Raw genomic sequence first — 128,158 nt, 5'->3', positions numbered from 1 at the left:
TACCACTGTGTCTTTCAGTGGATGTTTAGTTGATTTATGGATAGAAGTATGTTAAATATGTTTGTATATACTGTATTATACGTATGCTTTTAAGGAATAGTTCAGCCTAGAGTGAAGATTCTGTCATCATTTACTCACCCTCATGTTGTTTCCAAACTCTTTATTTTCTTTATTCTGTGGAACACAAGTCACAATGATGAGCTCCAAAAAACCCCGGAAAAATACCATAAAAGCATTATAAAAATAACCAATATGACTCATGATCTATATTTCATGTCTTCCAAAGTTGTACAAGAGCTTTGTGTGAGGAACTGAAATTGAATCATTGCATTTGGTTCAAAACAGTAGTGTTATTGTTAAACTGTGTTGTTATTGTATAACTAAAACTAGTCAAATATAGAAATATAATAAAAAAGCATTAAATAATGCATTAAATAAATAAATAAATAAAATTGATAATTGTAATAAAGCTGAAATAAACTAAAGTACAAATTTTTGATGATAAAAAAATATATATAAACAAAAATGAGAAATGCTGCCTTGGCAACTAAGTGAAATAAGTTTAAATTGAAGTACTAAAACTAAAACAAAAATGTATTAAAGCTATATGTGACCCTGGACTACAAAACCAGTCATAAATCACACGGGTATATTTGTAGCAATAGCCAGCAATACATTGTATGGGTCAAAATTGTCTATTTTTCTTTTATGCCAAAAATCATTAGAATATTAAGCAAAGATCATGTTCCATGAAGATATTTTGTAAATTTCCTACCGTAAATATATTAAAACTTAATTTTTGATTAGTAATAATGTTGGGGAATAACAGTTAAAACCCATGGACCAGGTATGATGAACGAAGACCAAGAGTCAGATTGCGATTAATTAAAGAAATTTACTGAAGAAATAGTTAGCAGTTTTATCCGCAGAAGTCAGCTTTAACATTCGCGATGGAGTTCGTAGGCCGACCTGCTTTACATTAAAAAAACCCCAGCAATTATACCCTAACAGAGGTTGCTAATTGCGTTAATGCATAAGTCATCAACATTCTGATTGGTTCTAAAACCTAGATAAACGTTTGATAAATAATTTCCACATATGGACGCAAGCTTGAAGCATATCTTCTGATGACTATTTTAGTGACAAGTGATCAGAGGTCCGACGCAATATGTCTCTCCAAAGACGTATATCTGATACGCTGGACATCGGCAGCGGAACATTTGTCCTGGACTGTCAGCTTCTCCCTGGACAGACAGATACTAACACACATATGCAGAGAAACACTTATCTTACTTCAAGGTTGCCTCAGCCCTAAACCTTGTCGGGCACGGTTACACACACAATGAGAGCAGCTTTTTAGAGAGTAGAACGGCATAATTTCTTTCCATTGATATATGGTTTGTTAAAATAGAACAATATTTGGCTGAGATACAACTATTTGAAAATCTAATCTGAGGGTGCAAAAAAATCTAAATATTGAGAAAATTGCCTTTAAAGTTGTCCAAATTAAGTTCTTAGCAATGCATATTACTAATCAAAAAATGAAGTTTTCATATATTTACAGTAAGAAATTTACAAAATATCTTCATGGAACACGATCTTTACATAATGTCCTAATGATTTTTGGCATAAAAGAAAAATCAATAATTTTGACCCATACAATGTATATTTGGCTATTGCTACAAATATACCTCAGCGACTTAAGACTGGTTTTGTGCTCCAGGGTCACATATAGAAATCTGTATAACGAACTAATAAAAATGACAAAGGCACATAACAAATGGTTTGATATGTGCTTTTGCTAATATGCACAGTTCACCAAAAAATGTAAATATAAAAATAAACGCTAATTCAAAATATGAACAAGTACTATAATAGTATATAAATTATGCTAAAATAACACTGATTCAGCACATTCAATTGAATGTACACAAATGCAGTCACATTGACTATATTTAGGATGCTTTTAGTTCTTTTTGAAACTTTTTTTCAGTCTTTTTTGGATTTTAAATTCTAAACTTTAGAGCAACATGAATGTAATTGTCTTTTTTGGGTAAACTGTATATCTGTCTGTATTATTACCTTTTAGGTTTCCCTTCAACCAGTTTAGATGTGGTATCACCTTCGAAACAGACTCCCATTTATATGAGAGGCCTGAATCACAGCGTCGGCAAGAGAAACAGACTGAGCCAGGTTGATTTTAATGTGCTTTTACAACTGTAAAGTAGTCCCTGTAGAGTCAAGCTTCTATAAAGTGTATGAGAAAAGTGTATTTAAAAGTCCACTTGGATTGCACTCTAAGGGATTATAATTGGTGTGAAGCAGGTTGTAACAGCGGAGCAGCAGAGGGCGCTGTGCCACCTCACTGCCATTGTGAAGGGCTTCCTGATCAGACGCCTGCTTAAAACAGAGAAAGTCAACCACCTGCGGCAAACCATACAAGTGAGAACACAACACAGGGTTCACATACGTGCCAGTTAAAGCCTTACGTGTTTTATCTTCCTTACACCTGTGTATTTCCTCAGGACACACAAGAGTTTATCTGTTCACTCAGCACTGATGCTCCTCAGAGAAACGACTCTTTGTCAGAGCAGGATCTCTCTCTGCAGGAGCGCGTCAGAGCTCAGGTCCCACTTCTGTAATGCTTTGATAGGCCACTTAAAGAAGAGTGTATAACTGGTACTGAAATCTTATACTTTGTCTCTGTTTCTCTTCCAGTTACGTGCGGCCTTGTTTGACATTCATGATATCTTCTTCTCGATGACACTTGAGGAGCGTCTGTCTCTGCTGCAGCAAGACAGAGAGCTGCGCTCCGAGAGAAGGCTCAGAGAGATGGTAACTGGCAGGACAGACATGCGATTAGCTTTCATGTCTATTGGTTGACTTTCTTTCATTTCGGTTTCCTTCCTATTTTGGAAAAGTACAAAGTCATTTCCATATGAATGTACAGCTGTGCAGGTCAGTGTTTCTTTCCAACACACGTACAATTTCATTTGGCATGCAGGAAAAAGCAAAAAGCCCCAAGGACAAGGTGATTTTGTCAGCTGCTACCCAGAAATCTCTTGATAGAAAGAAAAGGTGAGTGAGCGTGATAAAACATACTTTAATTTGAATTATTATGTTGTATGCATTTTTTGTATTATAAGTAGTGCTGTCAAACGATTAATCGCAATTAATCGCATCCAAAATAAAAGTTTTTGTTTACATAATATATGTGTGTGTACTGCGTATATTTATTATGTATATATAAATACACACACATGAATTGTATGTTTATATATTAAATATATTTATATATAATATAATAATATAAATGTATATACTTGTAAATATTAAAGAAAATATATAATGTATGTGTGTTTATTTATATATATATATATATATATATATACATACATAATAAATATACACATTACACACAGATATATTATGTAAACAAAAACTTTTAATTTGGATGCTATCTATCTATCTATCTATCTATCTATCTATCTATCTATCTATCTATCCCTATTTTTAAATAAATACTGCTATTATTATATTATTTATTATAATATCATTGATTATTATAATATATATAATTATTATAGTTATTTATTTTATTTACTGTTTATTAATACTGTGCTAAAATGCTATGTATTTGTATGCTTACTAATTCACTCCAAAATGTTCTTGTATCTCATCAGAGTTGGTGAATCTCCAGGGCAGACCAGAAGAGCTCAGAAGACCAAGAGTCCTCCTGCAAAAAGGTGAACACAAAAACACTCCAACAGATGCAAGAAATCACTTCACAGAAGCAAAACAGATACTTTACACATTCAATACTACCTCTGCACCATATAGTGTATAGTTGCCTACAGTTTTCCAGCAGTGTTCCTGAGTCTGTGTGTTGTGTTGAAGGATCCTGCAGCCCAGTCAGGGCCAGAACGCTCCTGTTTCAGGCCAGCAGCTCCTGCGTCGTGGGTCAGTTCTTCACATTTTGCTGCCTTTGATCACGCATTCTCCTGCTCCTGCTCCTGCCATTTCCATTTTCTTTTACGCCGCTGTTGATGGAATTTGAAATTCAATTCAGTCTGTGGTGGACTCTTACAATACTGGAAATGCCACGCAGCCTGCCAGAAGAGTCACCTGACATTTAAAAATGGCTGCGTTTATTTGTAAATGCATTTGGCAGGATCTCATGTAGTCATTTAGTCAGCTGAAGTGTGATCAAAATATCACTGTATTATATTGCAAAGAATCACTGTGCAGAAAAGAAAACCAGTATGGAATGCGTTACACATTTGCAAAACCTCAAAACACACTGTAAAAAATGATCGTGATTTAACGGTAAAAAACTGTGAAAATGCTACGGTAAAAACCTGTTACATGGTTAACGGAAACTTCCTGTAAAATTTACAGGGAAAAACCGTAAACTGATGTTCCCAGAATTCCCTGCGTTCCATTTCAAATTCTGTTTGAATTTGACGTTTTTTCTTTGAAATAACTATGTTTCTTCTTAGTTTTTTCTTATCAGTTATGTTTATTAGGGTTGTATGTTACATCTAATGTTGTTAAATTAATGTTTATAGCATATTTCATTTTAAGGAGTCTCACCATGATGGTGTTTAGTGCTTGTATGAATGACACTGCATCTGCACCTTCTGTAAATGCTATTGTTTAAAAGTTGCTTGTGATGGGCTTTGGCTCATCATGTGACTTTCTCATCATCACCTGCATTTGGTGGTTATCAGTGTATTTCAAAAGAACAAAACAGATTTCAGTACTTTAATAGGTTGGTATATTAAGATTATATCAGTTAAATAAATTACGGTATTTAACTGTAAATTTAAGTTAAAACCGTAAAACCTAAAACGTTGCTACTGTATTTTATACGGTAGAATTCTGGCAACCACAGCTGCCGGTATTTTACCGTGAATTTGACAGATTTTTTTTTACAGTGCACGTTTTGAACTAATAAACTGCATTGAGTTTACATTGAATGATTTGAATTTTCAGATTTAATAATTCAAATTTATATGCAATGTCTTAATCGAAAACATACAGATAAAACTGTTTAATGTGTTTCAGGAGTTACAAGAAGACTCCAGAAGAGAGAGTTCAGCATTCTGAGAGGCTGAAGAAACAGCATTCACTGGGTTGACCTCATATACACTTCTCAACCAAACATGAAAAAATAATATTGTGCTAATCATACTTCTAAAAATACCCCCCTGCTAGCCATCTCATTGAATTATGACTAGTAAATGTCACTGCTATGATCTAGTTCTTCCCATTATTCTATTACATACCGCTTATGAATGTAGAATTAGTCCAGATATTCTTTAGTTTCCTATAGGTTACATAACTAATTATAATCTACATAGTTAGACTAAATTATTCTTTTAAAAATTAGAAAAAATTCTGTAAAGGTGGGATTATCTGTTTTCCGAATAATAGAAGCTTGCATTGACACAGAAAAGTTAATGCTGCTTTAATGCTATTAATACAAATCAAAATGTTGGTAATATTGCCAGAATGTCAAATAGTGTTAGTGCTGTCAAACAATTAATCGCATCCAAGGTTTTGTTTACATAGTATATGTGTGTGTACTGTGTATATTTATAATGTGTATATATAAATACACACAAATGCATGTATATATTTAAGAAAAATGTTACTTTATATATTAAATATATTTATAATATAAATTATATGAATATAAATATTTTCAAAATATATACTGCATGCGTGTGTATTTATATATACATAATAAACATACACATACAGGTGCATCTCAGAAAATTAGAATATGAAAAAGTTCTTTTTTTTGTAACTTATTTCAAAAAGTGAAACTTTCATATATTTTAGATTCATTACATGTAAAGAAAACACTTCAAAAGTTTTTTGTTTTATTTTCGATGATTAGAGCTTACAGCTCATGAAAGTCAAAAATCAGTCTCTCAAAATATTAGAATATTTCCTAAGATCAGTCAAAAAAAGGATTTGCAAAGCAGAAAAGTTGAAGTTCTTTAAAGTATGTTCATTTATGCGCTCCTTTAGCACAAACTCCAGCATCAGTGAGGAATGGCATGGAAGCGATCAGCCTGTGGCTCTGCTGAGGCAATATAGGTCTGTATTGTTGGATCGACTGTTTGTCATCTTTCTCTTGAAAATATCCCATAGATTCCATATGGGGTTCAGGTCAGGCATGTTGGCTGGCCGATCAAGCACAGTAATACCATGGTCAGCAAACCACTTGGAAGTGGTTTTGGCACTGTGGGCAGGTGCTAAAGTCCTGCTGGAAAAGCAAATCAGCATCTCCATAAAGCTTGTCAGCAGATGGAAGCATAACGTGCTCCAAAATCTCCTGGTAGACGGCTGCATTGACTCTGGACTTGATAAAACACAATTTACCAACACCAGCAGACGTCACGGCACCCCAAATCATCACTGACTTCGGAAACTTTACACTGGACTTCAAGCAGCTTGGATTCTGTGCCTCTCCACTCTTCCTCCAGACTCCAGACCTTGATTTCCAAATGAAATGCAAAATTTAAATGTATCTGAAAAGAGGACTTTGGACCACTGAGCAACAGTCCAGATCTTTTTCTCTTTAGCCCAGGTAAGATGCTTCTGACGATGTTTCTGGTTCAGCAGTGGCTTGGTAGCCCTTTTCCTGAAGACGTCTGAGCGTGGTGACTCTTGACGCACTGACTCCAGCTTCAATCCACTCCTTGAGAAGCTCTCCCAAGTGTTTGAATCAGCTTTGCTTGACAGTATTCTCAAGCTTGTGGTCATCCCTGTTGCTTGTGCACCTTTTCCTACCCAAATTCTTCCTTCCAGTCAACTTTGCATTTAATATGCTTTGATACAGCACTCTGTGAACAGCCACTCCTTTCAGTAATGACCCTCTATGATTTACCCTCTTTGCGGAGCGCATCAATGTTCTTCTTCTGGCTCATTGCCAAGTCAGCAGTCTTCCCCATTATTGTGGTTTCAAAGAACAAGAGATACCCAGAATTTATACTGTAGGGATGGTCATTTATTGAAACTCAAATGTAAATATTCTAATATTTTGAGATACTGATTTTTGACTTTCATGAGCTGTAAGCTCTAATCATCAAAATTAAAACAAAAAAACCTTTGAAGTGTTTTACTTTACATGTAATGAATCTAAAATACATGAACGTTTTTTTTTTTTAACCATATTCTAATTTTCTGAGATGCACCTGTATTATGTAAATAAAAACGTTTATTTTGGATGTGATTAATCGTTTGACAGCGGTAATAAGAATACATGTCTATGAAGCGTAGACATTTCTCCAGAAATTAAATGATTGTTTTTGATCAACTAGCACTTCAACTGAATTTGTGCTTTTAATCATAATACTTTACTTTAGAACTTATAACTACAATAATATCAGTTGTTTATGAATGTATTTGCTCTTGCCTTGTATAGAGTACTTAAGAAGCACTTGACACATTTGCATTAAGAAATGTGAAATAAAACAAATGTTGAATAAACAAGTTTATTTAATAAAAATTGTGAATTCAGTGAATAAAGACACCAGTATCAAATAGAAAGGAACATCTCGAACAATTACTTTAAAGAAAATAAATGTTCAAATCCGTAAAACAACCTTAGTGAATGTTTTTATGAGCAATGTGGTCATATGAGATGTTCTTTGTCATTCAATACAAAACACAAAGTATTCACAAAATAACCTAGCAAAGAAAGTTATTTTGGGTTGCCTCTGAGTTGATGGTTAAGAATGAATATTATTTTAATTATATACTATTATAGTGCTGTCAAACGATTAATCGCATCCAAAATAAAAGTTTTTGTTTACATAACGTGTGTACTGTGTATATTTATTATGCATGTATATATATATATATATATATATATATATATATATATATATATATATATATATATATAAATGTTGTTTATATATTAAATATATTTATATAAAATATAAGATTATGAATATATGTATAAACATGTAAATATTTTCAAAGTATATACTGTATATGTGTGTGTATTTACATACAAATAATATATATATATATATATATATATATATATATATATATATATATATATATATATATATATATATATACACACAGTACCCATACATATATAAATGTAAACAAAACTTTTATTTTGATTAATCGTTTGAGAGCACTAATTATTTAATGTAATAAATCTTCCCTAATGATAAGGGAGCTGAGGCAAAAAAGTGAGATTATACATTCACAAATTGTGTGCATTTGTCTATTCACATCTGCATAAACACTGTAAAGAAATCGTATCAAGTTCAAGTTCATTCACAGCCATGTCTGTGTTTGTGTATTTGTCTGTTTGTGAGAGGAAGAGCGTGTCACAATGAGTGAATGTGCTGGAGGAGTTTATCGCAGTATTCAGGGCTGCGCTGTTTCTCTCTCACGGCCTCCGTCTGCTGCTGTAAGAGTCCTCCGTCCATCTCACTGGCCACCTTCAGAACCTCTGTGACAGAAAAAACACAAGGAGACGTTTACATTTGGTTATTACATCAAAATTCACTCATTTGGCATGGCAAAAATATAACCATGGTGCAGCGACAATGCAATTTAACTTCACCATGCCCATATAATTAAAATCTAGTGAAACAATTTCACATTAAAAATGTATCAAAAATACAGAAAAGCATTTCAAAATTATTACAATTTAAAATAACTGTTTTCTATTTTAAGATTAATTTATTCCTGTGATGACAAAGCTGAATTTTCATTCTAATGTGTTGATTTGCAGCTCAAGACACATTTATTGTTATTTAATGCTGTCAAATGATTAATCGCATCCAAAATAAACGTTTTTGTTGCATAATATATGTTTGTGTACTGTGTATATTTATTATGTATATATAAATACACACACATACAGTATATATTTTGAAAACATGTATTTACATGTATATATTTTATGTTATTTATATTGTATATAAATATATTTAATATACAAATATAACATTTTTCTTAAATATATACATGTATTTGTATATACATAATAAATATACACTGTACACACACATATTATGTAAACAAAAACTTATTTTGGATGCGATTAATCACGATTAATCATTTGACAGCACTAATATTATTATTACCAATTTTCAATGTTGAATACAGTTGTGCTGCTTCATATCATAGAGTGAACAAAATTATCAAACAAAAAAAAAGATACTGTGGTCAATTTAATTTATGTTATTCATAACATAAATAGGTAAAATAGGTTTACCTTTACAAATTACATTTCAAAGTCAGCTCACCATTTAGGAACAAAGAAAAGCCCATAAAGCTCATTTATGTTCTTTCAGCAGTCGTGTCTTTGTTGTGGGTATTTGGTTTTATCCTGATTTGTTTGGTCGGGGGATTTACTTTTATCCGGTACTTTATACGTTTGTAAGCACACCAGAAAACAAGGTTTTCTTTGTGTAAAGATACGAGTGAATTTCCTCAGTAACTCAAGCACAGTGTGAGAGTGCTGTTATTATAAGCTTAACCAAAGGAATGAGGGATTATGGGCTATGGGCTATGGCAAGTGTGGTGTTATAATGGACATTAATCACATCTGAGGTGTCTGAAATACGAGATATGTTTAAGAGCAGATTGAAAAATAAAGAAAGACAAGATGAGATTAAAAAGACGAAAACAAGATCAGACAAATAGTGCATCCAAAATCGCATACTGAGTAGGTACTACATTTTAATTTGAATTTACTTAACACTGGAACATACACTACACGACTTTTTATTCTGATTTTCCCCCGATTTACAGTTTGGATAAGTCAACGCTAGTTGCTAAAAGTCAAAGCCATTCTGCAGATTTGAGTTGACAGATTTCATAGAAAATCGCGTAGTGTATGATGGTCACAGACTCATGATTTTTTAGCTTCAGACTATGATTCCATCTAGTCGGACGATATCAAACTTGTTTTACGAATACTATGAATTCGGACATACTACTCACATACTGTTTTTTGCATACTACATAGTAGGGAAGTATGTGAATTCGGACGCAGAAACTCTTTTTTTCCTTCATGATGCCGAATATTACACAAAATAAACCCCTTTATGATAACAAATTAGGACTGTCAAGGGATTAAAATTAATATTTTATTGTAATTAATTACACGATGTGCCGATTAATTAATCTAATGAATCACAAATTAATTGCACATCAATTTGGGTTGAGAAATGACCCCCCAAAAGATCACTTAAAGTCATTATTGTGTTAAATGAGAAAGCCTTGCAAAAACTGTGGCCAAAACATTGATTTTTGTTTATTTAACTGAAACAAAATATGAAATGCCAGTAGGGGGTGACAAGCCACTGTCTTAATAAGCAAGTCATTCATTAAACCAATTAGTTCAAACGACTGATTCATTAAGGGAATGAGTAAGTCTTTATGAATGAGTTGCTGAATCAATGACTCACTTGAGTCATTCAAAACTGTGATTCATTCAATAACGAAATACTGCTGTGTGTTGTTCAGAGACGGACAACAGTTAGGTTGTGGTTTTGTTTAGAACTATTTTCATTGGCAAAATTGAACAAAACAGGCAATATTGTGTCTAAAATGTAACAAATATTAAATTCTTGTTTACTGAACCTGTGTAAAATCAATATCACATTTGCAATCGTGCAGATGTTCGGGGAAAACAGCACTTGCTTGTGTGATATTGCAAAACCATATAATATGATATAAAGTCAGTATAAGACCCATGTAAGGGCATTTTCCCCCTCATATCATGAATTTTAGGGGCATATACTGCATCGTTATAGGCAACATCACACAGTCAGTTGGCATCCAGTCGTCAATGTAAGATGACATACAGGTCTATTAATGCAGGTGCATTAATAATGTTAATGTATTAATAATGATAACGCATAATTTTTTCCATAATTAATCAACAGCCTTAATACGAATGCACTGACTTCACATCAGGATCGCGGTTATCCTGTCAGGGCTTATTCTGTGATACTGAATAACTGGATGATTGTACATTATGGCCTACTTACTATATGTACTTTTTGAATGTTCTTTGGGGGGTTCAAACTGTAATTAGGGGTTATGAAGGGTTTCTGAACAGTACTCTGTGTGCGTGTGCACATTGACACAGGATTATGGGAAGGTGTTGACAGCCCATGACCCCGCTGGAGGCAGGTCAGTAGCAGAGGAGCGTGTGATGGATAGAGTGTAAAAATGCAGGATTAATGAGGCTCTTTGAAGTGAAGAACAGGGAGGATCAGAGAAGTGGACCATAGACCATTAACACTGAGCTGAATCACTTCCTTATGCAGCAGGATGAGATTTATCTTACATCACAACAATGTCGACATGAATAACTGTCATCAGTCACAATTCAAGTCAAAACATCAGATGATTACAGCAGAATGAAATATGGCTGCCAAAAAAGTCCTTACCGAGGACTGAATCCTGGATTTTGGTGTCGGGGTCATCCATGTAGAGCAGCAGCTGCTGGAACAGGAACTCCAGGTGTGGGCGGCACGACTGAGTGTCATAGTTTTTCCCCAGAGATGAGAACCACGTGCTCAGAGACATCAGCGCTTCGACACGGACGTCTTCACTGCTGTCATCCACACGCTTCAGCAGCTCTGAACACACACAGACACACTCATGAAAACAGCTACAATCTCACAGACACTTCTGAAATACAGACACCGAATTATGAAAGTGTGCAATAACAATTATTATACAGACAAATGCTTTATTTAAGAATCTGGTATTAATTTTTCAACAGAGAAGCAGACAAAATTAAATAAAAAATAAAACAATTTTTTTAATTAAATTTAACAGACTTTTTATGGGCACTGTGCACTGTTGTATATTAATAAATGTCTAGGTAATTAAAATAAAATTAAATAAAACTGGATCTTATTGTGTACTGTTGTAAATAATATTATTAATATTTATTAATTTATTAAATGTCTAGGTAATTAAAAAATAAATAAAACTGGCTTTTTATAGGCTCTGTTCTCTGTTGTATATTAATAAATAAAAGAAAATAATAAAAATAAAAGCTGACAAAAATTGTTATGGGCACTGCATAGTGAATGTCTTAAATTTGCGCAATGAGCAATAACACATATTATTGTGGAAAACATTTATACTATTCAACATTGTTAGATGCATTTCAGTTTACCATTTTAAATAACATCTTTGAATGTAAAATAACGGTTTTATTTCACCATTCACACAACTGAATAAAAATACAGACCTTAGAGCAGATGCCATACTTAATTTGATGCAATGAAAATACCACTGTGAGCAATAGAAGTGCAATTCATTCAACATGTGACCTTTTGACATCTAATGTTCACAACCCATGCTTTTGTCTATTGCATTGCCCAATGAGGACTGAATGAGCTACACCAAAAATATAAAAACACACTACACTTCTATCTTCCCAACCTCATTTTCATCTGTCACATAAAATATGCTGTTCTGAATCAGGTCTGTCTCTTGTCTTTCATTGTTTTCTAGTATGTGTGATGAGTTAAGAATACCTGGATAGATCTTGTTGAGTGAGTCCGTGTTGAGCCCCTGTGTTGTGAGTTTCAGCAGTGAGTGAAGAGATCTGCAGGCCAGAAGACGAGCCAGTTTAGAGTCTTCCTCCAGCGCAGAGATCAGCTGAGTGGTGAGCGTCTCCTCCACCGACAGAACCTGAAACACATCAGATATTACACATCAACATCACACAGACAGCATAAAATACATACACTCCAGCTTTTTAGTAATATCATAATTCTGGCCTTTTTTAATGCCCACTGAATTTCCCATTTCACTCATAAATGTGACAAAGTACAGAACTTAAATGGTTAGTTCTCCCAAAAATGAAAATTCTGTCATGAATTACTCATACTTAATTACTGTCGTTTCAACCCCGTAAAGACCTTCTTTCATCTTCGAAACACAAATTAAGATATTTTTGATGAAATCTGAGCGCTCTCTGACCCTCCATAGTCAGCAGCGCAACTGAAATGTTCCCAGACCCAAAAATTTAGAAAAGACATCAGTAAAATAGTCCATTTGACATCAGTGGCACGACTTCAATTTTGCAAAGCTACGAGAATAACTTTTGTGCGCAAAGAAGACAAAAGTTACAATTTATTCAACAATTCAACAAAAGAGTTACTGTCTTCCGCCATTTTGGAGAGTATCATGACGCATGTGCACTCTTTCCCCAGAACGTAATCAACGTAATCATTGTAGTTTACGTTCAGGAGAAAACGAATGCATGCTGAACATAAACAATGCTGATTATGTTGATTACGTTCAGTGGAAAGCCCGCACATGCGTCGTGATCCTCTCCAAAGTATTCTCATAGCTTCGCAAAATTGAAGTTGAGCCACTGATGTCACATGGACTATTTTACCAATGTCATTTCTGGACCTGGGAACATTTCAGTTGCATTGCTGTCTGAGAGCTCTCAGGTTCCATCAAAAATGTCTTAATTTGTGTTCCGAAGATGAACGAAGGTCTTACGGGTTTGGAACGACATGAGGGTGAGTAATTAATGACAGAATTTTGATTTTTGGGTGAACTATCCCTTTCATTGCAAAATACTGTTTTATGTGATGTATTATTTATGCAGTGTATTATATGTGTATTATTACTCGCTCCGCTGGGAAAGCCGCCCCATGCAGGACAGCTAACAGGCAGCTGAGAGCAGCGGTCCTGACAGCCGCGGCAGATTGACCCGAGCGCCACACCAAATTAGGCAACAATAAATCCTGCAGGACCAGCTCCATGTATTCAGCAAACCTCCTACAGAGAGAAAACCACAACAAATATGACTCCAGAATCATGTCATGTGACCTGACCTGTTTTAAACAGACATTAAATCAGCAGGGTTAATGACATTTTTTGCAGTATATTTGCTTAAAGCCATTCTCTTTGGGGATTTCCGGTGATGTCTTTTAGCAATGATAATATTCATAAATAAACTAAATAATAATTACCTTTATTTATAAACAGCAGAAGTCTATGATATGTCTTGATTTAGATATTTAGGTAAACCTTTGCATGCGTGTGGTGTTTTTCCTTTCACTCTCCTCTTATTTCACTTTGCAAATCAAAGAGCCACATGAAACAGAGGAATTTGAGGTGAACAGTATCACACACCACATGAAAAGAGGGGATTTTACTATATATCTGAACGGGACTATCCTGACACGTTACTTTAATAGGGTAATTATGAAGGTTTGTCTTTGAAATGCATAATATTTAGATCCATATCAGGCATCACAAAACATCTCCGTTCTCAAAATGCATAAATGTAATTATGCATGTTTATACATATTTAAGCAAGCAGTGGTGGGATATTGTACATAAAAATATCAAGTGTTCAAAAGCTCAGTTGTTTAGTAGTAAGCAACTACTGTTGTCTCTCATGCTTCAGTGCTATCAGGTACGACAGCAAGCTTTGTACATTAATTTTTCATCAAGAGCATCAGCATAAATCTGTAATGATGCAAAATGCACAATATCCACATTAAGTTCAGGATCTGTGTTTGATGAACTGACCCCTGTGAGTCCAGAGTGTTGCTGGCATCCAGCAGTAGTTTGGACAGCATGGTGAAGATGTGGAGTCTCATCTCAGGATCTCGACTGGGTTCAAGGAAACTCTTTAACAGAGGCAAGAGGGCTGGAAGAAACTCTCCCACCACTGGACCTGATGGAAAACATATAAAGATGATAAAAAAAAAAAAAAATGGGAGAATGTGGAGTAATTTAAAGTGATAAATGTAACTATTTCAAATAGATTACTTTGATTAGTCTGCACTACTGATTTGTTTGTATTTTGCTATTTGATTTGTTAATATTATTTTTAATATCACACATTTATTATAAACAGTTAAAATGTCATTATATTTTAAGGAATATTAACCCCATTTTACTCAAATATTTACCCCATAATATTTTTTAACATTTAATTTGAATTTTTATTTAATTTAAGTGATTTTATTTTATTTACTCTACCATTCAAAAGTCTGTGGTGAGATTTTTTTTTAAAGAAGTTAATACTTTCATTTAGCAAGGATAAATTAAATTGATCTAAAGTGACAATAAGGACATTTATAATGTTACTAAAGACTCCTGTTTCAAATAAATGCTGTTCTTGTAAACTTTCTACTCATATTCATGGGGAAAAAAATTGAATGAGTTCTTTAATGGGGTCATGAACTGCCTTTGTTTTTTTATTTTGTACTGTTTTCTGAGGTCCACTTATAATGTTATTGTTATTGTCATTGTTATCATATTTTTACATCAAAAAACAACATAATTTAAAAGTAATAGCCTATTTTCTGTCCTGTATTGACCCCCCTCATCAGAACGCTCTGTTTGAATAGGCGTGGCGGATTGTAGACTCGGAAGTCAACGCCCACTGCTATGACAGACTACATCCTTCACAGATGGATGCTGCTGTGCTTTAAGCATAAATAACTCAATTGATAGTTTTCATGTGACGTCACACCCTTATAGGAACGCCCACCTGGAGGGCAAAACGCAGCTTTGCTCCACTGACTGCCAGCTATTTTTACACAGTTTGCATTAAGTAGTAATGTAGTAAAACGCAGATATTAAAAGGCGAAATTAAGTAAACACTTTATTTATTATGTGTATTTTGTACAGGCAAGAAGATGAACCTAGAATATAAACACAATGCGCACAGTTTCACATTAAATGGCTTCCCATAGAAAACCATTAGAAGGAAAACACTGAAACATTAAGAGGATTGCGTTCATATTTCCGGCCTCATCTGCTTGCCTATGTAAACTATGCATCATTAATATGGTGATTACGGAATTTGATCATTTAATATACGTACTGTTTTAAATATGTGAAGGCACTTTAAGTGTTTTTACAACATTTTAACGCACTATTTAATGATTTAAATATTGCTGCGGGTGCTTAATATGGATTACAAATGGCCAAAACTTGCATTTTGTTCACATACCTTTTTTTTAGTCTTTTGAGAGGTGATCTAAATATTTGCGGCTGTATAACAGATGGAAAATTGACGGGCTTGTCCAGTAGTTCTATGGATGTTTTGCCCTCCAAGTCATCGAGCTAGTCACGTGACTGAAAGCTATGAATACCAAATGATCTTTATCTTTATAATTTGGTTTCTGTGTAGACCTACACTGCATGCTTTAATTGGTGGGTGGGGCTAAACAGACAGTGATGTCTATCTTCTTCTGTGGAGGCGGTGCTTGTCCACACTATTACATAATAGAGTGTCACATTCCACAAGCTATCGTTTTGGCATCTAAACAGAAATTAAGCACACACTCACCGGACTGTATGGCGATGATCTCCAGCTGTGTTTTCTGAATGGAGTAACTGTTCCAGGTGTGATGGGAGTCAGACAGCCACTGCAGCAGATCTGCCATGTGCTGCCGGTACAACTCACACGCTCCACTGAGACCCTGCGCCTCACACAAACACCTCACTGACTCCTCTGCCTGACAGAGGAGACACAGTAATGCACAATGAAGTTATATCTAGGGGCTGGTAAATTAGGCTGAGCAGCTCATTTGGACATGCAATACGATTTTGAACAACAAAAGGCCCTGCAGTAAGTTCAATATAATGAACTCAGACTGCTCATATCTAATGTGTACAGCTCAATCTGTGTATGGGAAAGCTTAATGTGCACCATTCATGCTTGGGTTTTACCTTGCTGCATTGTTCCTGCTGTGAGGCGAGACTCTGAACTGACACCAGGACCTTCAGCAGCTGCAGACTGATGACAGCACAGTCCACCTGACACACACACAGCACAGCGTCCACACACACCAACAACTGATCCAGATACTGCGCCTGAGAGACAAAAAGAAGAAAAAAAGAATCATTTGCCACTTTTCATTACTTTTGTTTAATGTTAACTTTGTCATTTATTCCTTTTTGCTTAATTTATGTTAGGTTTTAAATGAAATTAAATTAAATTAAATTAACATTTGTACTAATGTCGCTATATTTGTCGTTAATTTGACCTAATTTGTATTACTTCAACAAATGGACTGTCTGACCTCGTAAATCTGTCCAAAACACACAATGACATCAGTCTCTGTTAAAATAAGAGGCAAGCAAGCTTAAGCACAGGTACAAATAAAAATGAATAATAAATAAAACATAATAATTATTAGATACTGTTGATGATGTGTTCTTAGCTTTGAAATAAATTAAAAAATATATTTTGTTTTGTACTAGTTAGATAAATGGACAGATTTTGTCCCGCCAATAAAGGACACTACAACACATCTAAACTCTGTGACCTTGTAAAGCAGTCTAAAACTCTTGACAAGCCATTCTTTCCATCAGTCTCTGTTGTTTTCCTATCCCACTGCATTTTTACCTTCCCTCAAGACCTCTGTGTGTCTCTTTCCATGCAATGATCACATGTCTAGACAAAGTGTCACATTCAAAGCAACAAGAGGATCATGACACTGTTTCCTCCACTCAGCGGTTCTGTCATTAACAGGGCCGGGATGATTAACCTGCAGGTGTTTTCACTGGCCTACAGGAAGTGTGTGTGTGTGTGTGTGTGGGACACTTTTACTACTAAATTTAGGCACAACTGAAAAGCACTGCAAAGAATGACAACTTTCTCTTTTTATTTATGTTCAGGATTAGAGTATGATTTATGCATTCACTTATATGATTAATAATATGTTTAATAATAAAATAAAATATGTATAAAATAGGGCCGGGACTTTAACGCGTTAATTTAGATTAATTAATTACACAAAAATAACGTGTTAATTTTCAAAAATAACGATTTTTTCAAAAATAACATTTCTCACTGGATGAGTTTCGGCGGACCGATTATAGTGGAGCACCAACTAGCGTTCTGTTTCTCAATGGCTGTGTCCAAATTCAGGGTCTGCATCCTTCGGAGTACTCATTTGAAGGATGTTACATCACAGCGCCGCGACGAAGGCTGTCCAAATTCGTAGGATCCTTCAAATGCGGCCCACAAATGCGTCCTCCTTTTCCCCGAATTGGAAGGATGGGTGTGGTGGATCCTTTCCCGTCCTACCTATCCCATAATTCTTTTCGGCAGAGCGTAATGGCGGACGAAGCGAGCGGTAGCGGAGTGGGAGAGGAGTTTCTCTGACAAAACAAGCTAAAGTTTATGCTTCGGCTCAATGAATTTGTAGGAGAAATTAGTAGAATACTTAAAAACAAATAAAAATAGGCTATAATGGCTTACCTGGATGTGACTGTCTTGTAGTCTGATATAAAAAACTCTCCGACAACGAGCAAAGAAAGTATTTAATTTATTTAATTGCTTTATTTCTTCCAAAAGAATTCAAATGAGGAGAATAACTCTTTGTTTGTCCATTTTCCCGCTTCTTGCTTGGCGCTGTCACGGTTGCTAGGCGACAGGATATGAGCAACGGGTAAGGGAGGGAACTGAAAGAAGGGTAGGCTGTCCAAATTCACAAACACCGACTTCCGGGTTTTGCGGACGTCGGAGGATCCCTCCTCCTTCAACCGGGTAGGAAGGATCCTAAGGAGGATGCAGACCCTGAATTTGGACACAGCCACAGTCAAGAACGCAAAGAACGGACTTGCGTTCTCGTGGAGACCGGTCTTGCCAAGCTTGCTTGGAAGAACGAACTCGGAAGGACGCGAGAACACAGAACGCACACTTATGAGAATTGAGATGTACTGGATTCCTGCTTAACTGACTGCATAGTCTCAGCATAAGCAGCGACCAATGAACAATAAATATTACAAAATGTCATAACTTATTAAAACATTTCATACTATTATAGATATTACTTTCATATAATTGTATTGTTTTATTTTACAGCATTATATGTTTTACTGTTAAGATTCATTTTAATATGCCAATAAAAATGCAGACTTTCTCCGGGTCTTATAACTTTATTAAAATTAACCAAAACAAAACGATAAATGTTTACTTTCAACTTGAAGAGCCGTTAAGTATTTGTGAGAGCGACTTTAAAGCTTACAGGCTTCCGTACACCGGCCACCCACAGCGTTTTCTGGGATTTCTAACGGCTCGATTCTCTCAAGTCTGCACTCGATGCATCCTCAGTTTCAAGAACATATCCGGGCACTTTCATGCATCCTCTGTACTTGCGTTCTTGAGAATTGGAACTGAACTTCGCCGGTTAATGATGACGTAGAACGAGAACACAAGGACGCAAGATCGCTGAAGAACGCATATTGAGAAACAGCCAAAAACAAACCATAGTGAACATGGACAAAGAAGCTGATGAGACCGCTTTGGTTGGCCCTGTGGATGGGAAATTTAAAAATCCATATAAAAAAAACTTACTTCTCACTGTTCTCAGGTAAAATATTTATATGCGATTAAAATGCGATTAATTTCGATTAATTAATTACAAAGCCTCTAATTAATTAGATTAATTTTTTTAATCGAGTCCCGGCCCTAGTATAAAAATGTAATAAAATAAACTTAGGCAGACAGAGTTATGCACGGGTATAAACAATAAATAAAAAAATAAAATAAAATAAAATAAAATGAGGCAGACAGGGTTATGCACAGGTATAAAATAAAAAAATAAATAAAATAAGGCAGTCAGGGTTATGCACTGGATTAAAATAAAATAGGTAGACAGGTTATGCACAGGCAAAAAACTAAAATAAAACAAATCATTACAAAACAATAAAAATTAATATGAATTGTTAGTTGACGGCGTGGTCTTAGTTTTGAAATATTTAGAACCCATGATCGTTATAATTAATTACTTACAGATCAAGAAAAGCTTTTTTTCCATTATGCAACGGTAATAAACAACTCATTTTAAAGATGTCACTTTATGAGCAGATTTCCAGATTGAACTAACACTCGTAAAACAGAAGCACGTTCTCCAGTTCATGCCTGCCTAGGGCCATCAGAGGAGTGATTGACAGGTCTGACAACTGTTTTAAAGCAAGCGTCCTAACCAGCACTCTCTGCCATTCCCGTCCGTCTGGCTCTTCTACCCCATAAATGTGCTCCTGGCTCCACAGCGGCCCCTCAGTAGAAGCATGTGTCGTCCCACCCCGTCTCCAGCTCTTCCTTTTTCAGGACAGAGGTGAGCAGGCCACAGCTGTCAGCTACGATATGTAAAATATATATGCTCACAAGCATACGTTTGCCTTTCTTTAGACAGCTGAGAACTACATTCCTGCTTGCAGTCCCATAGCAACACCAAAATCAAACATGGAGAACTAGTGCTTCTGTTTTCCATGTCCTGAAGGCATCGCAAATCCAATTCATAACAGATTACACAAACACACACCTTGTGTTGAAGACCCACAACATCTAGCAAACCCTCAAAGGAGGACTGCAGGCATATTATTTCCTAGCCTTGTTCTTACACTATACTTTTTTTCCGATGGTTTTGGAAAACAGACAGTCGAAAGTGTTCTGACAACACCAACATCAAAGAGCAGCCTGACATCAAAGCTGCAGAGTACAGGAAAGATCAGAGCATCTGCCTCTGTTCACTCAACACTGCCTTCACTGCTATTCCACAAACTGAGGCTCATGTCAGGAAAAACAATTCTTCTTGAGTTTGACACATTATTTATTATAGATATACTCTATTATTCACTCAACACTAAATTCCCCAGTTCAGACCATTTACTGAAGCTAAGAAGTGTTAATGTAGAATTTTTGTAGTAGCATTATTTTTTATTTAGTTTTATTTAGTATTAATTTTAGTATTATACTAAGTATGCATTAATATATTAAGTTAACTTTTATTTCTATATATTCTTACATTTGAAGCATTACTAATTTTGTTATGTGCTTTAGTCATTTGTATTAGTTTATATATATATATATATATATATATATATATATATATATATATATATATGTATGTGTGTGTGTGTGTGTGTGTGTATTTAGTATTATACTATTATAGCATGCATTCATACATTAAATTAACTCTTATTTTTACATATATTTTTTAATTTTAGTTTAAGCATTACTAATTTTATGATGTGTTTTTGGTCACATATATAGCGTACAGAAAAAAAATACAGTACAAAATGATATTGTGAAAAATATAACAATTCATAATAAATGTTTTGTATTTAAATATACAGTATACTGTCATTCAAAAGTTTGGGATCAGTGAGATTTTTAAGGGTTTTTAATTAAGTTTCTTGCTGATCAAATTGAATGATAAAAAAAACCCACTAAGTAACTAAAATAAGTTATCAAAATCTTTGAAAAATAAGCAGGACTCTCTGCTCTCAAACGCTGGGGGCGTGTCCGCTGTCACATGGAGCTTATAATATGACAAAACTATTTGAATTTGAATTGTGTAAATTTTAATTATTGACAGTGTCATTTAACAAAACTGAATATTATGTGGCACTTAACATAGTTCTGAATTCGATTTTTTTTAAACTTGAATAATGAACATTTGAAATTTAACACAATTGAAATTTTTTATGGCAGTTTTAAATAGACATGTATTTTCATTTGTTTTGTTCTGAATTCTATAACTGCAAATATCCAGTTTTAAAAAATACAGCTTCAAGTTTTCAAGATGAAGAAGAAATTCGGAATATCAAATTCAATATTTAAAATTCAAAGCGCAGAAATTCAGATCGTACAGAAAGTAGGTCAGAGGTCATCCACAGGGAAGAGTAGATGATCTCCGAAAAGTCGAACGAAGCCTTTACTGCGACCGGGAGGGGATATGTTCGGTTCACTTAGGCTAGTTTTGTCCTGGCCACAACATATTAACTCGTGGGAGTTGCAAACAATTTTGATTCTCCCTAATTTTATTTTTTCTCTCTCACGATTTCCATTTCATGTCAATTATTGGCTACTGTGATATTAAAAACATAAAAACAGGATAATTTGCCATTTCCTTCCCTAAAACTGACAAAAACCACTGTCTCATCTCTCAGTCAAAGGTCCTGCAACATCTGTGATGGACCGTGTCTTTTTAATGTGTCACCATTTCACAGCCAATGCTATTGAAGACACGTAATTTAACGGAAGGAAGATTTTGTGAGATTCTGGCATGAAGTCTGAGATGAAACATGGACAGCTGGACCAAAGTATGCAGGATTGCGGTGGACGCACGGGGGCAAAATTAGTCATTTTTATTTCAGTGCTTTTAATTACACTACAGAGGAAATTCCTGCAAAGCCCTCAGGGGTGGTGACTTGGCACCGACGAGAAGGCAAACTCAAAAAATAGAGTGTTATTTTTGATATCAAAGTGAGCCGAATGTGGGTTGAGAGGAAACCAGGGCCAGACTCATGGGTCTGGGAGGGATTTTTCCACTCGGTCTGACAGAGATGTGTCCTAACACACATCGGCACTGTGGGCTGCAAATATGTAATAAAGACATTCTTCAGGAAAAGTAACTGGAAAATTAAACTAGCCAATAAGTGTGCAAATAGTTGTTTTTAAGAATGTGTAGCATATCATTTTGGAAAAATTGGGGCCACAATTTTCGCCCAGAGGTCACTAAGTGGCTGTGCTGTTGGTCGTGGTGGTCATTTCTGCTGTTGGATGCCCTAATGTTATTGGTTGGCTGCATAACTTCACCACAAATGGAATGAATTCCTGGTAAAACAACCAAAATTGGCAAATCTGATTGAAAATAATTGAATTCTGGTCTTTGCCGTGGCAAGTCACTGTGTGAACACTCCTGTACAATGGATACCGAGCACTCAAGAGCAGGTAGAAAGCAGAAAGCTCACTGTCTCTCACCTTTTGGGACCCCTGACAGACTTCAGGGTGTGCAAGTGTGTCTCCAATTTTTATCAGGTGGGGTACTAACGCCTCCCTTGAACTCCCTCTTAATACGGACCCAAGAACCATGAGAGGAGCCCAGGGAGAAGCAGACGAGCAGGAAGTGGAGTCTTCAACGTGAGGCAGGAGCAACTTGAGGTAAACCTCTGGACTGACAAACACTCCCAAGAGCTTTGCTGACTCCAAACACTGTCAAGAGAGACAGAATGAGAGAATTGAAATCAAAGTCAATGCAATCAAAGCTGACACCAACCACTAAAATACTTTTGGACAGTTCAAGAGAGCAGTGAGTCAAAATAACTCATTTATGGTAATGATATTTTGGCACTACATCCTCTAACATTTATATCTAGCTCCAGAACTACTTCTTTTAAGCCTATTCTGCTGCATGTTTGTTGCTTCTCTCGCCAGCTGAAGACAGTGTAAAACACTGTATTGTTGATTAAAAAAACAGCTTCAGTGAGATGACGTGGTTATTTTAACAACAGTAACACAGAAACGGTGCTGAGCAGCAAAAGGGATTGATACTTTCTGTAGACAATGAGAATGCAGCAAGGTAAAAGTAGTTTTGTCAGTCAAATATAGTGTATTTGACTCTGAATGTTTAAAAACCCATTGTGTTGTGACAAATTAATGGCGTGGCCCTGCACACAATAAAGCTTCTTCATCTAAATTTGGAACTATTTCAGCATGTCAGCGTAGTAACTTTGAGATCGTTTTGATTACAAGTTCTTGTGTGTTGTTAGTAGATTCTTAATAGATATAAAAATATAAAAAATCTCAATCATTCATCACATTTTTTTTCCACCTTCGAAACGACAACCTCTATATCTTTTCTTAGCAAGCCTTGTGTGTTATTCATAGGCATCTAACTGTAAAAACAATAGGTTAATAGTCTGATTAAACAGCTGCTCATACCTTTTAATATTCATATCCAATTTGGTTCAATGGATTAAATATTTTAATATTTTTCTGGAGAAAAATTCTTAAACACCACTGCACTAACCCCAATATTTAATTGAACAACCCTGTTTTAGGTCTTTGCATGTAGGTGAAGTCTCATTTTTCATTTTCATTTAAAAAATAAATAATTTAATAAATTGTGGAAAAAAGTTAAAATTACAGTTTAATTCTAAAGAAAATGATTTTATTCCACTAATAATCAAGTCATAGGTTTATGGTTTTTTAATCAGGTTTATACATCTAAAAGAACTCTAATAGTGGGTTGGAGGACTACAGTGCAATAGAAACTAAATATTTTCCAGATACATTTTTTTTTATATTGTTGTGGAGTCTTAAACGTTGTGCCTTTAATATTTTAGGAAGGGGGGCCCTTGACATGTGTGGCATCAAAAAAGATTTAACACTTTAAAACTGGTACTGCATATTGCTTTGGAGGAATGCTAAGCAACCTCACTAAAGCAATATTGTGAATGTTGATCCTGATTGGCTGTCCTGTTACCTGTGCTCTGACATCAGTCTCGGGGTCTGCGCAGGTGAGGTAGAGAACCGTGAGCAGTGACTGCAGGTGTTGTGTACAGTGATCTTCAGCATGCAGAAGCAGCACCCGCAGCAGCTGGGCCGTCTTCACTCGCGTCTGCACTAACCACTCACGAATGTCCCGGCCCACAGCAGGAAGCAGCTTTGACAGATTCCTCACCACCAGCTCCCTGCAGCCCAGCCCGGGACGCTCGACTGTATGAGAAAAAGGAGAAACAATGGTTTTCTTCCATTTTTCTCATGCACAGCTGGTGAAACAAGTCTCTTATGCTCACTGAGGCTGTGTTTATTTGATCAAGAATAAAATAAAGCTTTTCTAATTGAATATATTTTTAATTGAAATTTATTCCTGTGATGCAAAGCTGTATTTTTAGCATCATTACTCCAGACTTCAGTGTCACATGATCCTTCAGAAATCAGTCCAATCTGCTGATTTCAAGAAACATTTTATCAATGTTGAAAATAGCTGTGCTGCTACAGTATATATACAGTACTTTGAATGAATATTCATTTATGAATAGATAGCTGAAATCAAAATCTTCTGTACTGATGAGCTGGTTATTAAAAAAAAACTAAAAGCAAACATCTGGCTAACAATGCCTTCACATCAAGGTTATCTGTCTTTCTGTCCTCTCTCTACTTTTCTCTAAATTAAAGTAGAAATAAATAAATAAATGAAATAAATAAATATAAAAGCTAGCATCTGCCACCCCAGCAAGCTTCTTTCTAGTTTCACTCATGAAATAACCCTTAACTAGATCAGGCCTGTGGGGCTTTTATTCTAGGACAAAACAGCTGAGCATCAAAGTCTGTTGAAGGGATAAGTGGGGGCTACAGTACCTCAAATGTTATTTAAGGGTTTCATCTAGAGTTTTGATATCTAATATGTATGTATTTAGTATCCATAACTTCATGTTTTAGGAAAGAAAGTCATTCTGTGATTATTTTGTCCTACCTCCAGATGTGTAGAGAACAGGAGCAGGCAACTGAAAGTCCATCTTATCCTTCAGATCATCCTCATTTTCCTTCTCCCATTGAGAACCTACTTGTTTCCATAAGTCCTCAGCAAGAGACCTGAATGAATTTATTTATAATCACAAAATCATACATTTCCATACATTTTGTATAAGAAAAGACAAAATTATATAGTTTGTATCGGAAAAGACTAAAGAGAAAAATTAAATAAGACGACAAAAACACTACCGTTCAACATTTTGGGTCAAGATATTTGTTTTCAAAGAAATTGATTCTTATACGTGACCCTGGACCACAAAACCAGTCTTAAGTGTCAATTGAATAAATAAATAAGCTTTGCATTGATGTATGGTTTGATAGGACAATATTTGGCCGAGATAAAGCTATTTGAAAATCTGGAATCTGAGGGTGCAAAAAAATCTAAATATTGAGAAATTCGCCTTTAAAGTTGTCCAAATGAAGTTCTTAGCAATGCATATTACTAATCAAAAATATGTTTGGATATATTTACGGTAGAAAATTTACACAATATCTTAATATCCTAATGATTTTTGGCATAAAAGAAAATCATTTTGACACAATATGTATTGTATGTATACAATGTATTTTTGGCTATTGCTACAAATATACCCCAGCGCCTTAAGACTGGTTTTGTGCTCCAGGGTCACATATATAGCAAGGAAGGATGCATTATATTGATCAAAAGTGACAGTAAAGACATTTATAATGTTAAAAAAGTTTTATTTATTATACCAAATAAATGTTGATCTTTTGAACTTTCTATTTATCAAAGAATTGTGAAAAAAGTAGATTATGGTTTCCACAAAGATATGATGCAGCACATCTGTTTTCAACACAGATAATAATCAGAAATGTTTCTTGAGCAGCAAATCATCATATTAGAGTGATTTCTGAAGGATCATGTGACACTGAAGACTGCAGTAATGATGCTGATAATTCAGCTTTACATTACAGGAATAAATTACATTATAAAATAAATTAAAATAGAAAACTGTTTTTACTACTTTTTACTCTATATTTTTGATTTAATAAATGCAGCCAAACCCTCAATTTTTAATGACAGCTTATACATTTACATGAATTTGGCTAGTTTTCATGACATTAAAAGGCCTAGAAAACAATGTTATTTCCATGACTGTGCATTTGTTTTCACCTGATTTCAGGGATCTCATCGCTGAGGCTGCTCAGAAGCAGCGGGATGAGCTTGTGGAAATAGGAATATCGGTCCGGCAGACGGAGAAGCCAATCACCCATGACTACAGTAACAGCTTTTCTCACCTGAACAAATTAGCACAAAAATAAACCATTCCCATGTGGAAATAACACCATCAACGTGCCTTGTAAAACAAGAAGCATATTTCATATTTAGCAGAAGAATTTCTTGGAAGGATACCATAGATAAGCCATTTATTAAATAATGCATCAATCAAGAACTTTCTTTAACTTTCTTTCTTTGTTATTCATTGATTTTTTCAGTGAAGCGCCTGCCAGCTTACCCGCGGAGAGTCGTCAAACAATCTCTGTGCCAAATGGGACAAAACGTCATCTACGTTCTTGCCTGTGCTGTGCTGAATGACTGCGCCAATGGCCTGTGTGACAGAAACTCTCACTTGGGAATGCTGGTGAGAAATTGTCAGCAGCAGGGGCTTGAGAAGACTCTCAGCCTGAAGGTGGAAATGATCTGAGCAAAGAGAGATAGAACGATAGATAGAACGATAGATAGAACGATAGATAGATAGATCGATAGATAGATAGATAGATAGATAGATAGATAGATAGATAGATAGATAGATAGATAGATAAACAAACAAACAGCTATAATTATGAATAAATAAATAGTTGAGATACAGTGTATATGCCTATGGATCATAAAGGTCGAGTAATGTATCTTCTTGGATTCATTATACAGGAGTTAAGTGGCAAGCAGGGCTTAGTTGGGTTGATTGTTGTCATGATCACATGGTCAGACTGATGCCCCTGACCAAAATTGACCACTTTTTTTTTTACTCAGCCAAATAGGAGTAAAAGAATTGTGTTGGTGAGTATATTTATTCATTCTTACAAAACCTGGAAATGTGATATGGCGCCAAACATAATCAAAAGTAAAAAAAAATTGAAAATAAATAAATCAAATAATAATTCAAGAGATGTTTCCCTGTAGTTTTTCATCAAAATAAATGCTCTATGATTTACATTTAGTCATTTAGCAGATGCTTTTATTCAAAGCGACTTACAAATGTTTCACGTTTGAAAGCAAAGAATAACGAACATAAATATTAGTATTGTAATTTTACTGTTGTTAATAACAATAATAATAATAATTACTTCAGTTACTTATACAGTTACACTTACTATTACAATACTTCACAGTTCAATTTCATTAAAGTGATTTTTATTTGAATTGTTTAATTGAATGAATGAATTTGTTTTACCTGATTTTGAAATAATGCACATACAGTTTATACATATACTGTATATACACACAAACATGCACACACATATACATATACATTTATATTTATATGTACATACATACATACATATATAAATATATGTGTGTGTGTGTACATTATGTATGTATGTACGTATGTACGTGTATGCGGTTTTAGATGTGTTAGTTTAGTGGTATATATATATATATATATATATATATATATATATGTATATACCAATACCACAAAACTAACAACACATCTAAGTTAGCAACACATCTAAAACCACAGGGAAACTTCTCCTTTAAAATGCTTTTCTTTTGTTGAAAACAGACTTCTAAATTTGAGGAGATGTTTGGCACATGTTGCATAAACCATATCACAATCTCAGGCATTGTATATACTCACCAACTATTTTTTACTCTCATTTGGCCAAGTGTTAATTTGAGGTCTTTGTCAGGGTCATCAGTCAGGCCTTGTTACCATGACAACCAACAACCCATCTTAGCCAAAGTCTTTGTCTAAGATCAGTTAACCACTTAACTTCTTTATAATGAATCCAAACTGACATATTACCTTCATATATTTTTTTTCATATGTAACGTTACTGTATTTCATTCTTTTAACGAATATTAACGGCTTGAGGGCCCCACTTACCAGGAATGCTCTGTGCAACACTGATGGCACATTTACAGCTCTCTTTCTTGACTTCGGGAAAGGGATCTGTGATGGTTCTCTGCAGGATCTTGATCATGTCATCCAGGTAGGGTGCCAGCTGCCTGCCGCACACCTCCAGCACCAGAGACAGCGTCTCCATCAGAGCCAGCCTGAGCTCCTCCGCCGGCTCCAGGATCTCCTTCCCGCCGAGCCTCTGCGCCAGCGTGGGCATGAGGTAGGGCAGAGCGTCTTCTGGTTTGGGGACAGCTCTGATAAAGCCCGCGATGATCTGAATCGCCGTGTCTCTGCATGTCTCCGAAGGGTCTGACAGACATTTCAGCAGCACCTTCAGCAAACCGGCGAAAAGCTCCTGCAGCGCGCCGCTGGACAAGCGCTGCTCGACGGTTTCTCTCTTCACTGCTTCCAGAGCTCGCCTTCTCGCGCTTTTGTTGTCGTCGTTTAGATAGTTCAAATGTCGAGCCAGAGATTTTAAAACATCCGCTGCAGCTCGCTCATCACAGGCAGTCGCCATTGCTGCTTCACGTGTGTGTTTGTTGTTGCTGGAGATTGGTCGTCATGGCGATTGTTGCCATTACGACTGTAGATTGCGACAGCTTAGATTGCTTTACGGTAGATGTTCATTCAAAACAGTTCAACTTTATTTTACTTTGAGACCATGGTCAGAACAAGATTTTTTCTACAAAGGAAATATAACAGGGTTCAATAAAAGGTCTGTAAAATACTGAATAATCATACAGAAAACTTTCAACCTTTTAAAAAAGAAGTATAAAATACAAATGTGTGTGTGTCTGTTTTGTATATACACACACACACACACACACATATATATATACACACACATATATACACACACACACACACACACGCACACACACACATACATATATATGTATATATATAGTGTGTGTATGTGTTCTTTTCAAATTGTCAATATTTTTATTACATTTATTATTATATATTATTATATAATACAAATTATATAGTTTTCAATACCAAATAAATAAATAAATAACCAAATAAATAAATAAAATAGTGACAAAACCATAAAAGATGAAGCACATTAGAATGATTTCTAATCAGATGGTGGGTATCATACATACGGATTATTATTTTTTAAAAATAAGTATTCATTAGATTTTGTACATGACAATTCATAACACTAATCTTGTCTCCATGCAATTTAAATAATACATGAATAAAGTAAGAAAAATCTGCTTATTATTTCCTAATTATGCATTTTTTTATGTTCCATAGCTGCTCATTGAAAAAAAAAAAAAACAACTGACATAAGCACAGTCATCTGTGCATATAAATGTGCTCAGTCACAAAACATGACTGTTTGCAGAGGTCAGCTCTGTGATCTACAGCAAGAGAAAGCATGCGTGCTGGAGTGACGCACAGACCCACACTGACGCTGATTGGCTGCATCAGCGTATAATGGAAAATAAATAAATAATTTAAAAATAAACATAACGATCTTAACCCATCAACATCTACATATCAGTTAAAGGTCTTTTCTGATCTTTTAAATTACGTATTTCCTTGTAGACCATTAATGTCAGCGTCCAATCGGGAGGCGGATTGACGTCATATCGCTCGCGAGCAGCAGGACCAAACAAGCAGCATCCAGAGCGTGAGCCCTGCATCTCCGCCTCAAACTAACGGTCAATACGCTGACACGCGACTGTTTGTAGCTTAATATACCAACAGACGCGGTTTTCAACATATTAAAAGGCTAAAACCATTCACACACCGCACAGGTTTGTATTTAGAAGCGCATTAGCAGCAGTGATAAAAGCGTAAACAGGTGATCACGGAGTGATGCTCCGCCGATACACCGACGCGTCGTTTTTCACGCACGACTGAATGCGGTACCGGTTTCGTGAACGTATAAGTCGAAATTGAGAACTGATGCGACAGTTGCCGGTGATCTTTAAACGGTTGATGTGAATCAATAGCGGAAGTGAAATTTAAATATATAACATTCAGAAGAATGGCCTGTGTTATCATCATCATCACTATGATTTAGTCAAGATGCCATATCTATCTATCTATCTATCTATCTATCTATCTATCTATCTATCTATCTATCTATCTATCTATCTATCTATCTATCTATCTATCTATCTATCTATCCAGGCACTGTGTTTGTGTATTCACAATAAATGATTGATTGACAGAGACATGCATGTTTAATATATTGTGGATGTCATTAGTCAGGCAGCAGTCAAGCTTATCATTTGAGAGAACAAGTTACACAGACTTAAGAACGAATATCTCTTCTCTTCCCCCCTCCTTTGCTCTTTTCTCCTGCAGCAGTGATAGAAGATAAGATGGCCACCTCCTCCTCCAATCTGGAAGAAGACGAAAGTCTGAAAGGCTGCGAGGTTTTTGTGCAGAGACACAACATCCAGCAGATTCTCAAAGAGTGCATCGTCAACCTGTGCATCGCCAAGCCCGAGCGGCCTATGAAGTTCCTGCGGGAACACTTTGAGAAGCTGGAGAAGGTGCGTTACTCTTACTAGATTTGTTCTGCCGGTGGTTGCGTTTGTCTAAGTAATGCATTTGCATCGGAAAGGGTGATGGTTAGGGATCTGGGCTGCTGGCGCTAAGGATGTTGCTTCATTCCCATGGAGCTGGAGAAGCTGGAGCTGGAGAGTTATTGAGATCATTGCCGTCCCATTTGGCCTGGGACTTAACCTCCGGATGCTCTATGGGGATTTTTCCTGTAATGAATGTACTGTATATTGCTTTGGAAATAAGTCTGGCTGAATGCACTGCGATGCAGTGTTAATGAATGCCTTCTCCTTCCCTCAAACATCCACGATCATTAACTGTCATTGTGTTAGTGCTCTTAGTGAGGTTGATGTTCTTTATGTGTCTTAATTATTGGCAAGTGAAGCACAATAGATCGATACCAAACTTATGACAAATAATTGCATGTTTTAGAATGAGAAATCATTGGTTTCTATTACGTTTCTTTGATCGGTTCCTGGTGCATCTGCAGAGCGTATGAACTGAGTGGACGGTACACTTTATCAGGATCTGTGAAAAATCTATGAAGTTCATTTGCAGGTTTTAAAATGGATTTTGGATATAGTAGAGCTTTTATAGATTTATAGCAACTGGGCAAAACAACCTGTTAAACATATCATTTATTTGTGTTAAATCAGTGAATCTCAACCTTTCTGACTCCAAGGCCTCACATTGTCCATAACAATGAAATTATAAGGAGTAAGATTTTTCAATATATATATATATATATATATATATTTACAATTTCTACCTGATTAAATATTTTAGAGCTTGCCATGAGTACAAAAATATATTCCTGTGGCATTTTTTAACGTTTTTTAAATTTATTTATTTACATGACTTTTCCAGGTCTAGAAATTATGTTTTCACCGATTATTTCAAATTAAAATAATTTTAGGTCTTCTTGAGGCCCCCTGACTCAGAAACGCTCATGTAGAATAATACGTTTTTGCAGTAATTCTTTTATTTTTAGTGTAGCTGGTTAAATGTAATTTTAAGAATATTTAGTACACCATTTCCATGTTTCATTATGTTTTGATTATTTATTATGACAATATCTGTTAAAATCTAGGCTGATTAGTAGGCCTGCTTTTAGCTAAGGCAAGTATTAATATTATGATATTATTTATCTACATGTCAGCTAGGCCAATATTTGGCCGTTTTGAGATTGGCATCAGCCAATAAAGTGTCCTCTTACTCTGTTACGTAGAGGTTAGCCGATCGCATAAATACAAAATAAAATGCTGCACAAATATTGTAACGTATCTGTCACATGTCGGTTTTCATTTCAGTTCTATTTTGCCTTCACTTGGTATCTCCTGTCAATCATTAGTTAATCATCCTTTATCCTGTCCACCTGTGTTTAATCAATTATCTTGTTTGCTCCTTTGTTTCCGTTTGCTTTAAAAAGACCTGAGTTCTCCCCTAGTTTTTGTCTGTTCTTAATGTTAATAAATGGTGTAAGTGAGTTGAAGCTAATTAAATGGATTCCTGTTTCTTTACTCCTTTTTCGTCCGCTCGACGTTCATCTACAACCACACAGACCGTAACAGAAGAACAGACCATTACCGTGAACGACAGCATGCAGAGGAGGCGGTTAGTTTTGGTTCCCCGGAAAGGAGCTCCGGAGATCCACAGCTCGCTTCCCCTGTCCGCCACGAGCTGGTGGATTCCGCCCGCGGCAAATTTGTTTTCGCCCGCGGCGAAGAGGAAACCGCCGTACATGGCGAGGAACGTTACGCCGTCCCCGGCGAAGAAGTTTCCGCCGCCCGCGAAAATGAGGATTCCGCCCGCGGCGAAGAGGAGATCGCCGAAGAAGGCGATGAACGTTCCGCCCGCGGCGAAGAGGATACCGCCGTGCCGGGCGTTGAATGTTCCGCCCACGGTGAAGTGGAAGCCGCCGTACGCGGCGATGAATGTTCCGCCCGCGGCGAAGAGGATTCCGCCGCAAAGGGCGATGAACGTTGCGCCGTCCACGGCGAAGATGGATCCGCCACCTACTTCGGCTCCTCCCGAGCCGCCGAAGGAGGAAGCTCAGGTGCCGGTGGGAATACTGGTAGTTTATGAGGGAATGTCTTGGACTCCAGTGCCTGCTCCTCGCCAGTGCCCTCCAGTGCCTGCTCCTCGCCAGTGCCCTCCAGTGCCTGCTCCTCGCCAGTGCCCTCCAGTGCCTGCTCCTCGCCAGTGCCCTCCAGTGCCTGCTCCTCGCCAGTGCCCTCTAGTGCCTGCACCTCGCAAGTGCCCACCTGAGTTCCCGCTGGTCCCGTCCAGCCCTCCCGAGTTCCCGCTGGTCCCGTCCAGCCGTCCCGAGTTCCCGCTGGTCCCGTCCAGCCGTCCCGAGTTCCCGCTGGTCCCGTCCAGCCGTCCCGAGTTCCCGCTGGTCCCGTCCAGCCGTCCCGAGTTCCCGCTGGTCCCGTCCAGCCGTCCCGAGTTCCCGCTGGTCCCGTCCAGCCGTCCCGAGTTCCCGCTGGTCCCGTCCAGCCGTCCCGAGTTCCCGCTGGTCCCGTCCAGCCCACCTGAGTTCCCGCTGGTCCCGTCCAGCCCCGCGCCTCCCGTGCGCCCTCTAATGTCCGCGCTACCAGAGCGCCCTCTAATGTCCGCGCTACCAGAGCGCCCCTTCGAATCCACGCTGCAAGAGCGCCTTCAAGTGTCCGCGCTACAAGAGCGCCCTCAAGTGTCCGCGCTGCAACAGCGCCCTCAAGAGTCCGCGCTGCAACAGTGTCCTCAAGAGTCCGCGCTACAAGAGCGCCCTCCTGCGTCTCCGCTGGTCCCGTCCAGCTCTCCTTCGTCTCCGCTGGTTCTATCCAGCTTCGCGCCTCCCGTGCGCCCACAAGTGTCTGCGCTGCAAGAGCGCCCTCAAGTGTCGGCGCTGCAAGAACGCCCTCAGGAGTCCGCGCTGCAAGAGTGCCCTCCTGCATCTACGCTGGTCCCGTCCAGCTCTCCTTCGTCTCCGCTGGTTCCGTCCAGCTCCGCGCCTCCCGTGCGCCCCCCAGTGCCCGCTCCTCCAGAGCGCCCCCTAGTGCCCGCTCCTCCAGAGCGCCCCCTAGTGCCCGCTCCTCCAGAGCGCCCCCGAGTGCCCGCTCCTCCAGAGCGCCCTCTAGTGCCCGCTCCTCCAGAGCGCCCTCTAGAGCCCTCTCCTCCAATGTGGCCCCCAGAGGGGAACTTCCCCAAAGAAATTTTGGGGGGGGGCCATATAGTCCCAGTCTGTGTGGCCAGGCCAAACGCCAAGGCCACAAATGACCCAGATCCGCCAAGGCCGCCCGAGGACCCCGATCCGCCATGGTCGTCCAAGGACCCAGATCCATCAGGGCCTCCCGAGGACCCCGATCCGCCATGGCCGCCCGAGGACCCCGATCCACCATGGCCGCCCGAGGACCCAGATCCGCCATGGCCGTCCAAGGACCCAGATCCATCAGGGCCGCCCGAGGACCCCGATCCGCCATGGTCGCCCGAGGACCCCGATCCACCATGGTCGCCCGAGGACCCAGATCCGCCATGGCCGTCCGAGGACCCAGATCCGCCATGGCCTCCCGAATCTCCTGATCCGCCATGGCTCCCCGAACCTCCTGATCCGCCATGGCCTCCCGTGTCTCCTGATCCGCCATGGCCTCCCGAATCTCCAGTCCTGCCATGGCCTCCCAAGGCTCCTGATCCGCCATGGCCTCCCGTGTCTCCTGATCCGCCATGGCCTCCCGAATCTCCAGTCCTGCCATGGCCTCCCAAGGCTCCAGATCCGCCATGGCCTCCCGAATCTCCAGTCCTGTCATGGCCTCCCAAGGCTCCAGATCCGCCATGGCCTCCCGAATCTCCTGATCCGCCATGGCTCCCCGAACCTCCTGATCCGCCATGGCCTCCCAAGGCTCCTGATCCGTCCTGGAGGCTCCCCTGTCCTATCCTGGTCCTGCTCCAGCCTCCAGGACGCCCGCCCCCCCTCCCCGATGTTACTGTTACAGTGCGGGACGCACCTTCCGGGAGGGGGAGATACTGTAACGTATCTGTCACATGTCGGTTTTCATTTCAGTTCTATTTTGCCTTCACTTGGTATCTCCTGTCAATCATTAGTTAATCATCCTTTATCCTGTCCACCTGTGTTTAATCAATTATCTTGTTTGCTCCTTTGTTTCCGTTTGCTTTAAAAAGACCTGAGTTCTCCCCTAGTTTTTGTCTGTTCTTAATGTTAATAAATGGTGTAAGTGAGTTGAAGCTAATTAAATGGATTCCTGTTTCTTTACTCCTTTTTCGTCCGCTCGACGTTCATCTACAACCACACAGACCGTAACAAATATAGAATATGTCCCTTTTTATATTATCAAATATTTTGAACATTTTATCCTATTTCATTATGCTTTTGATTATTTAATATATAAGACAGTATCTGTTCAAACCGTATTTATTTATTTTTACAATTTAAAATGACTGTTTTGTATTCAAATATATTTTAGTGTTTAATTTATTCCTGTGATGCAAAGCTGAATTTTCAGCAGCCATTACTCTCAGAAATGATTCAAGTCAATGTTGAAAACAATTTGAAATACAGGTCCTTCTCAAAAAAATTAGCATATTGTGATAAAGTTCATTATTTTCTGTAATGTACTGATAAACATTAGACTTTCATATATTTTAGATTCATTACACACAACTGAAGTAGTTCAAGCCTTTTATTGTTTTAATATTGATGATTTTGGCATACAGCTCATGAAAACCCAAAATTCCTATCTCAAAAAATTAGCATATTTCATCCGACCAATAAAAGAAAAGTGTTTTTAATACAAAAAAAAGTCAACCTTCAAATAATTATGTTCAGTTATGCTCTCAATACTTGGTCGGGAATCCTTTTGCAGAAATGACTGCTTCAATGCGGCGTGGCATGGAGGCAATCAGCCTGTGGCACTGCTGAGGTGTTATGGAGGCCCAGGATGCTTCGATAGCGGCCTTAAGCTCATCCAGAGTGTTGGGTCTTGCGTCTCTCAACTTTCTCTTCACAATATCCCACAGATTCTCTATGGGGTTCAGGTCAGGAGAGTTGGCAGGCCAATTGAGCACAGTAATACCATGGTCAGTAAACCATTTACCAGTGGTTTTGGCACTGTGAGCAGGTGCCAGGTCGAGCTGAAAAATGAAATCTTCATCTCCATAAAGCTTTTCAGCAGATGGAAGCATGAAGTGCTCCAAAATCTCCTGATAGCTAGCTGCATTGACCCTGCCCTTGATAAAACACAGTGGACCAACACCAGCATCACTGACTGTGGGTACTTGACACTGGACTTCAGGCATTTTGGCATTTCCCTCTCCCCAGTCTTCCTCCAGACTCTGGCACCTTGATTTCCGAATGACATGCAAAATTTGCTTTCATCCGAAAAAAGTACTTTGGACCACTGAGCAACAGTCCAGTGCTGCTTCTCTGTAGCCCAGGTCAGGCGCTTCTGCCGCTGTTTCTGGTTCAAAAGTGGCTTGACCTGGGGAATGCGGCACCTGTAGCCCATTTCCTGCACACGCCTGTACACGGTGGCTCTGGATGTTTCTACTCCAGACTCAGTCCACTGCTTCCGCAGGTCCCCCAAGGTCTGGAATCGGTCCTTCTCCACAATCTTCCTCAGGGTCCGGTCACCTCTTCTCGTTGTGCTGCGTTTTCTGCCACACTTTTTCCTTCCCACAGACTTCCCACTGAGGTGCCTTGATACAGCACTCTGGGAACAGCCTATTCGTTCAGAAATTTCTTTCTGTGTCTTACTCTCTTGCTTGAGGGTGTCAATGATGGCCTTCTGGACAGCAGTCAGGTCGGCAGTCTTACCCATGATTGCGGTTTTGAGTAATGAACCAGGCTGGGAGTTTTTAAAAGCCTCAGGAATCTTTTGCAGGTGTTTAGAGTTAATTAGTTGATTCAGATGATTAGGTTAATAGCTCGTTTAGAGAACCTTTTCATGATATGCTAATTTTTTGAGATAGGAATTTTGGGTTTTCATGAGCTGTATGCCAAAATCATCAATATTAAAACAATAAAAGGCTTGAACTACTTCAGTTGTGTTGTAATGAATCTAAAATATATAAAAGTCTAATGTTTATCAGTACATTACAGAAAATTATGAACTTTATCACAATATGCAAATTTTTTGAGAAGGACCTGTAAATGTTTTTGAAACCGTATATATTTTGTAACATATTTATCATCACTTTTGGTAAATTTAATGCATCCTTGCTCCAAAAAAACAACAAAAAAACACTGAACTCAAACGGTAGTATACTTTATGTAAGAGGAACTTTAATGAGCTGCAATTGTTAAGAACTATAATCAGCATTCCCGTTCCCCCTCAATAAATAATTAGGAGGCATGCTGATGCTTTTTGATGTTGTTGCCCAATCTTAGAGTCTGTGTAGCGACCGTATGAAAGTCACAGCAGTCATTCGTTTAGCTGGAGGTGCCAGTAACTGCATCCACACTCAGCAGCAACTAAACATCTTCTTTGATCATGTGCTCCAGGAACAACAGGCTTTTTCAGTCTGGCAGACGCTTTGGGCTTGGGCTTTTGTTAGGAATGCGTTTCTGCTGAGCTACTGTTGGTTTAGGTAGAGCATCAAACAGCCGATGGGGATGTGTATTCATAAGACACGATCATATGGGCTGATACTGAACGCAGCACAAGACGTCTGTCCTTGTCTTCTCCTCATGAGGAGATCTTGTGTTTTTGGGGTTATTTTGTGTCATCAGAGATTGAGCCTCTGGGTGAACGATGTTTACTGACCCACTTGCATTTTATTCATAAATGGGGTTTAATTGCTCACACATTCTCTCTGTCTGGCACCTTCTTTTCATTTAGAAAGATGAAATTCCACAGGCTGCTAAAGGATAACTGTGTTTGTCCTCTATTCTGAATGTTGTGTCTATAAAAACTGTGCCGGATTAAAATCTTAATTTAGGGCAGAAGGCAACATGAGGGTGAGCAAATTACGGGATTTTATTATTATAATTTTTTTTAATGTACTGATGTTACTTAGGGATGCAAGAGTATTAGTGATATATCTTCATGTCAGCTAGGCCAATATTTGGTCAAATTGAGATTAGCATCAGCCAATAACTAGTCTTGCTCATGTACCAGTTGCATACTAATGCAAATTGGTTAGCCAGTGATATAAATAAAAATAAAATGTTGCCCTTTTAGCCCAAACATACACTGCCATTAAAAAGTTTGGGGTTAAAAAGTTTTTATTTACTTTTTATTATTTAGGATTTTCTTTCTTTTTATTTAAATACGTTCATATGTCAATACTTTTATTTATCAAAAGTGACTGTATAGACATTTAGAATTTTACGAAAGATTTGTATTTCAAATAAATGCCTTTGAACTTTCTATTCATCTAAGAATCCTGAAAAAGATCTCTCTTTCCATAAAAAAATATGAAGCAGCACAACTATTAATAATAAATGTTTCTTAAGCAGCAAATCAGCATATTGAACTGACCCCAAACATTTGAATGGTAGAGTAGGTTAGGCCTATATGTGCACTTTTACAGTATTCCTTTTGTAAGAAATATATATATGTGGATTGTTTTTTTTTTGTGCAGGATGCTTTGATCCTTAGTATCATTCTTTCATTATTCTTTTTTATGATTCAGTCAAACTGATTCACAAAGCATTTGTTGATGACTTTGTTCAGTTTAGAAGTTTTTAATATTGGGGGCATTATTGTTGATGAATAAATACATATCTTTATAAAGAATTGTAAATAGCAATCTTAAACATAGTATTAAGCAGCAATTTTACTGCAATAATGGAACATAAAATACTGTTCAGAGGATGATTCCCTGCTTTTTTAAACTGCTTGTGTCATCCAAATGAATCACTTTACAGATTTTTTGTGGCCTTCAATCCAAAACTGTAATTCAGATTTGATGATAAATCAGTATCTTTATACTTGATCGTTCTCTTTTTAAAACCGCGAGTGCAGCGCATCAGCTGGTTAGCTTGTTACTCGCAGTTCCATTCGCGTTTCTATTCGCGCCTATTATTGTTTTCTTTTTTCTCGCTCCGTTTTCATTTCTCTCTCGCTCCGTTTTTCACGAGTTCATCAAACAACAGTGCTAAGTGGTAAGTTAAGTTGGTATCATTCATCAGTCACGGTGAGTAATGGCTTCTTCTCCTGCTATTGTTGTTTGCACTTCATGTCACATGTATAGTTTATCTCTCTCTGTCGGCGATGAGGGATTCACTTGTGATAAATGCAGGGAAATAGTTAGGCTGACAGAGAAGGTTTCAGAAGAGACACGCATCCAAACTTTAGTTGAGGATAGTAAGAATGTGAGGGCTGTAGATACTGCCTTGGATGGGACTAGCTCAGGGAGTCCTGTACATTGTTCGGTTCCTGTTGAGCCCGTGCAGCAGGGCAGCTGGGTGACTGTAAGGCGGCCTAGTCGCGGGTCAAAACACCGCTCTTCCGTTCCGATCAGAACATCAAACAGGTTCTCCCCACTCAGTGAAGCACCCACTGAGAAACCTGATGAAAGTGCTCTGGTTATTGGCGATTCTATTGTACGGAACCTGAAAATAGAGACACCAGCCACCATAGTCCATTGTTTACTTTGTAAGTAATCTTCCTGATTTATCTCAATTCCTCAGCATATCCAACAGCACAGAAAAACTTGATGATGTAACAGAAACTATGGACTCTCTCTTTTCTAGCACTTTAGATACAGTTTCTCCTTTACGCTTAAGGAAGATCAAAGAAAACAATCAGACTCCGTGGTATAATGAGCACACTCGCACCTTAAAGAGAGCCGCCCCGGAAAATGGAGCGCAGATGGAGGAAAACAAAACTAGAGGTATTTTGTATAGCCTGGCGGGAAAATACCCTATCCTACAGAAAAGCATTAAAAACTGCTAGATCTGATTACCTTTCATCTCTTCTAGAAGAAAACAAACATAACCCCTGGTATTTATTCAATACAGTCACTAAATTAACGAAAAATAAAGCATCAACAGGTGTTTCCCAAAAGCACAGCAATAATGACTTTATGAACTACTTTACTTCCAAGATTGATTCTATCAATCAATAGATAAAATTGTAACCATGCAGCTGTCAGCTACAATATCGCATCAGATAGTGCACTATAGATTCCCCGAGGAACAATTTCACTCATTCTCTACTATAGGAGAGGAAGAATTGTATAAATTTGTTAAGTCATCTAAACCAACAACATGTATGTTAGACCCTATTCCATCTAAACTACTAAAAGAGCTGCTTCCAGAAGTCATAGATCATCTTTTGGCTATTATTAATTCATCACTGTCATTAGGATATGTCCCCAAAACCTTCAAATTGGCTGTTATTAAGCCTCTCATTAAAAAACCACAACTTGAAAGATTTAGTTAATTACAGACCGATCTCACATCTCCCTTTTCTGTCAAAGATACTAAAAAAGGTAGTATCCTCGCAATTATATTCTAGTGTTGTCAAAAATATCGATATTTCGATAAATATCGATACTGAAATATCTGAACGGTACCAATATTAATTTCCCGAAGTATCGATACACCGATACTAGCCGAGCTGTCACTTTCACTTCTCTCCAAAGGCGCGTGGACAAGCACCACACGTGACCGCACTCGTCTCCTTCGCTCTGGTTAAATAGCAAAAGTGAAGTGAATAGAAAGATGACTGCTCTGGTTGTTAAAGAACACAGCAGGGGCGCTATCTGTAGGATCTATGATCTCCGCGATGCAGAGAACGCGCGCGGAATCCAGTCATAAAAACGGAATTTACAGTTTAACGCGGAATGTCACGGAATTTGTCAAAGTTTGGATGAATTAATCAAAAGTAGGTCATTACACTTAAATCAAATCGCGATATGGACTAGTATCTGTAAATATTAAGCTGCAAAAGTGGATTTAAATATGAATCCTGCATGTTCTGCGCGTCTCTGAGTGAATGTGCTGCACGTGCGGTTGTGTTTACAAATGTGGCGCTCGCGGTGATTTCAGCGTCTGCCGTCTCAGTGAGGACATAGATACATCAACAATATCTCCAGAACTGATCTGAAAGGCACTTAACGAGCATTTTACCATTTAATTTGAGTAAAACTAGCGTCATATCATACACACACACACAGAACGTTAGAAGTATTCACGGCAACCCGTCAAAATAAAAGTTCGCTTTAACTATTAAAGACCGTGTGCCAGAAATAGGCTATATTACTATTATTTAGTAGAATGTACATAATACTACTACTTACTACTACTGTTAATTTTTTTAAAGAAATAATCACAGAATATTTTAATTTTAATAGTAAATCCCCTTCATTTGCCAAAAATGTAAATGTTTAATTTTCATTAATTCAAATATAAATGAATTAAAATTGTTTTATGGCTTCATCTGATATCCAGTACAATTTAAATACACAACACAGAATTTCTGAGGGGGAAAACACATTTCATAAGGCTACTGTAAGAATAAATAAAAAACTTTGTATGCATTCAAATAGCCTAATAGACATGCTAAAACACAGAATTTGGTAACAATAAAACATAAGGTTCAAACATTTCATACGGCCCTAAACGTGTCATTTTTGTTACACTTTTAATAAATTAAATGTTAAATTGTATAATTTTCATGATTTTAATGAATTAGACATGCTTTTAGATTAATAGCATTTAATTTGACCATTAAAAAAAAAGAGTCTAGAAAAATTAAAACGCAAAAAAACGGAATCCAGAAAAATTCAAATGGAAAAAACTGAATGTAGAAAAAAATAAAACGGAATTTGGGGAAAAATAAAACAGATTTCATAGGGCCCTATATCTGGAAATATTTTGGTTATGAAGCAAATGAGAATATCAACAAATAGAACTTTGGATTTTAATTAGTACATGTATTAGTAAACATTAGTTTCAATTAACATTTAACTAAGATTAATAAAAGATTAATAAATAAATCAACAAATGCAGTACCTCAAGACATTTTTTTTGTTCATGTAAAATATACCGCATGTTCTCGACTTGTTACATTTATCTTTAAATTAAAAAAATTACCCCCTTAATATTGTGGCAGTTTTTTTCTCCGTGGTATCGAAAATGGTATCGAGTATCAATATTTTTCAAGGTATCGTATCGAAGTTAGAAATTCCAGTATCGTGACAACACTATTATATTCCTTCTTAGAGAAAAATAGTATTTGTGAGGAATTCCAGTCAGGATTTAGACCGTATCATAGTACTGAGACTGCTCTCATTAGAGTTACAAATGACCTGCTTCTATCATCTGATCGTGGTTGTATCTCTTTATTAGTTCTACTGGATCTTAGCGCTACGTTCAACACTATCGACCACAACATTCTTTTAAATAGACTAGAACACTTTGTTGGCATTAGTGGAAGTGCATTAGCATGGTTCAAATCGTACTTATCTGAACGCCATCAGTTCGTAGCAGTGAATGAAGAGGTAGCAGTACAAGTGCAGTACGGAGTACCTCAAGGCTCAGTACTAGGGCCGTTACTTTTCACGCTTTACATGTTACCCTTGGGAGATATTATCAGGAGACATGGTGTTATTTTTCACTGTTATGCTGATGAAACTCAGCTCTATATTTCTTCGCGGCCCAGTGAAACACACCAAATTGAGAAACTAACGGAATGCATAGTCGATATAAAAAACTGGATGACGAGTAACTTCTTACTGCTAAATTCGGAAAAAACAGAGGTGTTAATTATCAGACCTAAAAACCCCACATGTAATAACCTAGAACACTATCTAACACTTGACAGCTGCTCTGCCAATTCTTCTTCATCAGTTAGGAACCTAGGTGTGCTGTTTGATAGCAATCTTTCATTTGAAAGCCATGTTTCTAGCATCTGTAAAACTGCATTTTTCCATCTCAAAAACATATCTAAATTGCGACCTATGCTCTCAACATCAAATGCAGAAATACTAATTCATGTGGTTATGACCTCAAGGTTAGACTATTGTAATGCTTTATTGGGTGGTTGTTCTGCACGCTTGATCAACAAATTACAGTTGGTCCAAAATGCAGCAGCTAGAGTCCTTACTAGAACCAGTAAGTACGACCATATTAGCCCGGTTCTGTCAACACTGTATTGGCTCCCCATCAAACATCGTATAGATTTTAAAATCTTGTTAATTACTTATAAAGCCCTGAATGGCTTAGCTCCTCAGTACTTGAGCGAGCTCTTATCACATTATAGTCCTCCACGTCCGCTGCGTTCTCAAAACTCTGGCCATATGATAATACCTAGAATATCAAAATCGACTGCGGGCGGCAGATCCTTTTCCTATTTAGCACCTGAACTCTGGAACAATCTACCTAATACTGTTCGGGAGGCAGACACACTCTGTCAGTTTAAATCTAGATTAAAGACACATTTCTTTAACCTGGCTTACACATAACACACTAATACACTTCTATTATTCAAATCCGTTAAAGGATTGTTAGGCTGCATTAATTAGATCAACCGGAACCGGGAACACTCCCCATAACACATGATGTACTCGTTACATCATAAGAAGAATGGCATCTACGCTAATATTTGTCTGTTTCTATTCTGTTTCTCAGTCCGTGTCCAGATCAGATGGTGGATCGGCGCCGGGAGATGATGTATGTGGCCCTGATCGTCGGCGGAGGCCGGACACCTGGGTGAGCCCTGGGGACATATCCCCAGTCACCGTAGCCACCCGATCCGGTCCGTATCCAGCCCAGATAGTCACTGCAATCACCAGATCCAGTCCGTATCCAGATCAGATGGTGGATCAGCACCCAGAGACAACCTCTACAGCCCTGAACGTCAGCAGAGACCAGGACACCGAGATGAGCACCAGAGAAAGATCCCCAGTGAGGACCCTGCCACTTAGACAGCCATCGGGAAAGACCACTGGAACCAGTTGAGCCCTTACAATCTGACTTTGCTGCAGTTGGAATTGAACTGCTGGTTCGTTTGGCCAGAGGAGAACTGGCCCCCCGACTGAGTCTGGTTTCTCCCAAGGTTTTTTCTCCATTCTGTCACCGATGGAGTTTTGGTTCCTTGCCGCTGTCGCCTCTGGCTTGCTTAGTTGGGGACACTTCATTTTCGGCGATATCGTCGACCTGATTGCAAAGACACTATTTAAACTGAACTGAGCTGGATGATGACATCACTGAGTTGGATGATGACATCACTGAGTTCAATAATGAAATGCCTTTAACTGAAAATCATTTGTTTTAAAAAATCTTTTCATTTCACATTATTGACACACTATTTTCCTTTTTTTGATATTGTGCAGTTGCTTTGACACAATTTACATTGTTAAAAGCGCTATATAAATAAAGGTGATTTGTGACTGTCCAACTTTTGTTGGTTGTGTCTTGTGTGTCCTTATAGTTCTAACCTAATTTGATAAAATTGTGCATTACAATCTCATATTGAATTTTGTATAGATACTAGTCAAATTTTGTTGTGTGTTTGTGGTGGGTTTGCTCTCATTTTATATTTGAGCATGTGCATCGATGCATTGGTGCGCAAGATGACTTTATACTTATACGTGTTTTCTGATTTCACAGATTTCAGAGTACATTTGAACTCTTTCTGTGTTATTTCATGGTCAGGCCTGTTGATGGCTGTCTAAAGCTTTAGAGAGAGCATTTGTGTGTTTTGTATGCATTTGTGTGTGTGTGTGTTTGTAGCATGTGCCCAGCTGTTCCTTTGCATCTGCCTGCCTTCACTTTGGTATTTGTGCCTTGGGTTGTTTCAGAGGGAGACATTTATGCCATTTTACAAACACTTTATCCTTTTATACCCTGTAAAAGTTTTAATTGTGGAATTGACAGACTGATATCAGATTTATAGGGGCCAGAATATCATAGAGCAGAGGTGTCAAACCTTTTATGACAAAAGGTCACAAATCAAACTTGATTGAGAGATGTGGAATGAAAGTAAATGTTGCATTATATCCAATTATATTATATTAAAATGTACATTTCTTGAAAAAAACAAATATTCTCTACATTTCAACGGACAAGTAAAGTAAAACAAAATATGTTTAAACAAAAAGATAAATTAGGATAAATTATAATATATTTGTTTCTTGTATTTCCTATCCACTCCCCACTCTTGTGATATAGCTTTGTGGATAACTTTAGCCTGCGGGCCCTATAGTTCGGGCAATGGGTGTCTCTGCCATAGGAAATTTACCATAGAGAATGACTTGGCCAAGTAATAAACAACATAGAAATGCACTAAAATATGAGTGAAGTGACATTCAGCCAAGTATGGTGACCCATACTCGGAATTCGTGCTCTGCATTTAACCCATCCAACGTGCACACACACAGCAGTGAACACACACACACCGTGAACATACACCCGGAGCAGTGGGCAGCCATTTTATGCTGCAGCGCCCGGGGAGCAGTTGGGGGTTCGGTGCCTTGCTCAAGGGCACCTCAGTCGTGGTATTGAGGGTGGAGAGAGCGCTGGACATTCACTCCCCCCACCTACAATCCCTGCCGGCCGGAGACTCGAACCCGCAACCTTCGGATTACAAGTCCGACTCTCTAACCATTAGGCCACGACTTCCCCCATATGATATTCAGTGAAAAAGTGACATTTTTGTGTGTCATCTTTTTTCAGTTCCCACCATAGATTTTCTATTGGGTTCAGGTCTGGAGACTGGCTAGGCCACTCCAAGACCTTGAACTGCTTCTTACGGAGCTACTCCTTAGTTGCCCTTGCTGTGTGTTTGGGGTCATTGTCATGCTGGAAGACCCAGCAACGACCCATCTTCAATGCTCTTACTGAGGGAAGGAGGTTGTTGCCCAAAATCTCACGATACATGGCCCCATCCGTCCTCCCCTCAATACGGTGCAGTCGTCCTGTCGCCTTTGCAGAAAAGCACCCCCAAAGCATGATGTTTCCACCCCCATGCTTCACGGTTGGGATGGTGTTCTTGGGATTGTACTCATCCTTCTTCCTCCAAACACGGTGAGTGGCGTTTATACCAAAAAGTTTTATTTTGGTCTCATCTGACCAAATGACCTTCTCCCATGCCTTCTCTGGATCATCCAGATGGTCTTTGGCAAACTTCAGACGGGCATGGACATGTGCTGGCTGGAGCAGGGGGACCTTGCGCGCGCTGCAGGATTGTAATCCATGACGGTGTAGTGTGTTACTAATGGTAACCGTTGAGACTGTGGTCCCAGCTCTCTTCAGGTCATTGACCAGGTCCTCCCGTGTAGTTCTAGGCTGATCCCTCACCTTTCTCAGGATCATTGATACTCCACTAGGCGAGATCTTGCATGGAGCCCCTGTCCGAGAGAGATTGACAGTCATCTTGAATTTCATCCATTTTCATCCAATAATTGCGCCAACAGATGTTGCCTTCTCACCAAGCTGTTTGCTTATTGTCCTATAGCCCATCCCAGCCTTGTGCAGGTCTACAATTTTGTCCCTAGTGTCCTTAGACAGCTCTTTGGTCTTGCCCATATAGTGGAGAGGTTGGAGTCTGATTGATTGAGTGTGTGAACAGGTGTCATTTATACAGGTAACGAGTTCAAACAGGTGCAATTAATACAGGTAATGAGTGGAGAATAGGAGACCTGTTAGGAGACAAACTAACAGGTCTGTGAGAGCCAGAATTCTTGCTGGTTGGTAGGTGATCAAATACTTATTTCATGCAATAAAATGGAAGTTAATTATTTAAAAATCATACAATGTGATTTTCTGGATTCTGTTTTTTTTTTTTTTATATTCTGTCTCTCACAGTTGAGGTGTACCTACGATGAAAATTACAGCTCTCTCCATTCTTTGTAAGTGGGAAAACTTGAAAAATCGGCAGTGTATCAAATACTTATTTGCCCCACTGTATAGTGCTATCAGTTACTAATTAATTGTGCATTTTTCTGTATTCAACGACGATTAATTGCACCTAATGTTAAAATTTGTAATAATTGCATTTCAACAATGCATCTCCAAATTAATTCAGAAACAACAAAGACAGTATATTTAAATTTAATATTTGTTTAATGCCATCTTATTACTGATACCTCTGTTGCAGATAAAATGTGTAAGTATAGCCATTCGACATTAGTCAAATTTGTGCCATCATTTTTAACATCTAATTAGCCTAAACTGTTACAGAACATTAAAAATATTTTAACAATCTTCACATGAATCCACTATGATACATTTAGCTGTGGCATTTAGTAGGGATGTAACGATTCATGATTTTGGTTTCACGATTCGATTCACGATTTTGTTTTTTAAGAAAATCAGATTTAAGACAAATTATAAATGAAATGTGTCCTTTTATTATTGCTTGGACAAAATGCTGCACATTTCTTTGTGAAATTGAAATCTAATTCTATAATATACTAATATAACACTTGCATATTATTGCTCTTTTGTTGTTTTTGTTTGCTTATATTATCCTCATTTGTAAGTTGCTTTGGATAAAAGCGTCTGCTAAATGACAAAATTTAAATATAATGTAAATAATAAAACTAAATTGAAATTTTAAAACAAGCCCCAAATCAAAATAAATAAGTAACACAAATAAAAGAAATCTCTTCATGTAAGCAAAATAAAACTTTGTCTGTGATATTTTAATTTAAAATTAGAGGCAACCACTGCATTTTAAACATGATCCAAAGAAAGATGCTGCATACATGCAACATGAGCAGTTTTTTTTATCTAAATTGGACTGTATAATTTCTAAATTTGAAGCAAAAACAGAATGGTTTGACTTCAGTTTTGTGAAACTATTAGTACTGTCAAAGTTTACGCATTAATAACGCATTAACGTAAATTTATTTTAACGGCATTAATTTTATTAACGTGCGATTAATGCAGCTCATTTTCTGTTTGGCAAAGCCCGTAGTTGGAGAAATGGAGATGTACAGTGTTGCCAATTTAGCGACTTTGCAGACCCCTTTAGCGACCCCCCCCCCCCTTCAAAACAGCGCCTAGCGACAAATCTTTAGGGTTTGCCCAAATCTCTGTGCGTCTGCTTTGTTCAGCGAGTGGTGGAGAGGAGCAGCGCTTTGTTAAACACAGATATTATGTTGCTTCTCTAATTTTACATGCAAGTATAGCCAAAATCACAGCACAGTTATTGTCAATGTCTTACGTGTATTTGATTTCATCAGACAATGTCTCGATTATCAAGATTAACATCTTGGAAAGGAGAGCTGGTTATGTAGTCTTAATGGGTTGCGTTTCAGTCACTATTTCATATTCGTTCCGTTGTCTGACAACAGAAACAGTAAAATATACTAATGAAAACAGTTTTATTGAGAATTTAGCTGTATCAAAATACAGTATGTGGGCACAGAGAGGCAAACAAATCTAATAATAAATGTACATTTGTTCAGAAGTGAACTGTCGTGCAAAAATCTAAACAGGTTTGTGTAAGTAAATTGCTCAGTGCAAAGAAAGAGAAGTAATGGGAACCTGGCACTTCTTTTTTCATGTGTCTAATAGACATGAACATGTTCTTTGAAAAACATCTATGACCTTTGAAACATGTCTACTCTTCATGCTCTATGTTGACTATGGTTTCAATAATAATAAACATATATTTGCATAAAGTATCCATATTTGTCCACGCCCATGTTGATTAGAGTATCAAAAACTTGAAAAGTATTAATTTAAGGTTCATTTAGAACCAAAAAAAGTGCGATTAATCACGAGTTAACTCATTAAAATTATGCGATTAATCACAATTAAATATTTTAATCGATTGACAGCCCTAGAAACTGTAAATAAAAAAACATCTGCATGCCACAGAAACAGAAGACGAGCTGAATGAGACTCAGATTCACTCTCTGCCAGCAAGTGGCGCTTTAAGCGTTTCCTTGGTTTCTGCTGTAAACAAAGCAGCGTTGCACTTATGAACTTTAATAAACCCTTTTTCTGTTAGTAAACATTATGACGTTTTTCTGTGGGCGGAGCTTAGCTCGAGGCAGAAAGATTCCCCTGACCGCTTCACTAACGCTAGCTATGAAGTCTGTTTAGCTTGTTTTTTAACAATAACTGGAGAATTTCCGATTTTACCTGCATATGTAAGGTATAGATGCACTGTCCAGGACCGCGGTTGTTATTTGTGAAGGTTAACTTTAACGGATGAAACCAGATTGGCCGACCCGCACATGCTTTTAATCAAAGGATGGACAATCTGACAGGATTCCCTTCGGTTGAGTAACTCACATCTAGCGTGTAAAGTTAAGACAAACTCACTGCGTCTATCTAGTCATGAAGATGTATATATTTCAATTTCAGCAGGCAACTATTTTTACAGCTACATTATTATTCCAGCCACAGTTAATCACAACAATGTACATACAATTACATATGATTAAGCATATAAATCGTCAGTTTGTTGTTTTAAACACATGCACACAGACATGATTTCATATACGACATAGTGAGATGCATGAGAAATCTTTAGACGCACGCTAAGAAGTGTGCGCTGCAAACGCGAGCATTTTTGACGATGATTCAGATGTCCAGTCCGCTCGTTTTATTTCGTTTCACCACAGCTGTCGTCAGTTTTTTTGTCTGGCAGTGGCAGCAGGTATGCCTTAAAATTTCAAATTGGAGGATCAACAACATCGATTCTGGCACCCAACATCACAACAAGATGATATTTTAAGCTCCTTATGTAGCCGAATCTGTGCTGGTTTGAATTGTCCGCCTCCAGTTTTCACTTTGTTTTGCCTCCAGCTAGCGCTGTGACGTAATTGTGACATCGGCCCTAAAAGGGTCTATATGCATTATACAGAGCAAGCAGAGGCAAGATGAAAAGAAAAAATACCATCTAAACTTTTCTAAAGACAGTAAGTTCCCCTACATACATTCATATAAACTTCTACAACTAATTGAATCACGATTTGTTTAGCATCTCAACTGATTTGAATCGTCACATATTTGAAGCGATTTTCAACCGGTTCGCAGTTAATCGTTACATCCCTAGCATTTAGCATATAGTTTTTAGCTGTCAGTTTATTTTGCACATTTATTTTTGCAATAAATAACTAGTTAAAACATTTGGCTCTTGTATAAATTAATGTATGTATGTATGTGTATATATAATATATATTATCAGGGGTCTGTGTTTTTCTGTCCACCCATATGCAGTGAATGTACAGTGCAGTAAGACTGAGTGTACCCTCTCTGACTAGTACACATCTTGTGTCACACACACACATCGTTTGTGCTGTGGCACGCAGCTTTATTGTTCTTCCCTCTTTCATAAGGGAATCTTTCACTGTCTCTCTTTCGCTCTGCCAGTGAAATCTCAGTGCTGTTGTGTCTGCTTTCTGTGCTCACAGTAGGTTTCAGTCTTTAGATTTTATGATCTGTAATCGTGATTTAATGGTAGTTTCACCCTCTTAGCGTCCACTCTTTAATCTTACGTATCATTCACTTCCTCTCTCCACAGGAAGAATGCAAGCAGATCATGGCCCGTCAGAAGTCCAACTCGCAGTCGGACTCTCACGATGATGAAGTGTCTCCTCCTCCTCCAAACCCTGTGGTGAAGGCCCGGCGCCGGAGAGGTGGGGTCAGCGCCGAGGTCTACACAGAGGAGGATGCCGTCAGCTACGTCAGAAAGGTTAGAAAAGCAGATACAGATTGGATTATTGGATTACGGTTAGATTATTTAGGGTTCAAAGTATAGACGTGAGAAGAGAGAGAAACTTGGCGTTGAAGTCAAGTAGTGATGGCTGGGTTAGCTACATACATATCTGATTAATCTAATAGGAATATAATAATGCAACAGTGATGTTTTTACTTCGTATGGCTTCGAAAACATGCAGGCAATTTTAGGAATCACTTGATAATGTAGATGAAAATATAGCACAAATCTGCCATAAACATTAATGACATAAGTATTATAATGAGAACTTTATAGAATGTGAAATCTATAGTAAATCCTGTCCTTGCCTGTTTCAGCGCGTTGTTTAAAGCGCATCACGGCGGGAGCGCTCTCTCTCTCTCTCTCTCTCTCTCTTTCTCTCACTCTCTGTCTCTCTCTCTCTCGCAACAGCGTGTAACTTAAAATTCACAGGAATTTCATAAACATAGCATGATAATGAGAACTTTATAGGATATGAAATCTTTAGTAAATCCATCCTTACCCGTGTTTCAGCGCGTTGTTTAAAGTGCATCACGGCACTCTCTCTCTCTCTCTCTCTCTCTATCTCTCTCTCTATCTCTCTCTCTCTCGCTATAAAGCGTAACTTGAAGTTCACTGGCATATGCATCCTTTTGTGTAGAGACAAGTTGTAATTCTACGTTTATGTTATGTATCTAAGTTATCTGATTAATATCATAGTAAGCGTCAATTAACGGGTTTCAGTTTATTGGCATAAAGTCAGCTTCACCTCAGGCAGCTATTCTTTTAGCTTTTATCATAGAAACTTGAGAGGTTGGGATCTTTAACTTGGTCCAGTAAGGAACCACCTTCTGTAGCAACACCTTAGCAACTGCTTAGTAACATCAACCACACCCTAGGATCATGGCTGCACATTTTTCACAAGTACAATCACAATTTATTGAAAAAAATACACAGAAATTTGAAAATGCCATTTAAATACTAATAATTTGTTTTATGAGTAGTCATCTAGTAAGTTGTTTTCTGGCTATAGGTCATTCCAAAGGACTACAAGACAATGACTGCCCTGGCCAAAGCCATCTCTAAGAACGTGCTGTTTGCCCACCTGGATGACAATGAGAGAAGGTAAATGCACATCATCGGAGGTTGTTTGTTGACAGGTATAATTATATAAAGCTACGCTCACACTGTCAGTGTTTGGGATTGACAACCACATTTGCTTATAGGTGTGAGTCTCAAAATTTCCTGTTCACACAGTAGCTTAAGTATCAAATATGGTGATATCCTAAACTGCAGACTGTTATTACATTTGACATGACAAAAGTTCAATTAATGTGTGATTTCATCTGTCAAATCTTGATAAACCAACAACATTTGAGTTGCACACATACCACAAAACTGTCTGGAGTAGCTCTGGTGGAGGACCGAGACTGGATCACTGTGTGATGTGACCGACAACTAGTTGTCTAGTACGGTTTTGGTTTCACGTGCCTAAAAACACGGTTGGAAGTCCTGATAATTTATGGTGCTTTTGATTATATAACACAGTTGTCACCCATGTAAATAACTAAAATGTGTGTGAACGCAACCATATTAATGACTCAAATGCAGGACTGACATCCATATTCTGCTGCTGTGTGAACATGGCCTAATCCACACTATAGTTCTTATTGGCAACGTATACACTGTAAAGATTCGGGAGTGACAACCTCTTTTAAATATGTGAGTGGATCCCCTATATTATCATTTTGTGTGTGTACGGAACAGAATTCACTCTCGAAATTGTGATGGCTGACACCATGGTAAACATAGTAACTTTTCTGCCATCTCACGCGTTTGGTATCCACTATTTTCAACCAAAGTAATAAATAAAAGTCTTTGTTCGTTGTACTAACTAAACCACTGTCTGAACCATCATTTTTTGGAAGACTATTTTGCACAGCATTGTAACTTAAAGGGTGATATGTAATTTAAAGCAAACAGTTTAATTTGGCTCAAAGGGAATCATTTATGATTTTGTAGGGAATTTGAACAGACACTGTTTCACGGCTGATCACTGAGGCGGCAGCGATTCATTGACCCAGCCATATAACATCAGCTCTGCACTGGATATTAAAATCCAAAATATAGTGAAAACACTATTTAATAGCACAGTAACAAGATCGGCAGATTAAGACATTAACTTGTAAGCACAAAACACAAGATACTTCTCTTTTCAATATAAATAAGATTTTATTTATATAAACCTAAGACATAAACTAATCTAACACATGAACACACGTATTCACACGTTGCAGAAAGAGATAAAGTGAGGAAAGGATGAGTTTAAGAGAATGAAAATGTGATATCCCAAGTTTACAGCAATATGTGCTATTGCATAGACCTGAACAACCATCAATCACTTGAACCCTCGCATCGAGTTTCTCAATGAGGCTAAAATTTGTATTAAATGCACCAATTCAGTAAGAATCTGGAGGTTACTTGCTTGCGTTGCTAAGGGATTCCCTTTTGTAGTTGTCTTTGCAGAAAGGGTTTTTTTTTCCTGAAGTTGCTGATTGGTTGACAGTTCAGTGGTCGTTTGTAGTGAAGTCTTGGGAAGCCAATCGTTGGGCGTTGGCTGGAGATGGTTTCAGTTGCTAGTTGAAGTTTGAAGTGGGTGCAGTCGAACTGGACTTTGCGGCAAACTTAACTTTTGAACACGAAACTCAACGGAAAGAAAAGAAACTAAAATGAAAGAATAAAAGGATGTAACGAGACTAGGTGGTTTTTCTTCTCATCGTGGTAGCAGCTGGCGTGCAGGCCGAAGCATGCTGGAATGGCGCTCAAAGAGCAGCGTCAAAACGCGGTGGCAAAAGCAAACAGAGAAGAGCAAAAACAAAAAAAAGAAGAGAGCAAGAAGAAGGTTTGATGGTGTCCTGAGTTTTTAAACTTGGCTTCTGGACACATCCCATCTGGTGTCTTGACCAATTAGATAGGCACATCCCATCTGGTGTCTTGACCAATTAGATAGGCTATTATCTTAGCTAGGGGTGTTCCTTCCATCATAAATCAGCATGTTATCAGTCACATGGTCCGAATTGTACACACTCTAGCAAAGTATATTTTGGATATGATCTCTATAACCAGAATATGATACATTTGACAAAGAATCAATTGGAAGAAACGTTTCAAGCTGGAATTGTCAAACTCATACATACCAAACACGAATAACCCTTAAAGTCATTCAATAGGTATTAAAAAAACATACATAATATGTGCTTAAAACATGATAGTCTAATGTGTGGGTTACATACATAAAATGGGGTTGTGCATAGAAATGTCCTTTTAGGATGATTTTAGGTGCATATGAAAAAGAAAGTCTCTGTGTAGTTCTATGGAGAACGTGAAGACATAAAGACATGTTCTTTGGGCAAAGGAATTTCAGTCTTTGTCTTGTATGGGGGAGACCTGCCCAAGAAAGTCTGTAGCTCGTGATTTCTATCACAGATTTATATGTGACGACTATCTCTTTGACCATCAATCTTGATTACTTGCCCCCAAATTTGATGATCTCCTTCCCTAATTGGAATTATCAATAAGTGTTCTTTTGTCTTAATGTTGCAAGCTGTTTTGTGAAAGAAGCTTGGTTAGGCTTTCTTCAGACGGGCTGGAGCTAGGAATTCTGATTTATGACGACCTGTTACAGCTTTGAGGCCCCTCTGGAATTTCGGCTCCTCATGTTTCAATGTTCTGATCGAATCTTAAATTTGTCTGATTCGGTCTCTGATATCCTACAGCATGTTCCTGAAGGTTGCCATGTCCATTTATTATAAGCAGTGCATATTAAGCGTCATTCGGCTTGCTGTTTGGTCTCAGCTCATAAAGCGATCCAGTTTATGAAGTTAATAAAGCAATCAGGTGTAAATCGTGATAATCTAGTATGTGGCATATTTCCAAGATAATGCATTTGGATTTAAGTTTATTATGGGCATTTTCTTTCTGTGTGTTTGTTTTCTAAAAGGATCTGGCAACACTGTCAAAACGTTCCCTGTGATTTCTTTAGGGCTGTTGCGATTTCGTCGATTTTAGTCGATTATTCTATTTTTAAAAATCGTTGACTTCATTTTATTTGCGTTGACTAACCGGCAAAATACCGGAAGTGGCGCATTTCACAGACGAGAATCCATAAAACACATTATTAGACTGTTTTCCAAGGCTGCATGATATATTAATAAACCCATTTAAAAATCATAATTAAACATAATTGTGAATTCACAAACGCTACGATTTAACGCTACAGTTTCAAAATAAAAGCTCAAACCCTCACTCTGAGTTTACACGTTTTGATGTCCACATATTCATGTAATTACAGCGGCTATAGCATTTCTGTCCTAAAGAAATGGCCAAATATTAAACATTTAGTGGACATTTGAATTAAATGGTGTTTGGTCAATATTAAACGAGGATTAGATCGCACAGTAATGTGGTAAAACAACCGCCAGGCCGTTGGCGCCCCCTGCTGGCCTTTGTTGTAATGCGTAATGTACATTAGCTCTATTGTTTATAATACATTATTTATTTTAACTGTTTTGTTCAATAAAACAACATGATTTCTTGCTTTTGATACTTTATCTGAACTAATTATTATTGCCTCATTGCTATTATATATGTATTTTAAGTCATTTTAAAGGCTATTGTTCACTTACATCGATTTTTATTACCACAAAAAAAATCGTTTTTTAAATAATTATAGGGCCCTAAAGAGGAAAGTGACAACAAGACAGAGCAGGTTACTTCTGCTATAAAACAATGTCCCAGCTTTAAATTTAGTCTTTTTTTTTTTTTTTTTTTTAGAAATTCAAACAATAAATCGAGTTTTGTGGCTCTTTAATGTGTCGTGACAAATCGCTGTAACGCCTCAGTTCAAGCGGCACATGAACCGATCATCTCTTCCGCAGTGTGTATGTGGCCATGGTAAAGTCTTATGAATGGGGTTGTGCTGTTAGCAGCTTGTTTCTTGTTGTCAGCGCTGGTCTTATGTGTGTTTGGTGGGGTGAGGGTGTGAGTTGTGTCAGAGGGGCTTGTGACTAGCCACTGTATTTGCTCTGTTTGTCTCATCACCATGGCAACCCATGTCGAAATAAAACAAGGCATTGTGTCTGAGCGTATTGGAAAGTGTGTTTTAATGTGGGTGTGAGGAAATAGTGTTGCTCTGATTGTTTCGTTTTGGCTTTCGAGTCCGGGAGATGCCACAAACCCTAAACAGCAACGAGGAGAAAAAAGCCTCTCCCAGTCCACCAGGAATTTTGCTCAGGTTGCTCCGTCTTTGTGTACGGAATACGGTTTCATTGCTGAGGAGAATCCATTATCCATACAGATCCACCATGAAGGGAACAAACTCTCAGCTTTCTGCTTTTAAAGCCTCTATGAGAACACACGAAACGGCCCAAACGCTCAAAACATCCCGTCTGCGCTCAGCTGGAAATTCACCACACTTATTATCAGGCTTTCTTGCCAGGGACTACAGATGTGTGTTATCGTGTTTTAAGATTGATATAATTTCTTTGGCTGTTGTGAGTATATCACAGTCACCGTTTATCAGAATTACAGGCAAATTTAGTTGGAAAAGACTGATTTTGTGCAGTGAATCATCTTAAGGCGAGGCTTACCTTGTAATTTCTCTTCTGAAAATGCCAGAATACTTCATATTTCTGACTCAGGTTCGTGGAGAACATTAATGTTGTTTCTATGGTTACGGAGTCTTTGCTCCTAGGCCCTGAGCAATGTCCAGTTATCTGCATGTCTGTCTGTGCTACCGTCAAAACAACAGGCTTATGTATCTGGTAAATGATAGAATAATGACTTTATGTCAGGATCATTTCATTGTTTTATAGATTTATGTTAGTCTGACATTAAGAGCAGTCTGGATTTCTCTAGACAATGAACACTGTAATATTTCTTTAATATTTAACACCTACTATATATTTATTGCTATATTTAAATAAAATTTAAATAAAATTTGGGGTCAGTAAGATTTTCTGAAAGAAAAAATTTATTGTATTTAGTACCAGTGCATTAAATTTTTATTATAAAAATTTGTTACAAAATATTTCTGTTTCAGATTAATGCTGCTATTTTGAACTTTCTATTCATTAGAAAATCCTGAAAAAATACATCAATGTTTGCACAAAAATATTAAGCAGCACAACTGTTTTCAGTATTAATAATAAATATTTCTTGAGCTGCAAATCGGCCTATTAGAATAATTTCTGAAGAAACATGTGACACTTTGCATCACACAAATAAATAATTAATTAATAGATTATTTTAATAGATTTTTTTTAAATGACAAAAATAAAGATATAGCCTATATTCAAATCAGCATAAAAACTAATTAAAATTAAAGGGTTACTCCACCCCAAAATGAAAATTCTGTGCCACATGGATACGTCTTCTAAGTTTATTTACGCTTTGATTTGAACGAAAACAGCATATCCGTGTGGTGCGGCTGACACCAAACAGAGTACACCGTTTGCGTTCAGGGGATATTCTCCAAAATGGCGCTGCGCTGATACAGAGGAGACGATGGACTATTTTGAAGATTTCTTTCATACTTTTCTGGGCCTTGACAGTGTTAATTACTTGGCAGTCAGTGGGACGGTCACAAACTTCCTGGTTTTCATCCAAAATATCGTTCCGAAGACAAACAAAGCTTTTACGGGTTTGGAACGTCATGGGGGTAAGTGATTAATGACAAAGTTTTCATTTTGTGGAGTATCCCTTTAAAACTAAAACCATAAAAAACAAACAAAAAAAAAAAACCATCTTCACTGGACAGAAATAAAATGTATGTAAAAAAAAAAAAAACCCTTCTTTTTTTGTTTCAAGTTGACAAGGCAACATTTCTTATTTGAATTTACCTTTAATAAATAAATATATGCTGATATGCTAAAATAACAAACTAAAATAAGATTTTTAAATAGAAACAATCCAAACTATGTGGACTATTAAATAAAAACTAAAAATACCAAAAATTACAATAACCCACAATAAATGACTGAAATTTTAACTATAAATTGAAAGTGGAAAATATAAAAACAAAAAAGCATTTCAAGATATTAATAAAAACTATAGTATCTCATTGATGCACTAAAATAACACTGATTCAATTAGAAAACATTTATTTTAAATGTTATTAATTTTACAATATTACTATTACTATAATATTTGCTTCCTGGGTGAACGTAAAGAACATAACTTCTTTCAAAAACATTAATAAATAAATCTTACTGATACCAACCATTTGAATGGTAATGAATTTATTTATCTATTTTTTTTATTGAAATTTCAATTAAATTTAAAAGACCCCTACACCCTACTACACCCCCAAATTTGTGCAAAGTGCAGTAAACTCAAAAAGCAATGGCATACAGTAGATGAGTGGGAGTCATAGGCTTTGAAAATGTAATCACCACTGGCACAGATTTGGCTGTTGGCTATTGCAGGCATTCACACATATGGCCATATATAGTAGAACATGCCATACACTGTTTGCTTTATTATGCTGCAGTCAGTAAGAGCTTCTTGTTATGATCACTAGGGACACACGGGCAGATGTAATCACCGCTGGAGCTAAACATTACAGCTAGATGGCAGATATTGTAAGGGAGTATCTGGCATGTGGCATAGCCCACCCTAGGGTCCACCCTACAGGTTATTTGTTGTTTGGTGGGGTTTTGTTGCCATGGCAAATAAAAGCAGTTACCTCATGGTGGTATGGGAAAAGCTCATTGGGAAATTTAATGCACAGTCTGATGCTGAACTTGACCTTGGGAGTTAGGTCAGCCTGAAAGATGTATGAGTCATCAATAGAAGCTGGTTTTGTAAGCTGAATAACAATATTCTTGTACAAAATATAATCTTTCTATTCATTCACAAAATAGAATTAATTTCTATTCTACTTTCACAGGTTTCTGAGAGACTTGTTGAGAGGTTTAGGCTTTACACATACTTTTACATTTCTTTGCCTGTTTTGCTTGCAAAACCAGTTTTGAAAAGGACAATATTTCTATCTTTTTTCCAATGTTTTTTCATTTATTTTAAATAGTGCTATTGTAATTCTGTAATGCCAGTTCATAGATATTTTATTTTTGCATTACAGCGAAAAGTTACAAATCTAAAATATAATTAATATTAGTAGTCACATATCACAAAATATATATTTCAGTGCAAAACATTTTTTCAATATTTTACATTTACATTTACATTTATTCATTTAGCTGACGCTTTTATCCAAAGCGACTTACAATTGCTATATATGTCAGAGGTCGCACGCCTCTGGAGCAACTAGGGGTTAAGTGTCTTGCTCAGGGACACATTGGTGTCTCACAGTGGATTCAAACCCGGGTCTCTCACACCAAAGGCATGTGTCTTATCCACTGCGCCATCACAAATTTTGCTTAAATGGGCTTCATTTTCTTAATGAAAACTAAATTTTTTGTCATTCCCATGATTCCCAATGGTTATTCTCATTAAAGTAAAACATTAATAAAAAATCAGCATAAAATAAAAAACATGACACATTTCTCAGTGTAGTTTTATTTACTGCACTGCTGTAAGAATTTGAGGCTAAAAGTTAATAATATAAAAATATAAGTACTATTACATATTAAATACATATCACAAAATAATTTTACAGTGCTAAAAATATTTTCCTAAAATGGGCTTCTTTTTCTTTATGCAAAACGTTCTTTTTTTGTCATTCCCTTTTATTTTCAATTGTGATTCTCGTTCATGCAAATGGCAGTATGACAAACTTTTTTTTTTTTGCATTACAGTGATAAGAGTAATAATATTTATTGCGCTGCTGTAAGAATTTGGGGGTGAAAGTTGAAAATAAAAATTCGATTAACATCACATATGAATTTAATATCACAAAATAATATTACAATGCTAAAAAAAAAATGTTTTAAATCTGAAATTGGCTTCATTTTCTTTATGCAAACTTGAACTTTTTTGTAATTTAAGGGGTGAAACATGACCTGCCCTTTTTGTGAGGTTCACCTTATTAATTTCAGTTTACATGTTATTTTTGATTATACCATATTTCCTTTAATTTCCTTTAATTCCAATGCATATGTCATAAACTCTCTATTTTTTTTATCTATTTTATTTTAAGGTGTCCTGTGTCTTGTTACAGTGTAAGTATACATTGAAGTACTGAGTAATATTAAATAACTACATGTACTTACTATATGGTTAGGGTTTGACTTAGGGTTACTTGCATGCAATTATGCATAATTAATTGTTATTATAATAGTAACATGTAAGGTTTAACAAGGACACCGTAAAATAAAGTGTTACCGAACATTCTCACTCTTATTTTACCCACAAACACAAATGGACTCTGAACCTTCAGAGCCTTGTTTTGCACTACCAGCGTCCTCTCTGCGGCCCCAACTCTCCCTCTCTTTGCACAGGGGCCCTGCAGCATCTCAAACAACAGAGCTTTGTGTTCTAATTAAAAAACAAAATACCAGCAATCAGCAGTAACGAGCGCTTGAGCTGCAATGAACCACAGCTACTGCACCTACAGAGACATTGTCCGTCTATTTGTGCAGACAGTGTGCTGTGGTTTTGCATACACATTTCTGCACGTACATGAAATAAGTCACCGCGTGCGTGTGTGTACGTCATGCTTTCTAGAATTAGACTGATAAGCTTGTGCAGATTAGCATGTAAAATAATGTTTTCTTTGTATAACATCATCACAGCTCCAAAGCACGGGGAACATAATGCGGTCAAATGGAATAAAAGCATGGTTAGTTTGATTTTAAACTGTTTCGATGTCTCCTGATAGCTCGTAGTCGTTTTATCGCATCCAGACACATCTGTTCAGCTCCCCTTTATAATGTTAACCTGCTCTCAGCATAATGGCTATCTGGTTTCCTGCTCATATCTGATATAAACTTCACACCGTGATTGTGGGGAACAGCTGTTTCACGCACCTGCGGACCAGACAGTACTATTAAAAATGACCTTTAAAGTAGACAGTCACGCTTTTGTAATGCTAGCTAGTGTGGCTATTGAGTTTCATATGCGGTTCGAGTAAAGAAAGAAACGTGGATTATGAAGAACTTTGTCAAAAAAATGATTCCGCTTTTGTTTAGCCAGAAATAAAAAGCTGAATTGTAAATAAAGAGAAAGACAAGGACAAATAAGCTGTCTCTATGAGTGAAGTGTGGGTAGTTTGTTCACATTCTTCAGTGGATGGATGGATCTGTCTCGGGAGAATCTGAATCTGACAGAGAAGTCTGTCGTCACATGTGCACGTTAGCTATCTTCGTCAGTCATGCAGGTAATTTCGCTGTGCCTGCACTTCATTTTTCAATCTAGATTTTCAATTTTCTGAGGAAATTGTGAAAAAAAAGTTCTGTAGAAATGCGATGCTTGTCTGTTCTCGGATGTTCAGAATGGATGTTAGTGTGTTGCTATGCGGTTGCTAGAATGTTGTGGATGGTTACTTTACTGACAAGAGTCAAAATTTCAAGTCAAATCGAATGTATTAATTTAGTGCCTTTGACAATACACTTTGTAACAAAGCAGCTTTACAGGAAGTCATGATGTATCATCTTACGTGAGTAAACTTTATACTCTGCTGTTCAAAGGTTTTAGGAGTAAGATTTTTAATGGAGTCTCTTATGCTCATCAATGCCGTATTTATTTGATCAAAAATACGGGGAAAAAACTGTAATATTGTGTAATATTATTGCAATTTCTAATAGTGGCTTCCTATTTTAATATACTTTAAAATATCATTCATTTCTGTGATGCAGCACTGAATTTTCATCAGCCATTATTCCAGTCTTCAGTGTCGCATGATCCTTCAGAAATCATTCTAATAATATACTGATTTATTACCAGTGTTGAAACTGTTGTGCTGTTTAATATATATTTTTTAAATAATCATATATTTTAAATTTTTTTTACCAATATAGAGTACTAATCATGCAGTTGAGATTTGCTTTAAAGTATTTATCACTTTACTGTATGCAGGTAGGATTGGATATACTTATAGTAGTCGTATAGTTTATTTATTTTTTATTAATTAATGATATTCTGATCTGTGAATATGGTACAGGTCCTTACCTTAATGTAAATCTATTAATTACTTTGTGTTTTTTCCTCCGTCAGGCAAAAATCATGCATCATTTAGAAAATTAAGAGAGCATCTCTTCTTAAAAAGCCACACAATTTGAGGTATTTTGTTATTAGCAACAATTTTTACGTGACGAGTTAAAGTTAAACTAGCACCACTAATAATATGCTGCTTATTAACTTTGGCTGGGAATCGTATGAGCATGTAGTGATATTATTTTTAGTTCATGTTGGCTTGTTGGTACTTGTGTTCGTTCTTATAATTGCATTTTGTACTAGCAATAAATTACCAAATGATAACTAAAGGTTTCCATTATGTATGAGCAAAGATGTTTCCTCCTCGTGGTACAATTATAGGGATTACTTTGATTTACAGTATCTAGCTTTAGCCGTCAAATCAGTGCATGAACTGCGTGCTGCAGCCTGCCCGAGCACACGAATGGTGTTGGGTTTTCAGAGAAGTTCTTGTAGCAGTCGACAGTAAACCGTGAGCGCAGACGCACAGTCTGAAGCACAGTTCTGTGAAAGTACGTGAGCTGATTCACTTCCTAGCACTGAAATTACACTAGCATTCAAAAGTGTGGGATCAAAATAGTTTTTTAAAGAAATGCATTTTAAAGGATGCATTAAATTAATCAAAAGTAACAGTAAATACATACTGTATGTTACAAATTATTTATATTTCAAATAAATTCTGTTCTTTTGAACTTCCTATTTATTTATTTATCTTTATGTTTTTAACATTGGTAGTAATAAGAATTTTATATATACAGTATGTATTTATTTATTTTGGAGCACTAAATCATATTAAAAAGCATATTACAGTGATTTCTATTGTGATCATGTGAAAATTCTGCTTTTTTATTATATTATTTAAACTTTTATTATACACTATTTTATTATGTTATTTTGAATTGTAATAATATTTAACAGTATTATTGTTTTTACTATAATGCAGCCTTGCTGAGCATTAGAGATTTCTTAAAATATCTTACTAACCCAGAACTTTTGAATGATAGTGTTATTTTATTTTATTTTATTTTAATGAATTGCACCTTCCAAACATTATGCATCGGCATTTTATATTTATCACAATGGTTTAAGTCAGTCTGCAATATCATGGTTGTTTTGTTTAATATTATTACTGAATTTTATAACGCTGCCTATTCATGAAAAGTTAAATAATTATTATTATTTTTTTTTCTGCAGACATATTTAGTTAATCCAGTGCTAATTTCTTTAATGTGTGTGTGTGTGTCCTTGTGTGCACATAAACTAGAGCATGCGGCTGGGGTAATCCACCAATTAAGCAGCGAGTAATGACCCTTCTGGCCTTTGATCTTTGACCCTTGACCCAGCAGCCTCTGGCCTTTGCTCTCATATCCCAGTGCTGATGGACAGTGAACATCTTTGGAAACAACAAAGTGCATCAGATCATTAATGAACTTCACAGTGAAGCTCCTCAGAATAAACAAATAGTCATTTCTGAATCACTGATCTTTTCTGTTTCTAACCACCTGTTAGTTAAAACTGCACATAAACCTGAAGTATAAACTGAAGTAAGTCATACTGATCATCAACCTTTTGGTTTCGAGTGTTTTTAAATAGCCCAGCTCATAGTCTACCTGATAGGCCACACATGCAGCAGAGGTCTTGTAAGGCCAGTTTATTTTGTCCCAGTCTGTTTTAGGCAAAGGAAATTGGGAGCAGAGGAAGTTTGCGGTTGACGTAACGCTGCGGCTGTATCGGATGGTAAAAAAAAAATCTGTATTTTTTGATGAATAACAAAGTTCAAACGAACAGCATTTATTTGAAATAAGCTTATTTATAGATGCCTTTACTGCCACTTTTGATCAATTTAATGCATTCCTGCTGAATACAAGTATAAATGTTTAAACTTTTGAACAGTATTGTACTAGAACAGAGGACCGCAACACAATGTACACGAGACCCTGCAGTTTCACTCTCCATCCTGTAAGAGATGCTGTTTCTCCAACTCAGATGTCCGTGACTCCAGATGATCCACAACCGGACCTGGTTCATTTAGTGCCAGATAGCAGAGCGGAGCAAATGAGCGCATGACGTTATATCAATCCTGTACGCTTATCAACACTGTATAATTTGAAGCTGTTGTTACTGTGAGCTGTTAAACTCCGGCCCACAGGAAGCTGCGATGTTTGGCTGTGATGTGGGCCGCTTTTGGGAGGCACTTGACAGCTTCCACACAGGTGTGTTTGCTCTGGCAGCGGCTATGTCGTAAGCGCGCTCATACAAACACACACTCTCACCAGGAAGAAGGAGGAAAAGTGGCTGGCTAATGAATAGGCTTAACTGACTTGGCCCGAGGATGTTTGTCTGGGCAGTTACACAGCGAGTGTGTGTGTGTGTGTGTGTGTGTGTGCAGTGAAGGCTGTCCCCAGCTGGAAGTTTCACTCGTCTTTCTTCCCGTGCAGAAATACTGTGGCAGTTTTACCCCGCGAGTGTCACTAGAGCTGTTGTAAAGTGCGACTCTGTGTGTGGTCAATATTTAGCATAGCTTTGTGCTGTCACAAAGGGAGTTTCTGCTAATGAGGTCAATCGCCACAAGAAGCAGCTCTCTCTCTCTCTCTCTCTCTCTCTCTCTCTCTCTCTCTCTCTCTCTCTCTCTCTCTCTCTCTCTCTCTCTCTCTCTCTCTCTCTCTCTCTCCACTTTAGTCCTGTTTGCATTCTTTTATATTCCTCTTTTTCTGTCCTCACACTCATGTCTTCTGAGAGAGAGAGTTTAATGGGCTGTTTTGGCCCGTCTGGAAACCCTGACCTGACCCGTTACCACCCACCCAGTCCCTGCCATCCCTCTGGAATTCACTGCAAATGTATCGGTGAAAAAAAATCAAAGAAATACATATGCAAAATATTTATATTTATATATATATATATATATATTCTCACACACACACACACACACACATTTTTACATACATTTAAAGGGAGTATTGCTTTAAATAAATTAAAATATATATTTTTTAATATACATAATTTTAATACATTTCAGCAAAACAGCATTAAATAATAAATAGATTAATTGTTTATTTATTTATAAATGTTTTCATTTGTTATTTTACATAGTTATTTTAAATAGCTAATTTTACTCATTTACTCATAAACTATTTAGCTATTAATTATTTGTTTATTTAAATGTTTATATATTTGTTTTTTTATTTCTAAATTAATGTATTATTTTTTTATTTAATTATCTAATTGATTTAATTTCAGCAATAAATAGCTAATTTTACTCATTTACTCAAACTATTTACCTATTAATTATTTGTTTATTTAAATGTTTATATATTTGTTTTTTATTTCTAAATTAATGTATTCATTTTTTTAATTATCATTTTTAATCTAATTGATTTAATTTCAGCAATAATTAAAGCATTATTCATTTGAGTTATTTACTTATTTAAAAAAAACTTATTTATAAATATGTATTTTTACTTATGCTTTTATGTATACATTAGTTATTCATTTATTTATAAATTAATAATTATATATTTTGTTATTTAATTTTTTTAAATTGATTTATATATTTGTTTATTCAGCTAGTTAATCAGTTATTTACTTTTTCATTTATTTATTTATAAATGAATGTTTTTTTAAATGTTTCAGCAACAAGTACATCATTTATTATTTTTGTTATTACTTTATTTGTTTTAATAAATATATATTAATTTACTTAAGTTATTTTGTTTTTTAATTATTAACTTATTTATACATTTTATTTTTTATATATTTTTATTTACATGTTTATTCATTAAGTTAATCAGTTATTTACTTATTTATACATTTATATTTATATTTTATTTGTGAATAATATTATTAAATATATAATAAATATAAAAATATGTATTTATTTTAAAGTGTATATCTATCTATCTATCTATCTATCTATCTATCTATAAAAAAAAATATATATATATTTTTAAACCTTTTCGGTTTAAAAAGTGTGCATCGGATACTTTGCATCGATTTATTTATATTTAGTTACTAGTGGATGCGCTACACTTTTATTGTTTAGAAAGTGACCAATAATCTGTGACCAATATTTTATATGTAGATTGATTTCTCCTCTCGAAACTGTTTCTCTCATCACCGCTGCGCGTGAATATGACGAACCACAACAACATTGCGGAAACCCACAGAAAAATGGGGATTAAAGTCCAAAACCTGACTTGAAATAACCTAACAAAATCAATCGGGGCTAAAGCGAAAGTTCACACAATCTAACTAATTTGTGCACGCTTATGCTTAAGCAGCCCTTAATGTCGATTTAATGCATTTGAGACGTTTTGTTTTCCTCAGTGCATAACTGACATGTCACGAGTATATTTTTCATCTGTAAATGTTAGAAATTCATGCAAATATATCCATTTTGCTGTCAGGAGTGGGCTTACACAAGTGGACGAGCGCTGCTGCGCGCATGCATGCTAAACAGACAAATATGCATTTTATGATAGCAGTAACTGTAAAGGGACTATTGTAATGGGTAAATAAAATGTAAGCTAATACAGTCCTAATTACTAAGCTCAGATTAATGTGTGTTTCTTATTGCAGTTAAAATGTAGTTTTAATTTAGTGATTTTAACTTTTAGTTTAGTGATTGTTAATTCTTTAAAGAGCAATGTTACATTGTAATGTTCTAATGCTATCTGCTCTATAAAAGGTACAGATGTTATATAACAAGAGAGAAAGGCTGCATGGCTATGATAGTATGTGAGAGAGTCTGTGGTAATATCATTGCATTTCTATTGGTAGTTTGAACTTCAGCAAGTCGTCTTCACCACATCTAGATGCCTAAATGCATTGAGTTGCTGCCATGTTATTGGCTGATTAGCAATTTGTGTTACCAAGCAATTGAACAGGTGTACCTAATAAAGTGGCCGGTGAGTGTATATACACTGTAAAAAAAAATCAAAGTTGAGCCAACTTAAAATTTTAAGGCAACCAGCTTCAGCAGATTTTTGAGTTTTCTCAACAAAAATAAGTTGAGAGAACTCAAAAATCTGCTGAAGCTGGTTGCCTTAAAATTTTTAGTTGGCTCAACTTTTTGTTTTTTTACAGTGTATATATATATATCATAATTTGGCGTTTTGTCTTTCTTCAGCCTCCCTGTTCTCCAGATATTGACATCGCTATTAAAAACCCATGCCAGTCTATCACTGCTTCATTGTCCAGGTGTCTGTGTGCCATGTAATGCGTGCATGAAAGTGGATGAATCAGAATAATCAGCAGTAACTGGATCTCTCCTCTATTGCCTTTTCTAAATTTGTTCCAGTTAATGCAATCCCAGCATTTCTAGGTCTCTTTTCCTTTCCCGTCCTCCTGTGAGCAGTGTAAACAGCTTTTCCTGTTAACACTGGACAAAAGGGGCTGAGCTGTTTGTGCTGAGCTGTCCTCTTCAAACACATCGCTCCCTTTCTTCTGCTGGACACAGAGAAACAAATGATTCAGGCCAGGCAGCACTTCTTGTCAAATGTCAGACACTTTAGTTTGCTTTTCTGTTTTTATTGCCTGTGTGAGTGTAGGTGAGACGGTCGGCCTTGTGATCAGGACACGTGAGAAAGACAGAGCCTCTGTCCTGCCAACACTTTTCCTCTGTGGTTCAAAGGGGTGAATCTCATGAAGAAAAGCCAAAAGAAAAAATAAGAAACTATATTTTGAATAAGGAAAATTAGCCTATTTTAAGAGCCATTAATATTTTTTAAGTGTTGCATTTTATTTCAAATTAAAGGGATAATTACTCACCCTCATGTCATTCCAAACCCGCAAGACCTTTGTTTATCTTTGAAACACAAATTAAGATTAATTTTGATGAAATAAAAGAGCTTTCTGTCCCTACATAGACAGCCATGCAACTGATACTTTCAAGGCCCAGAGAGCTAATAAGGACATTGTTAAAATAGTCCATGTGACATCAGTGGTTCAACTGTAATTTTATGAAGCTACGAGAATAGAAGGCTCTCGGAATTCATCAAAAATATCTTAATTTGTGATCTGAAGATGAACGAATCAAGATGAACGGGTTTGGAACGACATGAGGGTGAGTTATGACATAATTTTCATTTTTGTGTGAACTAGAACTACCTCTTTAAGCACTTGTTTTTATGTTTGTTATGGTTATGTGGGGAAAAACTGTAATACAGTAATCATTTTCTGAATAAAATATTTTTTATCGATCTACAAATTTAAATAATCAAAGTAAACAAAAAACAAACAAACATAGTAGAATGATGCATAAAAAAGAAGTATTGTTTGTATTTTGGGGTTAAACCTGGACATTTTAAATTCAAACAATAAATAATTCATTATTTTTACACTGTAAAAAATTTCAAGCGGTTTCAACTAATTATTATTTAGTAACTAGTTCCACAGAAATTTTACGTTCAGTGAATTTCTGACTTCAAAGTGTTGCCTGAATTGTTATTTTTTTAGTTGGCTCAACCTTTACTGAAGTTTTATAGTGCACGTGCATGTGTGCATGTGTTTTTATTAGTTTAGTCAACATTAGCATAGCTAATTGTTGACTGGATCTGAAAATAACCATTCATTCAATGTTTTTCAAATATATTTGTGTAGACTTAATATAATATGTCCTCTCAACTGAGGCCAAGCAATGAAATTAGCTCAACTTAAATATTTTTTCCCTTCCAACATTTTGTTAATTAGATTTTTTACAGTGTAGACACTTGTACTTAAACGAACCCGAGAAAGTGAAATAACAGATGAATTAGAGAGGGGGCTGAGGGAAATAGTGACTTTGTGTTTAGAGATCTGAGTTGGTAATTCAGATGCTGTTGGTTCAAACCCCAAAAAGTAGAAATTTGTGCTTTCGAAAACAAAAAGTATACTTCAAAATCACTACTGTAAATCTGCTAAATCTAAGATATAATTGACATAGAAGAGAAATGTGGGAAGAGACATTTATTTGCTGGATTTCATCTGTTAGTTGATTTGATAACGTGCCAAATATGTAAGGATACACAGACACTATTGATCTTATTTCTCCATTTTGCAATATCATACTGAACTGGAAGGAAATCACATTGTTCAGATGTTGATCTTTCAGAGCTCTGGAGAATTAATGTGGGCTTCAACATGTATCAACATTGTCTCAAATTTGTCTTCTAAAATTCCTCAGGAGTAATAAAATAGGCAAATATCAATCAAATGTTGACACACTACAGAGAGAGTATCGCTCAACAGTCTGGGGTCCATAAGATGTTTTGAAAGTATTAAAATATTGGGAAATATTTTATTGCAATTTCAAATAATTGTTCTCGATGAATATATATTAAAATTGAATTTATTCCTGTGATGCAAAGCTGAATCTTCAGTGTGACATGATCCTTCAGAAATCATTCTAATTTGCTGATTTACTGCTCAAGAAACCTTTCTTATTATTATCAATGTTGAAAACAGTTGTGCTGCTTAATACATTTTTTATGAAAACCCTTTTTTCTGGATTCTTTAGAGCAGCATTTATTAGAAATATAAATATTTTGTAACACTATAAATGCCTTTATTGTCACTTTTGAACAATTTAATGCATCCTTGCTGAATGTATTAATTTCTTTAAATAACTAAACAAATTAATCTTTGAAAACCTTTGAAAGATGTAGATATAAAATGAATGTGCATAGCAGCTCAGAGCATTTTGTTTTGGAAGAATTTGATGAGAAACATTTGCGTTCATATTGAGATCTCTGGCATTTGATTGCAGATTTGTGTATTGTTGGGATCTCTTCTGAAAGACTGGAGACAGATTTATTGTTTTTTCAAGAGACTCTTCATCTCCTGAATAAAGACATTCGCTCTCCTTTTAATCTTATTGGTATCATTATGATTTTTCCTTTGTATGGTGAAGCTTAACAGTGGATTCAACTGTGTTAAATGGACAATTATGACCATTGTTTCTCCTTCCCTCTGTCTCTCTTTTACTCTCTTTTCCTCCTGTTGTTCTGCTGTCTTTCCTCCCTCCCGAACATTCCTGCATTCTTTCTTTTTCCTGCCTTAAAGCCCACTGTCTCCTTCAGCTGCTTTTCCTTGACGTGTGAGGTGTTTTTTGTATTGTCTAGTTTGTGTGTTTCATACAGGATGAAAATTCACTGGAGCTGCATTAAACCTCAGTGTGAAGGTTGTACTGTAAAACTGATGCTTCACTCATCAACACTATAAATATTGATTCATTCCACTTGATTAAATGACAATTAAGTGTCGTTTTTGACAGTCTGGTATTAAATCTCATTTGAGATTTACTTCTTTGGCTTGATTTCAGTGTTGGTGTCACTGAATCCATGAATCCATCCATCACTGAAGACAAACAGGGAGACAGACAGACGTATAGACTAGACAGACAGACTGCATACTCTGAGCTCAGACAGACAGATGGATCCCAAAGGAAGAAGTGTGTCCAAAACAGCTACAATGTTACACATAAAAACATGCAGCTCATGGCCAATTAAACATGGGTTTTCCCTGCCTCATAGCAACCCTGCGCAGTGTGGATAAACAGAACTGCACGTCTGCTGCTCATGATTGATAAGAGCAGCATGTGTGTGTGTGTGAGAGTTTATATAGTTTATGTTAGTGGGTGTGCTTTTTTTCCACCCTACAGTGATACTGATACAGTGAAATCACTGATTATCCCCGGTGAAGTTGTTAAATGAGGCTTTATCAGTCTGACTTTGTCCCTTCCTCTCTGTTACAGATGCCATCGCTTGTGAAACAAGGTCAGCACTTTGTAAACAGTTTCGCACACTTAGAGGGAGCTTTGGTATTTTGTCCATGAGCATTGTAGAGTTGTTTCTATAGGATGCACTGTAAAAAATGATCGTGATTTAAAGGTAAAAAACTGTGAAAATGCTACGGTAAAAACCTGTTACATGGTTAACGGAAACTTCCTGTAAAATTTACAGGGAAAAACCGTAAACTGATGTTCCCAGAATTCCCTGCGTTCCATTTCAAATTCTGTTTGAATTTGACGTTTTTTCTTTGAAATAACTATGTTTCTTCTTAGTTTTTTCTTATCAGTTATGTTTATTAGGGTTGTATGTTACATCTAATGTTGTTAAATTAATGTTTATAGCATATTTCATTTTAAGGAGTCTCACCATGATGGTGTTTAGTGCTTGTATGAATGACACTGCATCTGCACCTTCTGTAAATGCTATTGTTTAAAAGTTGCTTGTGATGGGCTTTGGCTCATCATGTGACTTTCTCATCATCACCTGCATTTGGTGGTTATCAGTGTATTTCAAAAGAACAAAACAGATTTCAGTACTTTAATAGGTTGGTATATTAAGATTATATCAGTTAAAGAAATTACGGTATTTAACTGTAAATTTAAGTTAAAACCGTAAAACCTAAAACGTTGCTACTGTATTTTATACGGTAGAATTCTGGCAACCACAGCTGCCAGTATTTTACCGTGAATTTGACAGATTTTTTTTTACAGTGTGCCAAGTATAACCGGACAAATGATGTAGAATGAAGCAATTATGTGGCACAAAAAGAAGCTACAAAACAGAAGCCAATTGCATTGTCAGTGGAAATGTACATATACTGCCTTTCAAAAGTTTGGGATCAGTAAGATTTTTAATGTATTTTATAAATGTTTCTTATGCTCATCAAGGCTGTATCTATTTGATCAAAAATACAGAAAAAAAATTTAATTTTGTGAAATATTATTTCAATTTGTATCTTGTCAGTGTGTGCACTTGCTTGGCCATTTGTAGTTGATAAACAGGAAAGTGGGTCCAGCTGAATTGAAATGATCATTTGTTAGATTGGTATAATGAAGGTTATTATACCGCGGCAGCGGTCGCGGCAGTCGTCGTGTGAAGCCCTCTTAGTGTGAAGACCAAAGAGTGTAAAGACCATCGACTCTACCGTGCGACTCCACCGGGCAGGGACACCGGCAAGGGATAGTAGTAGCTTTTTATTTAATTTTTTCATTGATATGTTTATTATTGAAATGTTGTTGTTATATGCATGTGTTAATTGTATTTAATTTCTTTATTTTCTTAAATATGTGGGTAGATAGTATTTATAGAGTTGTAACTTTTTAGTTTGTTACTTTTTCTTATTTGTAAGTCGCTTTGGACAAAAGCGTCTGCTAAATGACAAAAGTAAAGTAAGTAAAGTAAGTAATTTAAAATAACAGTTTTCTATTATAATATGCTTTAAAATATCATTTATTCCTATGAATAAATGTTGTTCTTTTAAATGTTTATTCATCAAAAAATCTAATAAAAAAGTATCACAGTTTCCATAAAAATATTAAGCCTACACAATAGTTTCAACACTGATAAATAAATAATCATATTAGCATGATTTCTGAAGGATCATGTGACACTGAAGACTAGAGTAATGATGCTGAAAATTCAGTGCTGCGTCACAAAAATAAATGATATTGTAAAGTATATTAAAATAGGAAACCAATATTAGAATTTGCAATAATATTCCACAATATTACTGTTTTTTTATTTTATCAAATAAATACAGCCTTGATGAGGATAAGAGACTCCATTAAAAACATAAAAAATGGTACTGATCCCAACCCTTTGAACAGCTGTGTGTGTGTGTAGTAATTTAATTCTTTTATTCAGCAAGAATGTGATAAATTGATCAAAAGCGATAGTAAAGATGTTTATATCTTGAACTTCTTGAATTATCTTTTAAAGAGATCTTTTGAAGAAATCTGAAAAAATAAAAAAATCACAAATATATTGCACAGCCCTTTGATAAATGTTGTAAACAATATTACTGTTTTACTGTATTTTTGATCAAATAAATGCAGCCTTGGTGAGTATACAAGACATTAACTCAATGGCAATGTAAAATAATCAGGATGCACCCATTGTGTCATGAAATGCATTTTTTTTTTGTACTCAAATGTAATTTAATTTTGTCATAACATGCTGCTTTTCTTGTCACATAATTTGTTTAGTCCACAAAATGAGTCAGGTTACATTTGGAGCGCGCTATGTTTTGCCCATGAACAACTGGAATAGTTAACACAAAAAAACAAATTTGCTGAAAATTTACTCACTCTCAGGTCATCCAGGTTATAGATGAGTTTGTTTCTTTTATCTGAACAGATTTGGAAAATCTTAGTATTACATCACTTGCTCACCATTTTATCCTCTACAGTGAATGGGTGCCGTCAAACAGTTGCTTCCGTTCCTATATCTATAATTTCGCTTTCTCCATCTTGTCTGAATCCGGAGAGAAATATGCACAGATCAAGCACTGTTACAAGCTAAAACAGTCCAAAATTGTTCTAAACAAATGTGTTGGTGGATTTTGATCTGAGAGGGCAAAAGAGGATAGACTTTTTCACAGGAAGAAGTGTTTTTATGGATTATGGACTGGTATGTGACCACAGAGACCCATTTATAAACATCTGTCCTTATTGAGAGACTGAGATTTGCAGATAGCGTGTCTCAAGACTGATCTCATAAAAGTACACAGGTGTGTGAGTCTGTCATCTGTTTAACACACAGCATGTTGCAGCTTCCACTCACAGATGAAACAAACACCCAGATGTGTCACAGTCAAATGCTTTAAACCAGACGTTACTCTCTGATGTGACTTCACTGATGATTAAGTGAAAGTTGCGCCATTCAAGTGTTAAAGAGAGAGTTCACCAAAAATGGATATTTTGTCTTCTTTTACTCACCTTGATTTTGTTTCTAACCTGTTTCTAACTTTGTTTGAAAGTCATTGGGCTCCAGAACATGCTTTATCTCAGCTGGCTTTTACTGTCTGAAGGCTAAAGAGTTTTTTCCTTTGCATTCAGCTGTTTTTCCCTTTACGTTTGCGAGTGTAAGGCAGGCTCAGGCTTGTGTGGACAAATAAAGGACACCTAATGTTGGTGCTTTTAACACTTTCGCTTTGAAAGAATCGGGTTCAATTAAAGAAGAAGAGAAGAGGTGATGATTTAGGAGCCTCATTAGATTTTGCGGTCACACGTACGCACACAAAAACAGTCATTTACAAACCACTGTGCAGACGCTCAGTGTCATCTTATATCTTCCTTTCTATGATGTTCTGCTTTGTATCTTCAACAAAGTATAAATGTCCCTGAATGGCATGAAAACAACACAAGCTGTGATTGGTAGCCAATTATGATTATTGAGCAGAATAAGGTGCAAACAGGAACAAATTAGTCAAAAAACTGACTGCACTTACACTTAAAAAAAGGTCATCACGGCTGCATTTATTTGATCAAAAATACAGTAAAAATTTTACAATTTAAAATAACTTTTCTCTATTTCAATTAGTGCTGTCAAACTATTAATCGCGATTAATCGCATCCAAAATACGTTTTTGTTTACATAACACATGTATGTGTACTGTGTTTATTAAAACTTTTTGAATTTGAAGATCAAGGTAAATTTAACTTAATTTGTCTTCTGGAAAATGTGTAAGTATCTTCTGTAGCTTCTGAAGGGCAGTACTAAATGAAAAAATATGATATTTAGGCAGAACAAGAAAACTCTTAATGCATGGTTTTTCCTTCTGGAGCATCAGTGAGCGTTTGAACCTTCTGTTATAGTTGCATATGAGTCCCTCAGTTGTTCTCAGTGTGAAAAGATGGATCTCAAAATCATGCAGTCATTGTTGTAAAGGGTTCAAATACACAAAAATGCTGGAAAACCAAAGAATTTGTGGGACCTGAAGGATTTTTCTGAAGAACAGCAGACAGTTTAACTGTTCAAGACAAACAAGGGACTCGTGAACAACTATAACTAAACAAAAAAAACACAGCTTTGGATCGTTCAGGTAACAACACAGTATTAAGAATCAAGTGTATGTAAACTTTTGAACGGGGTCATTTTTATAAATTCGACTCTTTTTTTCTCTTGTGGACTGTATGTAAACATCTTTTATGTGAAATATCTTATTCAGGTCAGTACTAAATAAACAATAACATGCATTTTGTATGATCCCTCTTATTTTGGTAAAATAATTAACATTTTGCAGATTCTGAAAGGTGTATGTAAAGGTTTGACTTCAACTGTGTGTGTGTGTGTGTGTGTGTATATATATATATATATGGGGCAGTCGTGGCCTAATGGATAGAGAGTTGTACTTGTAACCCGAAGGTCGTGGGTTCAAGTCTCAGGTCCGGCAGGGATTGTAGGTGGGGGGGGAGTGAATAACCAACACTCAATACCATGACTGAGGTGAGACCCTTGAGCAAGGCACCGAACCCCCAACTGCTCCTCAGCATTGGCTGCCCACTGCTCCGGGTGTATGTTCACTACTGTGTGTACACTTGGATGGGTTAAGTGCAGAGCACAAATTCCGAGTATGGGTCACCATACTTGGCCACACACCACTCCTCCCTTCCCTTCCCATATATATATATATATATATATTTATATATATATATATATATATATATATATATACCTGTTTACAGTGCCCTCCAAAAGTATTGGAACAGTAAGGCCAATTCCTTTATTTTTGCTGTAGACTGTAAACATTTGGGTTTGACACCGAAAGATGAATATGAGATGAATATTTCAGCTTTTATTTACAGATTTTCATCTGGATCTGATACACAACTTAGAAGATAGCACCTTTTGTTTGAACCCACCCATACTGCACTGCAGTTGATCAGCCGCTGATTCATTGACAGCAGTGAGCATCACTCACTCTATCAATTTGTGGTTTTTGGATAGGAACTGTGGATACTTTACTCATTCTTTTCCCAGAAGGCTGTGCTCTACTCATCCTTCATAGTGACTTCAGCATCCACACTGACACATCTCACGTTCTTGGGTTTATCCCACCCCAAATCTGCGGTGAATGTCACCCCCTCCATGTGTTTTATCACTTGTATTTTCTCACTCTTATATTCAAACCCACCAACTTTTCGTCCTCCAATTCATTCATGGACAGGTTCAGACGAAACCCCTGTTCCTTCTCATGTTGCTATCTACCTCCTCAGTTTTTAATTCCTTTTCCTGCTCAAAAGACCAGCTTATGTTGGTCAAGACTGGTTTATGCCGGTGAAGATGGTCAGTATTGGTGTTTTGCTGGTTGAAATATCCAGCATCTGAAATACAATGGTTGTTGTGTATGAAATCCTACAATAATGTGTGCAGTTCTTGGAAAGTAGAAAAATTAAGAAGCAGTTGAAAGTAAATTCATTCATGCTTTTTCCCCTATTTCTTTCAGCTCATGCCTTAATTTCTACCAAGAATTGGTTATTAAATATTTGCTTGCTGTCTTTAAGACTGCATTTAGACTCTGTTTTAATGCATAGATCTGATTTTTTTTTTTTTTTTTTTTACCATTTTCATTTTTTTTCCTCCCACCTGTTTACTTTCACACAACGTTTTGTATTCGATATCTGTGTTTACATCAATCTCCCACTTAAACTAGAATGATTCCATCTCTATACGTGTTTTGACATAGATGTCCAGATATTGGATGTATAAATTACTGTTAAACAGTTTGGGATCAGTAAGATTTTTTTTTTCTTTTCGTGTTATTAAAAGACTATCTTGAGGAAAAAAGCCTTTCTTGCTCATCAAGGCTAGATTTATTTGATCAAAAATACAGTAAAAGTAGCAACCTCATGAAATATTATTACAATTTAAAAGAACTGTTTTCCATTTTAAAATATTTAAAAATATAATTTATCCTTCAGAAATCATTCTAATATACTTATTTGGTGCTTAAGAAATATATTTTATTATTATTTTTATATTTTTTGTTATGTTGAAAACAGTTATTCTGCTTAATATTTTTGTGGAAACCATGATACATTTTCTTTTTCAGGATTCTTTGATGAATTGAAAGTTCAAAAGAACAGCATTTATTTGAAATATATATATATATATTTTTTGTAACAACATAAATGCATCTGCTGCCGCTTTTGATCAATTGAATGCATCCTTGCTGAATAAAAATGTTAATTAAAAAACCCAAACTTTTGAACCATTTTTGGGGAAATTAACCTATAAACTTGCCATCTCTTGCACCACTATTTGAGCTACAAGAGCTTTCAGTCCTTCTCAAACACTTCCCACCCACTCCTTTCTCAAATGTAAGACCGATCTTTCTGACGCTCATCACCAGCCACCTTCTCAATCCCTTTCCCCTCCCTTTACCTGAAGACTTCTCCTCTGATCTTTCCTCCATCTGACATCATACTCTGACATCACACTTTGCGTTTAACCATCCTGCTTCTTTTAATGGCTACTCACAGCTCTGTTTTAACCACTTCACCTCACTGAAATAGCCGTGGTTCAGTTCTCCAGGGAGCCGCCATCATCATCTCCCACTGAAATGGGAGAATCTTGTAACGCCGTGGGGGGCTGTGAATGCGTTCGAGTGCTGGGGAATCCCCGCAACCAGACAGCTGATGAGAGCTCTCGTGGTGGAACTTTTTAAATAAACATCCTTTACACTCAGTAAGCTTCTAAAACCAAGTGCCTGCGACTGAAGACCACCTACCAGATGCTCCATTATTTGCTCTCAAGACTGGAATATGAGCTTCAATGCCTCTAATCACTGCATTAAAGCTTCCTCTGAAGTATAATGCATGTAATTACTTTTATATTCATGCATAAGAACTCAAAGGAACTCATTTTAACAACTTCTCGCTGTTTCTACATGTTTTGCTAAGCTTAGTTGAATTATCACTAGGCTGCAACAAATGATTATTTTGATAATCGATTAATCTGACGATTATTAGAACGATTAATCGGCTAATCGTTGATTTTCACTGATTAATCAATAGACTTTGATTCATTATTCAGCTTTATGCAGTTAGTTAAAATATCAAGTTATGCATATTCTAACATAAAGGTCACTTCAGCTTTAGAAAGCATATTATGTAATTACAATTATTATACAATTAATTGGTAACACTTTACAATAAGGTTCATTAGTTAACATCAGTTAATATGAACTAAGAATGAACAATACTTCTTACAGCATTTATTAATCTTAGATAATGTTAATTTCAGCATTTATAAAAATCACAAGTTATGTTTTTTTAACATTGGTAAATGCACTGTGAACTAACATGAACAAACAATGAACAAATGTATTTTTATTAACCAACATTAACAAAGATTATTACATAAATGGAATAAATGTATTGTTCATTCATGCTAATTAATACATTAACAAATGACACCTTATTGTAAAGTGTTACCAATTCATTATACAAATAGATGTATTTGAAAACATCCACATTGTTGTAATCAGATGCATTTTTAACTGCTGCTTTCACACTGCTGTTAGTGTTTTGTGTGTGTGTGTGTGTGTGTTTATTTCGTTACTGAGAGGAAAGCGTGCAATATATATTTACATATTCATCCAAACGCCGCCCAGGTTCGGATTAATTTGCTCTGAAGCGCTGTGTGTGTCATCTTCTCTTGAATTGCATCCAGGGAGGCTGAACTACAGTCTTGCGCTACAGTACCACACTGGTCAAACCACAGTATTGTAGGCTCTTACATTAAGTCATATGAGATCAAATGACTACTCGACAACAAAAATATTTGTCTAAATTTTTTATTGTCGACGTTGTCGATAATGTTGACTAATCATAGCAGCCCTAATTATCACCAGTGTTTGCTAAGCTCACTGTACTTGTATTAATTAATAAACTTTTGTGTGTGACTTGCAGTGTTGTTATTACTAACTAAAACTAAAATTAAACCAAAATGATTATTTTATTTATTTATTTGCTATAAAAAATACAGCCAAAATAAAATATAAATATTAAATGATAAATATAAGCTTGAAAAACTTCATAAATGTTGCATGGCAACTAACGGAAATAAAATAATTTAAGCTGAAGTGCTCAAATTAAAGCTAAAACTGAAATAAAAGCAAATTAAAGTTAAATAGAAGAATTAAAGAAGAAAAAAACTAATTAAAATGAGAACCACAAAGCAAAATTACTAAAATGGCAACTAAAAAGTATATATAAATATGAAGTGAAAACGTAAGCTTAAACAACATAGAAAATTATAAATGTTGCCTTAGCAACTACAACCTGGATTCCGGAAATGTTGGGACATTTTTTAAATTTGAATAAAATGGAAACTAAAAGAATTTCAAGTTCTCAGTTTAAACTTTTGTTATGTTAAACTGAGAACTCAGTTCTCAGTTCTCAGTTTAAACTTTTGTTATGTTATCTATGTTCTATTGTGAATAAAATATTGGCTCATGTGATTTGAAATTCTTTTAGTTTCCATTTTTTTCTAATTTAAAAAATGTCCCAACATTTGGGATGTATTCGAAATGGTTTAAACTGAAGTGCTAAAATTACTAAAACTAAAACTGAAATAAAAAATAAATGAAAGCTAAATAGCTTAAAAAACTAATAGAAATTTGAAAAGCACATTGCAAAATTACTAAACTGCAAATAAAGTTAAAATAAAATGTAACATTAAAGTTAATTAAAAAATTCCTCTAATAGTACATAAATAAATAAAAAATGGTGTAGGATTTACCTTGAAATGATTTTCAATTAAAAATTGCTAGTAAATTTTACACAAAAAAAAATACAAAGAAACGAGTAACATTGATTTTAAATGTAAATTTTTTAAGTAAAAAGAGTATTTTCTTAACGTACCCCAATAAGCTTTTGTTCCATTTCAGTCGGTCACTCCAAAAATTTCTTAGACGAAATTGGGATCTCGCCAGAGAGACCTATCCACTTCGAGTGTAACTAAACGAGCCAATGGACATTGGCATGCGGTAATTCGTATGCAGTTGCCACTGATCACAGCGTGAATATAAGAGGCAGCAGGTGCACCGCATTAATTCATCCTTTCGCTTTGGAGCCGAGCAGTGGTGCATCACTACTGCTCTTTACTCCGGTGTTGCAAGAGAACAAGAGTGCGGGCATTACGGCGCAGCAGCGGTGGTCACGGTCTCACGGCAGAGAGAAAGATCGTCTTTGTGCAGACATCCACACCAGGAGTCTGCAGTGGCCAGCTCCCCTGCGTGCTTCAGTACTAAAAGAGCAATTTCTCTAAAAGAGCAACACTGGTGATCGCGTCTTTTTAAAGATGTCTTATCACCTGTGCGTTTCTGGGTTTGGTCGTTTTCTGGCGCCTCAGGACGGTTACGATTGCTGCCTCACGTGTCTGGGCATTCAGCACGCTGAGGAGGCATTCATGGATGGTTCATGTTCTTCTTGTGGGGACATGACCATCTAGGAGTTGCGTTATAGACTCCGCTATGTCAAACATCTGACCTCTGCTGCGATCCAGCATTCGTCCCAGCACCCGGGGAGGTACTGTGTCCGGTGGACTCAGAGGTGATTTGAGGATCACAGTGAGGGCTTCCCCAAGAGGAGTTCCTCACCCCTCAAACGCTCCGCAACCGGTGGGGTTGCCGTTGGAGCGGGCTGGGACCTCTGCAGAGCAGGGTACACCACCCGTTTCCTTCGGTGCTCCCCCTGACGACCAGATGTAGATCGCTGCATCGGAGGGCTCTCTCTCTGGGGATGACGACCCGGCTGCGTGTGGTAGCGTCGTCTGAGCCAGACCATAGAGATGACGGCTATGCTTTCCTGGGCCACTGAGAATGTCGGGCTCCACTGCATCCTGATCCTTGAAGCCACTCGTCGGTTGCATCCTGAAACCACTCGTCGAGGGTGGACGAGTGGTTTCTTGGTGGGGTTCTCGATGGTTCTCAGCACCCCCTTCCGGTGCCGTTCTTCCCGGAAGTGCATTAGGAGCTCACAAGATCGTGGAAGGCACCTTTCACTACCCGAAACAAATCTTGTAGCTCCTCCCCCCTCACCACCCTCGATGGTGGAGCCGCTTTGGGGTACGCGGACATCCCCTCGGTGGAGCGGTCTGTGGCCATGCAACTGTGTCCAACAGCCGCTATCACTCTGCGGGGTGATCTGTGTCTCCCCTCACGGGCCTGCAAGTATTCATCAGGCCTAACTGGCAGTGCTTACAGAGCTTGTGGGGAGGCGGCTTCTGCCCTCCACGCCATGGCGTTACTGCAGGTCCACCAGGCCAAAGCCCTGAAAGACCTGCTCGAGGGTGGTCACGACCTGGCGGTTCTACATGAGCTGCGTTCTACGACGGACCTCGCGCTGCGAGCGATGAAGGTGACTGCACAGTCTCTGGGACGTGCGATGTCCACACTAGTGGTCCAGGAGCGCCATCTCTGGCTGTGTCTAGCTGACATGAAGGAGCACGAGAAGGTACAGTTCCTGAATGACGGGTCCCCAACTGCGTTGGCATATCAATTGCGTTGAGTTGCTGGCAGTATGCCTTGCCTTGAGCCGCCCTCAGAGGGCGCCTTCGGGGCAAGAACGTTTTGGTCTGTATGGACAACACTGCGACCGTTGCGTATATCAACCAGCAAGGCGGTTTACGCTCCCGTCGCATGTCGCAACTCGCCCTCCACCTCCTCCTCTGGTGTCAGAAGCATCTGAGGTCCCTTCGTGCCATCCACATCCCAGGAGTGTTCAATCAGGCGGCCGACGAGCTGTCTCGAACGGCACTTCCTGGGCAGTGGAGACTCCATCCCCAGGTGGTCCAGCTGATTTGGAGTCGTTTCGGAGTTGCTCAGGTAGACCTGTTTGCATCTCCGGAAACCGCCCACTGCCAGTGGTTCTACTCCCTATCCGAGGCAACACTCGGCACGGATGCACTGGCACACAGCTGGCCCCAGGGCCTGCGCAAATATGCGTTCCCCCCAGTGAGCCTGCTAGCACAGACACTGTGCAAGATCAGGGAGGACGAGGGAGCAGGTCCTGTTAGTGGCTCCATGTTGGCCCAACAGTTGCGTGCTCACTCCACTAGGGGTGTCGCATCATCCTGGGTGCTGGCTCGTGGTGCCTCGCTAGCAGACATTTGTAGAGCTGCGGGTTGGGCGACTCCCAACTTGTTCGCTAGGTTTTATAGCCTACGTGTCGAACCGGTTTCCTCCTGTGTTCTCACCTCAAACGGGTAGTGGCACTGAGAGGCCCGGCTCAGAGTCGGCTTGCAGCGTTCTTACGCCTAATTCTCCAGAGAGTTCCTTAACCAGGCAAACCCTATCGAGTCCTCCAGCTCTCCGGCATCTGGATGTGGTGGAGTGTCCGGCACCAGGCTTTTCAGCCAATAAATTCTTGAAATCTGGTGTGGGGCTAGTGCTCATATGAGAGACCCTGCTGGGATCCCATATGTGTATTCTGCGGTATGCTTATTAGAGCCATGTTTCCCCTGGCAGACCACATTCTGCCATCTCTAATGATGCAGCCTAAGCCATCTCAGAGACTTCCATGTGCAATAGGACCCTACGGGGTTACTTCACATGTCTAAATGTCACTTAACCCCCTCTGGGAGGAGGTGACTCCGCAGTGTGCCTCTTCCAAGCGGAAGGGCACGCTTCTCAGTGTTATCCAAGTCCTACTGTTTGGGTTGCTCAAGGAACAACAGTAGTTGACCTTCTCTGTGTAGAGCCCGGTCCTATCGTCTGCCTTATAGGAAGGATTAGGAAGCCTACACAGGGCACTGGAAGGGGCAGCTCCTGTGGCGCTTTGATAGGGATCCCAATTTCGTCGGTCATTCGACGTGACTCGGGGTGACTGACTGAAAGGTAACGTCTCGGTTACGTATGTAACCCGTTTTTTTACAGTGTAAAATACTACTGGTTGTAGCTCATCCGATACTGTGTTACAGTCATTGTTTTCTAAATTTGTGTGCCTTGAGATGTCATATTTACATATTTAGCATGCAAACATAACATAAATACAACTACTGAGGCACTGACAGCACAACAGCAGCAGCGAATAAACACTGCCTGCAACCAGCAGCAGTAACCGCAGAGGTGTATTGTGGGATGGAGTCAGGGGTCATGTGTAATGACTGACACACCAGTGGCTCCTGAAACACAAAGAATGGAAGTGCATTATCAGGGTCATAAACCTGTAACACGACACTCTTTGCTTTCACACAGGCACAGAGGGTGTGTGTCTCGTAAAGAGCAGAGCATTAGCATTTACTATTAGTTGGTTGTCTTTTGTATGTTAAACAAATGTGGGTAGAAGGTTGTGATTCAATAGCGTTGGCATGGTTATGTCACATTTGATCTCTGTGACTACAGCATGTACTTGGAATTTGTTTTTCCAGTCATAAAGAAGACACCAATATTACCGTTGAACTGAATTCTGAATTTGTTTTTATGTTTCCAATGATTGAATGAGAGATTAATCTAATATATCTCTTTTTTCCCCCAGTGACATATTTGATGCCATGTTCCCGGTCACACACATCGCCGGGGAGACAGTAATCCAGCAAGGTACAGTATGGAAAACCATGAGTTTTATATCATACATGCAGCACATGTTTGCATCACTATATTAGTGAGGAAATCTCATAGACAATTTGTTCAACTAGTGAGTATTTTATTTTATTTTATTAATTATAATATTAATTACTGCTATAACTTATTTAATTTTTTGTAATTTTTCTATTTTAATTTTTTATTTAATTAAATTTTTTATTTATTTGTTCTATTTTACATTTTATTTATAATTTTGTTTTATTTTTAGTTTAGTTTAGTTTACCAAGCTACAGACTAACCCAAACCTAATTGTGATCCTGAAAGAAACTTAGCATTTTTAGTATTACAAAAAAAACTTTATTTTATTACTTTATTATTATTTTTATTTATTTATTTTTATACCTTTGAAGATGATCCACAAACATCTCTGATGGAAGGGTATCCAAAATTTAGCTAACTTCTGGGAAATCATTTTACAACAGTCTAAATGATCTACACTTCCGTTGTTCTGAATATTATACTATTTTGGAACAAAATGGCACATAAATGCAGGCTTATGTAGCTCAAGGTGTCTGTGTCATGTAAAGTACTTGTGTAGAGTATGTTTTTGGGCCTTAGAACATTTAATTGTATTCCATGTAATGTATTTAATGTTACATGACATTTCTGCAGTCCATACGGTGCAAAACACAAGAATACAAACCAAAGAAATATCAAAAGAAAGATCTCTAAACTGGGCAATTTTCACCAATAAATTACTCATAAATTTCACAAATAATTACAAAGAAATTACAAAGCAAGTAATACATTAAACTAAATGTTCTATTTTGAAGTAGAAAGACTGAAATATCTCAAAGCATATGGAGAAGGTAGCTGAAATCTTCTGTTTCTCCAGAAGAAATGTGTCTCTAGAAAACATCTCAACTGTATTTGCAGTCATCTGCAATGTGATCTCTATATAAACCCATACATTTCTCATTAAAATTCTTCAGAGACCAATACTCCCCATCATTCAGGCCTACAGTATGCCAACAGTCACATTGAGACAAAGCTGAATGATGACACCTTCATGTTGAGCTATGGAAGAGCAACCATAAAGTCAAAACCAAGTGCTGATACTAAGTTCACAAATGCATTGCAGATTGTTTTATTTATGTAAGAAAGAATGGTGGGTGATGAGGGTTTTTTTATGCAGTCAAACAATGAGCTCTTTTTGGTTTCATGTGGAGTTCATAAGCGATAGAGAACAGTGACTGCATGCAAGTCTTACACACTCTCTGTGCAATGCGATTCTTGAAGCAGAGTTTCGATGCATTTATCTAACATGGGCAGATTGCCCATAAAACGAGATCTAGGAATGTGCAAAGTTTTGTGTGTGTGTGTGTGTAGAAGTTGTTCTCGTCAAATATTTGACTGCACTCTGTGACTCAAGGATCTGTTAGCCAAAAAACAGAAACTTCAGAGCAGAGGTGATAAAAGACAGGAAGACAGGAACAATACTAAGAAAAATGAGCTGAACGGGTTGAAAGAGAGAGAGACGGCGTGTAAGGCACTAGCGATTGGTGAGTGTGTTAAGATAAATTGCTGGTGTTCGGTGTTAATTAGCCCCGTGAACCCGTGTGAACTCGGCTCTTTTAACTCTTCCGTATGCGCAAACACACATGCTCGCTACCAGGATCCCAAGCACCAATTTCAACACACACTCAGACATCAAAGAACCCCTGAACCTACAGAAATGCTTTATGTAACGGCCTTTAACTTGGAAATGTTGATCGGGGCAGTGGCTTCTGGCTCACCCAGCCGTCCATTAAAAACTCTCAAATGGGGTGTAGATGCAGAAGCCTGGGAATCGTTTTTAGACAACACCGCTCTGGGAGGTGCTGACGCTTTTAAAGTGGTGTGCCATCTTTTATCTTTGATACGCACCACTGTGTGTGTGTTCTTGGGAAACGGCGAGTCGAAAAGAGATGGAATCATGGGAACGAGACAACGTTATTTATCTTTTCCTCCTTTCCATCCTGAATTTAAAGGTCCCATGAAATTAAAATGGGAGTTTTGTGGCTTTTAGGCTATTTTTGTTAGCTGCGGGGTCATCTAGATGCTAATGCACGCTTAAAAGGTTGACCAATTAACTTTTAGCAGATAACTTTATAGCGATCTGCTCAAATTTGGGGTCATTCATGTTTTTTAGTAAAGAAATTAATACTTTTATTCAGCAAGGATGCATTAAATTGACCTGAAGTGACAGTAGAGACTTTTACGTTGTTACTAACAAAATTCTGTTTCAAATAAATGCTGGTACTTTCTAATAATCAAGGAACCCTGAAAAAAATTATCATGGTTTCCACAAAGATTTTGATCAGTACAACTGTTTTAAACAATGATAACAATGTTTCTTGAGCAGAAAATCTGCATATTAGACTGATAAAAGAGATCATGTGACGGAAGACAGAAAATTCTGCTTTGCATCACAGAAATAAATTACATTTTAAAACATATATAAATAGAAATGTGCAATATGGACAAAAAAAAACCTATTGCGATTTCTTTGATTAATTTTGTGATTTCGATTTTAATCACGATTTTGACACGCACACAGACATGTTTTACAGTCATAAATGCATTCAGTGTGAATTTGAAATGTATTTCCAAAATAAAACCAATTAGAGCTTTATCAAAAAGCTGTAACATGTCTCTAGAAAAGACATAAGGCAAAATAATCAATAAGTAAAGGTGTAACAAAATGTCTCCAGGACAGATATATGGCAAAAAAAAAAAAAAAAATCCAGTTTCCAGGGATTTAAAAAAAAATTTGCCATGCATTGGTCATACAGCTCTTTGTGGCGCTGCCTCAGGTGTTGAAATAGATTTGTTGCGCCAGGTTCATACTCCGTCTGCAGTGCGTATACAGTATGTGTATGGGGTGAAGAAGCAGCATGGACTCATTTTGCTTTCGCACAGGATGCGTTTGCAGTCCGCTCCTGATCCTCGGCTGTTTTCCACAAACACAACATTTATCCATTATTTTGATTTCAAATCCAAATGTTGTTACTGAAAATGCTTTTTCAGCATTGTGATTCTCTTTTATCAAAGTACAGTAATACAATCTTTCATAGACATATTCACATTTAAACTCAATAAATATAACATTGTTTTCCTACCTCCACAAGTGCCTATTTTTATTTTTTTAGTGCCTATTTTATCTATTTTTGCCTTTTTTATCTAAAAGTGCACTTTTGCTTGTATTAAATCTAGCCAAAAAGCCATAGCCTATGTGTTGACTGTGAAACAGTAGACTTTAATTAGATGCATTTATGGTGTAATTACTACATTTCCGTGTCAATTCATGTTCATTTTTACCGCAAACAATGCGCTGTCACTTTAATTCAGCGCGTGCAGCGCAGCAGAAATAGACTCTGTGCGGAAACGATCGCTGCATGACTGTTGCAGACGCACCGCTCCTAGAGCGCACTGCCGGACCACAACCGCGTGCAGTGTGAACGCTCTGATCCATTAAAATGGGCGAGGAAAAAATACGCACCACAGACGGAGTATGTGTGAACCTGGCGTTACGTCTGTATGCCCAGTCTGTTCTGTTCTCGCGCTCCATTTAGGCGTGCTGCATTCTGATTGAATTGGATAGCATACTGTGGGAGGTCGGGGGCACGGGAAGAATCGTGCTATAAAGCGATTTTGGAATTTCGATTAATTGCACAGCCCTAATAGAAAACATTAATTTTTAATCAAAGAAATACAGTCTAGGTGAGCACAAAAGACTTCTTTTAAAAACATTTTATCTTGCCGACCCCAAACTTTTGAATGGTAGTGTATGTTCAATATTTTATGTAGATTTTCACAACTGGACAGAAAAACAAGAAAAGGAAGAAGGAAAGAGTGCTATTTATCGGTAGTCTTTTTCCTGAAGTTGATTGATTGGAAAAAAACTCTTGTTTCTCTTGTTTCTTTCTCAGGTGATGAAGGAGACAACTTTTATGTGATTGATCAAGGAGAAGTTGACGTGAGTTCAGTATTTCATACCTGTTTCTGCAGTTAAATGCACACATGTGCGGTGGTATATACAACTTTTCACTATAAATGTCTACATCTGCAATATATTCATCAGTATAGCAAGTGTGATAGGGTGGATCTTATGAAACTTTTAGGTTATGTATTACCTCCAAAAAAAGCAAAAAGATAAAGAAATGTACACCTTTTTTTTTTAAAGAACCATGCATGAAACTTTTATTATTCTTACTACTGTGTATACACTAATATATATCTATATATATATATATATATATATATATATATATATATATATATATATATATATATATATATATATATATATATATATATATATATATTAATTAGTGCTGTCAATCAATTAAAAAAATAACTAATCACACATTTTCTCTGAAATAAATCGCGATTAATCCCACCTAACATTACAGTTTTATATTGCAGTAATTTCACATTCAGTTTTCAAATTAATGTACAAACAACATATTTTTAATATTTGTTTAATGGCATCTTTTTTATGACTGAAGGCCAGTATCACTAATACCAAGTAATACTGATTTCCCTATAAAACAATTCCCCTAATATTTAACCATTGACTATAGCCATTAAACATTACAATACTTACAGCTATATAAAAGTTATTGATTTCCTCTTTTTTTCTTTTATTCTTGATGAACAGACATCGCAGCAGCTGGTTATTAGGTTGTTTTTGGCTGCTATTTCTTTAAGAGCTGCTGCTGCTGAACATGACATGGATCTGACACTCATCGTATTTTCTCTAAACTCTCATCACCTTTTCTGACCCTTTTCAGGTCGGACCCATTTCAGTCTCTACTAATGAGCTGACTAGTTGAATCGGGTGTGTTAGATGAGGGAGAGGTTTTGAAAACCATTTCAGTGACATGTTCTTAATATAACTCATATATGACATATTACATGCACACGCAGTTTTAAGGCATGTAGTTTTAATTGCCTTTTTGGTAGCTTCATGCCTTAACTGACCACGACATTGCATGCACGTAGTTTATTTCACGCTTTGATGCACTGTAAAACCCGATAAGTTCAGAATACTCAATTTCGATTACCTCAAAAATGTAGGTTAAGCAACTCAATTTTTTAAGTTAACAATCATTATAAATAATAAAGTCAAACTGAAAAGTTTTTATTTGTTTTTACTTAATTTTTAAGTGCACTGTACATAAAATTATTGTTTACCATATGTAATGTTTTTAATTTCTCAATTATTTTGATGCAGTTGTACATTATTTATATATATATATATATATATTGTGGCGGGAGGAGCCAACGACAGACACAGTGGGCGTGGCGTCAAGCCTCGGAGAGGTTTTTATTAAACAAAATATTAAAATAAAGTGTCCAAAGGGGGAAAAGTGTCCAAAATAAACAGGGATCTGGTGTCCTCGTTGTGCTGCGGGGCTCGTGAAGGAGGGCAGTGTTCAGGAGGGAAGGGTCCAGGTAAGGGGCGGAGTCCGGCGGCCGCACGCGCTCCCGTCTGGAGGTCCCGGGGCGCGGGTGACGGCGGCTTCTGTGGCGGCTTCGTCCAACTCCTTAATCCCCGGGTGCTCGACGGGATTCCACGGCCCGGCGTCCTGGCCCGACGGCCGTATCGCGGGTGCGGGTAGTTCCCTCTACGCTCCCTTTCCTGGACCCACGAGGACACCAGCGTGCATGCACGGGGAAGAGACCGGTCTCCCGAGGAGAGGCGCGCTCGGCGTTTAAACGGCGGCGGTGATGAGGCTCTATTCACGTCAGGTGCGCCTCATCACACGCCGCCAGCCCTGGCTGTTTCAGCGCCCCTCCTCTCTCACACAACCACTCCCGTCGGGAGCCTGGTGAAGGGCGGCAAATACGGGACGGGGTGGTGATGATGGACAGGGGGGAGGCAGCCGACTCGTCACATTTTATATATATATATATATATATATATATATATATATATATATATATATATATATATATATATATATATATATATATATATATAATTTTTATATATTTTATATATATATAATATATATAATTTATATATTATATATATATATATATATATATATATATATATATATATATATATATATATATATATATATAATTATATATATAATCTATATAATTTTTTTTTTATTATTATTAATTATTGGTATCATTGGTATGGGTATCATGGGTGTGAGGAAAAATGAATCAATTAAAATTAAAAATTCAATACAGTTTGACAGTTTGAGTGACAGTTTGAGATGGAAGTAATTTCCCTAATACAAAGTTTAAATTGTGTTTTCCCCATTGACTTTGGTGTGAAATGTTACCTGGGCTTGTTTTTGTGACCCAGAATAAGAGAATTTCTGAAACATCCAGATATATAATAGTAGGTCTGTGCTGTATGATAAAAATCTTACCCACTGACCTTTTTCAACACTAAAAAAAGTGGAACACTTACTGTCATTGTTTTACCTTCCCAAAAGATGACATGGATAAAGTTCAAGTGAAATGATATGTCGTTATCTCCACAGACAATCCACTTCCCACGTTTTGTTTTAAAGAGAAGATAAGAAGCTTTAAAATAGATTGTCTCTGTAAATGCATTTTTTTTCTCTCTCTCAGAAGTTGTCTTTATTATCCTGGGAATCTGTAGCATTTTCCACCCCCCCTTTTTGTTTCTGTTGTAAATAGGATTGTTTAGTTTAAAGTGGCCTTTTCCACACTTTTCTAACATTTTATTTTTTTCCCCCAGAGTGCATTAATAATGGCAGTCATGGCTTCCTGAACTGGTCATAGTTTAGTTTTTATGACCATTTTCCACGCTCTCTGACTCTTCAAACAGACTGTTTATGCTACTGTAACTTTAAGATTATATGTAAATGATTACTTTATGCGAAACAACTAACAACCACATGCCAAGATGCTGAATAATGAACAGAACACATGAATGAATATGAATATATGCTACTGTTCAAAAGTTTAGAGTTGGTAAGATTTTTTAAATGTCTCTTATGTTCAGCAAGGCTGGGTTTTTTCATCAGTAAACACAGAAATGTTGTGAAATATTATAAAAATTTAAAATAACTGTTTTATATTTTTTAAAATGTGATTTATTCCTGTGATGCAAAGCTGAATTTTCAGCATCATTACTCCAGTCTTCAGTGTCACATAATCCTTCAGAAATCACTCTAATATGCTGATTTGCTGCTCAAAAACTGTTATTATTATTATCAGTGTTAAAACAGTTAGTTGTGCTGCTGGATTCTTTGATCAATAGAAAGATCAAAAACAGTATTTACATGAAATAGAAAACTTTTGTATAATTACAAATGTCTTTACTGTTACTTTTGATGTATTTAATGCTTCTTTGTTGAATAAAAGTACTAATTTCCTTGAAAAACACACTTACTGACACCAGACTTTTGAACAGTAGAGCATAAATGTGAGTAGTTATATGTTAATGTGTTCATGCTTGTGACATCATAACATTGTCCATTTCTGATTGGCCCATTTTTGAATATAAAGATTTTAGAGTATGTCTACATAATTCATTCATCAAGCTTTATTTTATTTTATTTTAAAAGAGCAAGAAAACCCTACTGATCTCAATGTTTTTAATGTTATTAGCAGTCTTGTTTGTCCTGAGTCTGTTCTCCTCGTGTATGTGCTCAGTGATCCGCTGTGTGATATATCGGTGCTAATATTTCTCCTCTGCTCTGGACGAGCTCCGAGGGCACGTTGAGTCAGCGCTGGGTCACTGCCACATCAGATTGCGGCGTATCGAGCTCTTGGGTCAGAGCCAGCGCACTGAGACCAGCAGAGCCCTGCTCGCTCCATCAAGCGTTCACCACGCTAATGCTCTCAAACACATGCAAAATACAGACATTAACCCGTCTGCTCATGTGTGTAAGTGAGAACACACAGCTTCATAAAGCTCCCAGACGCATGCTATCATGGAGGAATGCATCTTGAATGCAACGGTTATGTCTTTAATTAGCAGAAAGGATAAATCTGCTGTGACTTTGGTGCGTGTAGTACTGCATGCTAATTGGGAAAGTTGGAATTCATGAACGCGCACACACTCTCGAGAAGAAAACATGCACTTTCAGTCACTTAAAGTAATATTTACCATGATTTTTATGGAAGGTGTTCTAATAAAATGACTTAAAGGAACAGTTCACCCAATGACCCAAAAAATTATTTTTGATTTATTGTTTCCTCACAAAAACTTACACAAGTAGATATTTTTGAGAATGTAGTTAACCAAACTGCTGGTAGCCATTGACTTCCATATGGAAAAAAAATACTATTGAAGTCAATGGCTACCAGCAGCTGTTTGATTGCCAACATTTTTAAATTAATTCTTATAGAAAATTCTTTCAAAAATTTGCATTTTTCAATAAAAAATAATATAACATTTTATATAAATTTATAATAAATTTAATTATTATGATATTATATTCCATCATAGGTGTGTGCGTGTGTGTGTGTGTGTGTTTATATCAGTGTTAATTTCGTTGATGAAGACGACGACGAAAAATATTCGTCAACGAACCTTTTTTCTGTGACTAAGACGAGACGTTGACGAGCTAAACCTAATATCTGATGATAAAAACTGACGAACTTTATGCCACATCTTCGTTAACAAGACGAGACGGGACTAAAATGTTATTTAAGGACTACCGGACATTCAAAATACATCCTATAGGCTAAAGAGTTTAATTTATATCTCTACCAAAAAATGAAAATTTATTCCAGTTTTTCCAAATTCAATCCTTGATTCAAATTTCTTATAACTAAGCTTAATTGATTTGGTCTAAAGAGAGAAGAATTGATGACTATTTTTGTTTGAATACCACATATATAATAGCTACCAAAATAAATGTTGGTAACTGCAGTTTGACTAAAAGTAATGACTAAAAGTTGACAAAAATGCAATGACTTTTCGTTGACTAAAACTAGACTAAAACTGAAAGACTAAAATGTGACTAAAACTATTAAGCATTTTCGTCTCAAGATAAAGACTAAGACCAAATCAAAAATGCCTGCCAAAATTAACACTGGTCTATATATAACATTTTATAACATTAAATTACATTATACTACGGGACCGTTGAATGCTTGAATCTGATTGGCTGACGAACGTTCTAAGGTGTGCAATTATTTTAAGGGAAACGCACTGCGAACGTAGTTCCAGGCACCGCATTACGTCCATATCACTTTGCCAAATTATTTGCGTTATTTCAAATGTCCTTACAGCCTAAAACAGCAAAAGAACCAAAACCCACAACGACACTGGCCAAACAAATAAATATAGTAAACATAAGGATACAAACGACAGATTATATTCATGTTTTTGCCACAAAATTAAGTTTTATTATGTATGGAAAGCACATACGCTATCTCTCCCGCTCTTTCTCCCTCACAGACAGTTTGCACACACGTTAACAGACGCGCTAATGTTAGCGCTACTCTGACGATTTTATCAGTAACATAGTTTAACAACTTAAAAAGTACATGACTTCTCACAAGCGAGGTAACAACGGCGCTGTTCGTGAAGAAAGTTAACTTTAAGTTTCACTATAACTAGAGCCATTGCTGCCGAACACTTTTGAGAGATGCACAGACTCACCACATTGGGTGTGCATTATTTTTCTAATAATTCAACGGCCCATCGTCAATTATTCCTTACTTTTAAAAATATATTCAGATAGAAAACCGTTTTTTTTATTGAAATAATATTTCACAATATTACTGTTTTTACAGTTTTTTATTAATTTAATGCGGCATAGGTTAATTTATTTATTTTTTTCCAAAAACTATTTTATTTAATTTTTTTTTATGCCAGTTCGATTTATTATACATTGCAGAAGTAAAATCATTTTGGTGATCCTGGTATATACTTATTGGTCATTAAAATTGAAATAGTCCTGAAAATGGCTTGATAAATCATTATTCCAATCATGAATATTCTGTTTAATTCATAAATATTTTGTAAGTGAACTGCAATGTCAAAGCTGTTGTCTTCAATTGATCATACAAGTTATGCATATTCATGTACATTATAAACAGAAATATGCAATGATGCAAGCAAGACTGTTAATAACATTAAGAATATAAGAAAACCTGACCGATTATGTAGACTCTAGATTCAAAAATGGACCAAAGAATGTGGTTTACCAAACTGCTGGTAGCCATTGACTTTCATATGGAAAAAATACTATGGAACTCAATGGCTACTGGCAACTGTTTGATTGCCAACGTAACATTCTTCAAAATACAAACTCATATGGGTTTGGAACCACATGAGTGTGAGTAAATGACAAATCTTTCATTTTTGGGTGAACTATCCCTTTAATATGCGACAGAAGGCATATTGCAAGAATAGTAAGCACACTTTCTCACCTTAAGTGACATGTTGGCCGGCTCTAAGGAGGCTGTGACCCGAACCTGTTCCAGTGGCCGGTCTGGAGAGCAGAGATACCTGTGGAATGTGTCTTAGATGGTTGGCAGGACGCCTGGCCCGGGCCGGACAGAAGATGAGTGTTTATTTCTGCCCCATGTGTTAGGTTTTTTTATCTCTCCTCATAAAATCAACAAGTGGATTGTGTGTCCACGGGTGAAACCGAACCAGCCTCTGTGGAAAATGAGAAAGAGGCTCCTCGTGCTTCTCTATGTGTGTGGCTGACACACAGATTCATTGAGATATTCTCTTCGCTAGCATCTTACGGTTATGCCAAAATGAAACACAAAACAGGAGAAAGAGTGTCGAGGTGTTATCTAATTCCTCGTAAGACACTTTAGTTTAGAGGATCCAACAGGGTTGAGAAGATCACTATGAATGCCCATGACTATCATTAATATGAAACAAGAGTTAAGTCAGTCCTTGAAGATGGAAAAATAGTCACTTTGTATTTTGTTTGAAAGTCTATTTTTATGTACAGTTCATCAGTTCACAGTATTCATTTTCATAATCTTATTCAAAATGTAATAGGTGAATTTCACAAGAAATGTCAAGAAATGTGATTTCTTTCTTTCTTTCTTTGTAACATTATTGTCATGACAGCACATTTTCTCCCAGTTCTATTCTCATTGGTGTAATACAAATATAATTTCTGAAGGATCATGTGATACTGAAGACTGCAGTAATGATGCTGAAAATTCAACTTTTTTTACATTTTAATTTGTATTCAGATAGAAAACAATTATTTTAAATTATAATATTTCATATTACAGTATTTTAATAATATAAATATAATGAATGCACTTCTAAAAATTATTCTTTAAAAAAATATGAATACATTTTATATAAAAAAAAATTCAATTTTATTATATTATATTATATTTATATTTTGACAATCGTAATTGTCCCAAGTGTGTGTGTGTGTGTGTGTGTATGTATGTATGTATGTATGTATGTATGTATGTATATATATATATATATATATATATATATATATATATATATATATTACATCTTATATATATTATGTTTCATGAAATGCTATACATTACATTTTATAATATATTCAGATGGAGAACAGTTATTTTAAATTGTAATATTATTTCACAAAATTACAGTTTTTACAGTTTTTTTTATTAAATAAATGTGGCATTTGTGAACAAACTATTTTTCTAAATAAATTAGTTTAGTAAATGAATTAGTAAAATGCATTAGTAAAATGAAAGAAGAGTTTAGCAATCTTGGTATATACATAATGGTTATGAAAATGAAAATAGTCCTAAAAATGCCCTGATGAATCATTATTCCAATCATGAATATTGTTTAATTCAGAAGTATCATGGAAGTCAAATGCGTTGTCAAAGCTGTTGTCTTCAATTAACCACACAAGTTATGCATATTCATGTGCATTATAAACAGAAATAAGCAATGATTTCTCTTTCTGTCTGCAGGTGTATGTAAACGGTGAATGGGTGACTAGTATTGGAGAGGGTGGTAGTTTTGGCGAGTTAGCCCTGATATATGGAACTCCTCGAGCTGCTACTGTGAAAGCCAAGACTGACCTGAAACTGTGGGGAATAGACCGAGACAGCTACCGCCGCATCCTCATGGTATGAACACACTTACATTACACAGGGGCAATAAAAGACGTCAGTATTCTCAGATTTGTCATTTTTGTTCCTTTAAATGCTCTCCCTTCGTCCACTCAGATGTTATGATATTCCGGATTGAAACGCTTGACCATTGTGTCGTTGGCATACTCAAACTAAACCAAACTTTCCAGCCTTTGGTATTCTTTAACTAAATACTTACTGTCTCGCTTAGCGGCGTAATCTGCATCGAGTGCTCCATCTGTAGCAGTGTTTGTAGAGTGTGTGTGTGTGTGTGTTGTGGGAATGAGTAAATGGATATTTCTAACGGCCCGCGAGCCTCCGTGGAAACTGTTCTCCACACAGAGCCTGACAAGGGACCAATTTAGATTTTTCTGTCAGGCCATCGTTTGGTTTTTCTTTCCCTTTAGTATCTTCCTCGCTTTCTTATGCAAACACTCACTTTTCATGCAGACTTACTCTCTTAACACACACACACTCACTCTGTGTTTTGGCTTTTTGATTAAATGATGATAATATGTATTTTACTTCTTGATTTAACATGTTCAGTGTACATCTTGAAAGGATTTTTGATTAAATGATGAGAAAAAAAATAAATAATATATATATATATATATATAGTGCCTTCCAAAAGTATTGGAACAGTAAGGCCAATTCCTTTATTTTTGCTGTAGACTGAAAACATTTGGGTTACTCCCTTCAGTCTCTTCTTTAGCAGGTTAAATGCATACTCTACAGGGTTTAAGTGTGGAGATTGACTTGGCCAGTCTAAAACCTTCCACTTCTTGCCCCTGATGAACTCCTTTGTTGTTTTGGCACTATGTTTTGGGACATTATCTTGATGCATGATGAAGGATCTCCCAATCAGTTTGGTTGCATCTTTCTGTAAATTGTCAGACAAAATATTTCTGTAGACTTCTGAGTTAATTTTGCTGCTGCCATCATGTGTTACATCATTAATGAAGATTAATGAGCCTGTCCCAGAAGAATCGATGAAAGCCCAGGCCATTACATTACTTGTGTAATGTGTACTATAATGTACACCTGTGTACACTGTGTTTCAGATGAGCTTGTATGTTTGGGATCATGAGCAGATCATTTCTTTCTCCAAACTTTAGCCTTTCCATCACTTTGGTCCATAAAACCTTAAAAACTTAACATTTTAAAGCAACCAGCTTTTTGCAGATTTGAGTGCTCTCAACTTATTTTTGTAGGAGATTCTCAACTTTTTGTTGTATAAACTTAAAACAACAAGTTGAGAACTCAAAACTCTGCTGAAGTTTGTTACCTTAAAATTTTAAGTTGGCTCAACTTTTATTTTTTTACAGTGTAGTACATCAGTGGTTTCAAAAGGTGCTATCTTCTAAGTTGTGTATCAGATCCAGATGAAAATACCTGTAAATAAAATCTGAAATGTTAATCTCTCATCTCATATTCATCTTTTGATGTCAAACCCAAATGTTTTCAGTCTACAGCAAAAATAAAGGAATTGGCCTTACTGTTCCAATACTTTTGGAGGGCACTGTATATAATTATTATTTTACTTAATGATTTAACATTTTCAACACAGTCTGAAAGGCTTTTGGACTGAAATTGACTTATGTATGAAATAATATGAAAAAACAATATATATATATAAAATTCTATTATACTGTATATTAAATATATTTTTCACATTACATTGAGTATTTTACTTCTTGATTTAACCTTTTCAACATACATTCTGAAAGGATTTTCAGTTGGAATGATGAGTAAAATAATTCATTCATTCATGTATTTATTTATTTAACTATATTATATATTAAATATATTTTTTGCATTACATTAATGAGAATTTTAATGATTGTAAAAAATCAATTCTTGAAAATCATACGTGTACAATTTGTACAAGTTTAATTTATGCTAAATGTAAAAGAAGATATATTATAATGACAATTAGATTTTTTTATAAACACATTATTTCTTTAAATGTATTTCTTTTTCATTTTCATTTCATTTAAGTTATTGCATAATTTTTATGTTTTTTTAAATTAATAAAAAAAAATGTCATGCCTTATTCTCCAATTACTAATACTCAATACTGAATATCATAATTATTCAAAATATTGCCTAGACTAACTTGCAAGGAAAACACACTATATTTTGGTCAGTTATTTGAGGAGACATTTACAAACATAAATATGCACTAGAATGTGCCTCGTGTTTCTCTATCAGAAGTGTTATGTAGTTCACTTTTTATATGCGTGGTCTTCCTCATTTGCTCTAGTAAAGAGATCCTCACCGAGTCTGTCTACAGAAAACATATACTGTTTATTTGGGAAATGTGGGTGAACTAATCCATTAAGCTTGACCAGCACTTGCCAGTTCGCTGTAGATCACGATGGCATGCTTCACTTCAGTGTCTGTAGGCCATCTTAGATGTTCTGATGTTTTTGTATCTTCTTCTCAAACACCGGGGTGGAGAGGTCACTGACCTCGTAAGAGAGAAGAGCTTCACTGTCAGTCAGTGGCTGGACATTTGTGTATACGTTTCGTTGTCTTGGATTTGAATGTGGTTTAGTGAATAAAGTTTTACAGTCCATCTCAGAGAAACATTTTGACTCAGATGTTTCTCATAAAATTAAATGGACTCAATTGTTGACATGCAGTAAGAGAAATAAACATCTGAGGACTTAAATCTGGGAATGCAGAGACTTCAGTCTCCACTTCTCCTCCATTTAATCTCATCCCTGTCTTGAAGACACAACTGAGACACTAAAAAGATCATTTGTGATTTTTCTTTCCTACGAGACCGTCTCCACTTAATGTGTTTCTGTGTGTTTTATTTAAGTATTAGAGAGAGACAGAGCTGAAAAAGGCAACACAAGGAACAAAGGAGAAGGAAGCCCAAATTTAGCTTTAATCTGGATGTTTATAGTTCTTCTTCAGCAGAGTGTTTGAGGAAAGTCCCCCAGCTTTGTTCGCAGCACCGTGTTTCTTATTCTTGTTCTGTAGAGACTGATTAGAGGGCAAGAGATTATGTTACCTGATGTCCTCCATGTGTCTTCTAACTGCTCCTTCAATGTTTTTTTTAGGGAAGCACGTTGAGGAAGAGGAAGATGTATGAAGAGTTCCTCAGCAAGGTGTCTATACTTGGTAAGTCATGAGACCTTTAGTAGAGTCCCATCAAGAGATTTTGGTTTGTAAGACCATTCTAGCATAAACTGTTGCGTTAAATGTGAACACCTTGTTTACTGAACATGAGAAAAACAGAATTGTGCAAGTTGTCAGTGAAACTATTCTTATGTAAAAAGTTATGTTAAACGCAGAGCAAATACTGTAGGTTAATAACATTTTACGACAATTCTCATTTGTTTACGTTAGTTAATGCATTTGCTAGAAGCAACTAACAATTAGGGATATATTTTAACAGCATTTATTGATCTTTGTTAATGTTAGGTATTAAACAATTATTCATTGTTTGTTCAGGTTAGTTCACACAAGGGCTTTTCACACTGCGCTTAACCCTGGGTTATTGTTGTTCTAAACACTGCTTTTAACCCCGGGTAAAGAAACGTTTCACACCTGTAATTTGAAAGTGGTGTTAGCACCGTTTTATACCCGGGCTTATGGAACCCTGCTCCGGAGCAGAGTTAGCTCCGCATTTGCGGTGTTAAGTTTGTTCAGTGTGAAACAGAGCGGTGTTTGCTTGTTGCTGCTGGACGCTTCGCAACAGACAGCCAATCAGAAATAGAGCAGCTCATGTAACGTCAGTAGGAAATGTGCGTCGTGTAGACAGCAGCCGGTGAGAGAAAAGTAAGAAATGTCAAAAGACGGAAAGCGAGTAAACTGGAGTGATGAGGAGACGGTATTATTCACTTAAAAGAAATTGAAAGAAATATTCACATATTTTGCTCCTTGTTTTCTTTCTTTTGTACTTTTGTCTTTGTTTTCTTGCCTTTGTGCATCTCATGAGGCTTAAAACGGCTAAAGACCTACGTGGCGACTTTTTTTTAAATAGCTGGCAAGACATGGAAAAAGCCGTGTAAAAAGGTCGCTTGCTGTTCGTCCAATCAGTGACAGTTATACCGCAAATATGCAATTAAGAACGTTAACCCGGGGTTTAGGAATGTACAGTGTGAAACGTCTGATAATGAATACCCAGGATTAGCTGTTAACCCCAGGTATAGTGTGAGCAGTGTGAAACATGATTACAGATAACCCAGGATTCTGTTTATCCGGGGTTGAGGATGACCCAGGGTTAACAATTTCAAGAGTGAAAAGCCCTATAGTGCAGTAGCTAATGATAACCGATACAACTTGAAGTACTATTCATTGTAATTAAATGTTAGATAATGTAGTTAACAAGTTCATGTTACATTTACATTCAGTCATTTAGCAGACACTTTTATCCAAAGCAACGTACAAATGAGGATAAAGGAAGCAATCAAAATCAATAAAAGAGCAATAATATGCAAGTGCTGTGACAAGTCTCGGTTAGCCTAATGCAGTACACGTAGCAAGGTTTTTTTTTTTTAAATGATATAATAAATACAAAAAACCCCAGATAGAATAGAGCAAATTAGTGTTAGAGGCTTTTTTGCTTTTTGTTTGTATAATAAATAAAAAGAAAACAAATAGATAGAATACAAAAAGAATAGAGGCGCTAGTGTTAGTGTTAACAACTGAAATTTTACTGTAAAGTGTTAACAACTTTTATTTTCTAAATTACTCATTCTGTAATCCTGAGAAGAATGAATTTCTGTGTACAACATTTGAAAAACCTTCTTGCGTGAATTGATGAGTCCATGTGAACAAACCCAGGCAGAATGAATTTCAGTGTAAATTGTTCTTAAAAACATTCTTATGTACATTTTTTAATTAATAAGTTAATATAAATTAATAAAGCATGGGTTTATGGTTGATTTACGGAAAAATGCATTCTGCTTGTGTTTATGAATGTTGTTATGAAAGTTGGTCACACACTGGACGAGAAGGGTTGCGCCACATCTTCACATTGTTTTGATTCGTTGCTTTGCGCCGTCGGTGTGTGTACGCTCATAGAAAACAATGTGTTCAAATTTTAAAGACGTGACGTGACGCAACATGGCACTCGTCCGGTGTGCAACAGCCTTGAGGCTTGTTGTGTTTAAATAATCTAAAAACTTCTAGAACTGAAAAAAAAAAGAATCTGCAAATAACACATGGAATTAATTGCAAAACTTTGTAGAAAAACTACAATAGTGTTTTCTTGTAAAACATACTCCAATAATTTGTTTTATTTACAACTTCAAAAGGTTGTGGCGGGAGGAGCCAACGACAGACACAGTGGGCGTGGCGTCAAGCCTCGGAGAGGTTTTTATTAAACAATATTTAAAATAAAGTGTCCAAAGGGGGAAAAGTGTCCAAAATAAATAGGGATCTGGTGTCCTCGTCGTGCTGCGGGGCTGTGCAGGAGGGCAGTGTTCAGGAGGGAAGGGTCCAGGTAAGGGGCGGAGTCCGGCGGCCGCACGCGCTCCCGTCTGGAGGTCCCGGGGCGCGGGTGACGGCGGCTTCTGTGGCGGCTTCGTCCAACTCCTTCATCCCCGGGTGCTCGACGGGATTCCACGGCCCGGCGTCCTTGCCCGACGGCCGTATCGCGGGTGCAGTGTCGGCCGGACTGCGGGTCCGGCCGCTCGCGTCTCTGGCGGCGGCAGGTAGTTCCCTCTACGCTCCCTTTCCTGGACCCACGAGGACACCAGCGTGCATGCACGGGGAAGAGACCGGTCTCCCGAGGAGAGGCGCGTTCGGCATTTAACGGCGGCGGTGATGAGGCTCTATTCACGTCAGGTGCGCCTCATCACACGCCGCCAGCCCTGGCTGTTTCAGCGCCCCTCCTCTCTCACACACCCACTCCTGTCGGGAGCCTGGTGAAGGGCGGCGAATATGGGACGGGGTGGTGATGATGGACAGGGGGGAGGCAGCCGACTCGTCACATTCCCCCCCCCAAGCGACATCCCCGTCCTAGGGTCGCCGCCCACGCAGGAGTGCTACCTTCCTCAACCAGGCTCCAGCGGTCGGAGTGGGCGGGGCAGGGATTCCTCTCCGGGCAACGCTCCCTCTCGCATCGCGCCGGAACCGGGACAGAGAAAGCGGGTTTTAGTTGACAGCCTCAACCAACCACGGGGTAATGATGACAAATAGACAGAATGTCACTTACCCCATTGGTGGCTGGGAGGCTGTCCCCGTCCTTCCTCCGTCCCCGTACGGGCTCTACGGCTTCTTGCGAGCGAGAGGGGATGACGTCATCAGATGTTGCCCAACTGTGCTGTCTAGGCTCCGCCTGCCCGCATTCTCCACCACTGTGGCGGGAGGAGCCAACGACAGACACAGTGGGCGTGGCGTCAAGCCTCGGAGAGGTTTTTATTAAACAATATTTAAAATAAAGTGTCCAAAGGGGGAAAAGTGTCCAAAATAAATAGGGATCTGGTGTCCTCGTCGTGCTGCGGGGCTGTGCAGGAGGGCAGTGTTCAGGAGGGAAGGGTCCAGGTAAGGGGCGGAGTCCGGCGGCCGCACGCGCTCCCGTCTGGAGGTCCCGGGGCGCGGGTGACGGCGGCTTCTGTGGCGGCTTCGTCCAACTCCTTCATCCCCGGGTGCTCGACGGGATTCCACGGCCCGGCGTCCTTGCCCGACGGCCGTATCGCGGGTGCAGTGTCGCTACCTGCCGCTCGCGTCTCTGGCGGCGGCAGGTAGTTCCCTCTACGCTCCCTTTCCTGGACCCACGAGGACACCAGCGTGCATGCACGGGGAAGAGACCGGTCTCCCGAGGAGAGGCGCGTTCGGCATTTAACGGCGGCGGTGATGAGGCTCTATTCACGTCAGGTGCGCCTCATCACACGCCGCCAGCCCTGGCTGTTTCAGCGCCCCTCCTCTCTCACACACCCACTCCTGTCGGGAGCCTGGTGAAGGGCGGCGAATATGGGACGGGGTGGTGATGATGGACAGGGGGGAGGCAGCCGACTCGTCACAAGGTGTACACCATTAAAAATACATTTTGAATTTAGAACAGCAAAGAGTTTTATAGTCAGGTGACACAGAAGAACATTTTGAATTTCCACAGAGAACTTTTTAATTCTCTGGTTCTTCCATCATGTGCTGGTGCTTTAAATAACCACAAATTCAAAGCACTGATCAGGAGAACCTATAAATGAACATTTAAGAACTTTTTTACCTTCAAAGTTTTATATAGCAACTCAAGAACCAAAAATGTGTCCAAAAATGGTTCTTTAGAAGCTGAAGTTTTTACAAATTCTAAATATAAATGTTCTTTATTAGAATCTATGGTTCCTTGAAGAACCTTTAACATTTATGGAACCTTTCATTGCATAAACGATTCTTTATAGTGTAGAATGTACCTAGATCAATTAAACTGTTCTTTACACCAAGAAACAATGGTTCTTTTAAGAATCAGTGAAAGTTTCTTTGAGGAACCATAAGTGGTTCTTGTATGGCATTGCAGCAAATACCCCCTTTTGAAACGTGAAATTTGAAAGCTTTGAAACCTTTTGAAAGCTGAATTTGAAGAACCATGTTTGCTAACCTGAAGAACCCTTATTTCTAAGAGCATAGCTTTGATTGACAGACACTGCTGTGGTACGCAACACCAGTTCTACTCTGACTTGCATTCCAGCGGTTTTGTTTGGTGAGAGAAACAAAGAGGAAAGAGAGACGAACATTAAGATGGTCAGTTCTGTGGTGACCCCTCATCCTTCAGCACCCTGAGGTCACTCGTCGCTCTAAATGGGGTTATTAAATGGTTGAACAAACACACTCCTCCTCTCGGTTTCCTCTGTTTTTCTTTATCTCTGTGTTCTCCGTTTCACAACCCTGTCACGGCCTGTCTTCAAACGCCCAGCTCTCTCGCTCTCCTAACCTCTTTTCTTCACTCATCTTTTCGCCTTTGAGGGGGGCATGTTTTTGTTTGTCTTGTGAAGATTTCTTTGAGTCACTCTTTCGTGAAGCCATGGAGTATTTTACGATGGTTTATGAGGTCTTGCGCAAAAAAAAATTGCTTAAAAAAATAAGTCGTATTTTCATATTATATATTCATATACATATATATTCATATTACTATTCATAATATAGAAGCTTTGAGGTGAACTTTTGTCTTTGACTAGTAAGCAGTCCATTAACAACACCCTAGAAACCACTTTGCAACATGCTAACAGCCATTCATAATCAGGGCTGGCAGAAACTGAATATATTATTTATAATGACTTGGCTGGTGATATAAAACCTGATATAATGAGATTGGCTGGTGATATAAGAAACACGTTTTCTGATTTAAACATCCGTAGCAAAAATGCTGATACAGTTCGGTCATATTGGCGATTGTCAATAGTGTAGTAATGTATTTTCAAACTTCTGTTTATTGTCATATTTATCCATATTAAAAAATTTGTTATTATATAATGTTATTAAATATTGTCCTCATCAAACAAGTTAATATTACATGCAGTATATTATATAAATATATTTAAAAATATTAAATACTTTCTTGACCTAATTAAAAACAGGAACAAAAAAAAATAATATGTATATTGTCACATTGGTGCATGTAAATAAAAATTTAATAATTATATATATATAATTATTACATTTTTATTTACATGCACATATATAATTATTACATTTTTATTTGCATGCACCAATGTGACAATAATTAAATTAAATTAAAAATTAAAAATGTGTGGAAAACTTACCTTGATTATAAGTTTTTATTGTATTTAGTTTATTGTTAAAAACCTTTAAAATATTAAGATATGTATTGAATCACAAAAATGTGTAATGTTTGCAAATTGGTGCATATAAATAAAAACATAATATTTATATATATAGTATTTTTAATATTATTGAATATTACATTAAAATGAATATTCTGTCTTGTCCTTAAAAAAGAAATAAATAAGCCACGATAAGCTATATTCAATATATTTTTTTATTGTCATATTGGTGTATGTAAATAAAAATTTAATAATTAAATATTATATTTAAATATATACAATATTATTATTTTTTTTTTGCCTTCATCATGAACTTTTGTATATTACGTTACAATATCCTAAAAGAGTAAGGTGCTAACATAGACACACACACACTTTTTTTCCTCAGTTGAAGCATGCTATGTTGATTTTTATTTTATTTTTTCCTTCACTTGCGGCTCATGTTACGACTGAAGCAGGTGGACGTCTGCCCGGGCGTGAGGATGTCTTAGCCAGCCTGATAAAGTGACCATTAGTCTAGGGCATGCAGACAGGCTGGCCCCAGCATACAAACACACACCTCAGCCACACACAACCGGCCCCTTTTAACTGTTTAAACGTTAACGCTATTATGAGCTCTGATCTGAGAATGATCGCCTGCTACTGTCCTGCACTGGGATGATGGGAAATGATAAATGACAGAGCGTGTAAACAGTGAAGGGCAGAGGCGTTCATTATTGTTTGCAGCTGGAAGATGGAGCGGTGCTGCACAAGACCAGAGGGTTTCAGTGTGGTTGTGTTCATGTGTGGTACGCCTGTGTGATGGATGCTGGAAAGTGGGAAGGGTTTCTGGAATGTGGTGGGTATTGAATGATGGCTTTGGCGGTTTCATTTCTCATGGCCTCGGCTTCAGTAGTCCATGGACAACAGAAGCTCTTCTAGGTCAAGATGCAGTCCTCACATTCTGCAGGAAGTTCACGATAAGCCTGGGTGTCTTTCTGATTAGTCAGTTTATTTATAAAAGCTTTAGTCTGAGTCTCTGATGACACACCCACTGGTCACTCACGGACCACCGGATGCTCGTTGAACTCAAAAAAAGCAAAGCTTTCTTAAAATGGTCTCTAAAAATAAAAAAAACCTCTGTGGCTGCTTGTTACTTCTGTATGCATGGAAAGTCAACAACTTTTCATTATAACTTCTGTGGCTTTTATTTCAATGTATTGCTGCTTTGTTGAACCATGATGTTATCATAGTATCATCAGATTTATGGTATCTAGAGGTGTAACCATTAAACATTAAACATTACAGTATAATTGAAAGCCATTATTTTTAACACTTATTAGGCTTATTATGAAGAAAAATGACAACTTTTAGTTTGTTAATTTAAAACAATATTCACATAAAGTATAAATTGGATATGTAAATTATAAAATGGATATAAATTCATCTTTATTCCAACAACATAAGTTAATCAGCGACTAGAGCAGTGGAGTGATCTCTCCTTTTTCTTTTGTTCTTTGATTTCCATCAGTGACAGACTTCAGTTTAAAACAGCACTGTCTCTTTAAAACCTGATGCGGATCTGACACACATTCGGTTTTCTCTCAACTCGTTACTGTCATTTAGGACTTTATAACTTATTTAAGACCGTGCTTATGAGGTAACTTGTCATAACTGCGCATTTTGACATAATTGTGTGCGTTTTTGTCCGCTGAGCATCGTATGCGGACAGTCGAACGCGCAGCCTTTCAAACTATACTCCTTTTGATAATCATCTTCGTCCAGTCGCTGCGCTATTTCTCGCCAAAACATATGACCGATAACACTGTCATTATACTCATTTAAACTAGAGTTTCGGATATCTCTTAACCCCCCCGCTTGTAAGTGCTGCCATTTATTGATGTTTCGGTCTCTGGTAGATTGTGGTTGTTGAGCGTATTCCTTTTTCGGCTGTGAAACAACGGCCTGTGCCAGTGTTGCCACCTTGTGGACAAACAAATTAGTGCTAAAACAATTCGAGGCGTGTGTGCGACCTGCTTGTTCTCTTCCCCTGGGCCGGATGAAGATGATTGGAATATCCCTGTTGTAGACTCTGAGTAACAGTTGACGGTAGCTATTGACTTCCACTGTATCAAAAAAATATGGATTTTTTAAATTTTGACAGAACAGAATTTTTAGTTTTGGGTGAACTGTCCCTTTAAGAAGTTTGTCTTTTTCTTGCTTAAGACACATTGGGAGAAGCATTCACACAATCCTATGAATGCACTTAAAAAATACAGAATCAAATCATTAATTAAAATTGAATCAGATATCATTGTGAATTGGATTTTTTTTCCTCATTTGTTCCTGAGTTAAACCTCATTGTGAATCTGATTGAATCAAATTGTTCTGATTCTGCAGAAATCATTCCTGAATTGAATTTAAAACCTATAAATCATCAATTTAATCTATTCACTCTCTTCCCAAAGATTCACACCCCTTAATAAGATTATTATTATTGCCAACCCGTGAACCCTGAGTTCAAAGGTTGAAGTTGAATTGTAGCTGATCATTGTCCCTTAAGATCCAAAAAGGTCAATCTAATTGACAGTTTTTGTCTCCCTAACATTAAACTCTTGTGTTTTGCAGAATCCCTTGATAAGTGGGAGAGGTTGACTGTTGCCGATGCCCTGGAGCCTGTGCAGTTTGAAGATGGAGAGAAAATCGTAGTGCAAGGAGAACCTGGAGATGATTTTTTTATCATTACAGAGGTGTGTGTGAAAATGACCAACTCCCAAGTTTATTCAACAATCCTACCTTTTTTGGTATCCACAAGAACAGTCTTTTAAGTACTTAAAGGAGAATGGCTCTCCTTGGTTCCTCCCCAGGTTCCCAAGGGGAGTTTGGTCCTGCGACTTTCTAAAGTTGCTGATGCACTAGAACGCACAAGCGCTTTTACTACAATGCAATCTGACAGTCCCCAGTGTTAGAAATGTGTTGAATTAGGATCAATATCATGAAGCTTAAACTTTTAATTGAATTGTGTGAATATTGAATCATGACATTGTGAGGTAGGTTTTGCGATACTATATATTGTGCATGTTCTCTCTATACTCTGTTTTGTTAGCTGACACTGGCTTTGTGCTGTCAACACCAAAGAGCACATTTACATTTCTGAAAACCCTCATGGTGCTGATTCAGCATTCTTCTCATTCTCTGCCAGATCTTTGAACAATATTTTGATTAACTCCACATTTATGAAGATGTTGTGAAGTCTGGAGGGGGCTCTTTTTCCCATCCGTGTCTGTTCTCATATTTTCAGCGCTTTTCTCTTTTTTCCTTCTCATTCTCTCCTCCATGAAGGTTGCAGTGCTAATATAATCAGGCTGTTGAGTGAAGTAGAGCTCTAAACCTTCATTTGGCTGCCTCTTGTTCCCAACCTGTGCTCCCATGAATCCACCTGTTTATTGCTTGCTTCTTAGTGTTGATTCCTAAGAAAGGCATGACTTTTATTATTGCTCACTCTTTGGGTTAGTGATTTGAACAAACCTTTAATAATAACTATTACACTTTAGTTTGTAACCACCTTTGTGCTACAGACATGAATGATTTCTCTGATCACAAGGCTTGTTGAGGAGATATAATGGATTTATGATTTATTCCTGGCAGACAAAAATCTCACTGAAGGAGAAATTAGATTTTGGGGTTGGCCTGCTTATAATTTTGATAAAACATTCGTGATGGTGAGGAGGCAAACATCATACAGGTGAAACTTTGCATTGCTATCTGTTTATTTATTGTGGATTTGAGATTGGTGGTGCTCGGGTAACGTCATGAGTATATGTGTTTGGAAAAGGCTTTTGTAAGAATTCTTCCTTTGGGGAATGTTTTAAGTCTGAGATTGATGAGACGTATGAAGTGAATCTGGGACAACATACGTTTATAGTAGAAAAGTTAGTTCTTTGTTGATGAACAGTGGAAGGAGGCACACGCCAGTGTTGAGTCTGTGTGAGTGTGACTGACTGAGAGTGTAGGAAACCTGCTGCTGTGTCCAGGTGTGTGTGTCAAGACAAACAGACAAAAGCACTTTCCTAAGGAAATGTCTTTAGTAAATGGCCAGAATATATTCTATTCTATTCACTTAGTTCTCTTGTTGTCCTATCTATTTATTGTAGTTATTTGCATTTACTGTACACTCCCTGTCAATCTTCAAGCAACAACTGAAAACTCATCTCTTTCGGCAGTACTTGACTTCATCCTAAACTCAAAAAAAAAAAAAAAAAAAACTCACTCTTTCCCTCTGTCTTTCTCTCCCTCCCTTACTAGCTTGTACTTATTTGAACAATGACTGAGACTTGGTGTTACGAGCACTTCCTCTGTCTGATTGCCTCTTCAAGATGAATCACTTTTTGTATTCCTCAATTGTAAGTCGCTTTGGATAAAAGTGTCTGCCAAATGACTAAATGTAAATGTACCTTTCAAAAGTTTGAGGTTGGTAAGATGTTTTTGAAAGATTTAGTTTTCTCTTATTCTCACCTAGTCTGTATTTATTTCATGAAAAATGCAGTAATATTGTGAGATATTATTGTAATGTAAAATAACAGCTTTCTATTTGAATATATTTTAAATATATATATATATATATATATAATTATATATAATATATTTTATTCCTGTGATCGGAAAGCTGAATTTTCGGCATCATTACTCCAGTCTTCAGTGTCACATGATCCTTCAGAAATCATTCTAATATTTTGATTTGCTGCTCAAGAAACATTTGTTATTAACAGCAATGTTGAAAAATTTAATATTTTTGTGAAAGCTGACAAATGTTTTTTTTTTTTAATCAGAAAGTTAGAACAGCATTTATAGAAATATAATTTTTTCCTAACAGTATAAATGTATATACAGTGTATTTCAGTGCATACTTGCTGAAAGAAGACTTTTGAATGGTTGTGTGTGTGTGTGTGTGTGTGTGTGTGTGTTGTTGCTCAGTTTTGTTGTATTGTTTTCTGTTCTATTTTTCGCTCTGCACTTTTCAGAATCAGAATGAGCTTTATTGGCCAAGTATGTTTACACATACAAGGAATTTGTTGTAGTGACAGAAGCTCTACAGTGCAACAGAAAGACAGCAACAGGACAGGACACAGATAATAAAATAATAATATACAAATAGGCAATATACAAAGCAGCAAAAACACAATATATAATATAGACAATTTCTGTTCTATTCTATTTGTTATACTAGACTATTTGTATATTCTGTTCTATTCTGCATTCTATTCTGTTCTAATCTGTTTACTCTGTAATATTCTATGCTGTCTGGTGTTTTATTGTATTTTTTTCTGTTGTATTCTGTGTTTTTGTTGTGCTCTGTTTCTTCAGATCTATTCTGTTTTGCTCTGTTCTATATTTCTATAATGTTTTTCTATTCGCTCTGGTCAGTTGTCTTTTATTATTTTTTCAAAGCTATTCTGTTTTCTGTTTAAATATTTTGTGCTTTTTTGTATTCTGCTCATCCTACTCCACTATTCATTTTTATCATCTTGTGTTCATCTGGGTCAGGGAAGAGCAGGGCAGAGAGGCAGATAAAAATAAATGAAGAGGACTTTAGCATGAGACATGGCTCTGCCTCGCTGCTTGTTTGTCTCTCTCTCTTCCTCCTCCTCTGCCTGATTCCCAGCGCAGGGTGGCCATCGGTTCAGTGATGGAATGTATACTGCAGACTTTCACACAGGGTCAGGCCCAGACTCCAGACCTGAGCGAGAGAACCAACCACGGCTTTCCAGACACACTGACACAGGCTTGAGAAGCGAGAGATGTGTGGGTGTCATTGTCCAGCTCTGCTCCCATAGTTCTTCATTTTTGCTTCTTGTTTGTCCTGACAGATACTGTGAATGAAACTTGTTCCTTTTAGTTCACCTCTTTTGCTTTCTGTGGTTTAGACCTTCATTCAAACACACACACACACACACATATGACTAATTGCACACTAAATAGGAGGATCACAGGACACATATTGACACAAAGTTTCTTGCAGCCTTAAACTTAATTGATTTATCACATTATGGTTCTGTTCCAAAGCCTATTGAACTGCCTTGCTGTCTGCTTCCAACATCAGGGTGACCAGACATCCACTTTTTCATGGACATGTCCTGACCAGGATTTCTAAATAGCCTTAAATCTCCAGGTTTTGGATTTGTTTTCCTTTGTTGACATGCTTCATACAGTCCTCATACAATATGTATGTAAAAATGAAAATAAGAGCCTGTTCCTAATTAACTTGCCTGGTTAAATTAGATAAAGCATGTAAGTGTATTTGCATTGCTTTGACCATTCTCTATAGATCCCAACTTCCTGCATGCTATTGGTCAAACTACTTTTCAGTCATTAACTTCAGTAATTGCGAAAACAAAAGGCAAAACATAAATGTTTTAGGCAATTTAGAAATCCTGGCCAGGAGAAGAGGACATATGGTCGCCCTACCCACATTACATTACATTACTTTTCTGTAATATATAATCATGTTCATAAAAGACATTTCTCTTTCATTAACTGCCATCTTGAATAGATTTTTCCTCCCCAAAGAGCTTGGCACTATGCATTTGTGTACATGCAATGCATTTTAATGCTGTGAAATCTTTGAGCATTTAAGACTAAAGCCATTAACTTATCCTACTTTGCACAACCAACACAATTCCAGTCCAATGAGGATTTGTTGTTAAATTGCCTCACAAAATCTTTATTGTACATTTTGGCATATTACACCAAACTTAAAATAGAAAGATGAAGAAAAAACTTTCTGTGCTCTTGTCTCTCAAGTGTTATGTATATATTATTATATTTATGCGCATCATAAAAGTATTAAAATAAAATGATTGTATATTTTTCTTTAATTTGTTTATATTTTATTTCAGTAATGGAATTGTTTTTTAAGTGTTTAGTTTTTTAGTTAACTATTATAACTCTGTTTTGGAATACATATGTTGTTTGTTAGATTAAGTCACAGAGCAACTATGATTTTATGCGTCACACATTAACTGATTTCACCATGTATAATGTTCCATCCTCTTAATTTGGGCCGTGGTAAATGTGATGATTCATAATATGGTTTATTACCCATACAGCTGCTGTCAGACTGTCTTAATCGTGTGAGAGCAGAGGGCCAATTAGAGATCTCTGTGCATGCATCTGCTGAATTGTTTGCATTTGGCTGTTTGTGTTTGTATTTTTTCTCCCCTCAATTGTTTTGGGGAGGGGTGTTAAATATGTTTCCCACAGATACTGAATTTGTTGCCCATTGTGAGACTTTTAATTTGATAGTAATGCAAAACCAACAGCTCCAGGGCATCCCGATGATGTCATACCTCTGGAGAGCACTTCCCCAGCCAAGATCCTGCACATACCAGGACACTGATCCACTGGGGTCACACTGAAACATTCAAAGCTTAAAACTTAGCTTAAAAGCTTTTTTAAAGTAAAAAAAGGAAGAAAGAAGAAAGTGGACTCTGTCATTATGTACCACATAATTATAGGGACATTCAAATCGGAATAAGATGAAAGCCATCCCTGGCATATTAAAAATTCAATGTTCTGACTTGTTTCCACATTTTCTCACAGGGTTAGGTCTTTTGCACATTAAAGTTATTCAAAAGTATGGCAAGTAAGAGCTGGTCAAAGGACTGTACGTCTGTGCAGAGAATTTTCTAGATATATAGATAAATAGATAGATCAAAGAAGGAATAATTATACTAATCAGTAATTTGTAACTTGTAAGATAAATAGTGTTTGTGTGTTGTGTGTGAACGAGCGTGAGAAAATAAAATGTTAAAGATAGTTCTGCCTACTTCATCCCATGAAAGCGTGCAAAAATATGCATACCTAACATGCACACATCAATGCAGGAGGAGCAGAGAGAAGATTCATTAGTATTTATGCAGCAAGGCAAATTAGATGGCATGCTTCTCCTAAAAGAGACTGAGAGGTGGAGAGCCGCCCACCCAGACGCCACCACCAGACTTTACTGAATGTGAGTAAACAGCAAGTCAGCAACATTGGCATCCCAAACTCTCTATGTCTTTGGTGCCCAATTGAGCTTGATGCCCTCAGGTGGAAATGGTAGCATGTATGCATGAGTTACATTAGCTATATGCTTGACTGAACTGGAATGTTTGTGTTCTAGACTTTGAATAAGATGTTGGCAGCGTGTCTGATTCTTCGTATTGGCAGCAAGGCAGTCCCACAGCTGTGGACCTCTGTAACATAATGCCTTTCCATCAGCATAAGTTCGTACAGTGCATGCATCCTGTGATGGAAGGAGACACAGCAGGCAGTAGGGTGTTTGGAGATCTCTCAGGTAGACTTACAGCTAAAATTACAGAGCTATGTAAGTTAGCAGTAAAATTGCATAGTCTAAACCTGATTTCGACATTTACTGAAGAAAATGTGACAAGTGCGCAACCATGAAAAAGTTATACACATAAGTGGTTGCCACGGGTGGTTTTGTCACACCGTTGTGGCTGCTAGACTGTTATTGGTGGTTACTAGGGTGTTGCTATGCAAGTTCTAAAGTGTTCTAAGTGGTTTTAGCATCTTCTGTGGTTCCTAGACTGTTGTTGGTGGTTGCTATGCAGTTTCTAAAGTGGTATAAGGGGTTTTAGCATTTGCTAGACTGTTATTGGTGGTTGCCAGGATGTTGCTATGCAAGTTCTAAAGTGTTCTAAGTGGTTTTATGAATTTATATGGTTGCTAGACTGTTATTGGTGGTTGCCTAGGATGTCGCTATGCAAGTTCTGAAGTGTTCTAAGTGGTTTTAGGAATTTATGTGGTTTCTAGGGTGCTGCCATGCAATTTCTAAATTGTTCTAAATGGTTTTACCATTTTCTGTTGTTGCTAAATGGTTATTGCTTGCTGCTAGTGTGTTGCTGTGCAAGTTATATTGTTCTAAGTGGTTTAAGAAATTTATTTGGTTTTTAGGGTTTTGCTGTGCAATTTCTGAAGTGTTTTATTTTAAAGAATTTATGTGGTTTCTAGGGTGTTGCTGTGCAATTTCTAAAGTGTTCTAAGTGTTTCAACACATTGTTATGTGGTTCCTACGGTGTTATAGGTGATTCCTAGGGTGGTTCTGTGCAATTTCTAAAATGTTCTAAGTGTTTTAGCACATTGTTTTATGGTTGCTAGAATGTTATAGAAGGTTGCTAGGGTTTAGAAAGTGTTCTAAGAGGTTTTAGCACTTTGTTATGTGGTTTCTAGGGTGTTGCCATGCAATTTCAAGTGTTCTAAGTAGTTTTAGAACCTTGTTTAGTGACTGGTAGAATGTTATGGTTGGTTTCTAGGGTGTTGCTATGCAGCTCCTATGGTGTTCTAAGATGTGTTAGCACTTTGTTATGTGGTTTCCAGGATGTTGCTGTGCAATTTCCAAGGTATTTTAAATTTAAAAATTGACCGTAACACCTGTATCTTTATAGTTACAGTTACAACCCTTTAGTCTTGAAGGTGCATAATTATGTTCCATCAGTGTAGCAGTGGAATTTAACAGTGTTTATAATGATAAAAATAATAACTCCAAGGCACAGCTTTGATGGACACTATCCTTGACCCTTAATTTTCATACTTGACCCGTGATTTTCAAGTCTTCCTAGCAGGATGTTAGGGTCAATGGGGTCAACTGTGTGCTGAAAGCTGCAAAGAGATCCAGTAGTGCTACAAGTGAGATACAGCCATGGGCAGTGGACAGTGATATGTTATTGACTACTTTGACAAGCGCCATTTCAGTCTTCAGCAACGCTGTTTCAAATCATATGTCAGTGTCCACTAACAGTCTGAGTGTAGACAACAACTCCATTGAGAACAAACAGCTTAGGTCTGGCATCCGTCAAGCGTTGGGCCTCCTCTCACTGTATGTGCTCTCTAGGTAACAATTTGGGTGCATTACATTGATTACCACTAATAAAGAAATTAAATCTAATCAAAATTGGATAAGTAAGTTCCTTGATATTTTTTTTTATTAGATGTTATATATTATATAGATGTTTTATTATGAAATAGCTTTATTCTTTAATCTTACTGGGCTGTTGTTTGAAAACCACATCAGCAGTATCTGTAGAACTGCTTTATCACATATGCAATATCACTTAATCATAATGCTCCCTAATGATATTTAAAAACTAGTCCACGTTTTTTTCTCTCCATCTAAATTACAAATAGGATACAAATTGTTGCTGTTGACATGCAAAGCCCTGAGTGACACGGCAAATGAGTCTGTAGATGACCTCTAAACCTGCAACCAACCCCCACATTTGCTCACAAGATACCAGTTTACTCGCAGTCTGGAGGGTAATAAAATAATCTGTACTTTCATATCAATCCTGTTACTTTGGAACTGCGCTTTTTAAAACAGTGTTGTGGATATATTCAGATTAAGATTTTTTTATTTTTTTTATTTAGTCCAGCAAAAAAGTCCTCTTATATATTTAATTTGTGTCTGTTTTATCTATAGGTTTTAACATATCGAGGAGATCCAGTAGTACTGCTAGTTACAGAACTGGCCAGTGGACAGTAATCTGTTTTTGAATACTTTGACAGGTGCTATTTCAGTAATTCACCACACTAAACTAACACTGGTTTATACATAGATAGTTAATAATATAAATCACACTAAAATATTTTTATTAAATAGTAATAATTTAATAACAATAATTGGTTTTATTAATAATAGTTCATCTTAAATGCTAATATTTCTTATATTTGTGTATTTAATAATAATAATAATAATATTTGTATTATTATTATTATTGCTCAGTACTGTTATATTTAGTTATTATTTTTAAATTCTTTAAGCACGTTTGTTTAACTTCTCCCATATTACTGATTTTTCTTTATTTTCGTCTTACTGATTTTTGTTTTGTCTTTATTTTTTATTTTACATTTTCAATATATTTATAATAAAAAATATTAAGTAAATTATTTCATAATAATAATGAATATATAGGTATTTAGTATTACCAAATACTATTATTTTAAGTACATTTAATTGATCATATATTACTGATTTTTCAGTTTTATGTTTATTTATTGTATTTATATTTTTTTGATATTTGTAATAACGATAATAATAATTATTATTAAATACTACTATATTTCATTATATTTTTAAATTAAGCACGTTTAATTTCTCTTATATTACAGATTTTTGAATTACAGGTTTTATTTTTTTTAACATTTACACCACTTACATTATTATAATTATTGTTTTACTTTTTTTGCAATGATTAACTGCTTGAACTGGTGAATAGAAAAGCCTTGGCCTGTGAGCCCTCCCTCCTTTTACTGTTGTATTGTGGGTAATGCATTTGTCCTTGATGTGATAAATGTGATTGAACGTGTGTGTGTGTTTCTTTGTTTATCTTTCTAAATGAGTTTTTGCATTGCACTTTGGGGTGCTGCATGCAGTGGAACTCTAATTGTTGAAAAATCTCTACACTGACAGGCCCAGGTGTGCATGTATATATATGTGTGTGTGTGTGTGTGTGTGTGTCAATCTATGACGTGTGTTTGTGTGTGTGTCTTGCGAGTTTCTGAAGCAGCATGCAGAGTTGTCTAAATCCTGTACACCTGCAGGCGTATAAAGCAAAGAATCTCTCTTTCACTAATCCTTCTGACGTGTCTCAAACTCGACACCATGAGCTAGGCTTTTCTGTCTCCTTTTTCTCCTCTTTTTTTAGTTTTCTTCCTCATTAAACCTACATCTCACTTTCTCTTTCTCCTCCCAGGGTACAGCGTCTGTTCTGCAGCGCAGGTCTGATAATGAGGAATATGTTGAAGTGGGCCGACTGGGTCCATCTGACTACTTCGGTAAGTGTTGTGAGGATCGCAGAGCCTGCAGCGTTGTAAGAGAACAGAAGTGCCTGAGCCAGACAGGAAGAGTAGCTTTCCAAACAGGTGGCAGTTCGTCATGTGCAGGGCTTGCAGAATGTAGATCTTTGTGCTTGTTTACCGTCAGTGCGGTTTATACTTCTGCACCACAGGCACACTGATCTTAAGCTTATCACATGACAGAGTGAATATAGTAATATTTACATTATATAGCAAGACACTGCTTTTTGTATTATGACTGTATAATTTAAAAGCGGTGTGTTTATGTTATCAGCATACAGCAAATGCAACGAATTTTAACAGATGACTGCTTAAAGATGAAGCAAGACATTTCTGCAACACAAGTGTCACCAAACAGAATTGGAAAAATAGGGATTGTTTTAAAGAGGTTTCCTAAACACTCCCCCATCTGCTATTGGTTGGCCAAAGAGATAGTCCCTCCTCAAACTCATACCATTGGGTTGACTCAATGTTGCAGTGTTTGGCTGCTCAAATGGATAAATGCATAAAAAAATTACCTTTATAATTTACATTTAAAATACATTAAAAAAATTATATTACATAAAAAAAGTCTTTAAATACTTTGTTGTTGTCAACTTATTTTCTTTAAAGGGTCATAATGTACACATTTGTTTTAATGAAACAAATATATCAACTTATAAAGTCAATGTTCTTACATAAACAGAGCAAAAAAAGCATAATAATAAAATTAGTCATTTTTAGTAATTCGTTTTTTTGAACATTAATATATTATTTATAATAATGATGATGATGATGACTGTTAAACTAATAATATGTTACTACTAAATATTATTATATTATTAATTATTTTGAAAATGTTTTGTCATATATATATATATATATATATTATTTTTGCCCTGTTTTAGATAAAAAACAAAATCATATGTACATCCTTAACTTTATTCTAATTATTGTTTTACTTACAATTTTAACATGCTTTATTTTGTGCTGATTATCTACTGTTGGTCTTTGCAACTTCTGTAAAATGACTATGACATAGGGAAGCCCTGACCCTGGCCCTCCCTTTATTTTCAAACATTAAGTAAAATAACATATTATTGTACCACAATTTTTAGATTTTTTACTTTTAAATGGGCCATAATCTATACATTTGTGTCATTATATCCACTCAATGTTCTTCCAAAAACAGTGCAAAATCAAATCCGTTTTCCCCTCTGTCTGAATTAAACCGACTGTTTTTCTACCGTACCTATAAGACATATAGAAGACTTTTATATGTAAATAAACCTATGTGGAAAAATCAGCTGACATGTAGTGGCATAATTCACACATTTATTCAATTGAGAAAGCCCGGTTACTTAGTATTGAATAGGTGTTGTTTATTATGTAAATTTAAGTGGTACCAAAACAGAGCCCTGAGGGACACCAGACCTGATGCCATAACGCATTTAGGAATTATTTTGTCAACCTAGTAGTAATTAATGGTCTGGTTGCACTAGGATATTTTGAGTTTTGAATATTAGAGTATGTAAAATAGATTTTATGTCAAAGTGGGAAAAAGTGGAAAAATCCAAATGGATTTCTATAATATGTACCCTTTGAATCAGATAATTAAGCTAATCTGTGTGTGTTTTATTTATTTATTCAGGTGAGATAGCGCTGCTACTGAACAGACCCCGTGCAGCCACAGTCGTGGCCAGAGGCCCGCTCAAGTGCGTGAAGCTGGACCGACCACGTTTTGAGCGTGTCCTCGGGCCCTGCTCTGAAATTCTCAAGAGGAACATTCAGAGATATAACAGCTTTATTTCCCTCACAGTCTAACCCGATCTTTATGACATGCATCTAGACCTCCGTCAGGTTACTTGAGTGCCTGGTTGCATAAAATAATGTGTGGTACTTCATCAGTTTTGCTTAAATTATTAGCTTAACCCTAGTTGAGTTGCTTTGTACAGGGTTGACAGTAAATAATAATAAATAAATAAATAAATAAAACAATTTCTTTTATGCAGCCAAGCATTCAGTTTTTACTTTTTTTTTGCAAGAAGCACAAGTGCTCCACCTGTTTGCTTTTTTCCTTTGTGATTTTCTTTTTCTTATGTGCACTTTGAATTGACCTATGCTGTCACAAAGCTTCATTTCTGCAGATTAAGAGAGGAAATGGACTGATTTGAAACATCTTCATGTGGCATCTGTAAATGTCCTATAGTACGTGATGCATGCAGACCAGAGATGCATTTTGTACACTTGCCATTCAGCGTTGAACAGGAAGGTAATATTACAGATGGCACAAGTATATGAATATGTTTACATAGATGAAAGAGTTTTTTATCCTTTGCCTTTTAGCTGTGTTTAGCGTGCTGTGTTTTAACCCAATGTGGGTCAGATTGCTGTCTTGTTCGAGAGCTCTGACCTTCCGATGCGAAATCTGTTTATTGAAAAATGTTTTTTTGCTGTTCCATAGTGATATTTTCTTCTTGGCTGTTCCATCCACCCTTAACCTTCTCTGAGTTGTGCTTCTGCTGCTGGAATTAATGGGAAGGGGTTTGTTACATTTTAAGACACAAGTTTTAATATAGGACAGCTAAAAAAAAAGGTTTTCATGGGAGTCTCGCTGAAGTCTTAATGTGTTGTAAGAGTTGAATCTGTATGCTGTTGCTTTTCTTTTATTCTTTACAATGCAATTGTATTACACACAAATGCACATCCACACACATGCTCTTACATCCTGAGGCCATGACATGTTTGGGTGAATCTCATGAAACCTGTCAAAAACATTTCTGGGTTATATTTCACCCCGATCCCCCCAAACACACACACACACACATATCATAGGCTTCATATATACAGTCATGGCCAAAAATATTGGCACCCTTGGTAAATATGATCAAAGAAGGCTGTAAAAATTAATCTGCATTTTTAATCCTTTTGATCTTTTATAAAAAAAAAATCACAAAAATCTAACCTTTCATTGGATAATAAGAATTTAAAATGGGGGGAAATATCATTATGAAATAAATGTTTTTCTCTAATACACATTGGCCACAATTAACGGCACCCTTTTATTCAATACTTTTTGAAACCTCCATTTGCCAGTTAAACAACTCTAAATGTTCTCCTATAATGCCTGATGAGGGTCTTTAGCCACTCAAATTCTCCTTCTCACCGTGCATTAGGACGATATAGACACACGTCCTCTTCCAGGTAGTTTCGTAACATTTTATGTTAATAGGAAATTCTTAATTATTGTCCTGATGGTGGAAATGGGAATTTTCACTGCTCAAGCTCTTTTCTTAAAGCCACTTCACTAATTTTTTGAAGCTCTGTTATCTTTTCAGAAATGTATCTTCTCCGCCAACTACAGAAATATATTCTTTGGTTTTTCTCATTGTGATGGATGATTAAGAGAATTTGGGCTTTGTTTTCCCTCCTATTTATATTTCTGTGAAACAGGAAGCCATAGCTGGATAATTTCATGTTCATAATCACCCTGGAGTGCTCAAAATTGTGAATATGAATGGGAATATACTTTAGAGATATTTTACTCATAAGAATTTCTAGGGGTGCCAATAATTGTGTCCAACGTGTATTTGAGAAAAGCTTTTATTTCATAATAATATTTCCCCCCATTTTAGATTCTTATATCCAATGAAAGGTTTTGTGAATTTTTTAAATAAAAGATAAAAAGGATTAACAATGCAGATTAATTTTCACAGCCTTCTTTGATCATATTTACCAAGGGTGCCGATATTTTTGGCCATGACTGAATGTGCAGTATGAAGCCTATTTTTGGACCATTGAGATTTGGAATAGTATTTTTTGTACTACCTTTAGTTTATGCCATTTTAAATAATTCACAGACGAGGCTCAAAAGTGCTGTAGATTTTGAGGCAGCCATTGTTTGATTGTTGTGACTTAAGGAGAGTGATGGTTTTTTGCAGTTCAGTTTATTTAGATGAGTAAGTTGGAGGTTATATAAGTGAATTTAGAAGGAGCGATTGTGCATGCTTTTTATCTTAGCTTTTACAAAAAATAAAATACATTGCCCACACACAACTTTTACACGCATTCTGTGACTCAAATCTTCAGGCCAATAAAGAAAAGCTTCTGAACACCATTAAATGTCTCGTCGTTGTTTAATGCATCTGTTTGTTGCTTGAAACCCCCTTTGATCTTTTCTAGATCACCTTATCATTCTTCCTGTCTGTTTGACTCTCGTTCACCCCGGATCTCTCTCTCTTTTACACACACTGCCAGTCAGATGTCAGCTTGTGTTGTCAGAGGAAGGGGAGGCCAGCGAGATTAAACTGGAGCTTTTGGCTTTGACACATTCCATCTGATCTTAACCACACTAAATCAACTGGGGAATGTACTCAAGCCTGCCAGTCAACCACTTTAAACACACACACACACACACACACACACACACACAAACACTTGATTATAAAAGCTTCAGTCTGAATTGATGACCTCTTATTTTAAGACCTAAATTTTCTTTACATTGTTACTAATTCAATTGTAACTAATGTCACTAATAATTTTTAATTATTAATAAATAATTATTTTCATTATTTTATACATGCCTCAGAGGTATTAATTTCCTGTTTTTGTCTGTTTTATTAAGGACATTTTTTTTTATTTTACATATCAATTGTTTTGTATGTTTTAAGGGCATTAATGTTTTATTTATAAATTTTTCTTTTTTTACGGTAACATTTTAGTATAGGGACCAATTCTCATTATAGTTGTATGTTAGCATGCCTATTATTATCATATTGGCTGTTTATTATTACTTATAAAGCACATATTCTGCATGACCATATTCTACATCCTTAATCTACCCAATACCTAAACTTAACAACTAACTTACTAACTATTAATAAACAGCAAATTAGGAGTTTATTTAGGCAAAACCCGTTGTTAATGGTTGGTTCGCGAGAATTGTACCTAAAATAAAGTGTGATCATTTTTACAAATGAATCTTTTTTTGCATGCTTTTGAGAATTTACTATTCTATTTTTTTTTCTAATAGCATAGTCATATTTTGCATGATTTAAAGGTATTAATTTTATTTGACTGTTTTCTAATTATAATGCCTTTTTATTTTACTGATGGAATATTTTTTTATTTTTTTGTACATGTTTTAAATGTTATCTTTTTACTAACTTTGAATTTTGTCTATTTTAACTTTTTAAATTGAACTTTATTAATAAGATTGTTGTTGCTTTAAGTGTTTTTTTTTTTTTTGCATGTTTTAATGACATTAGTATTTTTATTTGTTTTACTTAAACTTTTTATTTTGCATGCTTTAAAGGAGTTAATTTTCATTTTTTTAATAGCATTATAATAATGTTAGATTTCTAGATTTTTATTTTTGCATGATTTATGTTATGTTATTTTATTTTTTTAATGGAGTATATTAATTTATTAGCATTTTTTAAATTAAATTTAGTTTTGAATTTAGTATTTTTAACTGATGAGGATTTTTTGTTTAACTATACAAGGCTTTTAAATTTCTTTGCCTAATTTAAAAGTTTGAATTGTCTTGCTTTTTATGTTCCTTTAATCCTTTAATTGTTTGTTTTGTACTACAATCTAATATTTTCTTGTGTTTTTGCAGTCAGTTTATTTGGAGCAGATTTGCAACTGGAGTCTCAGTAGATTTCATTACCAGCGTCCCGCCTTTACCGCCCCACCCCGTTGTGAATCATTTAACAGATTTGCCCCCGACCATTATGTGAGAACACTTTGATATTCAAACTTAAACTGTGTAACTGCTAACTTGCCATCTTTGTGTCCTAAACTAATCCCTGTACAGCAGTATCACTGCATGAACATCCACACTACAGTTCAATCCCAACCTGCTCAGGTTGAGGCCTCTAATGAGAAAACAAGAATGAAAGGATCAGAGGAAAGGAGGTGCAGAGGTCAATCAGGAGAGCAGCAGATCAGGTCAGCAGATCACAATCTCTCTGAATAATGGAATTCCACAATTCAAAGGAGTTAATGGAACAGGAAATAAAGCCATGATCTGATTACAGTTCAAACGCTCTTCCGACTTTTGGAGTTTTTAAAATTCAGCCAGAACTCAAAGCATCAAATATAATTATAGACTGACAGATTGAGATCTCGACTAGTAATATGATCATGGGAAGATGGGAAGTAGGTAGTCCAAATTTCATAAAATCATAAAACACTCAGTCATTACTATGGACAGTCAAGTAATTTCTGAACAATAGTAATTTCTGAGGGTTGTACCAATAATTCGCTCAGCAGTCCGGACTACTCTCCGTAGACTTCTGAGGTCAGATTTGGTAGTTGAGCTGAAACAGACAGTTATTGAAGTGCAGAGGATGGATTCAATGATGGCAGAGTAGAACTGTTTTAGCAGCTCCTGTGGCAGGTTGAACTTCCTCAGCTGGTGAAGAAAGTACAACCTCTGCTGGGCCTTTCTGACAATGGAGTCAATGTGAATATCCCACTTCAGGTCCTAGGAGATGGTGGTGCCCAGGAATCTGAATGACTCCACTGCAGCCACAGTGCTGTTCATGATGGTGAGTGGGGGGAGAGCAGAGGGGTTTCTCCTGAAGTCCATGATCATCTCCACAGTTTTGAGCATTAAGCTCCAAGTTGTTAAGACTGCACCAGACAGCCAGCTCCTTAACCTCCTGTCTGTAAGCAGACTCGTCACCGTCCTGAATGGGGCCGATCAGTGTGGTGTCGTCTGCAAACTTCAGGAGCTTGACAGTGGGGTCTTTAGATGTGTAGTCGTTGGTGTAGTGGGAGAAGAGCAGTGGGGAGAGTACACAGCCCTGAGGAGCTCCAGTGCTGATGGTACGAGTGCTGGATGTGAATTTACCAAGCTTTACTAACTGCTGTCTGTCTGTCAGGAAGCTGTTGATCCACTGGCAGACGGAGGTGGGGACGGAGAGCTGTGTCAGTTTATTCTGAAGGGTTTCCATGATGATGGTGTTAAAAGCGGAGCTGAAGTCCACAAATAGGATCCTCACATAAGTCCCTGGTCTGTCCAGATGCTTCAGGATGAAGTGCAGTCCCATGTTGACTGCATCATCCACAGACCTGTTTGCTCTGTAGGCAAACTGCAGGGGGTCCAGTAAGGGACCAGTGATGTCCTTCAGATAAGCCAAAACCAGTCTTTCAAATGATTTCATGGCTACAGATTTTAGGGCCACAGGTCTGTAGTCATTAAGTCTAGTAATTTTGGGTTTCTTTGGGACGGTGATGATGGTGGAGTGTTTGAAGCATGAGGGGACTTCACACAGCTCCAGTGATCTGCTGAAGATCTGTGTGAAGATGGGGGCCAGCTGGTCAGCACAAATTTTTAGGCAGGCTGGTGACACACCGTCTGGGCCTGGTGCTTTCCTTCTTTTGTTCTTCCTGAAGACCTGGCACACATCATCTTCACTGATCTGAATTGTAGGTGTGGGGGAGAGGAGGGTTGCTGGAGGTGTTAATGGTTGTGTGGAGAGGTGTTCAGGGCGGGTGTGGGGTGATTTTTCAAAATGACAATAAAACACGTTCAAGTCGTCTGCCAGGTGTTGATTCTCCAGAGTGCTGGGGGATGGTGACTTGTAACTGGTGATATCCTTCATTCCTTTCCACACTGAAGCAGGATCACTGGAAGAGAATATTTTCCTTAGCTTGTCAGAATAATTCCTCTTTGCCACTCTGATCTCCTTTTCCAGTGTGTATTTGGCCTGTTTGTACAAGACTTTATCCCCCTTTCTGTAAGCATCTTCTTTGGCCTGACGGAGCTGTCTGAGTTTTGCAGTGAACCATGGTTTGTCATTGTTGTAGATTAGATGAGTCCTGTTAGGAATGCACATATCCTCACAGAAACTGATATAAGATGTCACAGTCTCTGTGAGCTCGTCCAGATTGGTGGCAGCGGCTTCAAAAACAGTCCAATCAGTGAGAGAGAAGCAGGCTTGTAGATCCCGCTCTGTTTCGTTAGTCCATCTTTTAACAGATCTTAATACAGGCTTTGCAGATTTAAGTATCTGCCTGTAGGACGGAATAAGATGAACCAAACAGTGATCAGAGAGTCCTAAAGCTGCTCGTGGAACCGAGTGATATGCGTCCTTTATTGTTGTGTAACAGTGATCCAATATATTACTGTCTCTGGTGGGACATGTAACATGCTGTCTGTATTTTGGCAGTTCACGGGAGAGATTTGCTTTATTAAAGTCCCCGAGAATTATTAAAACAGAGTCTGGGTGTTGTTGTTCTGTGTCTGTGATCAGATCAGTCAGTTTCTGTAAAGCTGTACTCACGTGCGCCTGCGGTGGATGTAGACACTCACCAGAATGAACGAGAACGGCTTGCAGTTAATGAAGAGCGTTTCTAGATCTAAACAGCACATCTTCTTTAACACAGTTGCATCTGTACACCACCTCTCATTGATGTAAAAGCACGTCCCGTCGCCGCACGATTTTCCTGTTGATTCCGCATCGCGATCTGCTCTGATCAGCTGGTAATTAGGCAGCTGAATCGCGCTGTCCGGTATGTAGCCATTTAGCCAGGTTTCCGTGAAACACAGGGCAGCAGAGTTAGAAAAATCCTTGTTTGTCCGGGAGAGCAAAAGGAGTTAATCCGTTTTGTTGGGTAGAGAGTGGAGATTCGCCAGATGGATGCTAGGCAACGCCGTTCGAAATCCGCGCTGACGAAGCTTCACGAGCGCGCCGGCTCGCTTCCCCCGCCTACGCCTCCTGTAGCGTTTGACCAGCGCTACGCCAACTACAATGTCCAGCAAAACGTTCAAAAAATCAAAATCCGGTAAAAGATTTTGTGGTGTGTTCTGTCGAATGTTCAGCAGGTCATCCCTGGTAAAACTGATCGTATTTGAAAAACAAAAAACAGGAAAAACAAACAAAAACAGTACAAACACTGGAGAGCAACGCACAATAGCTGCCATCAGCGGCGCCATCTTGGTTACAAGATGGATATATATATATATATATATATATGGATAAGATATATATATGAGACAGTCTAATTCTTTTTCCACATACTGCATGTGACTAAAGATCAAACATGACCAAATTCCCTCAGGACATTAGACACTTCATTAGACAGGATTCACTTTGATGTGTTTCCTGTATAGTGACATTCAAAATTCACCTGCCCTTGTAAAGAAGAAAAACAGCCCAATGACAATTTAGTCCCAGAGGAACCGCACAAGCAATTGTCCTAAAGAGTCATTCACATTCCACCCTTGGAAAAAGTCTTTCTTTTGACATAAGGCTGATTCTAATTTTGCAGTATGCAGTGTATCATGCACAATATAGAGCAGGGCTGGAGGACCGGTGTCCTGCAGAGTTTAGCTCCAACCCTAATTAAACACACCTGAAGCAGCTAATCAAGCTCTTACTAGGCATACTACAATCTTCCAGGCAGGTGTTTTGAGGCAAGTTGGAGCTAAACTCTGCAGGACACCGGCCCTCCAGGATAGAGTTTGGACAGCCCTGATATAGAGTCATGGCCAAAAATATCGGCACCCTTGGTAAATATGATCAAAGAAGGCTATGGAAATTAATCTGCATTATTAATCCTTTTGATCTTTATTTTAAAAAATCACAAAAATCTAACCTTTCATTGGATAATAAGAATCTAATACACGTTGGACACAATTATTGGCACCCCTAGATATTCTTATGAGTAAAATATCTCTGAAGTATATCCTCATTCATATTCACAATTTTGAGCACACCAGCATGATTATGAACGTGAAATTATCCAGCCATGGCTTCCTGTTTCACAGAAATATAAATAGGAGGGAAAACAAAGCCCAAATTCCCTTAATCACCCATCACAATGAGAAAAACCAAAGAATATATTTCTGATGTGCAGCAAAAAATAATTGGGCTTCACAAATTAGTGAAGTGGCTTTAAGAAAAGAGCTAGAGCAGTGAAAATTTCCTTTTGCACCATCAGGGCAATAATTAAGAATTTCCTATCAACATAAAATGTTATGAAACTGCTTGGAAGAGGACGTGTGTTTATATCGTCCTAATGCACGGTGAGAAGGAGAGTTTGAGTGGCTAAAGACTCTCCAAGGACCACAGCTGGAGAATTGCAGAAAATAGTTGAGTCTTGGGGTCAGAAAACCTCAGAAAAATGGTCAAACAGCACCTACATCATCACATGTTGTTCAGGAGAGTTTCAAGAAAAATTCCAAAAACAATCTCCAGCATATTCAGTTATCAGACAGGACTGGCACTTCAAATGGGACTGGCTTCTATGGTCAGATGAAACTAAAAAAATAGCTTTTTAGCAGCAAACACTCAACATGGGTTTGGTGCACACAGGGATAAAAAAGTACCCCATGTGTACAATGAAATATACTGCTGTATTTTTTATGTTGTGGGCCTATATTTCTGCTGGAGGTCCTGGACATCTTGTTTAGACACATGGCATCAAATACCAACAGATAAATAAATCAATAAGTGACTGACTCTGTTAGAAATCTTACAATGGGCCATTTTTGGATCTTCCAACCGGACAATAATCCAAACACAAACCTAAAAAACAACACAAAAATGGGTCACTGAGCACAAAACCAAGCTTCTGCTATGGCCTTCCAGTCCTCTGACCTGAACCCTGTAGAAAATGAGTGGGTGAACTGAAGAGAAGAAGCACAAACATGGAGCTGTGAATCTAAAGGGTCTGGAGAGATTCTGGATGAAGGGATGGTCTCTGATCTCTTATCTTGTGTTCTCTAACCTCATCAGGCATTATAGGAGAAAATTTAGAGCTGTTAAACTTGCAAATGGAGGTTTCAAAAAGGATTGAATAAAAGGGTGCCGTTAATTGTGGTCAATGTGTATTAGAGAAAAACATTTATTTCATAATGATACCCCCCCCCCCCCCCCATTTTAAATTCTTATTATCCAATGAAAAGTTAGATTTTTGTGAATTTTTAAATAAATGATCAAAAGGATTAACAATGCAGATTAATTTTCACAGCCTTCTTTGATCATATTTACCAAGGGTGCCGATATTTTTGGCCATGCCTGTATTAGTAGTGTGCTGCATTGGCGGTCACATGACCTCATGAGGTTGCATGTTTAATTTAGCAGGTGGCATGCAGTTAGCATAAAAAAATTGAATGCATGTTGTGTTTGTGTTAAATTTCATAGATTAGGAAATGCAAATTAAATACAAAGGTATTTATTTATTTACTCCCAGAGTTGTTGAAGAATGCAGTATGTACTACACAGTATGCACTAGTGCTTCTGCGGCATTCCAAATGTGGCTGGTGTTAAGTAGACATGCACTTCACTGGCACTGAGAGCTGCTGACACACACACACACACACAGACACTTTAATCTGATGGAAGGATGGAAGAGTCTCAAGGGTGTCTTTAACCAATAACCAGCACTCAGACAGTATTGTGCTGTAACACAAGCATGAGAAATGAACAGTCCATTATTACTTCAACTAAATGACTCTTGAATTCTCTGATCGATGGCTTGTTGTCCTCAATCACATCTGACCCATACTTAAGGTCACAAGATAATTCTGACCCCCAGGGGGCTTATGTGATTTGTGGTATGCAGGATGGCCTTTCCATCAAGTGCTGCATGTGACGGGGCTGATTGAAGCCACTTAGATCAAAACGTACAAACACACTCTTTATTTAAATTAATTTGTACCCTTGTGAAGAAGTACACTTATGGCTGACTTTCAAAAATAGCATTTATTACAAAAATAATTTAATTGAAATGTACTTAAATGTGAACTGAATGAATTGTATTTGTACTCGTAATTGCATATTATTTGCAATTAAAATGTATTAGAGTTTAAATTTATATTAAATGTAATTAGTTGAACTTTAGAGTGCATCTTTATGTAATTTCATAATTGCTTCTTTTTTTTAGTTTACTGACGAATTTTCAGCCATTTATGGTAAACTAATACATATTTTTATACATGATTATTATTTTTTTAATTAAAACTAGTATATCATGGATTCAAATATATTTTTAATTACACATTTGTAATGATTAAGTTGCAATTTAGTACTTAAAAAAAAAATAATCTTTAACTGTAATATGTTTTTTTAATTACTTATTTTAAGCACATATATTAAAATGTAATTAATATGTATTTTAAAGTAAAATGTTTAATGACATTATTGAAAAAAACACTTTTTAAAGTGCATTTAAATGTGTTAAGAAACAGTCATAAAAGTAGACTTTTTTCAAGTACAGTTAAGTAGGCTTTCGGTTCATTAATATTTAATTTCATTAATACTATCTGCAAGTACAGTTTTTTTTCAAATATACTTAAGTTTTTAAGTACACTGCAAGTGCACACTTAATAAATTAAGCACACTTGTTTTTCTCAAGGGTATATATAAATGTGTTTTATAACAAGAAGCCATGGATAAATATGTTGAAGTAAATGATACAGTAGGTTATGCTTAGCTAAAAAAAAAAAAAAAATCTAGACGCTAATTTTAAATATGTCATGTGCATGTTAATGTAACAATAACATAT

The 128,158-nt window shown here is 36.9% G+C and overlaps 2 protein-coding genes across 2 annotated transcripts; one reads left to right on the top strand and one right to left on the bottom strand.

Annotated features, from left to right (window-relative positions):
* Positions 1 to 8,258: 8,258 nt before the first annotated feature.
* Positions 8,259 to 28,950, bottom strand: LOC306868804 (dynein axonemal assembly factor 5-like). The gene is made up of 13 exons (XM_079415183.1): positions 28,408 to 28,950; positions 26,815 to 26,999; positions 26,472 to 26,596; positions 25,278 to 25,396; positions 24,285 to 24,517; positions 22,781 to 23,011; positions 16,732 to 16,875; positions 16,349 to 16,517; positions 14,575 to 14,722; positions 13,665 to 13,815; positions 12,555 to 12,711; positions 11,451 to 11,642; positions 8,259 to 8,491 (listed from the first exon to the last, which is right to left on the bottom strand). Exons 1-13 carry the CDS (start codon positions 28,937 to 28,939, stop codon positions 8,367 to 8,369), a joined length of 2,511 nt encoding a protein of 836 aa, XP_079271309.1. The 5' UTR covers positions 28,940 to 28,950; the 3' UTR covers positions 8,259 to 8,366.
* Positions 28,951 to 30,750: 1,800 nt separating this feature from the next.
* On the top strand, positions 30,751 to 118,576 carry LOC306868791 (cAMP-dependent protein kinase type I-beta regulatory subunit). The gene is made up of 10 exons (XM_079415167.1): positions 30,751 to 30,935; positions 50,373 to 50,543; positions 51,580 to 51,671; positions 82,945 to 83,006; positions 86,963 to 87,009; positions 94,926 to 95,084; positions 98,159 to 98,219; positions 106,433 to 106,554; positions 115,555 to 115,636; positions 117,288 to 118,576. Exons 1-10 carry the CDS (start codon positions 30,762 to 30,764, stop codon positions 117,458 to 117,460), a joined length of 1,143 nt encoding a protein of 380 aa, XP_079271293.1. The 5' UTR covers positions 30,751 to 30,761; the 3' UTR covers positions 117,461 to 118,576.
* Positions 118,577 to 128,158: the final 9,582 nt, after the last annotated feature.

Source organism: Barbus barbus (assembly GCF_936440315.1).
Source record: "Barbus barbus genome assembly, chromosome: 4".
In the NCBI taxonomy this organism is placed as follows: domain Eukaryota; kingdom Metazoa; phylum Chordata; class Actinopteri; order Cypriniformes; family Cyprinidae; genus Barbus; species Barbus barbus.
The sequence above is the reverse complement of the archived record's forward strand: the minus strand, read 5'-3'. Positions and strand labels throughout refer to the sequence as shown.

Excerpts from the sequence above, each read along its gene's own strand:
- LOC306868804 (XM_079415183.1), bottom strand. The coding sequence starts at position 28,939 with ATGGCGACTGCCTGTGATGAGCGAGCTGCAGCGGATGTTTTAAAATCT. Across the intron at positions 16,518-16,731 it reads AGCAGGAACAATGCAGCAAG|GCAGAGGAGTCAGTGAGGTG; the intron begins GTAAAACCCAAG and ends CTCCTCTGTCAG. Across the intron at positions 12,712-13,664 it reads CGGCTTTCCCAGCGGAGCGA|GTTCTGTCGGTGGAGGAGAC; the intron begins GTAATAATACAC and ends GATGTGTTTCAG.
- LOC306868791 (XM_079415167.1), top strand. The coding sequence starts at position 30,762 with ATGGCCACCTCCTCCTCCAATCTGGAAGAAGACGAAAGTCTGAAAGGC. Across the intron at positions 95,085-98,158 it reads GCTACCGCCGCATCCTCATG|GGAAGCACGTTGAGGAAGAG; the intron begins GTATGAACACAC and ends TGTTTTTTTTAG. Across the intron at positions 98,220-106,432 it reads CAGCAAGGTGTCTATACTTG|AATCCCTTGATAAGTGGGAG; the intron begins GTAAGTCATGAG and ends TGTGTTTTGCAG.